Genomic DNA, 122,921 nt, shown 5'->3' with positions numbered 1-122,921 from the left:
TTTTATAAGTGTGTGTAGTATATGTAAACAGAGTCTCAACTGAGTGGGATGGAGCATGCATCTAGACATTAAGCTGTGACCAAATAGTCTCTTGTGTGCTAAATATTTGTATGCTCATTGATAATGATCAGCACAGCATTGCAATGAATTTAGTTTATACAGGGAGAGCTGGATTCCATGCTCACAATCCTCAGTTGTGGTTCTTAGTATATCTCATGCATATCATAAGAAAATATGTAACTCATAAAAATATGTACTTTCATTAGAAAAATGAACCAGAGCCAAATTACCAGGTTACAGAAATTGGAGCACAGTGTCAGAAGGGGACACATTTGCACCATACTAAAGTTAAAGAGGTAATGTACCTTTAATAACAATTCAATCAAAATCAGGGTATTGCATAACTAATGCTGACCATTAATATGCCCTTTTTAAATTACATTTTTGCAATTGCATTGAATGTTTCACTAATAGCAACTTTTTCAATAGATTTATTTGGTTGGTATGAACAAAATATGCAAAATAATTCAGATTAGCATTAATGGCATTAATAGTCATAGTTATTGTCTTCAATAAATCAGCACTGTATAGCCAGCTGTTCAAGTCATAATATGCCAGAAATTCAAGAATTTCAAAATAATTATACTTTACTTCAACAATTATTATATTTGTTGGTCATTAAGTGTATGATTACCGGTAAAATGGTGTATAATGATAATTGTAGAGGAAGATTTTATTTATATTATACCATCATAACTCTATGGCTACTTATGCATGCACTTAAGCTTAAATGAGGAAATCCACTTTTTCATGACAAGCTTATGTGATTGTAAAATAAGTAGCACCTAATCACAAAACCACTTCAATTATTCTTCTCATGATAATATGACCAATGCAAGGTTGATAGAAATGGATGATTAGAAACATGAGAGATGGGATTGAGATAAGGGATTGCCGTGTAAGAAAAAAGAATGACAGCAGCAGAAAACAACAGAGTTATGCTAGAGAAATGGTTTAATCATAACTGATCACTGGTTAAACTCCACAAGAGGCATTCATATACATATATTGAAAATTATAGGGCATCCAGGGAGACATAAGTTAGATTGTATTATGGTTTGGCACATTTTAGGAACAGTATGATCAAATTCTTCATTTTTCCTGAGAGCAGATGTGAATTCTGACTCTAATTTAGTTCTCATGAAGTTGAGATATGGGCATCAAATAGAGGCATAGTAGTTCAATTATAATGTAGGTGTTTATGAATTGATTTATGGCTCTGATTTTGTTAAAGTAATCATAAATGAAACAAATTGATTATCTGTTCATTGCATTCAGTCATGTGGAAGAGTGTCAGAGTGAAAATCGATGATGGAGGAAAGATTGCGCATAGTTTCAAGTTTGTTTATGCTACGGGGCATTGTTCAGAAGCTCACTCTATGATTATATTTTAAGGTCAGAAGAATCCTATTGACACCTGGTTTTGGAGACACAGAGTTGAGATTTTAGTGGAGATCCTCCAGGTGTGAGGAATTATATAGACGAAGGTGCCTGCATAATTAACTAAGATGAGAAACTAATTGAATGAAAGAAATTTAGTGAAAGAAGCTATCTGATTTCATGGAGAGTTTAGAGGAAAAGAGGGTGTGCTGTAAAGAAATGTGAAATAAGTTTTAGGGAGTATGAGAGGAAAATCCTGATACACTATCATAATTAAAACATAAACATTATTAAGAGACTTAGTGAATTTCAGAAGAGATGGAAAGTTTACATAGAGTTGTTAAATGCATGTTCAAGGTATTAAGCCAGAAAGTTCAGCAATAGAAAGAGAATGAGATGCCGATGGGGATATCTCTGTCTAAGAATTTTGGATAATGAGATAAAAAATGAAAGGAAGGAAATTAAAAAAAGGCTGTGGGGTTGCTAATACCCACATGGAGGTAATTAATGGTAAGAAAAATGTAGAAAGAGGAGTTTATATGGAGGGGGGCTCAAATGTAGCAATGTGAAAGAGGATTTTGATCAGTTTGATCATTGGTCATGATCCTATCATCCTCATATTGGAATATGAAGATGTTGAAAAGTCAAGAAATTTTGTGATAGAATGAAACATCTCAGTACATAATTAAGAGATTTGTCAGAATGCATTTGAAGGTGAATGTATTTTTATAGTAATATGTTTGGTACTTGTTTAATTTTTCAAAGAATCAAGCATTTAATTTTCATTTAAAATAAGGAAATAAGGTTAAATCAAGAATTTATGGCCAAATGTAATCATCTAGCTTTTATTTGTAATTTTTCCATTTAATGAAGGAGAGGCCATAAGAGATTTTGGTGATGCCATAAGAGAGCAGAAGAATGCTAATAGCGATCTCAACATTAGATTCTCAGGTTACATAGCTTCACCCTGTGATCACCAATTGCATTCATATTGCAGTCATTTTCATTGTAAGCAATGAAATCAGCTATTGCCCAGTTGTTGCTTTCAATTTATACTTGAATTTTTCCTTCAATTTATATATTTGGAGACAAGAATTTGTGTTGATATTTCCTGTAAACATTGCAATTTGGATTTAAATTTCCTGATATTGTTGGGAACTTCATATTGCAGTCACCATTTCTGATGCTGGTCAAATTTTATTGATTGAACACCAACTAAGTACAGGAAACCACAGAGTATTATCTTCATTTTTGATAACTAGTTGCATGCTATTTTGTTTGCCAATTTTGATCATACACTGATAGCTAGGGAAAATATCTCATAAGTAATTTCAAGCAACAAGTAAATCTGAAAATTACACTGAATACTACTACTTGGCTGGTAGGGCTAAAATTTGACGATCCTGAAAAAAATTGGAACCTGCAAATTAGAGTGTAATGGCAATTCAGGAGGTTGGCAGATTTCCTGAGTTCTCCTGAAATTTGGGACTATATTGTGATTGGCTCAATTTTTCTGCAAGTCATGGTATTTTTTAGCAACAGGACAATTACAGTCAGATGGATGCCCAACATATTATAAATATGCATTATGATTCTGATGTGTGAATTTCACAAACTACAAGGCTTAGTACAAGATGACCTACCATCATCTATCAAGCCAACCTTGAGGTTAACTACTAGAGTTCCTGATTATGATTTACTTAAAACATAAGTTTATGTCTCACTTTTTCATAAGCTTAAGGAACCTATAAAATATTCATTACTATTAGTGCACTGAATCATGCATGGAATTACTTTACTGAAGGGACTGCATTTTTGGGCTTGGATGGGCTTACAGGGAAACACTTGATGACACTTGACAGGTTGAAAAAATAAAATGGATTTGCTGCCTTTCACTGTAATCATTCTTGTATGCCAAAGGATTAATTACTTTAACTTCCCAATGGTACAAATGATATAGGCATGGTTTATTCTGCTTGAATAATATTTCATCATTAGTTATAATTTCTGCTCCTTATAAATAATTCCATTCATGTAGTTGGTTCAGAGTCTGAAATAAATCTGTTGTTTTTAAAAGAATACAAGGAAATCAGAAGTATGTTGTTTGGAGCCGCCACCTGTAGAAGATTGTAAGGGCAAGAATGAGAATGCATGTGCAAAAGTTGGAAATGTTGATGAACAACAAATGCAATGCAGGGAAATTGAAGAGGAGAGCTGTCAGTTGCCTACTATATGAGATGCTATTGTATTGCAAGGCATTCATTATGGGCAAAACAAAGGAAATTATGGGAAGATAAAATGGATTGAGGAGTTAATGAAGTCTGGTGTGCAGTTCCTGCTGTTTCCCATGATCACTGAGAAGTTAATCCTTGAAATTCACCAACATTTCAAATGATTTTTAAGTAATACTGGACATTTACTGGGCATACTTCTTTGGAAATTATGAGAAATTCATGAGTGATTAAACTGTTTATGATATGGTATGAAAACATCATAAGACTTTACACATAAAGAAGAATTTCCTTTCTTTGACTGTAAAAAATTATTGTACTATCAAAAACATGATCTTTCATTTCCCTTTTCAGATACAGTCCTTACTTTTATTTCAAAAATAATATATTAGTGTCCTATAGATGGTGGAAATAAAATGTAGTTTACTCATAATTAATAACTGATCAAAGCACCTTTTCACTTGATAATTTTTTTTTTTTAATTTTACGACCGGGTTTTGATGTATTACATCATAATCAGGTCATAAAAAAAATATTTAAAAAAAATTATCAAGTGGAAAAAAGCTTCGATCAGTTATTCATAATGTTAGACTTCCTCCACATCACGCCTAAAGCTACTCAATTTGTAGTTTACTCATTCTGATATATTTAATAGGGTTAGATGTGTTATCATGGGCATTATTTTTATCCAGAGTGAAATGGAACTAAAAATATTTCAAAAAAGTAGAAACACAAAAATGTCACTCCATTTTAACGTACTCATGTTTAAAATAATATTAAGAATATAATTTTGCCCAGTAGACAATACATCATGATAAACAAGAGGCAAGTGCATTGTAGGTGGTTATGCAATCTTGTGCACATACTATAATGATACATTCCATGCCTCTACTCACCTGAAATCTGACACTTAATAAGTCGCTCTTCATTCTGTATACTTCCTTCCTCCCTTCATTCCATCCAACATGCCTATTCTACTCCTACCCCTTCCTTGCATGCCTTATGCTCTCCTCTATATCACAGTTTTTGATATACTATTGCCAATCAAAACTATCTACATCCATCTTTCCTGCCTCCTTTGAGTTTCTCTCAAATATCCCCTCTCCTTCCCCACCATACATGGCACCTCCTTATTTGTTTTCCTTTCTGTTCATTTCCCCCTACTCCACACGTACATTTCAAAAGCCTCCAATTTACACCTATCATCCTGCTTCAGTGGCCATGTTTCCGTATTATTTTGGTCCAAAAGACTTTTGAGATAGGTAAACTGTTCTTCCACCTCTAGTTTTATAATTACAGGTAATGTATTGGTTAAGGTAAGTTTTTGCATGGACAAAAGTTGCCAAACAGTATAGCAACAATGCCCCTGTCTCTGTCAACAAAACACAACCTGGAACACAACAATAACCTCTTCAATTCCTGATCCTTGCTTCCTCCTTTTATTCCAATCAACATCCCTATTCCTGCATTTCTTCATTTTTCTAACATTCTCCCCCTATCACAGTCTTCAATATCCCATTGCCAGCCATTATACTTTGCATCCATTTTTCTTGTCTCCTTTTGATTCCTCCCAACAATCATCGCTCCTTCCCCAGCACACCCAGTACTTTCTCATTTACTTTCCTCTCTGTCCAAATCACTTTCATCATCCTTCTCCTCGCCCACATTACATAAGCCTCCATTCTATGGCTCTCATCCTGCATCCTGACCATGTTTCCATGCTGTGCAAAGTACCTTTATGAAGAGTAAGATTTAAGTGCCTTTATGAAGTCCTATTTAATATTTACCTCAGCTTTTCTCTTTCTAGAAAATTGCATAACCTTTGTTTTGTTTACATTGATTCTAATCCCAAATCCATTCACTGACTTTCCAATACACTAAGCAATGCCTGAAACCACTGGCTTACTGGCAAACTGGACTTTGACCGACAGCAAACCTAAATGATTTTATGAATTCCTCATTGATTTTCATTCCTATCTGCAGCCCTTCCTATGCCTCTTCAACCATTTCCTCCACCTATTTGTAGAAAAGCATAGGTGATAATGGATCCCCACCTTTCTACTCTTCCTAAAAGTGCCCATCTGGACTTTCAATCCCCCACTCACGCCTGAGCAGTTTGAGACATGTACAGATTGTGTATGAGCCTCCTATTCCTCCATTCTACTCCTATTTCATGCTACACATTCATTAATTCTACCCAGTTCATTCTATCAAATGCCTTCTTGATATCTATGAAACAACAATGGCATCCTGATTGTATTCTATGTTCCTCTGCATTAGTGACTTAATTACTATGTATTATGGCATCACGTGTGCCTCTCTCTTTTCTAAAATCATACTGATCATCCCCTAAGTAATCACTTGCCCTGATTACTATCATTTATTTGATGATCCTGAGAACCACTTTAGCTGTGAGCAAAACCAAACTTATTGTTTGGTAATCCTCACATTATGAAGCCTTCACCTTTTTTGGAATAGGGACAGTGGTCTGAGGAAATAACCTCATAGAATTCCTCTTCATCAATGCCATGAATCTTCAAGTAGTTCAGTGGAGATGTTGTCTGCTCCATGATCTTATTTTATTTCAATTCATTTAATGCTTTTTTTATCTCACCATCAAGTATGCCTGGACCTAAGTTATCCTAATCTATGCGATATTCTCTATTTCTAAGCTTGCTGGCATTATGTCTTTATCATATAGTTCCTCAATATATTTCTTTCATCTTCCTTGAATCTTTCCTAATTGATTTAATAGTTTTTCAGGCTTGCCGTTGATTGTTTCCATGGTTTTTTCCTTTTTACTTTCTAACAGAAGTTTCACCTTTCTGTGGTGGATTTCAGGACATTCCTACGTAGGAATAATAGGCAGATGAATCAACATTTCCATTTTTAAACAAAATGAAGTCCAACACTATGACCTTCCACCCACTGAACCACCCAATCTGTGGTATTCCTCTACTCTTGGACCTGGCACCATTTTACTACTTTGGATTGTCAGTTGTGATAAAATAATTAAAGTAATCAAAAAGTGAATCCATTTGATATATAATCATTTGTCCATCAGTATGTGTCTAATATGCTCTTGTATGCGAGAATTTTTGTTGTGCCAAATCCTAAACCTATTGAGTGTATCCCAAAAGTTGAGATGGCCCAAAAATTTTACCAACTCCTCCCTGATGGACATTTTCCTAATTAGAAGTAAATTTCAACAAATATCTCTTGGCATAAAATGTTCTGAATCTAATCACACACCAAAAAGAGCCTTGGAGATTATGGTTGTTTTATGGCTTTTAAGGCCTTCACCTTTTCATTTCATTGTAGTTTGTACCCATCAATTCAGTAACAGTTTTAAAGCCACTTCAGTTTTTGAAAATTTTCCCCGGAATCATTAATTGAAATTCCGATTAGATTTTGCAATTTGTCAAAAATACCTTATTATAACCAAAATATTACAATAGCCATAATACTAGTTCAAGAAATATGTGAGACATTACCCAATCCAAACTGTCCAAAACCTTCAACCAGTCAGATAACCTTGCTTTAAAATTCTATAACATACTTCCTCGCCCTGCATGACAGAATAGCTCCAATAAATTAGTAAAAGTAAGTAAGGATTGGTAGTTTTCAAACCCCTCGTGTTCTTCAAGTTAATATTTTGAACTGGATTTCCCAAGAGTGAAATCATAATACATGTGTATCTCTTCACCATAGTAATGAATGTATGTATTTATATTTATTCTTTTAATAGCATGAATAGCGGTTAGCCCTCTTATTTGATGAATAAAGATTGATTGATAAAGGTTGAACAATGATAAATCCAACAGCCTAATCTCTTAGTAGAAAATTATTAATTAAAAGTCATCACCAATGAGCACAATCTCCAGTAGGGCTCCAAAGGTACTGTGACTTTTCAAGGGACTGCCATTAAAGTAAACTTCCATTCAACTGAAGGATAGGGATTAGTAGGAATATCTGATCAATCATTAATATTCTCTCTATTCTATGGCAATATTTTCTTGGAAAATTTTTTCTTTTGAAAAATTTTCAAAATGTGAAGATGAAAGACAATAATATTTTGGTCTGAGAAGCAATATTTTGGAGAAATAGGTGAAAAATGGATTATGTATTATTATTTGATTATCTACCATTTAAGGTAGGTTTTGAATGGAGACAGACTACACATGCCTACATTTTTTAGCTTTGCCTAGCAATACACAACCTCAAACCCCACATTACAATAAACTCTTCTTCAATTCAGCCTACATTCTCTCTTACTTCATTCTGTCCAAGGTGCCTATCATTTTCTTGCCTACCCCTCACTATCCTTATGCCTTCCCATCTATTAATTTATTTAGCCTTAGTCTGAACACAGGACTTTTTGGCCTTTTATACTGGACTATTAACAGTGATAACAATAGACATGATTATGGACACCCAAGCCCTGGGTGGAGGAAAACTCACTCAGGTAGAAATAAAAGCCATGACCCATGGATTGGCAGATGAGGGCATTACCCTGTCACCACCAGGGCCAGTAAATCTATCACTGTGCTAAGCATTCTGCATTAATGAATGAAATACTCTGGATCCATCTTTCCTGCCTTATTTGAATTTATCCTAGAAATTCTTTCTCCTCCCCCACATATTCTTTAATATCACAAAAAATAATGCAGCGTCACATTATTACATTTCATCCCGGAACTCATGGCATATCGGTAAAACAAAACTCATCCTAAGTATTCTCTGAAATAATGGAATTACTTATTGCTATCTCTTGTCTTTAATTCCTGTTTTAAGTTCCTTTGGACCAAATTCTCTCTCACAGCTGCAACTAATCCTCTTCCTTAATCCTATAAGCATCCAATTCCAAAATAATTTCAACCCCACTTGGATGATTGCATGATGCTCTTTAGCCAATTTTGTCATAGGGCACCACAGAAAAGAGCTGCTTGAATTCTTGTTTGTCATTTCTTCTACCTATACCATCTCACATTGTCCTCTTCATCCCTTTTTGACCAACTCAACTGGAATACAAACTGGCAGCTCTATCCTGGCTGCATAAACTTCAGGTGTATGTTGCTGCAAAATAAAATATAATTTTTGCATTTGACAGTGGGAAAATTGTGCATCTAAAGGATGAGAATGCTTACACCAGAATAAAACTTGAAATTTTGCTTCACCCAAGGAGAGGTGGTATTGATGGTGAAATTGTTTTAAATACATTATTTATTAAATACGTCAGGGAGGAACGACTATAGCTTTTACGTATTCCCAAACATATCTTGCGAAACAATTGCCTCTTTGAATTTCAGTTAACTATGACAAATTTTATCAAATATTGAATGCTGCCCCCCATGGACTACAACCTTGAATTGGTGAAAGGGGTCGTGCGTTCCGATGACCCCTAGAGCTGTGCGGGCGGTAATGATGATTATTATTTCTAGCAGGGTCACCCATGCCAAATCGGTCGAAAGTTAGGAGCTAGACGAAAAGCAGTCCGCGTAGCGACCGTTCCTCAGTGAGGCGGCTGCAAAGGCGTCTGGGCCCAGTGGGGCGGCCATTTAGTGATGGTGTTGCGTTAGAAACACTATTGAGGAAGGCAACGGGAAATCGCCTCATTTATTATTCCCAAGAATATGATGATGGACCCTATAGAGAATATGATTTCTGGCGGGACTACCTCACTCGGCCCGATGTGTCGTGCCCGGCAGCAGGAGAGGGAAGGCCTCCGCGGTCGTCATCTCATGAAACCCATGCAAAAGAAAACCGACAGCAGCAGGACAGAGGATGCAGAAGAAGAAGACCAATTTAGTTAAATAGGAACTTGGAATGTTGGGAAAATGTCGAGGAAAATTAAAGAATCTAAAGCAAGAGATGGGAACAGAAAATTTATATATTTTAGGTCTACGCGAGGTGAGATGAAAAGATAGCGGGGCTTACTAGTTATAGAGTAAAATGCAGCGGAGGGGACGAGAGCCAACGAGGGGTTGCCGTTATATTGAATAGAAAGGTAGGAATAAGCCTTGTCAGCATACAGCAGGTAACGGATACATTACTAGTAGGGATAAAAGCAGAACCGACGAACTTGGCCATTGTTCAGGTATACGTACATGCCACCGAGCAATCGTAAGGAGAAAAGGTCGCTAGAATATACGATCAGTTAGAGGACATAATCGCGTGTTTTCCTGCGGGAAAACATTTGATAGTGATGGGGGGGTTGGAATGCGACGGTAGGTGAAGGAAGAGATGGCGATGAGGCGGGAGACTACGGTTTAGGCACGAGGAATGACTGCGGGGAGAAAGCAGTTGAAATCTGCAGGGGATTAGTCATCACCAACTCCTGGTTTAGACACCACAAAACGCACAGTTGTGCATGGAAAATGCCATGTGACTCAGAAAGGTATCAGTTAGATAATACAGGGTGTGGCACATAACTTCCTTTTTTAAAGGGATAAATAAGGTGAACTATGATTAGACACATTTGGGAACAGGTTGATCAATTCATACAGTTTCCTGGGAGCGGATTTGGGCTCCGATAACAATTTAGTAGTTGTGAACTGTAGCGTCCAATATTAAGGCAGGGACGGCGGGCTAGGAAATGGAATATAGAACCATTAACCAAATTGACAAGGAAGAAGAATTAACAGCCTGTGGAGAATAATCATGAGTGAGGGCGAGGCCCTGAGTACTATCGAGGAAAAATGGAAATATATCTAAAAAGGATATCGAAATCTGCAAAAGAAACTATAGGAACCGTTAGTGTGAAAGAACAAAGAAACCATGGATCACGGATGAGATGATTCCACAGATAGATGGGAGAAGGAAATGGAAGAATAAAAATGCAGAGACAGGTAAAAGGAAGTGGTAAGAGATAAATTAGAAATTGAGAGACGTAAAAAATAGGGCAAAAGAAGTGTGGTGGAAGACGCAGTGTGAGGATATGGAAATTTTACAGAGGAAGAGTGAAATTGGTGCTCCAAAGAAAAATGTTAAGCCACTATCGGGAAGTAAGAAAGAAAAATCTGGGTTAACAGCGAGAGATAAGGCTGGTAAAATATTCGTTGAAATAGAAAAGATACAAGAGAGAAGGAAGGAATATATAGAAGAACTGTATGGTAAAGAACTTAGGCCAGTAAGCTTAGACATGAAAACAGAATAGAATTATGACGTGGATGATGATAGCTTAGATTCAGGCATACTCGACGATGAGATAGAAATGGCATTACGGGAGATGAAATCAAATAAGGCCGTGGGGGTGGATAACAGTCCTGCGGAACTACTGAAATGTTTAGGAAAATGTGGGAGAAAGAGGCTATATGGGCTGATTCGTAGTATCTATGAGGAAGGAATTTAGCCGGAAGACTTTATGAGATCAGTGCTAGTTCCTATTCCGAAAAAGGTAAAGGCTATATCATGTGAGGACTACAGGACAATAAGTTTGATTTCCCTCGCAGCTGAAGTTCCTCTCAGGATCACCGACATAAGGATAGAGAGTAGGGCAAATGATTACTTAGCGGAGGATCAGTTTGGGTTTAGGAAGAGAAGAGGTACGCGTGATGCCATTGCAGTAATGAGGGCACCAATGGAGAGGAATATAGAATAAAATCAGAACGCATTTGCCTGTTGCGTAGATTTCGTACTGCGGAAAATAGGAATGCATGTAAATTGTAGGGATAGGAGGCTAATCCACAACCTGCACTAGAACGAGCTACTCTTACTCCTCGAAAATTGCCACGTCTCCATTGCTTTGAAGTTCCTCGAAATCATTTTCACGAAGAACACGTGGCATTCCCCTTGGTACGAATTAATTCTCTACCTCATTTTACTATCTTACCAAAATTTATAATCCACCTAATGCAAGAGTTATCCCCTCTCACTCTGTTTGTCGAGGAAGGTATTTTCAGATTTCACTTACGCCGCTAATTACTTTCGAGAAAACAGTTCACCCTAGTTTTATCCCTTACTTCCTACTCTGATAATTAATACGCCCCCTACTGAGTTCTCTTATGCGGAACATACGAACCCCCGCACATTAGCCTTAACCTTTTATCCCCTTACTTTACCAATTTTCCTTTTCCTTCATGTTTGCTCTTGCAACACTCCTTACCTGCCGCCGTCCACCTCTCCGACCCTCTCATATCTTTAACCTATCAAATCTTTCGTTTGGACATCAATCAATGAGCGTAAGCCATTTGCTGAAATATTACAAGACAGAAAAAGATTTTCGTGCGGATTGCCTGGATTCATATTTATAAATGATTTTGAAGAATCATCGCGTTAGACAAATAAGGTCTATGATTTTTCCTTTGAGGTTCCTTAAGGTAAAATATTTTTATTTAATTGATTGTTATGGGAAGTGAAGTGATGCAATCAACTTTATGGGAATGTAATTTGCAACATTGCTATAACTTCCAATTTACTTGGTGGAGAAATTGGTATTAGGAAGAGTACTACGTGCCATATTTCTGATTATACTGAGGAATTGGAGGAAAAACATTTTCCTCGAATTGCGATGAGGTTGTCTATTTACACGTAATACATTCGCCGTACAAAATATTCGAATTCTGACTCAGAGCTGTCTTTTTTGTTATAAATATAATAGCCCCATGTGTAGGAAGTTCTAAAATGCATTGTTAACCCCCTCGTGCTACGGTAGGCGAGATGTCAATAATATTAGAGTTATTGAGTGTAGAACCGATTGATTTGGGATGTTATTTTTTCCACGAACAATTAGGGATCAGAATAACATTGTCCGACCGTGGTAGTGGTAAAAACATCCGGGTCGAAATTAGTCTGATGTGCATTCGCCCTCTGCCACACACTATAGCGGTGGTTTGCAGGGTACTGAAAAAAAGTACAAAAGTTAAGAAATTCTGGATTGGAATTTACCTTTTAATGTTATCCCTTCGACAATTCGTATGTTCTCGTTTTCCAAATATTTTCAATGATAAGAGGGAACCAATGAAATATTCTAGAGGGAAGGAATGTGTAAATAGCCTATAGATTACTCAACAAGCTTTCAGCGTGTGACGCTTTTGGAAGATCGTTTTTTAAAATAAAATAACTTCTCAAGATCCTATGCCATAAAAATTTTAAAGTGACCGTAAAATATCAGAATTGCCTCACCGAAAAAGGATAAAAGAAAAATGCGCATAGAGGTCAAACCTAGGCGAGCTAAAGAATAAAGCAAATTGATTCAAACAGATCGATGATGTGAAGAGGATTGCCACGACAGATGTCGACTCCAAACGCAGCAAAAACTTCTATTTTTTATGTGATGTCTTCTTTGATTTTGAGCCCGACCTAATTATAGGTACAGCCTCATCATCCAACTTCATTTTAAAACCGAATTTTGGACCAACGGGAATGACTTCGAAAATCATGGTTCCCCTGAATCTGCTATCATTATTACGTGACGGAATCGGAATTTCCGATGTATTAGCGGTATTACTTACAACCGCCGGAAAAGAAAAAATATTTTATAAGGATAAACTAAAAGAAAATGTCTTCTTTGTATCTTTAAAAATCTTTTTTTTTAAAGAAAACTTTTCCTTTAATTCTAGGATCGGAATCGACAAGTCACCAGCCAAAAGAGTTGATGTTAATTGATTTGTCGAAAATTTTCTCATTATTTTCTTATTTCAGTACCCTGCAAGCCACCGCTAGGATGTGCAGCAGGGGGTGAAAACACACCAGACTAGTCGTGACCCGAATATGACCCTTATGAAAATTATGTTTCCCTCTGTTGTGGACTCAATTTGTGTAAGGGGAAAAAAGATTCTTTTTATCGAACGGATTTAGAATCAATTTCCCTTGACTTATCCCTGCGGTCTGGCCTACAAATGTAAGCGGAGCTTGGATCATTTCCCAAAAATGATGTTAGTCTCACTTTATAGCTAATACTATAACTGTTTGGATTATTTCTCCGGTGTCAGAGTTAAACTCGAATGATTTGCACCTAACTAAAAGTTTAAGCTCCACTTATTATCTTCGTGCTTTCAATGTCTCCCGACCTTGGTCTTCCTTTGAATATTGTGGCTAGTAATGTGACGCTTCACATTATTATCCACATTAAACCGATTGGCACATTATTATTGAGTTCTGCGCCTATTTTATGCGGCAGCAAGATCACCAATATTGCAAGAGGCTGCAGGGAGAAAATGAGCAGAGTGGTTAAGGTAAAGGAGAATGTCTACTACAAGGAACCACTCTACTAATGGCAAATAGAATTAAACTATAACTAGAGAATGCTTCATTTAAATTTTCTATCGAGTTTATTTTTTTATTGCTGAGACATGAAGGAAAACATCAAAGGGGAAAAGAAGAATAGAAGCGTTGGAAATAGGCTGCCTCAGAAAAAATGATAAAAATGAAATGGCTATGGTAACAAATGAGAAAGTACTACAAAGAGTGGTTCTTGAGATGTCTATGGCAGACGCTGGCAATAAGAAATCTGATAGGTGGACATATCAAGATGCTCAACTGTTCGCTGAAAAGTTGAAAGGGCCACTGAGGGATTGTAAAGCTAAGAACTAGTTGCAAGAAGCATACTAAGGAGCACATCAGCGCAAGGAAATACGGAAGGAATGAAAAGATTGTTAAACAACTGTCAAGCGTGGAGAGTTGTTACAAACCATCTCCCCGCTGATAGCCTATCATAACAACCTATGATGAGACCATGATATAACTATGATAAGACAAATGAATTAAGAATGGTTTGGTCAAATAATTACGAAATTACTATAACCTGGCGCTGTCAAGAGAAACAATTGGGTTTTCTAATAACGAAACTATTTGGTACATTTTCTTAATGCTACAAATAATATTATAATTTTCTCAAAGCAGCCCTAAATGATAAATATTGCTAAATCACACCATTTGAAGCACATTAATCTAAGATAACTATGCCTACATCCGGAATCTTAAGTTTCAGCCAATTGGTCAATGCTCACCGAGACATTAAACAATTGGGAAGATTTTTATCGGCGAAATCGTGCAAGTGTCAATATTTTTATTCTTCTACTCTTTCCTGTGCAATGGAGCACTGCAAATATACCGGAATCGTTGTGGCCAGCTGCTGCAGTCGTCAACGTATGAAGGACGCGCCCGTCGAGGTTAGGCCGCCAAAACTCTAAGTTAAAACAATTTTCGTTTTCAGTCAGATTATTTGCAGCATTGACTTCTCAAATAAACCGCCTTGGATTGGGAACATTGGGTATCGCAATTTTCCGTGTATTTTCAAAGTGCCAGTTGTCTTGGCACGCCAAGAGATAAGTTTGGTTTTGGAATGTGGAAGAGACTCGATGAGGCTTGGGTTCGCCTTCCTCTCGTAACAGCATACGCACAACCTCGAGCCGGCCTTGCCTACTGGGCGAACTCAAATGAGCAAGCAATTGGAGTTGACCGACTTCGGGATGAGTCGAGAGTGAGACAGGCTGACTAAAATTCCGGAAGACTTATTGCGGGTTGAGACACGAGCCAAATATGCAAGCATGATGCAAATAGAGAGATTAGGTGTTACCACGTCAAATTCAAAACTTCAACCGTTTTGTTATTGTCTCGAGGGCTTACAAATATGTGCATCAATGCGGCCCTCCAGCTTCCTGTTCCCTCATTTTCGAGTTTGGTGAGATTCCAGGGCGCCTTCTTGACGCCCTAAAATTAATCTCCTAACGCTACCCCTCATTTGTGGCCACACCTGATCGTTCATGTTATCGTCTCTTTCTTTCCCAGAGGGGCAGAATGTCTAGCCGTTGTCTTCGTAAGCTAAAGGTGAGAGTTGCTCAGGGGAGGGGTTATCGTTAAAAGTCATATGTCTAGTGAAATATTTGAAGTTTTAACAACCCTGTCATTTCATCTGGTACGTTTATTAGGAAATGTTATCTTAAATTCTAAGAAGAACCATTTCTTGTCGACTCATAATTCAGCGTAATACTTGCAAGTAACGAAAATAAATTAGTGAATTTCGCCAAGATTCGAAACTTTTTTTTGGGGTATATTGATGTAAAAGTCAAATGGGCGACTTTACAATCATATTTCGTTTACAGAAATCATTCCTGAAGAACGTATCGTAAATGGCTCAGCGCCATCATATGTTTTGCGCTCAGTTACATAATAGCCTTTGTTAAGTGTTAAAGGGAATCTGTACTCATAATTGAATTATTCCCGTTATCTCCAGACGACACCAACTCCATCGTCGCCACTTAGCGCAAATGTGCTCAACAATGGCAGCAGCAAGAGCTTCGTTGGGCTTTATGTGCTCCAGACTATTTTAGACGACCGTCGGTGGTTTTTTAACAGAAAATTAATTGGCTTTGCGACCGAAACGTCCCAGCGCGCTAGTCTTGACTTGTTTGCATCGTTTGCGTCAATTAGCGAAGCGGCATGTTCATTATCAGTTGCCGAGGTCAAAAGGCCGTCAAGACTAATTTCTATACTTAGATCTTATAAAATGGTTTTCCAGTGTTTTTTCTTGGGTTGATAATAAGTTGATAGCGTTTGATGGGTAATCTAAGTCGCTTGGCTCAAGAGAGGTCGATTGGGTCGGAGCGAGTTCAGTTCGGAGGCGACGAAGGACACTTGCTAAGGCGGACGAATATGAAAACCAATTGGTTCTGTCCTCAGATGTGCCGAGGGCAAATATTTTCCGCGTGGTCATATGGAAAGTTTGCTGATTAGTATCACGCATAGTTTGAATCTTCTACTTTTGTATTTTCTTTTAATTTTATATAGCTCAAATATCCAACTATGAATGAAATGTACCAAGCATTTCTGAGTTATGGAGTAATATGACATAAGGTATGCTTATAGAATTGTATCCATTTTTAGTACCCTGCAAACTTACGCTAGGGTGTGTGGCAGGGGGTTGAATACATACTAAACTAATTTGACACGAAATTTTAACCCATACCGCGGTCGGAGAACGTTATTCAGGTCCCTTATCGCTCATGAGAAAAATTACTCCTCATATCCATCTGTTCTACAATTAACCTCTCTAATTTATCAACATGATCTCTCCTACCGTAGTGTGGTGGGGCTAATGATATATTTTCAACACCATCGCTAAATAGGAAATAGCCTTCCAATTAACGCAAGAGATTTAATCTGTGTCCTTCGCTTCGTAAGTGATTCCCGGCCTAGTTAATATAATACTTTGGACAGGCTACTCAATTTGTTATAACGCATTACAAATCTATCTCCTCTATGCTGCACGCGATTTAACTCAGCAATCAATCGAACTTTATGAGGATACCATAAACTAGCGGAGTATTCAAAATGAGCCCTAACCAGCGAAAGACAACATTAATCTTTAACTCTTTCATCACATTTACCCAGTAATCTTCTGGTAAATCCTATTTTTTGTTAGTTTGTCCACCAATGTGTCTGTATATGTTTCACGTAAGAGAGGTCGCGAGAGAGAGCAACGCTGAAGCATTTAATCCAGTCTACACATCCTATTTCGGTGTTCCTAATGCAATAGGTACTCCTACGTTGGAAAATTTTGTAATTATATATGTATACGTGTATGTATATATATATATATATATATATATATATATATATATATATATATAGTTGTGATAAGAAGCTTTCATTTCGATAGGAAATATGTTAGCTAGTAAAAATTAATAAACTCTGGAAGTGATTGATCCATCCGCCTTAAATGAAGATGCGTGGGAGAGTCCACAAAGGCGGGAAATATATATATATATATATATATATATATATATATATATATATATATATATATATATATATATATATATTTGGTGAATTTATGATTAAAAATACAATGTATAAAGAATCGGTGTTCTATATTACTATACAATAGGTATTCTTAACGACCGCGTCTCACTCACTGTCTGGGATTTTTAGGGTTGGGAGTTTTTGTCAGTATCATCTCTGTCCTCAGGCGTTTTGTCGTGGACAGACCGACCAGATTAAGCGTTGACTCTGAAAATTAATTGTCATAATGGACTGGGATGTCGGCACACCTTCACCGTTCAGTTTATCTTCCGTTAACATCAGTCTCGTAGCCAATCGTTCGCCCGAATGAATTTTAAAACCTTAATTGCGTGGGTTGAACGATTGTTTACAATAGCATGATGTTTTTAGGCAAAGGAACGTCTTACCATAATCTCCAAGACAGTTAAAACAGAATAATAGGGGAAACCTACGAAATTTCCATGGAACCTGGCAAAAAACGTTTATTGTGATAGAATGACGTTGTTTGACATTTCCTTCTGTTTGAGTAGCTCGTGAATACATCGTGTTTATTTATGCTTGAACGCGGTTTAAAATTCTTCAACCGTGAGTTTGTTTTTCTTGGGACAGAAGCAAAATTTTGGCGCATGGATAGAAATTGTCGCGTGAAATGACTTGGGACTGATATTTTTTCAATCGTATAGAAACGATCTTAGAATCAAATTTTCCACAGTCTAAAAGTTTTACTTTGAGGGGGCCTAAAAAATGCCAAAGCATCCACAAAGTTTATAAAGTATCACAGCGAATATAAGTTTAGCAAAATTTGAGCTTTTTTATTTTCAAGCGCCATAATACGTATGCACAAGTGACACGAAAATGTCCTAAAAATAGATATTTTTCAAATTAGATCCTGCAGTAGAGCACGACAGTGAATAGTTTTTGGGGACATCTATGAGGAAGATGCATGGAAATATGTATTCGTTCTCTCGCTCGCGTTCTCAAATCTCACGTTCAGTAATTATTCTTTTTTGCCATCCTTCAAGAAAAACTTCGATTTTTTGTGATAAAGTAAAAAAAAATAAAGTGATGTATTAGAGACATGGGCATCGAATTAATGCTTTTTAAATTCTTATTCTTAAGCTGTTAAGCATATCCGTTCAGTTATTGAAAACTCCTCTAGAAAAAATATATTGTGATGACGTTTTTAATTGCCATTTACACTTTTTGAAACGACAACTTTTCTAACTCTTATGAATGAGATATTCGTAATAGAGAAGCCGAATACACTGAAAAGTAACCATCGGGGGCTTTTCAGCGATCCAGATCTGAAGTGAAACCAAGAGCTTATATTTTTTAGGTGAATCACCGAGTGAATAGAAAATAAATCTGAATAACAGAGAAGCCTGCACTTAAGATATCCGAATTTAGAAAGTGGCGACAGAATCATTCGCTCTGATATTTTCGTAGCAATTTTCATTTTCTAATAATGCTAACTGACATTAACTAAAAAGCACCACACACCATAACTAGAAAGTACCTTGAATTGATATATAGGTAGATCATCTCATGATTACAAATTGTCTTATGCATGTACTTAAAAATATGTTTTGCGAACGAAATTTGAAGGGTCTAGTCAAGTTCTATTATTCCCTGTAATGTCTCTGTGCATTTCGATCAATATGAACTTAACTTTTCATTCTCTTTGCATTTTTTTGTATCCAGCTTTGTTTAAAGCAATTGTCCATTCAATATTTAGCTCCGTATTAACCAATGATAGGGCAATCAATGCCGTAGAAGGGTGGAACGCGTCATAATGTTAAAATTCCTTTGGAATATTACAATTGAGACGTGGTAACTGAACTCAATCGGTGTCTTACGCCATTGTGGAATCATACTTTGCCAAACATAATTAATCGGTGTCCTAAACTCATGGATAACAATTGGATAATTGGAGATATTGTTCACTTTCCGACTCAACAGTAAATAAGGGTGTAGCTTTTCTCATCCTACACAAAAATGTTGCGTTTTTCTCATATTTTCCATCCAGCAGTGCATCTACCAATGTCATTTTGTCCATGAACGATAAGGAATCAGAATAACATTGTCCGACCTCGCTAGGGCTTATATCCCCTATATACCCTACCCGGGTACCTACTATATACCCTGTATAACCTAGGGTATATAAGGGTAGGGTGCCACACACCCTGGCAGTGGCTTGCATGGTACTAAAACGTACCAATACATTAAAGAATATAAGATCACCAAATTATGTGAACGAGTTCTATCTAGTTGCAAAGAAATGATAAAGGTTAGTGCTAAGATTTTTTAGCGCAGCATCAACGAACCATTCTGATCCTCTTAAAGGTTACAACAACACTAGCCGTACACTAGTAGGCCCGCAGACTTGAGACAGCGAATTTAGAGTGTATAATCACTACGTTCGAATACGGAACTGTAAAAATAGCGTAACTAACCACAAAAATAAAGGAAATAGGTGCCTAACCAAAAACACATACTATATGGAATAACGAAATCTCTGTTATCGCATTGACATCTGTTGAAGAGTTGTGGTATGAAATTGTTTAATTGTCATAGTATGATAAATAGAGCTCCCTTCAGAGTATTAGGCAATGTTATTTTTAGGCTGAGGGTTGCAAAATCTTTTTAGATTGGAAAATATATTGTCGTCCCTTTCAAAGCTTAAAAAAATTCAAAGTGGCTTCACAAACACGCACTTACGAGTAGAGTGTGCCCATTAATCGACAGATCCTATTTGGAGTCCAAGAATTCTGCCCTATGATCGCAGTGAACCGCACGAGAAGAACATTAAGAGGGAGGAAGCAAATACATATCAATTAGCTTTTACCCTTCTTTTTGGACTTCCCAAATCAAGAATACACGGCACGTGTGCTGCGAAAAAAATGTGAAAAGTCACGTGATACGCGGAGGAGTGGAGAAAATGTTTCAGAGCAGCACGTGGAGGAAGGAAGAGGTGCTAAAAGTTGTCGCAGATAAATGTACGCTCTCAAGTGATAGAACTCGTGTTTTGGGGTGGTTGCGATGAGTTGGGGAGTTTCTTTGATAGATTAATCAATAAGCGAAATCCCTTTGGAACTTCGAGCGGCCTAAACGGGAGGTTTTTTGCGCATATTTTTTCACTATATCTCATTCATTCAGTTCGCTTAAACAACACCCTATCATCATTACCGCTGTATCTTGTGGGGGTTACATTTTCCTAATCTTTTTTTAGGGGGGATCTCCTCACCACCAGAAGAGTGAGGTCAATTTCTCTTCTCCCTGGAATATTTTTCTGGTCAATTGGAAATGTGATTGCCTGGAAATGAGTTGAGTGAGTAAGTCGTTAAAATGCCACAAGTGATGATGCCACAAATGATTTATGATTGCAATAATCATCCAACCGCAGTCATCGACTCAAATGTTGATTTGACAGATGGAGGTAGGTCTCTTCCGCAATACGCCAAGTAAAGATAAAGTGCCCAGTTGGTCCCTGGTCTCCAGGAAACTTGACATGACCCCAACTCCGGAGAGACTTTAGTATTCAGTATTTTTCAGTACCCTGCAAGCCACCTTTAGGGTGTGTGGGAGGGGGTGAATGCACACTAGAATAATTTTGATCTGAATATTTTTACCCCTACAGCAGTCGGACAACGTTATTCTGATGTCTTATCGTTCGTGGGAAAAATTACATCTTAAATCCATCTGTTCTACATTTAATTTCTCTAATTTTACTGACATGATTTCATCTACCGAAGTGCAATGAGAGGAACAATACATTTTCAACATCATTGTTGGGAAGATATCCTTCCAATGTATGCAAGAGATTTAATCTGTAATTTAACCTTTTCTCCGTGAGTGACCCCCATCCTAGCTTCTCTAATAATTTTGTAATCAGTAGTCGACTGGACATTGTTGGTCACAATTTTCATAAAAATCATTTTTGCAACAATAGTTATTTCAGGTATAAACTTTTTTCGATTTGATGTGAAAAGTTTACACCGGAATCGCTTGGTGATGAATGAAGCTGATTAAGGCAGACATCTGCTCCCGCCATCCATATCCACCCTCAAGTTTGGCACAATATTTCAACCCAATCTCGCGGGCAAAAAAGAGCAAGTCTCCACCCAACTGCCCACGCATGCGTGTTAAGCAGGTTGCACAAACTCCACTACAATTTGATTCTTTTAAATCGGTGTTATCCAGACGCTAAGTCTCGGAAGCTTTTTTTTCTGGCGCCCGTGGGGCTAATTTTATATTTCTACTCCACAGGGCACGCGTAAAATATTACCAAGGTGTTGAAGAGAGGACGGGAAGTGTGTTTTGTGATAGCCCTTCCGAGGGCGAAACGGTTGAATACCTCTGTTTTATGTCATCGTAAACACGAAATACTTTAGACTTATATATTTGTTTGGCGGGCTTAGTGACTCACCACTTTATTAATATATATTGCTATGTTATTCATGAAAACTAATTTTGATATTTCGTAGTGTGTGTAGTTTGATGGTGGCAGGTGCATCTTTTCCTCCCCTTCTCTCCATCCCCCCTTCTCCCACCAAACTGTCTCGCCTTATTTATTTCTTTCTCCGGCTGCGACGCTTATGCCTTGGATACATTCTCAGCCACAGAAAAGGGAGCATAAAGGTTGAAACAGTACAAAGGAAATGGAATTCCTTCCGGTATTAGTTGAAACTAGGCATATTCCAATTTTCTTCGTTGAGCTTGGTTAATATCCAATCATCTGAGACTGCGAAAACTCTTTTCCCAATTGATTGGATGCAACTTCCTCGAAACACTCGATTTCAGGTTTTTCCTTGCGGAATTTCTCCATTATTGAAGAATAAATATAAGATAATATATAAATTGGAGAAATAAGGATTCGCGATTCAGCCTTTGATTCTAAATGTTTAATCTGAATGCATGTATAGCGAGTGGAAAACTGGACCGTGAAGAGTACCTAAATCTTTATTGATGGAACTTATTAAATTATTTGTATATCACCTCCAAAAACTCCCTTGTTGAAACTTATTCACCTTGAAGAGCTTCATTAAAGAAAAATAATTTAATTTGATCTTAATCGACTTATTAAGTACTTAACGATTATTTTTGGTCCAGCCTGTCCAGTAAATTGAGCTTAAATGCGTTGGATTAGCATGGCTGTATGCGACTCATGGACGTCTCTCGAGTGTTCTTTTACTACGAAGTAATACGAATCTTTTTCGCCCTTCCTTTCATCTCAACTCGTGAAGTTCGAAATCAAATTTTCTCGCTAGTCATCGACGCCAACTCTTTGGAGTCTATACGATACTATTTACCGCTGTAGTTTTGCACAATACTGGTGACGACTTTTTGTGGAAATAACAAGTTTTTTGAGTGACCTACACATATCAACTCTTCACTTTTAGTCATCAACCACAAAAGCAGACACGTGAAGTATGATCCTAAATTCAGTCTGCATATCTTGCGGAATATGGTGAGCGTTCTAAGTTGAGAGAAACAAACGTCTTGTGAAAAGTTAAGCTAGTAGTGACGGCTCACTAGAGGAGCACGTGAGCCTGTCTTTGCTCCCACCAGTGTGTTGTGCCTGCCTGTCAGGGTGATTTTTCTCTCGGCGAGGCCCTAGACACCCCAGCTTCTTTCTTCCGAGCCAAGGGTGTCAAACACGCAGGGGTGTATGATGACAAATCACTCCCAGGTCCCCTGGCCTCATTCCAGCCTACGGCGTCTTTCTCGGTGCCTATATCTTTATAGATCAGGTGTCCTCCGAAGCGTGTCTGCGTGTGGATCGCATATATTTTTTTGTGATCCACGACCCATTTTCCATCTCTTTTTTTCTCTCTCTCCGCCATAGAAGCACCAGAGTACTGAATCCGATGATTACGGAACGCGAAATTCTATTGGGAATAGATTTTAGGGCACTCGTCTGTTGGCCCCAAATCATAAAATAATGGTTCCGCGTTATGAAGATAGGCATTTACGTGTGATTGTGTTTGTTCAAAGCATCGCGAAATCGCCGAACGAAGACAAGGATCACCACTATCGGAAGCACTACTCTGCATTTATTACATCCCAATACTATATTTGAGGTTTTGGAAGAAATGTTGAATTATTACATCATTACCTTCCCAATATACCTTTACTTGATTTTCTGTTGAGTTCCTAACACGAACCTTTGTATTTTCTCCTGAGTGACAGGGTGCGATTAATTCGTATTTGGTGTTGCGATTATATGTAACTATCAAATACAACTTTCTCTCCTGGCTGGCATTTATAGGTTACAAATGGACCATTCGTTTCAGGCCGCAAGAAATACGAGACGTGTTTTTGATAGCAGCAATAAAGTGAGTGGCAATTAGATTTTGTAAAATGTTTACGGGCTATGGTGAAGGGCGCTTGAATGGAGCCACGCAAATCGATGCAGGAATTACATTTAACACCATCGCACAAATCAAATATTTGCGATATGGGTGCAGTTGATAATTGTTTTTTTGCTACTTTAAATGCTAGAGTTAAATCATTGTGAATAGATATTAGTAATGGCACTTGGCATACGCTATCTCTATTAAATCTGGTGCATGTTTTGTCCTGAGTTTTCAAATAAAATTGAATTGAATACAGTTTACTTCTTATGTAGGGTTCTACAGTTTATAAAGTTACAATTATATCCAAAATCATAATTTGAAGTTCGCCATGTCTAGGACATCCAGTGGTGGTGTGTTTGTGTGTGAGTATCGTATGACAGATAATAGGTCATCAACCATTAGAGTCACTGGTGGTTGTTGGCTCTCGGGAAGCTCAATTTCTCGTGCGTATCTAATCTTTTGGTCTCGAATTGTTGGAGGGAAAAATTAAGTCCTTCTATACGAGGGTGGTCTGAAAAGTCTCCGACCTCAAATATTTCATAAATAAAAATGTCTTGTGTCTTTGTTATGTATCATGTATTTCTCTTAAACTCTTACAGTCTTCTTGCTTGCCACTGTAATGTAATGCTGGCCTTCTTGTGCCAGCATTAGATTCGAATGGTATGTATTTTCATAAAATATTAACTCGAGTATTTGTCCTTCCAGTTTAAAACCTCATATTTAGAATGTGTTCTACCCAAAAATCGATTGAACATTCATTTAAAGTTAATTCAGAAATTCATTTACTCAGAAATTTTAAATAACTTTTGGAAAATATCGTGTCATTAAAAAACACTACTAGAATTTATTACTAGTTTCACATTTTAAGTTAATTACCATTCAGGTATACTTCTGGCTTACACCAAAAAGGCACAACGAATTCCCCATTCCAATGATATGCAAACTCTCCCTCCACCATGGCAAAAAGTGTCTTTTACTGGCCGAATAAGCAAGAACAGCAGCGCAATTACTGAACAAAATAATAGAATCAGGTTTGAATCGAACAGATTCATGAACATGGTTATTTTATTTTCACGTGAGAAGCACTCTCTGTGCATGATTAAACGTAACAATTGCAAAGCAGTTTATCTTTCCGAGAGTGGAGCATCCAAGATAATCCGGCGTGAATGAATGTGGTTTTCAAGTGACCGTTTCAAATTACAAACGTGTCGAACACTCCATGGCAAAATATAGTCGTCCTCATTGCATCAAACTTTTTACTAGGATATGGACATGTTTCCCTTTTTAAGTATTAAACAATGAGCTGTCATAAACGAGAGTTTATCAAAGACAAGTAACACCGAGTGATGACAGGACAAGAATATTAATCGCAGACGAGTACATTTCAATGAGTTCATAGTGATAGCGATGCCCGAGAGTTCAGCACAAAAACAATAAAAATTAAAAAAGTTAACTTTTTTCTGGGAGACTTTTCATAGAGCGTGCCAAATAATTTTCTACCCCAGCAGCAATTTCGCGCCCTCGAGTGCTCGCTAATTTGACATTTTTACATCGTCTTGAACTCATCCCTCGGAAGGAAATGTCTCCTTCATTTCCCTCCCTCATCCCTCTCTGCCTTTGAGGCGGTTTTCGCGCCCTTGCTCTCTTTTCCGCTTCCGAGTTGGCCCAATGATCTAAAAATGTCTAACTATCACATTTCATGCGGCTATTTCATTTAAGTTCCGTTCGTTCTCTTCCTGTTTAGGGATCAACAAGCTCCCCTGATTTTTTTAAGTGTCGTGTACTTGATGAAACTGGCTCCCTTGAGTAGGTCGAGGAGATTCATCCTAATAGTTGCGCTGGGAGAGTACCGACCAGGCAAAGATCACGTTCTCACATTTTACCTTCGCCATTATTTTTTCATGCATCGAACGGCAAGCTATGGTTTTTATTCAATATTTAAAAATTATTAAAACCAATCAATTTTCTTTACGGTAGCTAATATTGATTGGAGATAATTTCCATTGACATTTGTTACCATCTTAAGGGGGAAGTATCTCAAGTATATGATATACCCTGAGCTTTTGAATAGGGCGCTTTACCGTGCAAAAACTTTCACCTGCCAGAGAGACACTGACGCCCGTTTTAACGACTGGAATTACCTAATAATTACTACAGAACAGGATTGAAACTATTTTGAGATTATAGTTGTATTAAAAGTTTTAAAATAAAAAAACGCATTAAAAATATGTTACTGTAGTAACGCTGAGTTAGTAGTTATTGGGACCCAGAAATTATACATCCGAAATTTTTTCAAAATGGCGGCTCTAATTAGTTATGGTAGTCTCGGTGAATTTAAGTTTTTATTGGATACAAAAATTATTATTGTTACTCCCGTTTAGTATAATACCAAATAGCCTAACCCTCTACGCTACAATAGACCATTGTTCAATTTCACATATTCAGTTTCTATTACATTTGATTTGGCCCAAAATATCTAATCTTTTCCTCTTTCTACCAGGCATTTTCCCCTCTCGCTATCTTCAACATTCCATTACCATTCTATCTGCCCTGCATCCATTTTTCCTGCCTTCTTTGAATTTCTTCCAAATGCCTTCTCTCTTTTATAACGATACCTAGACATTCTTCTTTCGTTTTATTTTTCGTTCCTTTTACTTTTGTTTATCCCCTTGTCTCAATGACCTAAATTTCTGAGTCGTAGAAAACTAATTCTCTTTGCATCTTTACGTAAGGTTATGTCAACAACTTATTTATTTTTTAAAAGTTTTTTTACTTAACGTGATACCTATTCACTATCCTTACGAATTTGCTTCGTCTCTTTTAATTTGTCTCAAACGCACTTCCGCAATAGGTGAACCGTTCTATCTGCCCTCTAACTTTAGTGTTTACCCCAGCTTTCCTATTTTTAAGTCCATAATTACCTCAATTTGTATAGCATTGGATCTCATCTCAGGTCAACTAAACTGCTCTAGCAATGCGCTCAGCAATGATTTCAGCCCCTTGGATGACTGACGAGTTAAAGCCAGTTTATCCGTAAGTCCAACTTATTTTATGTTTTTTTCACCTAGCATTGCTCTCTCCAGCCTTTCTCATACCCCGCTTACAATTTCCTCCGCATAAATAAAAATTAAGGATGATGATGTGCAGCCGCCTTTACCCCCTTCCTATCATTCATTACATATCCCAATTATCATTTCGCAACCCGTTCCGTACCTGTAGTCTATGGCACGTGTAAGCATCGGACAAGTTTCATAATTATCCAACCTATACCTATATTATGTAATAGTTTCATCAATGTTATCCCATTAAATTGAAATCCACGAAGAAAAAACTCTTAGTTGTTTGCCATATCCCTTTAGAACAGTGGCTTCGTAACTTCAATGGCATTACGCGTACCCCCACCATTTCTAAATAGAAACTGATATATCCCTAATAAAGAAATTTCCCTCCCCTCCATCCTTTGATGGAAACGAATTCGGCAATCCTTTCTCATTAATGAGACTATGAAACTCTTCCAATCAAGTTTTCTTAAACGCTTGAGTAGTTCCTCTGCGGTGTTAGTAATTCATGTATTCTTGCTCGATTTCATTCTCTCTAATGCCTTTCTTATCTTGCAATCATGTATGTATTGACCCCGCATCCTGATTGGCGTTATGTTCTCGTTCTGTCTAAATTGACGGCATATTACCTTTACCATATATTTATTTTTATTCTCTCCAAAGTTTCTAATTTTAACATTCGTATTCATCACGTAGAAATGGCATATGTCTAAAGTGGCAAGACCGAAAATTCGTAGTGGTGAATTCGCTTGCGTCCCCAATTTATGTGCCATAGTGAGAACATTGTGACCAATGATGATGAACTAAAATTAAAGTCTCAACGGAAAAGTACTCATGCAAAATGTTTATCAAATTTCGGTCGATTTTATTTCTCCTTATTCATAAATCAACAACGTGACACCGTGCCACATTACTTACCAATGTGCTATAAAAAGAATAAACGGACATACATTTTCCTGACTAATTTTTCATTTACTCAAGTTTCAATGGAAAGGATGCATTGAGATTCTTACAGCTTCTTTTTAGACTGATTATATTGAACATTTCCTGAAGATGTAAAAAGTATTTTACACCACGGTGAAAGTAAGAAGGGGTGATTGAGATTGGTGTGGTGATTTACGGGGAAAGTTAATTCCTCGCCAGTGATCAAAAACGTATTAAAAATATTAGAACGATTATGTTTACATGGGGGCATTTCCCAAATATCTTTTCAAGGATATTAATCCTATTGCCAGGGACCGTATTCGGGAACTTAACAATACAGTCACACCGGTGGTTTACGGGGAGTTTATCCCTCGCCAGGGACCGGCTCATCACACCGAATAGATTTGCGAAGAAATTAATCCAGACGCCAGCGACCTACCTGTTCTCCCGAAGTAGGTCCTTGGCGTCTTGATTAATTTCTTCGCAAACCTGTTCGGTCTACGAAGCCTGTCCCTGGCGAGGGAAAAACTCCCCATTAACCACTTGGGGGTAACCAGTGTGACGGTGTTTGTAAGTTCCCGATTACGGTCCCTGGTAATAGAATTAATTTGCTTGTAAGCCTACTCGGGAAATGCCCCCGTGCAAATGTAAACGTTCTAATATTTTGAATGTGTGTCTGATCACTAGCGAGGGATTAACTTTCCCCGTAAATTACCACACCAATTTTAATTGTGGCGAAAAACACACTTTTACGGCTTAATTAAATATTATTTATTACAATCAGTCTTAAGTTTCATTCATTAGCATAATGGTGCCCTGCAGGCCAGTTACGAACAGTTGTGAGTTAAACCACCGAGTCAAGGAACGCCCTCAGTTTTATCCAGCATTTTACCGGCAGGTACTTGAGCTTTCAGGGAATACCAGATGACAGAGGGAAAGGATCCTCTTGCCCTGATCTCAATCGACTAATTATTCTCAGTAGATGATGTGTCGATTTCACTTAACGTTGGGTACACCAAAACTACCATGGGGTAGAGCAAATCTACTCCACTCCTATCAGGTCACCATTCGGTTTATTAACATGCTTTCAGAATATGCATTTGCACGATTAAAACTTGGTAAATTTTTTCTACCTTCTCCGAAATGAAAATTAATTAGTGCTCTTAATGTGGAATTTAACTTCACCATTCTCAAGGGATTTAAAAAAAATATTTAATGCCACATTCCATTTTGTTCGAATGAGTGCGATATACCTGTATACCGAAATAGTGCGTGCCAATTAATGCGTAGGGAAATATCTGGTAACCCTTGGCCCACATAAGAGCCTTATTTAAAGCTACGCAGTGTATTATCACAAGAGGATAATCAAAGAATCCTTGTGATTTATCAATACTTACTGTGATTAAATATCAAGTGCAAGGTTATTTGATTTCTTATCAACCCACATGTTATTGTTTTAAGGAAACTTTAAGGAAATGCATTGCTAAGTTTTAATTACTGAATAAATGGTAAATAAAATAATAATCTTTGAAATATTAATTAATTACCACATAGTCTCAACGACGAAATAGTCTCGGATAATCTCACCTTAAGTTGTACTGACTAACTTAAACTATCAGGACTTTTACTATCAATTTTCAAAATCATGAAAAATATGTGCGATGCTAAAGTCCGCTCACAATTTATCAACTAATCCAAATTTATGATCACCTGTAGTTACCGACCTTGTTGCCACAATCCTGCTAAGCTCACTCCCACAAGTATGCGAACACTTTAGCATGGAAGACACATAAAGATTTCATTCAACCTTGGAACTTAATTTCTCCGCTTACTAGTAGCGGTTTAGTACAGCCATATTTTATGCGTAAGTCAATTGATGCCCAAGTGATAAAGAATTAAGCCTGCGTGATTGCACTCAGCTTTAGTTATTTGCTTCGCAACTTGAAGTTTATTTCCCATTAAATTAAAATAATATTTTGTTAAGACGTAATAAGATTGCGAAAACATAGTAACTCGAAAGAATTTAAATTGTTGTGTATTAATTTAGCCCGTCTCATTGACTTTTGAATATGGTGGCATTTATCTAATTTTACGGGAATTTGATCCTGATGACACGCGAGGAATGTTAGGATTGGTAGGAATGCTTTTCGTAGTTCACGCATGCGCGAAGTCTCAGTCAGTCTTCAATCGGAGCGAGGTACGAGTGGTCCGTTCAAGTCGGTAGTTTTGCTCGGGTTAGCTTGCGGTTACGGTGGTGGTTGTTTATGTGATCTCTTCCTAATTTATATTTATCGAAATATACTCGTTAATTTGTTAAATTCAAGACAGTATGTCTGCTGCAGAAGATAATTTGACCGCAGTTCTCTATAATGTGAACGACTTAAGACTTGTGAGTAACGTTACTTAATTTCTATTATTTTTTTGTGATAAGTCGATGTCTTGTCTGCTGCAAATTTAAACTTGGCATTTTGCAGGAGAATCGTCCAATTCCCGTCCCAAAAGATGACGGTAAGAGTTATAAACGTATCATTTTACGTTTAATATTTTCATTCAAAAGAGATGGTTCTCTCATGAATATTTAATTTTACAGAGGTACTCCTTGAGATGCATTGTGTCGGCATATGTGGTTCTGATGTGCATTACCTTGTTAAGGGAGCCATCGGTGACTTCGTGGTGAAGGAACCTATGATTATGGGACATGAGGCAAGCGGAGTAGTGGCAAAAATTGGAAAAGATGTCAAGAACTTAAAACCAGGTAACATCCCTTGGGGATAATTATTTAATAGCTACCTGGCACAGTATTTATGAAATAGCAACTCTGAGTGTTAATCTCCTGTGGGAAAACTGGTATCGGTCCATATAAGCCTTAAAAAGATACGCCTATGGTATCAGCTGTCGATCGCCTTCCCTTATTAATACTGCAGCCTTGACAATATAAATTGAATTGAATTAGAGACAGCCAATTTAGCCTTCGATTTTTTGTTAGGGTTAGAAGCTTTTCAAATATTGGCAAGTTACAGCATTTAAGTACAAAATATTTATTCTAAGTAAATGTTTTGAAATAATTTGTTTGCTTACTTTGAGGGTAAAGAAAAAGATTCTAAGAAATAATCTAAGAGACTTTAGAATAGGTTGCAGCATATTGTGTACCTCATGTGTAGATCCTCGACTACAGTTGTTCTCTATTACTAACTTGAGCACTTATCACCTACTTAGGAGTTATAACTACCCATTCAGCCAATGAAAGGAAATCCAAGTCTCCCTTTGGGTGGAAGGTTATACTTTCTGCTTCCCGATTTCATGTGCCCATGGAATCCAGAAAATGATAGCATATAAGTCTAGGAAGGGCAAAATTACATTCCAAGTGTTTTTTTTACTTTTGAATCTGGTCCTGTAGCATTCCATTTCTTGGTTGGACACATGGAAAGTAAGCAAAAAATATGAGGCATAACTCATTCAGTTAGAGACAATGGATAAAACGAGGAGTTTATTATGGAAACTATTTTGTTTATAGTTACCGCATCCTTCCATTTATGCTGTGCTTCTACCCAGTTTGCTGAAGTTGTAACTTTATTTTGAATTTTAGCCATACTTTTTCTTTATAACTGAGCTTTTTTCTCCTGAATTCCATTATCTTTAACTTCTATGTAGGTTATCTGAAATATTATGAAAAGACATTTTTAATCCAATAAAAATGTGAATGTTCCATTGTTGGTAAATTCCTATTTTTAGGTAGTAATTTTTGTCATTTGTTCTGCCATAGGTGTCTTTTGATTTTTGGCATTGCAGAATGATGTGTGGTTTCCACATGTGTGTTGATAATGCTAGAAATGTCTTTTTTTCTCTTCAATTGATGTTGATAGCAAGTTGATTTGAAACCTTTATGAGCAAAAACAGCAATGATGGTGGGATATTATGATATCATCTTTACAAGAAATTATTAATATGTTGAATTTCCTGTTATTGTTGCTAACTATGGAATTCTGTATTAGTATACAACAGTTGCTTCTTCATAAGTCAATTGGAATATGAATTCTAATATTTCAATTATCAATTTATCATGTGATTTTTCCATCCTACATTTATTTCTCTCTCTTATATATCAAGATGTGTATGCCAGAAGCTAGTCATAGCTACATATCAGTTAATAGGCAGTAGCAAATTTCTGAATTTCTATAATTTTGGCCTACATTTAATTGTAATTTTATTAATCCCAACAATTTCATTTCTACAGACTTCTACTTATGTCTTTCATTTGAGTATTTATCTCTTCAATAAACCCTTTTATTTTATTTGTCAATCAGTTCAAGTCCCTCTTTAGTTTTGGTTGATTCTAGTTACTGAAAGTTTTCGTTATCCTGTGTTATCTCTTTTTCTTCTAATTAATATTTGTGTACCGTAGGGGATCGAGTGGCAATTGAGCCTGGTGTACCTTGTCGAAGATGCAGTTTTTGTAAGGAAGGAAACTACAACTTGTGCCCCGACATCATATTTTGTGCTACACCACCTTGTCATGGGAATCTTACGCGTTACTATGCTCATGCTGCTGATTTTTGCTATAAGTAAGGCTGCCTTTTAATAGACATTAGTATGTGGATTCAGTCTAGGTAATGTAACACATGAAAAATTTTCCACAACTCATTTTTCCGCAAGAACTTTCATGGGGATTGGATTGGAGCGTTGGCTAATGTACTGGCTTCAACTGGGTTCAAATCCCATCAGTGGTAGGGCATTTAAATGGTATTCCGATGCCTACTTTGGGTGTTGTGTGGAGAGCATTTCAAGTACTCTGTTGGTCAGATAGGACATGAAACTGTGAACATCTTGGCAGCTGTCCTTAAAAGTAGCCCAATGCTGATCCCAGGCTTCTCGCCACCATTACTCTAGTCCCTAACTATCATACCCATCCAAAATTCCTTGCTTCTGTCCTTAGAGTACATATGACCTGAGACTCTCTGTTGCCTCCCCTTTGAATTAGTACCAGATCTTTTATCAAAGTGTTCACCTGTAATTTGGTTTCTTTATTAAACATATATTTTCGTAGGGTGATTATAATTTTCCATATTTGTATTTCACACGATTGAATCCCAAAATCATAATCTAATGAGCATGCTTGTAATGGAGTGAGATGATTGTATATGATAGCTAATACTAATATGTAAATCAGTCTATTAGCCTTTTCATTTCCATTTAACCAACTCGTCAATCTGATGCAAAATTTTCAAGTTTTCAAAAGATGAAAATTTTCATGAGAGCTATCATTAGTACATATGACTCAATTCTATGAATTTACGAGGTGATGTGAAAATGGAATTTGACGCGATTAAAATTTAGGCTGGCTTTTTTTATGGAATAATGCATTACTATGAATTAGCATGGCAGAAGTCAGATGTTTTGGTAGTTGATTGCCACTTGCAGCTGTTGATTTTAGTACAATAAACGCTTGGCTTAACAGAATTGGTTTGAATTAACATTTTTAGAGGTGGTAGGCCTCGGACCCATTTCATTAAAATTTAAATGAAAAAGTAATTCAATTGTCTCTCTTGTAATTCCTACTGTCAGCTGAATTTAATGATATTTCTGAGGAAATAATATTTTCTCTTTTTTTTCTCCTTATAATTTTTCTTCAGTATATGCAGGGTTTAAATAAATTTCTTTTGAGGTCACTGAATAAGTAAAATTTGTAATTTTTCACTCTAAACTTTAGTACCTTACTACCGGTTTTGATGCTGAGGGGGCATAAGGAATAAAATTTCATAACATGGCTGAGCAATACAATTTTTCATATATACTCTTTCTTGGAGGCGAGGTGGATTATGGAAGGAAGTTTGAGGTGGGAAGGGACAAGTATCGATCAAGAGGCAATGGGGAGGGGTGGAGCATGGGTTGGTACAATGAGCTGGTTGAGTGGGAGGGAAAAATGAGTAGGAAGGAAAGTGTAATGAATGGGGGGGGCAAAGGAGTTTACAAATGTACTTTGTTCAAGGACAAAGGCACTTTAAAAAGGGGTATCTCTAAAAGATATTCTTGCTCACCAATTTTCCTGTAATGAACTCTCCTCTCATCTCTAACTGTTCTAGTGTGTAGATTTTTATCCATTTTCCTTTCGTTGAATTACTTGCATGTCCAAAACAAAACATTGGCCATCTTCCATATATGTTTGACAAAATGGTGGGTGACATTCCCATTCAGGACATTTCACTTGTGTTTCTTGGTGGGTAGCTTGAATGATCTCCCTGTTTTTCCATTATAAATTGAGTTGTAAACTGTGTATTTTAGTTTTTAGATGCAACTTTTTTCCAAGTTTCCACTTTGTCCATGTTCTATTAAAAATGTTTGGAGGGTGTTTTTGTTTCATCATGCAATCATAAATTTGGAAATAGATTTGCTCTTCTTTCAGAGATTTGTCCATACTTCATGAAATCAGCAAAGTTGTGAAATATTTGTTTTGCATATTATATTTGGTGATGTAATTTGTGATGATATTCATAGGAACTTTATTATTGTTAGGAAATATATGGCCTAGAGCTAAGAAATTTGTGAAATACAAAACTTTTATTTTCACTATATACGCCCCTTACTTAGCATACAGTTACATTTGAATTGTTAACTCCAGTTAAGCATTAAGTACTTCAACATTTATTAGCTTTAATTTTTCAAAGCTATTTCTAGCATATTATCATGGTATTGTATGAATTACTAGGCCAATACTTATTTTGTGTGAACTTCAATTCAAGTTTTGTTTGTTACTATAGCATGAATTTTGTCTTAGATTGTCATGGTTTGACTTTTAAGTTAACTGTATAATTGCTATATTTTAAAATTCAGGTTGCCCGACTACTTGTCTATGGAAGAGGGAGCCTTGCTGGAGCCCCTCTCTGTGGGTGTCCATGCATGCAGGAAAGCTAATGTCACTCTGGGGTCCACAGTGCTGATAACTGGTTCTGGGCCGATTGGCCTTGTGAGTCTCATTGCAGCCAAAGCAATGGGTGCTAGTAAGGTGCTGGTGACTGGTAAGAATATATGTATGCACATGATACTATCTGCGGTAATTAATAGTTTATCATGTGTAAATATATTTCAAAGTTAAGCTACTTTTCATGCATTTTGTTAAATAAACCTTTTCAACAAGATGTCACCATGGAAAATTTACTGCTTGGTATAGGAAACTATGAAAAATGGCTTAACCTCGTATGAGAGCTAACTATGAGAGAAATTGGAAATTATTTTAGCTAAAAATATTTCAGTATGTTGAAATGTATGTATGTATCAGTAACTTTTTTGCAAAAACAATGAAAGACTATTTGTTTCTGAATGCATACTTTGGATACAGAACCCATATATTATTTCAAAAAAGTTTTGAAATACATTTGAAAACTAGTAAACCAGCTTCACTGTATTTTCTTTAACATGGCCTTGCTCAGTGACTATCAGAGTTTATCTAGATGGTAAATCACACTTTAATGATTTAGTATTAATTATACTTTCCAAGATCATTCATTCTTCACCAAAGTTGGTTAGATGTTGTGTGTTTTATGGCTCGATGACTGTTTCCTGCAAATAATTGATTTTTTTCTTGATAGATGTTGTCACTCAGCGTTTGAATTTGGCTAAAGGCTTTGGGGCAGATGGTGTCTTATCAATTCGTAAATATGACACCGAAACAAGTCTTGCAGAGAAAGTGAAAGAGGCCTTAGGAGGAAGTCCATCAGTTTGTATCGAGTGCTCTGGAGCAGAGTCAAGTATTCGACTCTCCTTAGTGGTGAGTTACACAAATATATTATTAATTGGGATGGATAGTAATAGTAATTCAATGTCATTATAATAATCATTTATAATCCCTTTTATAATTTAGTGATTTTATTAAACTATAAATACTATACAATATTATTCTATATATTTAGAAAAAAATATTCATTATGTAATATCCAAAACAAATCTGAAATATAATTTCTGAGGAAAAATAAAATTGGCCAAATATATCTTTTGTTTATCAGATAATTTTTGATCATAGACTGAATCCATCATTTGAATTTTATTGAGGGGTTGTCAAAAAAGGTATGTCATTAAAATGATATTAATTTTCATTGTACAATTAGCAGCTAATGTGTATTTCTTGAGGAAATAGTGATTTCTTTGTTGTAAGCTGTATCCTGACTTGTCTTTATGTTGAATTTACTCCTTTATCCTTGGTCTCTTCTTACTTTTCTAATGCAGACTAAATATTATATACCTGTATGGTCAGAGCAACTAATGATAAAATAGGAGTACCTTGTTCAGGACATGGTTGGATTACCTGAATAAGCATCATAAAAGAAATTATCTTTAGAAAAGTGGTCATATTACATGAATTCAATTATTATCTTTGGTATAAGAAATTGAGCTCTACGGCCTCATAAATTGATAAAATAAAATGAAAACCCTATAGCCCTAATGAGTTAGCACCACTCATCCCACAATGAAAACAAAATTTTTTGTTGTGATGGTTTGTGGGAAAAGCAATTCCGTAACAGTGACCAACCACTACCTCTCAACAAGAACAACCTTCTGCAGTAGTTTGCAGGAATGTTACTATCGCAGTGACTAACTGCAGACCCAAGCACTCAAACACAATTGGGATCATTGACAGGGTTAAAGGGTCTCAGTTAAGGATACCTGGGTTTATGAACAGATATACACTATCCATGACTGTTTACAGGAATAAATTCCACGCTAGGGACAAAGACAGAGGTGACACACTCACAAGCACTCAGGAAAACAATCACTCACTCATTCAAAAAGGGCCTCATTACTTGGAGAATGTTTCTCAAATTGAGCAAAGTTAGCAAAAAAACAGGAAAAAATGACTGCATCAGATACGTGTATTTCAGCTACAATGTAGCCCTCCTCAGAAAACTGAAGAAAAAGAGGACTTGCTACAAAAAGTTATATGTGAATCAGGAAAGAAGTATTTTTTGCAGGGGTCCTGCATGTGGTCCCCTGCACTGCGGCTTTCCAGCCGCTTAGGCTACTAAGGCAAGAAGAAATCTTCTACACTGTCAGCTATTTCAATTCCTCCCCGTTCAGAGTAGCCTAGGCTTTTTCTTAGCTGGAAGGGCTTCCTCTGCATCCAGGCTGGCAATATGGCACTTGTAGCGGTCTCATGGCAAAACTCGGATTTCCACGGCCCTTGAAACGAGGTGCACCTCTGATTCTGCTGCTCTGCCAAAGAATTTCCTTGAAATTCTTGGCAGAGCAGCAGAATCTGTAGGCAGAATGACGTTGTAAGGGTTCCAACTTCCTGTCTTCATGCATCCTGGAACTGTGGGCAGAAAAGCCGCGGCCCAAGATGCACCAAAGAGCAGAGTTCTGCACCACTTGATATCGAGCGAGACTTGTTCCGCATCACTCCTGACTGTACTGGTGCTGCGTACGTAATGATCACCAGAACCCACGCATAGTACAGTCGACGCTTCATGTCCATACTCAGGATAGGTGGGTCAATAATAAGCTGAAGGGGATTAAGTGCCATGTATGCCTTTGCACAGACATGAAGCACATGGGAATTTCAAAGGAGTTTTCCCTCCATCAGCACTCCGAGGTAGAGAACTTTGGATTCCCACGGTAGGACAACTCCTTCCACCAATAGGTTCACTCCTGGCAGCCCTCCTCTTCCTGGTTGGAAGACAATCACCTTTGACTTTTGGCTGGCTTCAATGTACGAGGGTCATCCGGAAAGTAGTACCCGTTCGTGCCGCATGAAGTGCTGACGACGCGAGTAGCCGCTGGACGAGGTCAGATAGCTTCAGTGGCTTGTCTGCCTTCTCTGAGCCAAGTTGCGTGACGCTAGCATTGCCTGTGTTGTTTCTGTGATTGTTTACAATGTTTAAAAAAATTGAGAACGCCGCCAGTTGTGAAGTGAGGGCAGTGATTAAATTCCTCAATGCAAGAAACGTTCGCCCATGTGATATTCATCGCCAATTAAAGGAGGTGTATGGAGACAATGTAATGGACGAGTCGTCTGTTCGGCGGTGGTGTCGCAACTTCAACATGGGGAGGGGGAACACACACGACGATGAGCGTTCGGGGAGACCGTCTGTCATTACAGACCAACTGGTGAGCTCAGTTGACGAATTCGTGAGGAACGATCGGCGCGTCACAATTGATGACATCTGTGAGCATTTTCCCAATGTTTCTCGAACAATTGTTCATGAAATTGTTAAACACCATCTGCATTATGCAAAAATTTGTGCAAGATGGGTCCCTCGCGTATCTCAATGAGCTGGCGGCGAAGGACTATGCAGCAGGAATACAGAAACTTGTCACACGTTATGACAAATGCCTTAATTTGCTTGGAGATTATGTTGAGAAGTAGTTTAAAGTATCCTCTTTCAAATAAAATTTTTTATGTTTGTTAATATTTACTTTTGTGTCTTTATTTCACGAACGGGTACTACTTTCCGGATGACCCTCGTATATCCTAAGCTAAAGAGTGGTGAAGGCAAAAATTAGAGGAACGAATTACTGTAAAGGGGGGGGGGGTGAAAAGGAAACAAATACGGTAAAGGGTGGGGCATTGTAGTCAGTGGAGGGGGTGGGGTGGAAATGAAAAGAAGTGAGGATATTTAAAGAGGGGAACATTAAAAAAATGACAGAGAATTTGAAATACTAATTTTAAAGTAGAGAAAAGGGATTAGTAAGTAATCGGTCCGTTGTCACTATTATTAATTTTCAATTTTAATTTGCTGATAAAGAGACTTTATACCATAAACCTACAAATACGGGCTACTACATTTACCTTGATTCCTTTGTTCCCAACAGTAACCTCGCTTCTTTTTATGCATTGGTCCACAGACTAGTTAATATTCCACTTGTTAAAAGTAGTTATTTGAAAGAGTTAAAGAATATTAAATGTATCACCACACAAAACGGCTTTAATGGGTCTATAATAGATAATATATTGAAAAATATAACTTGAAGAGGCTCCTTAAGAATTCCAATACCTGCTCTCAAGACGAGCCCTTACACTACATTAAACTACCTTACCATCGTCCATTGACTAAAGGTCTAGATAAGAAATTTAAAACATTTAATGAAAAGATTTCTTTCAGTAACAGTAAGAAACTTAAACTTTTGCTGGGGAACAGAAAAGATAAGATCGACACTGTCAATAAATCAGGAATTTACCAAATATCTTGGGATGTTTCCTAATTGGGATAAACATGTTGGAACATAAAGACAAGTTTCAAGGAGCATATGGCCCATTTTAAATATAACAGACTTGAAAATTCCAGCATTGCTCAACACTTACTCAATACAGGACATGAAACCTCGGAAAACGATCTTCATCTAATCAAATAAACAACCAATTATTTACTTGACACTTATGTAAGTCTGTTTAACCACAAATTTAAAATTAACGTTATCAATAGTGACAACAAACCAATTTCTTTCTCATCCCTTTTCTATATTTTAAAATTAGTGTGTCAAATTCTCTGTCATTTTTCGAATGTTCCCCTCTTAAATCACCTCACTTCCTTTCTCCCCCTTTCCCCCCTGACTTAATAAACCCTCTTGTTTTAAATGTTCCTTTGTGTCTGGAGTGTAGTAATGTATCCATGTTTCATCCAAAGTCATGTATTGATACGAAACTTGTCAGGGTTACAATGGTAAAGCATCAAACCAGCATCCAAATTGACCACACAATTGTGTTTATTCTCCGCTGAGAGATGCCTTTGTTGCTGAGATTTTTTTCTCACACAATTTTTCGTGCTGAATGAAAAACACTGTACTTTGTGATAAGCATGTCACCTCAACTATTTTTTAAACTTTAATTCATCGATCACTCAAAACCATATTGTGGATTTTGTCAATTGTAGTAGTCACGAACACAGGAGCAGATGTGCCGTGAACTTCATCCAGGTCTGCCTTGATCTCTTTTGATGTTATGCCTTTTAAATAGAAGTATTTTATTACTGCAGAAAACTCATTTAATTCCATTTTCTAAAAGTTTGTTGCTTCAGTCAACTACTAAAATGAAACCAAGCAATGGATATAGGTGAAACTTTAACAGCAGTTGAGTGAGAGATGGGGTGTACCTAAAGCAAACCCTTTCCAATTCTATGAGTGCCATTTCTAGGAATTTTGTACGAACTTATTGAATGACTCATGTTGTTTGCCACTCTACAAAAACTGGTCCACACACTATTAATAAGAATATAATATGTGCAGGATTTATATAAAAAGTATCGGGAAAAGTCAAGAAAAAATAGATGCTTCAGATATCGTTACAATGCCTCAAAATTCTTCAAAGTGCATCCCTTGAGCATCGGCACACTTTTGCCAGATTGGCTTTTCCCGACTCAAAGGCTCCCTATTTGGTGGATTCCAAAAGGTCCTTTAGGGTATGTGTGCAAGCTTCTTTGATGGCAGTTGAGGTCCCATGGTGGTGTCCTTAGAGGGAGACTTTCAATTTTGGGAATAGGAAATAGTCTGCTGGTGCCAAGTTGGGACTGTAATATGGTTGGGGAATTGTCGCGATGCTGTTGCAGAAGGCCTTTGCAAGCAGATACTCAACTATACTCTTAGCCATCCATTAAGACCTTTAGGACAAGTTTAGCATAGATCTTTTGCAATACCAAATTTTCAGTGGTAATGGTGTGCACCCGTCATCTTATCAATGCCAATACAATCTGCGATCATGTGTACACTTAACTGATGGTCTGAATTCAGCACTTCAGCTTCAGGAAAAAATTGTTACCGATACTTTTTTACAAAACTTGTACTCTATTAGAAGCTTTAGACTTGGTTTTCCTTAGTGTGTCAGCAAACATTTTCATTTGTGCTAGAACAAGTGATCCTGCAATTGGAATGTATTTTGCTCTTGTCTAAAAAAACAAATCTCAAGTCAAGCTTTTTAATTCCATGTATCCAGTTTGTCACACATTCCCTCTGGACTTCAAATTTGATCCTAAAAGCAGGACATTTTTTAAGCACCATAAAATAGGTTTGAATTTATTCATCTTAATCTGTTATTTTCCCATACCTGAAATGGCTATTAGAGTCATCCAGTTGTTAAGGAAATAAACTGTTTTGGTTTACTGAATGTAAGTAAAGTTTTGAAGTCCTGTTCTCAAAAATTATTCATTTGTTCTGAAGATATGTTTTATTACCAGTAACCAGTTTGAATTTATATTCAATTATATTAATCACAATAAACCCAATGGATTGCACTTTCAAGAATTCTAAAGTACATCAAAATAATTAACAATGATTAATGTGAAGTTGTTTAACATTTTCCATTTGCAAGACTGAAAAAAATATTATCATTCTAAATACAGTGATTTACCGACAGCCCTGCACATAATTTCTCTTGCAGAACTATTATAAGACAAAACATACATCTATTATAATCATAAGAATGGACTAAAATCATAAATGCATATAATTAACAATACTTAGCATATTCAGTGGACAATGCCACATTATTCTTCAATGTGTTGCACTCCTTTGTTCTTCTGCACTTGAATTTTATCGGTGCATCTTTTATTATGCGCTGTTTTCTTGTGATAAGATCTATCAATTTTATACATCAAACTCAAAGCATTTATTTTAAGTGCACTAGTTGCACTGTAGCTGACTCTGGACAACCATAGAAACAAAAAACAAACATTGGTAAAGTTTAGCAACCATGATGAATTTATATAATGCCACAAAGGGGAGGGTTAGGGGAATGTAATTTGGTGGTATTCAGATAGGACTGGGTGGGTGTGCATCACATTTGACCAATGATAAAATGCAATGAAATCAGGAAAGAACTTTGGTGGATGGAAATGTTTTGGTAATCATATGCACAGGTGTAGTTTCGTTCCTTTGCATAATGTTTCTTACTGTTCTCGAGAGGCATTTTACTGATATTAATAAATTCTTAATTTGACTCCAATATCCTTCCCTAACCATTGTTATTGTTCTTGTTCTGGTTCAAAATGGTAAAACCCTGAAAAACTGTAAAAAATCCTGAAGAAATCCATGATAATTTTAGGCGAATACACTTTTTCCTTAGTCAACCCTGTGATTTTTAACTGATTTTAAACAATTAAGTGGCTAATAGTAGGATATTGAGTAAAAAAGGTATAATGTATATGGTAATATAATTATTAATTGAGTTGAATTTAATAAAAGTGATATATGATAAAAGTTAGGCTTTTTAGCAGGTTTTTAAGTGACCAATTGGCTAATGGAGGCAAAAAGATTACACAGTTGAAATAAATCACTGATAAGCAAAGTCTCATGCCCCCGGACAGGTTCTTGCTCCTCTGCTGTAAGGCCATATCCCTTGGAAAGAAATTTGATAAATTAGGTAGCTGTCATTCAATCTTGTTAATTGGAAATGTGAGAATGAGCAGCAAACATTCTTCATTGGTATTCTTTTAAAATGTATTTTGATGATATCAGAAATTTCTTTTGACGAATTATAATTATCTTCTAATTTTTACATGCCATAAGATTTTCTTTAAGTTTAAATTCATATTTTCCATATAATAATTCATCAAACACAGAGTAAACCCTTCATACTGAATAAGTATACCATTTTTGTTGTAATAAGAGTCGCAGAATTTGGGGTAATTAAATAACTAACCTCATCCTTTTTGATATTCTCTCTCTAGGCTGTGAAATCCGGTGGCACAGTTGTATTGGTTGGAATGGGACCCTCAGAAGTTAAGGTGCCTTTGATAAATGCTTGCTGTCGTGAAGTAGTCATCAAAGGTGTCTTCCGATATGCCAATGAGTGAGTTCTAGATTTTGATTTATAATTGTGGAATTGTCGTGAAGTAGTTATTAAAGGTGTCTTTTGACATACAAATGAATGAGTTCTAGAATTTGATTAATAATGGTGTAATTTCTGTTGATACATTTGTGGATGGTGTATGGCTCTAAGCTGTACATTTTTAAATTTTAAACAAAGCTCTGATTGCAAACTTAATAAAACAATTTGTGTTGCAACAATTCTCTTGGTCAAACATACTATAAGATCTAAACTAGTCACTGCCCTGGGTTTCATAATAGACATATCTTAAGAACAGCCTTCCCTTATTATCAAGGTTCATTCATTTTTAAGAATCCTTTACCCTGATGCTTTTACATGCAGACCTTCCCATAATATGGTAATATAGGCCAATTAGATATTTGAACTTTTATGTAAAAGATAAAGGTACTCTATGCATAGTCATTTAATTCACATTCAATGTTTTTGTTAGCATATGACCATACACAGGGTATGTCTTAAAAATAACTAGAATGATTGATGGTTTCTGGCATTACTTTATGGAATCGATTCATATTTGAAATGAAAAAATAGTAACTGTGATTCCACTGAAAATTTGAACCTGAAACTGAAAAAAAAACCTGAAGATGACGTTGAATATCGAAACCCGGGTCATATCATAATAAATTTTGAATATAAAATTGGAATCACAAAGATACTATTTTTTCATTTCCAAACAGGATGATATTTGCCTGCAGCACATGTACAAGGTGTCAAATTATTTATTGATTGTTGTCTTACGTGAGACTAACAGTATAGCTGTAATTTAGTCCCTGGTTCTATACAAAACCTTCCTGGAAATTGGGATGGTGCAGTTGCTAACGTACTGGCTTCCCATCCAGAGGGCCCGGGTTCAAATCCTGGTGATGACAGATATTTTTCAGTGGATCCCGATCCCTGCTTGAGGTGCTTTGGGGAAAGCACTTAAAGTGAGTATGTTGTCCGTCAGGTGGGACCCCTTGGCAATTTTCGTTGAGTAGGCTAATGCTGATGCTGGGTTTCTCCCCACCCTGCCTCCTATCTCATCCATTCCTAATGGCGCAAATGACCTTAGCTGTTGGTTGCCTCCCCTAAACCTGTACTAAGGCTACGAAAACCTTCCTTGACCAATATAATTCTCTAAATAATACTAACATAATGCATTAAACCTTATGACTATAGTTGAAACGTAGTTTTAAAAATTATGGACGCATAAAAAATGTGTTTCTCCTGTATTGAAATAAAATTTTTTTTTCATTAATAACTGTGTATGAAAGTACGAGTCGTAATTTTCACTTACTGACCAATCATAAAATATTTTACTCAGTAACTATAAGGGCAGGTGAGTTATTTCTTTTTCATAATAAGATCCATCCATTCTTATATTTTAGTTATTCTTTGGCCCTGGATTTGTTGGCAAATGGAAAAGTGGATATTAGGAAAATGATAACTCATCATTTTTCCATTGAAGAGACAATCCAGGCTTACGACACAGCCAGAACTGGCCAAGGTAACCCAGTCAAAGTCATGATACATTGCAATAAATAAAGCTGTCGTGTTGATAACATGCTGTTTTAGTACAATTCTGACATCTCTAAGATGTTCTGGGTGCATTTTAAAGCATATATGGGGTATAAATTGTATTCTTTTTTTGTATTGATTTTTCATTTCTAAATACCTTTGCTTGTCACACATATGTATGAATAATTGGTATTTATCTTTTATTCTCATAAATATGTTGAAAAAAACAACTTCTTCCCTGTTATACATATTGTTGGTGATAATATTTTGCAATGAATTACTTTTTGGTTTTTATTTTTAGTTGTTTTATGCTTTTAGCTATTACCATGTGATTGTGAAGTCTCTGTAAAATGTTGAACAGAAAAACTGTTAAAATTTTATCATTAATTGTATTCTTTTACGTGTTATCCTTCTTATATTTATGATGTTTTATTAATCATTAATAAGCAATAAAGTATATTATTGACAAATTAAGTTTTCATTTATATATGAGGGGGTACCCAAAAATAACCAGAATAATACTGCAGTTTATGGGGTTTATGTAGCATGCACTTCTTCTGCTAGGTGAGCAGAGTGCAAATCATTCGGAGTTCTGCACTGGCATTGTTGTTGTCTGGGAAGGTTATGTTCAGTCAAACAATTCATTTTGTAAAAGCAGTTTCGCTTGCTCCTCATTTTTCATCATGGTGGAGATAATTGTATGCAAACAATGCACTGCTATGAAATTTTGCTTCCTGCTTGGGAAAAATACTGCAGAAACTGTAGTTTTGTTGGGAACAGCTGACAGGGATTGCGCTATGTGAATGACTCAAATGTGCCAGTCGTTTTCTCTTTTCAAAGAAGGTGAAAAGTCACTTGATGACATACCGCGTTCTAGATGTCCGTCAACAACAATCAAGCCAGTGGAAAACTTCATTGTCACCTTGCCCTCAAAAAGCTCGTCAAGAGAAATCAAACCTAAAGACGATGCTCATTTGTTTTTGATGTGAGAGGAATATTGCATTCTGAATTCAGCCTAACAGGTCAGACGGTTAACCAGGCTTTCTATTTGGAGGTTTGAAAAGATTGCATAACACTGTGCAGCAGAAAAAGGCCCAATTTGTGGGAGACGAAGGACTGGGTTTTCTACCATGAAAACGTGCCAGCTCATGTGGCCATTTCAGTGGGCCAATTTTTAGCCAAAAGCAGTATGACTCCCTTGCCCCTTTCTCACCTGACATCGCTCTGCATGATTTCTTCTTGTTTCCTTTAATGGAGAGGGCATGAATGGGCAATGAATGTTTTGATGACGTGGAAGTGGTAAAGAAAAAAATGAGGCAGGAGCTATTGGTCATCAAAACAGGTGAGTTACAAAAATGTTTCCAGCAGTGGTATCGCAGATTGGACAAATGCATTAAGTGTAATAGGGAGTACTTTGAAGGTGATGAGGTTTTTTTGTAAAAAAATAATATATATAGCGCTAAAAAAATTATTTTTGGGCACCCCCTCATATGTGAACCCTAATTTTGCTATCCTTTAAGATTATAAAGGAAATTGATAAGTGAGAAATTTTATTGTGTGTGACACTGGATATTTACTTAATTCAAACATTTCAAAATTGTTTTTTTTTACTGATATTAATACTGAAAAAGTTAAATGAAAACTCCTATAGCCGTAATAAGTTAGCACCACACTTCCTGCAATGAAAACAAATTTTGTTTTGATGGTTTGTGGGAAAAGAAATTCAATGGCAACGACCAACCACCACCTCTCGACCAGAATATCCTTCTGTATTGATGTGCAGGAATGTTGCTTCCTAGCCTGTGACCAACTTCAGACACAAACACTCAAACTCATTTGGGATCCTTCACAGTGTTAAAAGGACTCCATTAAGGATATCTGAGCTTCATACTGGGTTTTATATTTCTTCACTCACCTTGTTTATTTATGAGGCAGTAGAGCTCAAGTTTCCTAGATTTTTTATATTAATTCTGTTTATGTATTGCTAATGTTATTAAGATGTACTTAAACTTTGGATTTAAGGTCCATCTCCAGGCACAAGACATATTCAACTTCTCAACAGTAAAGAGTTAACAATTTTACCAGTCATTTTATATCTATTATATACAGAGTGTAGATCAATAAATTGTTGAAGATAAATGGATAGAATATATAGAGGAACTATGGGGTCAAGACATTAGTCCAGCAAGTGTAGGCATAGAAAGAGAATTTCACAGATGGGCACAGCTTAGGTCCAGGCACACTTGATTACTAGATAGAAAAATCATTCAAAGCATTGCAAATGAACAAGGCATATTGGTATATGACACTTCCATGGAACTACTTAAATGTTTAAGAGGACACAGGATGAAGGGGTTCTATGGACTAATTCAAAGTATTTATGAGAAAGGAATTTGGTTGGAAGGTTTCTTCACATCCGCGTTACCTACCATTACAATAGATGAAAAGGCGTCCCCATGTGAGGACCATAGAACAATAAATTTGGTTTCACATGCCACTAAAGCGGCACTTAGAATAAGAGGATGGACAGGAGGGAAAATAATTACTTAGGGCATGGCCAGTTTGATTTAGAAAGGGGAGAGGCATTTTCACACGCATGATGCCATGGCAGGAATGAGGCCACTATCAGAGAGGAACATAGAATACAAGGTCTTAGAAAGAGTGGAGACTGGTCTTTTTTAGCACGAATTGCTTGACAGATCAAAATCAGTGGGATGTCACCTTCTAGTGGCGCCTGTGAGATGGAAAACAACCTTGCTTGTGGCCCTATCTCAGCTTGTCTCCGCACAACAGCAATTCTTGTTTGAGCTTGCACACGCTTGCTGTACAAGTTCTTGTGTCCGTAAGAATGATGGTGTTAGGGAGGCAGTGGGTGTGCAATGAATTTTGTTTTAACCTCAGGAAAAGTGCAACTGAAACTTATGCAATGACTCGAGGCAATCAGCCATGAATCTACGAGTCAGACACAGTGTTCTCGTTGGTACAACTGCTTCCAGTCTGGACAAACCTGGATTGATGAAGAACCGAGAAGTGGACGACAATTGACATCAACAAACAATGCCCATGTCAACAATGTGGATGATTTAGTGTGTACTATCTGTCATGAAGATTACCAATGAAGTTGACATTAGTGTTCGATTGTGTTTCACCATTTTGACCAAAATTTTGGGTATGCAGTTTGTCACATCCAAATTTGTGCAGTGAGTTTTAATGGATGAACAGAGGCAAAAACATCTTGACATCAGCCAGGAACTGCAAGATCTTCAAGAAGACCGAAACTTCTACAAAGCAATCATCAAAGGTGACAAAATCTGGGTTTATAGTTATGAAATAAAAACCAAAGCCCAGTTTTCACAGTGGAAGGGACCATTTTCCCCATGACCCAAAAAAGCTTGGATGGAGCAATCAAACATGAAGGTGATTTTGATCGTTTTCTTTGATTTGGAGGGTATTATTCATTATGAATACGTCTCCAAAGGACAAGCAGTGAATGAGCAGCAGTATACAGAGATTATGAGAAAATTAAGACTTGCCATGTTGTGGAAGAGACCACAAATTGCTTTAATCATGACAAGGCTCCTCGGCATCCAACATTGATTGCTACTGAGCTTTTGGCCAAAAACAGCACACAAGTGATGCCCCAGCCAACTTAATCTCTGGTTCTTGTCTCAGGGGGATTTTTCTATTTCCTAAATTGAAATCCACCTTGAAATGATACTAATTTGAAACTACTGAAGACATCCAACAGAATTGTACCACAGACTTTAAAGGCCATCCTGAAAGAATTCCAGGTGGCAATTGAAAGCTGAAACAAACTATGGGAGAATTGTATTGGCAACTAAGGGCTGCATTTTGAAGGCAATAAGCATGATTAAAGGGTATTTATTCAATCAGTCTCATCTTTTTTTTTGAACAGACCTTGTACAATCAGGATTCATACTATGTTTGTTTCCTGGATTTAGGGAAGGAATTTGAAAAAGTAAACATGAGCAAAATTAAAAATTTATTGCAGAAAATAGGAATAGAGGGGAGATATAGGAGGCATATCCTCAACATGCTCATGTCTCAGAATACTCAGGTATGAGTGGAGAAGGGAAAGTCAGAATGAGCAAGAATCATCAAAAAAGAAAAAGTCAAAACAGAAGAGGGCCGTAGGTACAATATTAGCTTATATTAGTTTAGAAATTCACCAAGCAATCATCCAGAAAATATTTTTAAAATATTCATTTAAAACTAACAGTGCTGTTCTTATTTTCAATAGAAGGTAAACTGTTAAATCATTTACAACCCATATATAATGGGTCATTACTGCACTAAGTGAGATCATGATATGTTACAATAAAATTCTATTTCTATCAGGACAATTATATACATCTTGGTCAATAATTAAATTTAATATAATTTAATTAATATTCTTTGATTCATATGATGGCATGATACATATGCACTAAAAGGAGAACTTTCAATAGTTAAAAATGATTTCCACAGCCATCCTATGTCCTTGCATTGGAGATTATCCTAAAGGTTCATTTCTGCAATTTAAAGAGAGGTACATACAGTTTTCGGAGCATTTCCCCCATGCCACATTTAATCTACAGAATACATGCCCATGTTTGACCAGAGGTGACTGTTTCCACATTTGTTGATTTAAGCACTCATATAATCAGGTAGCAGCCTAAGGCTACTGAAGGACGAAGAGAGAGGATTGTTGCCTCCCAATTTATTGTTTTGTTCATAAAAGGGCCAAGAAACTTAGTATCTTCAGCACACCTCAAGCTGCAGTAAACAAATGTTATGTATGGGTTATGATAAATTCTTTTTTGCATAGGATAAAGAATAACATAAGATTTACTCTTATTCATCTCCTCCCTGTTCCACTCACACCAGCCCTCCATGCAAGAGACCTAAAATACAACATTACCCTTCTGTTTTGATAGGTGGTTGTAACACCAGCAAACATATACACTGCACCAATAAAAGATATAGGCAGATCATTTATATACCATAAGATGAGCAAAGGCCCAAGATCAGAACCTTAGAGAACACCCTCCAACTACCTTCTGGTAGGAGGATGAATATTTCATTATTTTACCTCTTATAATGGCTACTGCCTGAGTTCTATTTGGAAGGAAGGATCTCATCAATCATTCACTGCACCTCTTAATCCATAAAGCTGGATTTTGTTGGAATGACTTTCATGTTCAACTAAGTCAAATGCTTTCTTAATATTATAATATGTACCCATAGTATCAAATGACAATCAAGACCATCTAGAACTAAATTTAAAAATTCATTATAGGCAAAAAGGTTAGCATCCAAAATATGACCAAAGCTTTTGTTGGTCCACAGTTTGAACCTTGGAGCCATTAGTCATGACTCTCTGATCCACTCACTCCCTCCTTCCCTAGAAAAGCAGAAACTCCTTTCTTAACATTGTTTCCTATGCCAGTTTTAAAGTTTATATTGAACATATCCGTTAGAATACGAATATTCAACTGCTAGCCAAGGCGGTAATCGAATGAAAATGTATGGAAGTAGAATTGATATATTTTAGTTCAAAAAAGAGTGGTCTCCTTGCACTGATTTTTATTATTTTTTATTTAATGAAGAATGTTACATTCCTCTGGCTAGATACCAATTAATTATTCCACTGAGTTAACTTTTCCAAATTTGAATAAATAGAAAGAATTTTTAATTAACTGTTGAATTCTTGCCTCACGTCCAGGTAAATTGATTTGTTCTTTTTCAATTTAGTTTAACTATTCTGTGCGGATGGCATAACCTCATATTATATAAACCGTCAACTTAGTTTCGAGGTAAATCACAAAATCGCGACATATGTCGATAATCTTACTACATCCGAGAAGAACATTCATTCGTCTTAAATATATTTTTTCAAATCCATGGCTCAAAGTAAATGTAGAAATAGAATGCTCTGCCTATCTGGTAAAAGGCGAACACCATCCATTTCACGATTGTTCATTTATCTTCAGATGTCTTAATGCTAATGGATTTCTTTTCTTTCAAGCTTGGGTCATTTTTTACCGCCTTCTACTTTCTCAGTGCTCCTCACCGTGTTCGTTCCATTCCCGTTCAATTATCTTCCAGGAGATGGGAGTACGTATGAGGACGGCAAAATTAATATCATGCAAAGGTCATCCGCCGAATAATATTTCTGATGGTTAACAAATTAGTCACCAGAAGTAGGGTAAATCATTGCCAAAAATCATTTTCCATGTTGAAATATTTTCTTGGTTAAAAGTCGTCCTCGTTGACACGATAAAAAATGCATTTACCTCAGTAACTCCGTAAGACATATTTTGGCACATTTAATTTCGGTTGGCCAAGATCGACGCGCAAAAATCTTATCGGTGTAATACCTCAATAGGCGTTGACACAAATATCATCATCTACCGTTCAATGAATTCGAATATGGAATTGAGACCTTGAAACCGGGTAGGTAAAGAGAAAACAGGCACACTAATATGAATTAAAAAAATATGAAGCTAAAGGCGTACTCATAGGAAAATCTTTCAAGAAATGTACACGCTATCTCAGACGTGAAACATGTTTTAATTAACAAAATTCGTTTTGTAAAATGTCATAGGTTTCGAAAAATAGCATTTCCCTCTGCTGGCCAATTTTGAAATAACACCATAGAAGGTTTTTGGCAGGTGAAATTATTGTTGTTGCGCACAGCTGTTGCAAGTGACTACGCGTGATATGTGGGTGGGCGTGGGGTAGATAGAAATGGTCATCTTCAACACCAGACATTAGAGATTGGTGACGATTCAATGAAGACAGTGAATGTTATTTAATGTAGAGTATATGAGTGAACCCAATTTCGTAATTTTTTGTCTCTGCGATTATATATTTACTCCCTGGATTATGCATATCCGTTGACTTCAAGTTATGTGTTCCAGTCTCTGCAATGGGTAATTTCTGTTGTGTATTACTATTAGAATATTATAAAATCCAGCCGAAATCAATTTCAAGATGATCAAAGCCGAGAGGAATTATTACTCGGATAGGTAAGTTGCCATTCCTTTTTCGTGATGATTTCAATAAAATTATCTAGCGCCAGTGTGAAATAAACAAAGTTAACTCTGTGCCACATTATTTCCATAAAATGAAGCTAGTGACCGAACAAGGAGGTAATTTTAATTAGAAACGACGCTTATTCGTCTTTTCACGTTTGATGACACAGTTTCCTTAATTGGAAAGTACTCGTGCTATTTTGAGTTTATATGCGGTTAGTTATGTTTAAGACTGAGAAATTGGTTGTTTTAGAAATACTTTGACCAAACAAAACGAGTGCATTATTTATATGGATAAATAAATTTCTTTACCTAGATGGGGAATGGAGGCTAACCTTGTAGCAGAGTTTGTATCAAAAACGGGAGTAGATACAGCTGTCGCTGAGGAGTTATTAAGAGGTATGTGGTTTCCATTCACTTATCGAGTATGTGATTAACGTTTTACAAGATGATGTATCTGTGTTATGCTCTAAGGGTTTTCCTGGCGACTGCATTGTGTTACTGTTGTTCATAAGGTTTAAGATAAGTGTCAATCTAAAATCGTTGACTTTCCTTTAGCTTGGTGCATTATTTTAATTGATACTATTTGTATTTCGCTTTAGCCAAAGGATGGGACATGGGACTTGCGTTAAAGGCTCACAACCTTTTCTCTTGCCCACCTACGAGCTTTTATCAGCAAAATAGAGCCTCACCTTTCGTTGGCTCATCACCGAGTGCCTTGGGTGGTGTTCCATCGGATTGGCCTGTTTCCACGGTGTCCACTGTGCCTTTGAATCACACTGAGTCGTCTTCCATGGCTAAAGAAGATGAGAGTAAGCTTCAAAACTCTGCCGCCCCTTCTAATAGGCCTGTTTTAGAAAAAGCTCCAGCTATAGATCATGTTGAGTGTGAGTACGTTTAATGTGTCAATTCCCTTAATGATAATCTTTGGTCGCGGACATGTGAAAAATAAAGGAAAATCTTGGAGAATATTTACTATTACCGTCCCTACTTTGTTCAAGAGTCAACATGAAATTTGCCTTTGATTATAGTTCATTTCATTTAAAGTCCTTATAAAACACATTATGTAAATCAAATAAGAATTATCATTTTATGGTTGTAAACCACAGTAGATATCTTGAATATAATAAATAAAACTGTAGCATTGAGGTGAATATGTAAAAATATAGTTCCATTTTGAACTGCATTCAAATAGATTGTTTTCCTCCTAGATATTTAGTAATATAACAATGGCTTTATCTAAAGGTAGAGGTTTGAAATGATCTCTTGGGACTGTCATTAAATGAGTTCAGTGACACTCATTGATTTTGATATTTTTAAGTTCTTATTAAGATATCATTCTGCCTTGCTTGTTAATCATATTCAGCAATTAATTGTTAGTAAAAACTAGTAACAGTTAGTGATGATATATGTCTTATCTTTGAATTTATGGAGTAGATTTGGAAAGTTGTAGCAGGTCATGATTCCGACATTTCGTGCCCACTAAATTGCTTTTCATTACTACCAAGGCACCACAAATCTGATTTTCCTTTTTCTTCACATTACTCTTTCTTTCTACATTCTTATTGTTCGAACATAAGCTTTCAAGAATGTATATCCTATTTGGTTTTATCTAGATGCTTGTTCTCGTGCAGTGAATCTTAGTATTGATGCACATTTGTATTTATGGATAAGATAGATTGTTAGGTAAATTTAATTTAATATGTCCAATGCAGTGTCTAACCTATTGTAATGTTCCTCTTAATGCCTACAGTTGCTACATTTCTTGAACTCTGCTTACTTTCACCACGACTGGTATATATTTATTGCTAAATGCTGGCCTCTAAGTTCATATTATTATTAAGTTTATATTTATTCCATAATTAACACTATTCACATTCTTATTCTTTAGGCTATTTCAATTGATGTGCTTAATGGAAATCTACTTTGGAAATGTATTGCATTGTCTTCTTTCATATGGTGTGTTGACAATGATTCTCATATTGTCAGGATTATATGTAACACTTTTTGTAAGGACCCTTCCAACTACCATTAATTGTATATTTTTGGGATCATACTTTTTTGATAAAAGTATGTAATATGTTAATGCATGGTATAATTATGGGGGAATTGTGGCTGGCTTTTATTCTATGCTCTTGAGTGAATATGTCCTTTGAAAATGATATGCATGTACAATTAAAGTTGTGTGTTGAGTGAAAACAGTAAAAAAATTGTTTGAAACCAATTTAAATATAATTTCGTTCAGTCTATTGTTTTCAGTAAAGGTCAGTTGGTTGAAATCACAATTGTAGTGATCATGAAACAAAGTAAATAGTAGGGAGATGATAGCAAATAATAATCCGACCATTGTTTCTAAGCTACTTTGGCTGTTATGTCACCTGAAGTATCTGATAATACCTCATGCAGCTCTGGTAAAATTCTTTTTAAAAATGTTTGTATTTAAAACTTGACCTAAGTGAAAGTCAGCCCTTCCCGCATATGTTGACCTACATATACCATAGTATCTCTATTTTACCCCTAAAGATAGTTGTGTACAAATAGGAATATTCTGAAAGGCTATGGTTTTGTGCATGATTTGACCCCAGTTGAAAGGAAAAATGAGAGGCATCATAAAATAAATAAACAAAATTTTATGTTAAATAGAAATTGATTATTTGTATCCTAAGTTAGAAAAAAAGAATTTTTAAATTTATTTTCACTGTATTCCTTCAAAGTTTGTAATGAAATATTCCAAATTTTGTTAATTGTTAAAAGTTTTCATAGTAAAGTTTTTGTGGTTTAGTTGGGAATCATTTGTTCTATACCAGGTTGTATCCAAAAGAGAATTATTCTTCTTAGAGGTAATTAGTCTGGTCAAGGAGTATGAAATTTTATATACTTTAAATAAAAATAAGATTGGTCAGTTTTATAATTTGACCACTGATACAAACATGTTAAGTTATGTTTGGTTCTATGATTTGCTAGTTTTTATGGTATTCACTTCAGCCTGCAGTCGAGGCTGTGGCCAACAATGTTATGTGGTTATTTGATGAAAGAAGATAATTTTCTGACAGAATAAATACTTTTTATCAACCTAATATGTTAAACAAAAATGTTATGGCCAAGTAAAAACAAAGAATTCTGCAAAGTTTGTTTGATCTGAGAAACATAGACTTGCATTCTCCAAAAATGGAATCAATTTTAAGAAAGGCCTGGTCTTGGACTAAAAAGGAATATTATTCTTCCTAATTAATTCTTTCTGTTCCATCCTGTCTTTGTATGCTTTCAATGTTGCTGTCACAATCATACATTATTTCTTGCATTCTCTTCCATTCTTGAAAACCTCCAAAATTCTTTGCCTTGGGAGTCTCTCTGACCTCATGCATCCAAAAAATTTTAAACCTGCCCATTTCAGTCAAAACATTTACTCTTCTTTCACATATCTCTTTGGTGATAGTGCTCTTATCCATCCTCTCCACATGAGCAAACAAGAAATGCAAACTTCATTTTACACTTATCTATAACCGTTGCAGGGCTCTCAGCTCTGAGAACCATGTTTAAGACTCACCTTAATTATGTATTTCATTATCATATATAGCCTTAAAATACTACCTACATTGCTCTCTAACTCTACCCCAAACCAGACTACCATCTTTTTTTTCTTTATAACATTGATTCCATTGCCATTTTGATCCCTCTCCAGAACAGATATTTTCTCATCCAGTGTTGTTCTGTATTTGCTTTTGGCTGCCGTTCTTATTCTTTCTTTTATGATGCATTGCATTCAGCCTTTTCCACTCTTTTAGTACCGCATGCTATCTTCTGAGCTATTGTGCCTTTAGCCACATTCATTTTCTTATATGCCTTTTCTCTTGCATCTTTAGACCATTTCATTTTGTACCCGAGGATGGCACTTATGTGTTAAAAGTAGTTGTACTGAAAGGTTGAGTGGAAAATAGATATTATCATTCTTTCATTTGAAAATAAATTTCCACATAGTCAAGCTTGATGCCAGCGAATTAATCGGCAATATTTGCAATTCAGCCATTAAAAAATATTATTTTAAAAGTATTTTCGTGCAGAAAAATAATATTTTGCAGTTCATAATGCAATTAAGCATGTATAATCTTGGAAGTTAATTAGAATGATCAAAATATGAAAATCCCTTTGCTTTGAAAACACAAAGATTACTATGTACCTTCATTAAATTGCTAGTAATTTATTTTACACATAGCTGTGTGATTGTGGAAATTGTTGCAATAAAATTAAATGTGCTCATCCTAATTTTCTTTTTTAGGTAAAAAACTTTCAAGGGGAATATCCAGAGCTACAGATAATGTAACTTTAGTGTCGAGAGCAAGAAATGAATTTGCCATGGATTTCAAAGAATATAATCTTTGCAATTTAAATCAGTATTTTATAGAAACACCAATTTTTACTTTTACACTTCCTGACTTGTCAATTTACCCAGGTGAGTAAATTTTTCTGTTGACTTGGTAATTCCTTTTAAGCTAAATAAAATGCCTTAAACATGTATATGCATGCTCTAGCAAATGTGAGTTTGTTGTAATAGTTATTCAACAGCTTATAATTGAAAACACATGATATTCATTGGGTAAGTACTTTGAGTTGAATACCAAACTAGTCTCCATGAAACAAATTTGCTGAAATGTTGCCTAGCAAGCTTGCTGCAAGCTTATCTTGTCAAGCTGTTTTGAATTTTATTTTCTGTGGTAATAATTTAATAATTTCTGTCCTGAAAGATTTCCTCCTAATAAATAAATAAATGAATATATATATATATATATATATATAATATATATATATATATATTATAAATTTAATTTATTAGGAGGAAATCTTTCAGGACAGAAATTATTAAATTATTACCACAGAAAATAAAATTCAAAACAGCTTGACAAGATAAGCTTTCTGGGCACCTGCAGCTCCACCCAAGCTCTGTGATTTTTCGGTTACCAGATCTTTCTTGGAAACCATAACCAGTACAGGGAAAGTCTACCTTCCCATATACCATGAATGACTATTTCAGAGAAATATTATGTCATTTACTTCGTTAACCCTTTAGCTGTGGGGAACATACTTGTTATATGAGCAAACAACTCTGGGAGAAACTTTCTTGTGTGTGTAACTGTTTCTTAATCCAAGGTCTAAGAGCCCCTTCTTATCTAATGATTCCAAACTCATTCTTGCTGAGAGGAGGGGGTCAAACTCCCTCCTCCGGCAAAGTGGTTCACTCTTGGGGGTAGGATCACTCTTGTTAACTGTCCACTTAATTCAATATGAAATCACTGCTTTGCTGAAAGCCCCTGAATGTTGCATGCTATTTGGTGTAAAATCAATGAGACTATCACAAGAAAAATAAGCATTGTATGCATTTCTACTAATTTAAAACTATGTTAAAATTAATTAATATAATTTAAATTGATGTGTCATTGAGATGTGTTCTATTGAGGCTCTTCCTCAGGATGCAAGGAAAGAAAATGTACTTACTTTTATCACGTTGTACCTGCTTTGCTTCTGCCTGCGGAAGAGAGTCATGAGCATGGTCTGTCATTTCTATTCTATTCAGAGTGAATCGAATGTGATCAGGCTGCAACAGTTAAATAAAGGGTTAAATGCCACTAATTTTTTTCTTTTTGCATTACCTCATTCCCTACTCATTTTTTCAGTGCTACATGTACTGAAAAGGTTTCATTTGATCATGCCTCATATCTAAGCCTAGCACCAGGTTAAAGAATAATTCTTGTGTAAAAATTTGACTCTTAACATTTTGAAACATTTCACGCATGTATGTACATAACAGAAATATCCATCATTTTCTCCTTATTTCAGATGATTTTCGTGATTATTTGGAAAAGGATTTGATAGAGATATCCAGTCTTGCATCCCTAGAACAAGCTGGAAGATTGAATTGGTGGGCTGATACTTGCCAGAGGCTTTGGCCCCTGGCTACGACTGGAGACGGTAATTGTTTGCTTCACGCAGCTTCTCTAGGTAATTATTTGATGGAAAGGTTTTAAACTCTATTTTATTAGCATTGTTTTTCATTATAATTAAATCGTTAATTATAATGAAAGCAGGGACTTCGGAAAGAATCGCGAGGGCTTTAAGGAAACATGATGTGGTGACCAGATTCAACTGCGTCACCAAGATAGCTGACACCCTACCCAGACCCAAGGATGGAATTTCACCGTTAATATCAGAAGGCGTGTACCAAGTGCCATGCTCCTGTGGCAAATGGTACATCGGTGAAACATGCAGAGCGCTGAAAACACGCATGAGTGAACACCAGAGGGCAACCAAGGCCAAACAGTTTAGAGCATCGGCCATCGCTGAGCACGCCTGGAGTGAACCTGGACACTCTATTCTCTTCGACGACGCTAAAATAATAGCGAAAGAAGGAAAATACTTCCAGAGAATAATCAGAGAGGCCATTGAAATCGTTAAAAGGCCAGAAAATTTTAACAGAGAGGATGGATATCCACTCCACAGTGCGTGGAAAAGAATTATTCCGCGCAAATATGAGGACGTTCCCTGATTGGCCAAGAAATTTCCCGGTATTGGCGCCGGATTTTTCCTATATAAGACGGGACAACAAGCTTCTTTTCATCCTTGACCTGAGGACGCCAGCAGGATAGCTGGCGAAACTGTTGTACATTTAAACGACATACTACCTTGATCAAAAAGTTCCCGGAATAACCACCGTGTGGCGCTCCCATCGTTCCGATTTGAGTTCTGTTTTTTTTGTTAAATTGGTACATCTGTTGTTGATATTCCCTTTAAATCTTAGTGTCATAACTTGACATTTGCTAAAGTTACGTAGCCAAGAGTACATCTATCTCTGTGTGTGTTGGCGATTTTTTACAATTTCAGAAATGGATTTAAATTTGCAACAACGAACTTGTATTAAATTTTACGTAAAAAACGGATTTAGTGGCGCACGGACGTTGGAAATGTTGGAAAAGTGTTTCGGCAACGATTCTCTAAAAAAAACGGTCGTTTACCAGTGGCACGAGCGGTTCAGAAGTGGTCGTGAGTCAATCGAAGATGATGAACGCAGTGGCAGACCATCGACATCGAAAGTCGGTGAAAAAATTGATAAAGTAAAAGAAATGTTGGTCAATAACCGCAAATTAACCATCAGAGAAATAGCGGAGGACTTGAACATTGCCTATGGATCCGCCCAAGGCATTGTGGTTAATGATTTGGGTTTCCGTCGTGTAGCAGCAAAGTTGGTGCCAAAAGACCTCAATTTCATGCAAAAAAGAGACCGTGTTGACGTCGCAAAAGACATGATTTGCGAGGCTGAATCCGATCCCACATTCATCAAAAGGATCATTACTGGAGACGAGACGTGGGTTTATGAGTACGACACGCAATCCAGACATCAGGCAAGTGAATGGCGTTCACCAAATGAGCCGAGACCAAAAAAACCACGTCGTTTTCAGTCAAAAAAGAAGGCAATGCTGACGGTTTTCATGGATTACAACGGTGTAGTGCATCATGAATTTTTGCCAGAAGGCCAGACAGTAAACAAAGAGTATTATTTGGGCGTTATGAGACGTTTGCGTGAAGCAATTCGCCGAAAGAGACCAGAAATGTGGGCAGAAAACTCGTGGATTTTGCACCATGATAACGCACCGTCGCACAGTGCTATCATTATTCGTAATTTTTTGACGAAAAATGCAACAAATACCATCCAACAGCCACCGAATTCACCTGATTTGGCTCCCTGTGACTTCTTTCTGTTCAATCGAGTTAAAAAACCATTACGGGGAATGCGTTTTAGCAGCCGAGAGGAAGTAATGGAAAAATCGCAGGAAGCACTGATGGACATACCGAAAACCGAATATAAAAAATGTTTCGAGGATTGGATCAAGCGCTGGCATAAGTGTGTTGCAGTCGATGGGGATTACTTTGAAGGGGACAATATAGATTTAGATGAATAAACTTGTATTTTTAATTTTCTGAATAAATTCCGGGAAATTTTTGATCTAGTACGCGGACGCAGCCCGAAAAATGTGGAAATCACCTATTTCTGTTTATTAATTTTTAATGAGTTCAGCTTCATACCTTCATTATATGTATGAACTTGTCATAAGGTGATTGTCTTTCCACTACTTAAAGGTGAGGCAATTGTAATTCTCGAAAAATAAATGGGAGGAAATTGATAAGTTACATTTAAAAAGAATAGAAGATAAGTGTCCACCAAAAAAGCACTTTCATCATCATTGAAAATGTCACTTGGCTGAAACTTCTTCAATTGCTTCAGTATTTGTACTTTCCAAATGTCAATGTCATTTTTGCTAACATGACTTTGAACCTCACCCAGCTTGAAATGAGATGTTATCGTGTTTCCAAAGGACTAAGGAATATTGAAATTGCTGAAATGAGTGGTCATTTTCATTGTTTGTCTGTAGATAGAGTTAATTCAAGAAAGATAATGGTTACTTACTGAGGTGACTACTCATTAATGACTGTTGAGGCAGGTTACTCTTAATATCATTTTGAATTTTTTAACTTATAATCAAGAATACTATCTTCATCATTGCTGTCATTAAGGGTTATTAACCTCTTAATTCATTCCTGGTAATGACATCTTTTATGTTAACTTATCTGAAGATAGTATTATTTCTCATCAAATCATCAAATTTTATTTTTAGATGCAAATTAACTCATCATCATCATCATCATATGTTAACTCACTCATAAGTAAGAAAAAGTAAACTCTTTATCATATCACAGTATTTCATATAAATTAATCTAATTTATAAATTGGTTGTAAAACTGTTAATGTGTAGGCCATGAAGCAGAAAGGCATGTAGTCTTTTTTTAATTTTTTTTTGGAAATACATGAAAAGTTGACAAAAACCACCAGGAGGTATCTGTTAATCTTTGGAAAGTACCCTAAAATGTGTTTTTAAAAAAAACCACAGTGAGGGGATTTGAAGTTTGGCTTGATATTCAAGGGTAGCGATGACATAATAGCAAGCTCAACAATGTGTGAAATTAGCAAATCAAGATTGAAGGCACCAGCTGTTTAGGCACCGTCAGTTAAAAAAGAAGATGCGGTGAGTGGACACATGCACACTGACATCTTGCAGATATGTTGGCAGCTTGGAAAGGAAAGTAAAGACTGAGAAATGTGCTAAGATGTGACATGTTTTGGAGAATGCCTTTGGAAGGAAAATTGAGCTTTGATGATGATTTTCCTCAGCACCTAGTTGGTGGACAATGATTGTAATCCATCATTGCTGAATGTGTTAATGCCAGCAATGATTATTTGCATACTTTTTACTCGGTTGTCAGCCTGGTTTTGAAACATTTAATTTGTTACAATCTTGGAAGTCTGTCTGCATTATTGTTTACAGTGTATGCATATTTGTTCTCAGGTACAAATGTATGTATATTTATTTTCTGCGTGTAAAGTATTGTATTATGGTGTTTAGGAATGTTCTGAACATAGTCATTTTCTTTTACTTTAGGTATGTGGGGCTTTCATGACCGCCTACTAACACTCAGGAAAGCATTGCATGCTTTTATGTCTGGCAGTGAGTACAAGGAAGCAATTTGGCGTAGATGGCGGTGGCAGCAGACACGTCTAAATGCAGAAGCTGGGTTTGTTTATGGAGAGGAAGAGTGGTCTAAGGAGTGGGATGCAGTGGTCAATATGGCTTCCACTGCTCCCAGAAGTCATGCTTCTCGACGCAGAAGTACAGCTCTGGATCCAGCCAAGCATTCGTAGGTTCAGTTATTTGTTTCCTGTTAAGGCCATTGATTACCATCTTGTGGGTTGATTTACATGCATCTCATTCACATGTAGTTCTAGTGTTCTGTTATTGCTTTAGTAGTCAAGTGATTTGGTCTTAGCCTTATGGATTCATTGTATAAAATATTGCAAGCCAATATTGCAAATTTCAAATTCTCAGATTGTTTATTAAGGAGGGAATTAACCACACTGTAATGGTTGGCTGTCTTCATTTTCAAATAATTAATAATACTGGGACTATGATTGAAATTTCCAAAGCGAGAAAGCAACCTTGGGGTTAAATTTCAAGAAGAAATTTCTAGCACAAATTGTAACACTTGAAAAGTCACATATGAACAGAGTTCTTCATATTCAGATCATATCTGTACAGCATCAGATTGTGATTCCGTAAACATGTTTTTGTGTCCAAGTTGAATTCCAAATCATCTTAAGTTTTCTTTTTATTTTATTTGATGCACCAATTTTCTCTGAATGCTTTTCTTAAGATGGAGGCCTTTGCAGCTTATCAGTTATCTCTTATGTGGCAACCCTTCTAGATTATTTGGGACTATTTAAAAAAATTTCCTAGTGTCTAACTTCTCTTAATGGGAGCACTATTAAGCAAAGGCTATGTGTATAATTCTTTTCATTCTCTGGGAGTCCCATCTGCGAAAAGGAGTCGGAAAAGTTGTATGCAGAGCATTTTGATTGGCAAAGGAATGTAGACTGTAATATAGGGGGGGATGATGTCAATCAGGCAAGCGAGGGGGAGGAGAGGATAGGTACAGGTATGTATTTTAGTCAGAATGGAGGTAGAATATATGCAGAACCAAAGAAGGGTTTATTTTAGAATGGTTTGTCAGGTAAAAGATGAAATCCAACGCTTCAACCAAAAGGTGAGAAGCTGGTATGACATGGTCATTGAAAAACTGCCCCAGTACTTACAAAAAGGAATCAACCAAAATGGCAAATATTTAGATAAGTAGAGGATTGTTAAAGCCTTTAAATGATGTATAAATTGTTAGAAGTAAAATTTTTTTCTGTTTCTAAAATAATTAGAGACCTTCCTTTTGGGATTACCCTCATATGTTAAGCTATCAATATAATGTGCGATTAAACTTTTGCACAATGAAGTATTGCAGGAAAGAATTTTGGATTAATTTTCATTTAAAATTTGGCCATTTTTGCTTGTTTTGAGATTACTATGGAATTGGTTGGTTTGATGAGCTTTGGATGTTTCTTGGGTTTTATCTGAATTTGTTGACTTGGTCTGCCAACAGTCTCTCCAGCATTTCAGCTGCCATCTTTAGGTTGAAGGTATATTTCTGCAATTTTAATTCGATTTGCCTTTATAAAGACAGTGAAAATTGCAGCACTCTCCCTTTGACCTGAATATACCTGCATTCCAGCTGGCTAAACTTATCTATCCAAGCCTGCAAATGTAATGAAACCCTTAGAGGCATGCTGACCTCTTTGTCATAGTTTCTGTGAATGTGTGTATATGTTATCCAAATTGAAGTATGATATCATGAGCCCCAACTGTGATTTTAATGGTGAACTGCTTGCTGTCACTTCATAAAACCACTCTTTACAGTTATAAACTTAACGGTTTCAGGCTTTACTTTATGGGAGTCTGTGATATCCATGTAAAGTTTTTACTTTTCCACAAACTTTTAGTCAGATAGAATGGCTTTCTCTGACTTGCAGCATCAGGTACGAATTTCACTCGCATGCAGTGGTTAAAAAAATACCCTGGGGACATACGAGAGAGAGTGGCTATGTAGGAAGGAGTGAGAAGGTGGGAAGTTGAAGGTGGGGGTCAGGATTATTTGGGTTAGGGAAGGGAAAAGGCAGTGGTGTCCTGGTTATTATGTGGTATGGGGTGCGGTCAGGGGCATGGGATGGGTAGAGGGGAATAGGTGTGTTGAATGGTTGGCTTTGTACTTAAAACTTTCAGGCTTCCCTTTGTAGCATTTTTTGATGCTCATATTAAATGAGTTTGTAATTTTCTACAGGCTTTATTTTAAAGTAGAACATGTTTCACTGACTTGAGGTATCATCAAATAGTGAAACACACTTTAAAGTCTGTGAAATGTTACAAACTCTTTTTATATGGTTGGTTTTGTATTTTCCCTAATGGCTAGTATTTTGGAAAGGAGAGGAATGAGAGTAGAATTGCTTGTCACAAAGAATCATTTTGGGGCCAAGTGCCTTTTAATCTTGATTTGCTCGAGAGCATCCATTTTTAATCCTTTAGGGAGGATATGTTGTATTTCAGGGACAAAATTGCAATTTTGTTTACGATCTATGAGGCATTTTGTCAAGAGAGAATTAGAGCTTTGATTATTTTGACACTGAGGTCTTTGGCTCATTTCTTGGAATTCCTCCCAGTTTGACCAAAATAAGAGGTGTTGCAATTATTGCATTTTTGTGTATAAATGCCTGATTTAAGAAGTATTTTCTGATGGTCTTTACCATTAGCCATGAGTTTGGAGAGAGTTAGGGGATGGGTAAAAGGCCACTTTAAGTGAACTAGGAAGGTGATTAGAGATTTTATAGGAGATATCTCCTAGGAATGGAATCTCTTAAAACTTTCCAGGCCCATACAGTGACATTTTATAGACATTTTCCGCACTTCCATGAATATCTATTGGTGATAAGTGTATAGATTTACCAAGCTCTAATTTTCTGATGTCTGCATTTTCTTAAAGTACCGTTTTTTCCCATTGATGACGCACGCATTATCTATTTAAAAATGACGATGTGCGTGTATCTATCGAAAAAATGACGATGTGCATTATATAATGAAAATTGAAAAAATCCACACACAGACATATTTTTACACACACACACATCCGATATAGGCGTATTTTTATGCACACTATATATAATTTTTACATGCATATATATATGTATATACAGATATGCAGCATCTATACACGTTCAAGATAACTATGAAGTCCCTGGGTGCACGGTATCTATGCAAATTCATGAAAACTACAAAGTTCTTGTTGCATGTTATACATAAGGTGTGGATTATCGTTGAGGAAATACGGTATAAATATTTCCTACCATGTAGATACATTTTTTTATCATGTTGATGACTTTTTCCCTATAGTTATTATAAATCCTCACTCCGCTAATGTCTTGTATGAAAAAGAATATATGTCTAATGATGGAAAATATTAATTTCATTACATATTATTGATTAAGACTTCACATATGAAGTTGGCCAGATACTTGTTTTACAGTAATGGTCACCATGTTAATGCATGGTTGGTACTTGTTCAATTTTATCATTTTATAGTAAGTTCAGCATTTAATTCTGGAAAAATTTTATATTTCAGGGATGAGTCGTGGGAGAATGCCACTTATGAAAGTTTAGAAGAAATCCATGTGCTTGCTTTAGCGCATGTCCTCAGAAGGCCAATCATTGTTATTGCAGATTTAATGCTTAAGGTATGTATAAATTTTCTCAACTGAACATTTGTAATTCAATTCTGAATAACAATAGGCAGTTCATAGCACTTGAAACAATGGCATAATGGTAATTTTTTTAATCTTTAAAGTCCAAATAATTAATGTTTGACTAAAGTATACTTTGCTGGAACATAATTGAAATAAAATGACTAATACAAATTGTAAAGAATATTTATTGAATGGTTAAAACGACTAATGTGCTAATTGTGCAGAATGTGCAGGATTTTTTTACAAGATCAGTAATTTGATACTTGAGTCAAGAATATGATATTGCAATTTAAAATTTCTGCTGATAATTATTTGCCTAATAATTGTGAGATCAGTTTGTGTGTGCTGTTGGCTACTGCGTGTTCAGGAGCTTGGCAAACAGGAGTATTTGGTTCAAGTTCAGATTGGTCAGCGATACCCAAAGTGATGAGAGATGATGATCCAAGCAGTAAATACCTAACCAGGTTTTAAATATGTATTGAAGGAAATGAATTGAATTTTCATCAGGATAACTCTGTGGGATAGTTACAAAAGACAATCTGGTAAATGATTGCCCACCTTGAAATTTGAAACCATTTCTTTTTTTTTTAAGTATTAGCAATTGTATAATCCCAATAGTTGGGTGATTCATGAAATACGTGTTGCCCTCCATTTTATTCCCATCAAAATCTGAGGCCATTAATGGACACTTCCCTTGTTCATCTTGTTTAATACTATTGGTTATTGTTTCCAAAATGAGTGCATCATGAAATGTAGGTAATTCTTTGGTACTGGCCACAATGTGGTATTTTATATAGATATAATATCTTTGTTCTTAGCTGGCAAACTACATAAGGGTTAGGTGGTAGTAGAGACTCCATAGTCTCAATCTCGCCCTAAAATAAAGGCGACTAGCTATCTATTCACATATGCTACCTCTGTATTGTAATGAATCGTTAGTTTTATAAAATGGTACATAATTTTTTGTGTTGGCAGGATGTGAATGGGGAAGCACTGGCTCCAATCCCATTTGGTGGAATATATCTTCCTTTTGAGTGTTCACCTGCAGAATGTCATTGTTCCCCATTGGTTTTAACGTACGATGCTGCTCATTTCTCTGCCCTGGTTGTTATGGACAAAGAGACTTATGCCGATGGTGTCCCTAGACCACCAGGTAAGGGAATTCCTTTGCTCACTTATTTGCAGTGAATATGATTTGAATGTTCTTTGCAATCCATATGGGTCAAAGAATTATTTAACAGAGGCACATGTTTGACCCATGATAAAATGTGTGCCTTGTGATATGGATTTACTGTCAGTGTGTAAAGTGATATTCATGAGGTTAAGGTGAAAGGTTCTTGGCCCGACTTAGAGATGGACATTCCAATTAGTGAAAATTAATGATTCCTGCCTGGGTTCACATGTAATTAGTTTGTAAGACAATTTGCAATTTGTTCTCTCAAGTAGTGTGTTTACACATATTGTTGCAGTAGACTTCTTACATATTTTCGTTTAAATGAAAGAACTTGAATTTGTGTGGTCATAAAATTCTTCGTTTTGGATAGATTAACCCCTGAGGAAATTTATCCGAAGTTGACAAAAATGTACAGGGACTCAGCTCTTTCAATGTCGACGGTTAAAAAGTGGGCAGCGGAATTTAAATGTAGTCGATCATCCCTTGAAGATGACCCATGTGAAGGACGGCCAAAAACCACAACCACACTTGAAAACCATCAAAAAGGTGCATGATGTTGTGTTGGATGATAGGCGAGTGAAGGTGTGTGAGATAGCTAAGGCAATGGGGATATCAGAAGAAAGGGTGCAAAACATCTTGTATAAAGAATTAGGGATGCAAAAGATCTATGCAAGGTGGGTGCCACATTTGCTGAGTGCCAAACAAAAGCAAATACGCAAACAATTTTCGCTGCAGTGTTTGGACTGATTCAAGAGGGAACTAACTGATTTTGTGTGGCAATTTGTCACCATGGATGAGATATGGGTCTACCACTCTCTGCCTGATATGAAACAGCAGTGGAAGCAGTGGTTGGAAGCCAGTGGTTCAGTACCAAAGAAAGTAAAGCTGATTATATCTGCCAGGAAGGTCATGGCCAGTGTGTTTTGGGTTGCGAAAGGGATCCTGTTAATTGATTACCTTGAAAAAGGCAGAATAACTACAGGTGAATATTAATCCAACCTTCTTGATGAGCTGGAGGCCCAAATTCACAAGAAGAGGCCTGGCTTGAAAAAAAAACCATCTTTCACCAGGACAACACACCTACTCACAAAGGTATATCAGTGATAGGAAAACTATGGGATTTGGGGTACAATTTGCTCAGCCATTCCCCATATTCTTCTTATTTAAATCCCCCAGACTTTCATCTGTTGCCAAACTTGAATAAATTTGTTTCTGGGAAGTGCTTCACATCCAATAAAGAAGTTAAGAGGGCTGTAGATGGATATTTTCACTGACTTCCAGACTCTCACTTTTGGGAAGGAATATTGATTCTGAAGAAACGCTGGACCAATGTGTTGAAATCAAGGGAGATAATGTAGAAAAATACAATAATTTTTGAATTGTAAAACTCAAGTCTTTCATTGCAAGGCTGAGAATTTTTCACCTTGCCCTCGTAGTTAAGGTTTTGGTAATTTGGAATCAAAATATGTAAATTTACCATTAAAGAATCTTAAAATGTCTCTATCAATGGATATATTCTTGTTTGTGGTGATCAACAATATTAACCTTATTTGAGCTTTTTATTAATTAAGTCTTCATCTTCAGTTTTATTGCCTCAATTTTTTTCCCTCTATTACTACTATTTTGTTTCTTTTCCAGCGGTCATTCCTATTACTGATGCAGACCATGAGCTTCTTCCAGTCCAGTTTTCCATTGATCCAGGGGAATTACTGTACAAAAATCAAGATGAAAATGACATGGAGGAAATGCAAAGACTTATTTTGTCACCCGAAGACAAGTTATTATTGCTTAAGGAATATCTAGATATCATCAAAATCCCCATGAAATTCCCAACTATTGGTGATGGTTCCGAAGTTGATGTTGTTGAGACTGATGTACATATTTTACCATATGAAGAGGATACAATAGACAAAAGGTTCTCAGAGGTAGATCTAGATAATGATGAAACTATTTTGAATTCTTCAGAAGGTGTAGCAGTTAGTAATCGTAGCAAAGCAGCTAAGCAGTTGCAGTCAGTGGCAAAACAATTTGGCAGTATTGGGAAATCCATGAGTAAAAAATTTAAGAAAAACTTTGGTTCAATTACTAAGATTGCACGAAATAATTCTTTGAAAAAGAAATATTCTGCAAATCAAACTAGTCCACTGCATCAGGCCCCAAAAGTCAATGGCAGCTTAGTTTCACAAAGTCCTGAATACATCTTGGGTGCTGTTCTACATACAGATAAAAGGCATGAATATCAGGAGGAAATGATAAGGAATTATTTGCAGTCTGCTCGGACAAGATTTGAGAAAGAAAGAGAACAGAAGTCTCGTCAGGTTGAGGAGAGGAAATTAAAAGATGATTGGAATACAAGCGACAGTGCTGAGTTGGAGGTTCCCTCGATGTGTATAAATGCTGGTTGTGGATTGTACGGAACGTCTCTTACAAGTTACATGTGTACAGTGTGCTATCAGAAGCAAAAAGAGAGAGAGGCTGAATTGTCGAAAAACCCTAATATTAACTCACCCCTTATGAAGAGAGCAAATGAAATGGCTCCGAGGTATGGAACGGGTAAGTCAAAATTTTATGCAGAGGCTGACTGTTGCTCCCACAATAGTGTGGGGAAATTACCACTAAGTCGTGCAGGGAGCAATATTGATCATACCCTCTATTTGTCTAAGTCCACTTTTTACAATGACATTGCTTGTCCTCCTGGTATTCCCGTTGTATACCAGGATTCAAGGAGGAAAGTTATGGAATGTCAGTTGCAGCCCCTTGGCATGACCAGAGAGGTAATGGTTAGAGATAATTTGCCAATTGACACGACTTTAAAAGATCTTCCTGTTGAAAAAGAATCAAATCTTCCCGCAGAGATTCACTCTACTGATTCATGTTCCACTACTGTTCCTTTAAGTGGTGCTTCTTCTAAAAATATATCTAAAGTTTTCATTGGTGGTGTTGCAAATTCTGGGGAGTCTGGTTGGAGCAATGATGGCTTATCCTATGTGCCGTATGATTCATCCAGGGGGGTGAATTGCGGCCGAGCTGCTAAATGTGATACAAATGTTAGGATTACAGGTGGAATACAATTACCTATAAATGGAGCTCAACAGTGCCGGAATCTAAACTGTAGATTTTTTGGGAATTCAGATACGAATTTTTATTGTTCTAAGTGCTATAAAGAAATGACCATCTGTGGAAGTATGTCTGCTCGAACATCAGATATTTAGATTTGCCTAGTTATTTCGGGAAAGAGAATAATGCAATGAAGATAATGCACTTGTTGTTTCTACTAGGATGTAATTTGATTTTATGATTCATGAATCCACTTTATCCTATGAATGGTTATGTCTTGGTAATTTTATTAAAGTAAATTTTAAAAGTATTTACTTCTAAGGCTTAAAAATTCTTGAGTAATAATTTTAAAATTCTTCATGTTAATAACTCCTTCCTTCACTCTGAGCAATACATTTCCCTGATATCTAATAATGGGATTGTTCTAAGGTAATATTTGACTAAGTGAATATTTTAATTTTTATTGTAGACTTTACACAGGCTTTTTAATGAATGAGTTGGTTTTGCACTTACCCCACCTTGTTTTACAGTAATTTATATTTTGATCAAGAAAAAATTAGAATTCTAATAGAATTTAAACAATTATTTACACAAAAATATTTCAATCAGGGAAACTTTTTTCAAGGAAGTTTTGTGTAATTTTATATATTTATAAAATTTATTGTGTGCAGAGTCTGATTAATAAAAAATATTCAATGAATAATTTTCTATGAGCTTGAGGCATAAAAGACTTCGTTCACTTGGCATTCTTGTTTGAATAAACTCTACTGTTATATTGATTTCTTGATTGGATGGAAATGTCTTGATTGAGAGATTTGATACCAGTGCATCCTCAAGATATCAATATCCTAAGTTTTCCTCATATCAAGTAAGTGATCATCAATAACCTTCCACTACTCCTTGTTTGGTCCACAAGATCATTCATAAGAATTCTTGTCTAGGAGTATGCCAGTGCTAATGGGCCTCTCCATTTCATTGTTTCATCGTCAATTCATAATTCCTCACTGGGAAAATGATTTCATGGAATTTTGCAGAGCATGATCATTAACAAAACAGTATTCTTTTTTGTCAGCCTATAAATATAAAATATAATTTTTAATTTCCAGGTTTAAAAATTGCATATTATTATTTAATTTTTTTTAAATAAGTTTTTGATAGCGTTATAGTAAATAGCTACTGCTAGACAGGGCTGATCACACAGTTATATCAAGTGTACTTTGTGTGATAAATGTTATGCTTCCATGTAAATTTTAAATAACATATTTTGGGATGCCATGATAATGCATAAATGAAAATTTATTTTGCTAGATAATGTTAATCATCACAAAGAGTGTTCTCTGTTTATTTATTGATATAAGATATATCACTATTTGATTTTAACAATGCTGTCTCATCAGTTTAGGGTACATAGTGCTTGTGATTGCTTGGGATTAAAATGTCTATATGTTACTGAAAAGTATTATAAGTTAAACAGAGATTACCTACTGTAAGCATTCATAATGGATCATTGTAAAATAACTGTAAACTTATTTTATTCTACTGTTTGGGTAAACATTTTATGAAATGCTTGACTAATTTTAATCTAACCAGTTGTTCCACTATCTACTTTTTCTTGTTATGTAAATAGCTTTTAAAATGTTCAAGTTTATTGTTGGCTATTTTATTTTCATACTAGCTATTTTCATAGCATTGTAGATACTGTTTATATTTTATTGCAGATATGCTGTTACTACCCAAATGTTTTGTCACGGGCCTTTATATAAAGTATGCATCCTTATCCTTTTCCCCTGGGCCTGGAAAACGCTAACTCATATAAAATTGTTATAAAATATGTGGCAATCAAAAGAACCATAGCAGCTTTAGCTTATTTTTATGATGTTTTCGAAGAAAATAAAGAGGTAATTTTATAGTTTCAGTTGACAACTGTATATATCTAATGGAGTCTTGTTATTTTTTCACTTCTTTGCATAGCAGGAGTGTTGTTGAATTGTATGAAATGAACCAGTGAACTGGGCCATTATATAAATATCTTTAAAATGAATTCTTAGTTCTTATTTACCTTGACCTTTTTTAAATCCTAAAGTTTTGCCACTTCATTTTTAGAAGTGAATGTGTGTAAAAAAAAGTTAACACAAACATGATCTAACCTCTGAATGACTTGGGTTGGGTCTGCTAGATTGATGAATTTCTCTTCACAATAGTTTGCAATTTCTGGTTACAATGAGCCACAGATTGTCTCTCATCTTTCTCTTATATTTGCAGTGATTATTTACTTCTTACCTCAGCACTGTATTGGTTCAGCCAATTCTCTTTCAGGAGGTCCACTCCATTAAGGATCCTCATCCCACATCCTGTGGGAAGAAATTATGTGAGGCTAAATGCAATGCAAATTCATCATCCATCCTCAGCCCTGTCATTAGACCAATAAGACAACTGACCCTTCCTTTCTGTCTTCATATGCCTTGTTTGCTTATGAAAGTAAATAACAAAGTTTCAGGCATAGAATGGTGGGAATCCTTCATGATGAAACGGGACCCTTGGCCTCCATGTAAAATTTTTTTATTACAACCTAGACTTCGATAGTGTAACATCATCCCAAAGATTTAATCTGCTCATGAAAGCTTTTCCCAGGATTTTAAGTGTACAATCAAGATGGAAACATTGCTCTGTGGTCCTGTCTGCTGCCACTTTTGGCTGACTTTTATATGAAAATCTTACATGAATTCCTTTTTTAGTGGCATTATTTTTGTGCAGAGTACCATTTAATATAGATTTTAAATGGATGCAGAATGTACACTCCTAGATCACTTAGCTTCATCTAACAAAACAAAACCTGACACCCTCACTACATTAAATTTTTCTTCAATTCTGCATACATTCTAACTCCCTTCACTCCATCCATATCCTATTCCTTCCCCTACCTCGTTTGCCCGACTTTCCCTTCTTTCACAGTCTTCAACGCCACATAGCCAATCAAAATGCTCGTATCCATTTTTCCTGCATCCTGATTTATCCCAACAATCCCCTCTCCTCCCCTACCATACTTACTACTTCCTCATTTGTTTTCCTTACCATCCATTTAACCTCTGCCATTCTTTTCCACACCTACATATCAAAAGTCTCCAATCTACACCTACCGTCTTGCTTCAATCAATTTCCAGGCTGTACAAAACTGCACTCCATATCAAAATTTTCATCAGTCTTTTGCTAATCTTCTGTTGACCTACAATTGTCCAAAAAAACATTTTGAAAAAGTGTTTTCTGTTGAATAAATTTCTGGTGCACTTAGTGGGTCAAAGAAACACATGTCAGATGCCTACTGGGGAAGTTCATGACACAATGTTCATAGTGACAATTATTTCTAAAAACAATTAACGTTGGTGAATATACATGCCTCTTCACAGTATTTCAGATTGGAAATGAATTCATTGCTAAATAAAATTGCTCCTTGATGATCTTCTGCACAAGGCCTCTTGTAGGATAGTACAAAATCTTCATGAAAAATAATGTTGATTCATATTTTGAACTTATGCACATAATTCACTAACCTTTGGGTCCTGATTGGCATTTTTGATACTTGTGTAATTGTCAGTCTTCCATCAGTATATAGTGATACAGGTCAGGAAGGCTAATAGCAAGGAAAATTGAAAGGGATTATTTGAAATGGATAGGGAATTGAAAGGGATAGCACCAAAAATTTTACAATCCTGTAAATGACTTCAATGTGTATTATGATGTCATATCAAATGATAGTAATATATTTTATTTGTTTCTATAAATGTTATAACCATATTAAATTTCATCTAGGTAAAAAGAGCAATAAATAAACTAGCACAACAAATTTTCAAATGCGATATAGATTGTAATAAAAAATTATTAATCAAATGAAGTTGGTTTACAAGTAACCAGGTACTTATATGCCTTATTCTTGAAAATCTGAATACAATCCAATATCATCCGAGTTAGCAACCAGTTATACAAGCAAACATTCATATCATAAAATCAGTTGTAAGTTGCGGTAATTCTGCAATATTTTGTGTTCAAGTTTGCATTATTCCTAATGCCATAGTTATGGATATCAGATCTAAATAGTTAAGTTTCTAGATTGACTTTCACATGAATCAAAGCCTTAAAGACATGCATATAAACTAAACACAGACATGATTTCATCTATATAAAACCGGCTGGCAATAATAACTTGGTGGGCTATTAGCAAGGGAATGAATAACTCTTCTGTAGCAGCAAGATTTCTTTCAAATATGGGGAATGACCTCATAACTCAACTTCATAATTCAAGTGACATTAATAGAAAACATTGTGTTACCATATTTTACTTAAACAGCTGTATATTAACAGCTATTAAGTTCAATCAAGCGGTGGCAAACTGCCAAATATGGCTTCATTAGTTTCAGTTCAACTCCCTTGACACAATATTATTCCAGCATTGAATGTAATATGGAATGAATAACACAGGGAAAACCTAAATGAGTTTACATAGTGTCACAGAGACTGATTCCCTGTTTCCAAAAGTGCAAATGACATGAGGAACAATGGAATTACAGCAAAATTTATTGATTGATTAGATCACAAGTCATGCTGTGATTTGGAAAACAGGTTATTTAACTAAATAAATAGTTGATCTTTCATTATAACTTTAAAAATATTACCAAAAACATGGTCTATCAACATCCAAACTAAAAAGACTTACCTGCACCCTGTACCTGATGATGCCGCAAGTCAGTGAAACGCATTATACCTTAAAATAAAAATCTGTGGAAAAGTACTAAGTCTTTTTGGTATGGACATTAAATACTTCCACAAAGTGAAGCCTGAAACAGTAGAATATTGACCATGAAAATGAGGCAATAGTTGGTTAAATCATTGTTATTGCCTTTCATACAGATAGGCACTGTTTTGGAACATTTTACAGCTGTTGGTAAATATTTGGTCTCAAAAAATAAGTTGAGCAGCATAACTAATGGTTCCTCAATAAACATAATGATTATAACAGAGATGAAGACTACTACAATTTTCCACGAAATAAACATTTTATTCATGACCAGTTTTGATGCACTGCATCATTTTCAAGTGAAGCTCTCACTGTACAGGTTCAATATATATACATTACATAAAGGAGGTTGGGAAACCAGAGTGTCACTACTTGCTGGGAGGGGTTAGGCAAGTGGGAAAAACCGAATCTCTGGGGATGGGAAAAAAGCAGATAAAAGTGGGGGTGGAGTTTGAGGGTTTGGAAAGGAAGAGGGAAAGACAAAGCAATTCGAAGACTCCAGTTGGATGCGATGAGATGATTCCTTCTTCCCACAACGTCCATAGTCCCATCTCCCCCATGTTGTGTGGGGAAGGAGTGGCAGTGGTGTCCTGTGGTTTCAGGTTGGGACCGTTTGCTGATCGGTCTCCTTCACTGGGGATCATCCTGGTGCTGAGAGTCGACTCACTCTACGGCTGCAACCAATGGGAGGTTGATATCCTCTTGCATCAGGTTGGGACCAAGTGGCCGTGTGAACGGCTGGTCTCAAGGAAGGGTCCATCAATGGGGGAGGGGGAAGAAAAGTCCATCCTCCACTGGGTTGAACCATGATGGACTATGGACACAGTAGGACATGCAGATGGGAAAAAGGGACCATCTCATCGCAGCCAACTGGAGACTTTGAATTCCTTCGTCCTTCCCTCTTCCTCTACAAACCTTCAACCTCCACCCCCACATTTACCCGCTTTTTCCCCTTGCCATAGCTACGGTTTTTCCCTCTTGCCTACCTGATCCCCCCCAGTATGTGGTGACACCCTGGTTTCCCCATCTCCTATATCTAATGTATACATATTGGACCAGTACAGTGACAGCTTCACTTGAAAATGATGCAGTGCATTGAAACTGGTCGTGAATAAAATTTTTATTCAGTGGAAAATTGCAGTGGTCTTCATTTCTGTGTGTATGGAACAGTTCCACCACATCACACCTAAATGTGTCATTTATATTAAACAAAGATGTGTTCCATTAGAGAATTAGACACATAACTGGTGTTCTTACTGTTGGATTTTAAAATTATTTTATCATCATTACAAGATCAAGTAGGGTAAAAATTTCATTTAAAATTTGAATTTTGTGTCAGAAGTTTTTGCAACATACTGCCAGTATTAGCAGCATCAACTTTTTCGGAAAACATAGTCTTCCACAGCTGTTAAGAAAAACATTTTCCACTATCTGGGGTAAAAGGAAGATTTTCTTCTGCATTTTCATGACCAATGTCTTCACTCTCCATGCTGCCTTTGTTATTTTCTGCAATGAAAATGAAGGCCTTAGAGCTTTATTTTAGCACAACTCATTGAAATATAATATTTTTTGTATTAAATTAAAGCCTATGTGTCACCCATGCTCCCACTGGTTTTGTATGTTGTAGCAACAAAGCAAACCTTTTCTAAGAGCTAATAAATCCTCATTATTCCAAGGATTATTTGATCTTTCCGTGAGGCTACAGTTCAATAGTTTTTTTTCCAAAGACTTGTTCAAAAATGTCTAGGAAATTGCCTAAAAAACTTGGAAAACTATGATGCATTACCTTGAATTTTAGTATAATATTTGTGTTTAATGAGAATCTATGATTAACATTTTCTTTCTTAAGTAATGTACTAGGTACCTATATGAATATGATAAAATCACCTTTAATAACGATGCAATTAATGAAAGACAAATTAGGGAATACACTCTCATCTCTTTAATTAAAAATATATTATATATACATTAAGATACATTTTTTACTCCCATCTAGACTATTATTACTACTAGAGCATTCCTTAAAAATACTATTGGGTCACTGACTTGGTAAAAACATGGCGTTCGGCGATCTGTGGTGACTGCGAAAAATAAGTATGGCATCATTTTAATAGGGACTGAACGTCCAGCAGCACTGGCAGCACCTCCAGGCAATTAAGCGCATTATATTCAAGGTTATATTAGACACCCTGATTCATACGTTTACTTGTTGTTATTATGGTGTTGTGATCGTGTTGACAATTCATAGTAGTCGCCTCTATGTGCTATGCCATTTCGTACTAGCCATGTGAATCAGTTGTTTTGTTCCTAAAAGTATGTTTTGTATTATAATGATCAATAATAAGCTCGGTTTCGGGTTTATTGACACTGAAAGCGGATGCAGGATGCTCGAGGTCGCTTCCTGCGCATCGGACTAATACCCAATGTTGTAAAGTCAGTATAATATGCCTTCGCTAAGGAAAAAGGTCACAGAGTTTTTAAGGCAGCTGTCTGCCAACAACAATGTTCATTTTGACCCAGAAACTGTTGACTCGAAGGATGACAAGACCCCAGGTTGCTTTATACAACGCTACCTGAATGGGTGAGTTTTATTAAGCTAATTGAAATATTATTTTAAATATCATGGGTTATATTTTTCCTATGTAAGTTCTGGCGTACGGTTTAATCATCCAGTTTAAGAAATATGGTTACGCGTCAGTTGTTAGTGGGAATGGAAGTCATCTTTATGAGAAGTCAGCGTGAAATGTATTCGATTCATGATGTTGCTATACCTAAAATCATATGTTTTGGCGAAGGAATATCAATTGAAGCTTTTCTGTGCCACCTTGTATCAATTCGTAAACATTGTCTCCGTGCTACTTTTATTTTATGGTGCAATTTTTTATCTACTGGAATATTTAACAATATCCTGCCTTTGCAGGCCCAATAAAAATAGTTAATTGATAATTGACAAATTTAGGTTAGAAAATATTATCCTTCATATTTTGGAGATATGTAGGCTACCGGTAAAAATATTACTCATGCAATGAACAAGTTGACTATCATCAAGTTATTTCCAAAGCTAACGAGCAACTTTACTGGAAAAAAATTTGGAACTGGAATGAATTGATGGTGGCTTTACACGAGCATCTTATGAAAAGAAGACACTTTACCAATAATTCATCATTTGAGCTGGTTTATGAGTGTGTAAAGCATTCCAATAATCAATTCTGAAGGAAACTTGCTTATGTTCTATTAACGAATTAAGACATCTATTACAAAATGAACACGAAGTAGTACGTTTTCCTTAAGAAAAGGTTGTATGCATGAAACAGCCAGTGATGAAGTACTCAAATGTTTTAATTGGGAAATACCTTAAATCCTGTTTCTTGTTTAGTTCATTTGACTGAAGAGTGGCGTAATTTGTGGCTAGAGGGCCCGGATGAGAATGTGGGTTATGCCTGTCCATCAATTATTCAGGCGATGCTCAAATTCACTTGGGTAATTTCTTCATTACCTAAGCTCCTGGGAAATTGCATGTAGGGAAGGAGGCAGGTCTTTCTATGCTGATAATGTGTGGATCTCACATTCCATAAGGCTTAGTACAGGGGGATATCCAGTCTAATCTGCCTTAATCAAGCTTCAGTCAGATTACAGTTTTTTGGTGTACCATGAGAAAAAAACTTTCCAACTATTCATTTTACTGCATTCTGGAGGTAGTTCCTTATGATTCTTTGAATCAGCCCTGGAAGATAAATTTTTAGATGTTTTTTTAAATTTTCGTTTCATTTCTGTAGCCACAAACTGGTTATCAAATGAAAAAAAATTGTTTTTGGTAAAATATTGTAATTGTTATTGCCACTTTTTATTGTATTCCAGGGGAAGAGCATTATCATACTCTTACTTCTGAGCGAGATCAAATAGATGGAGTTACTTGATAGTATTTCAAAAATTTGAATTCTTGACAAATTAACATCATTCCAGAAAAGCATTATGCATATCCAGGATATTACTGAGTAAAATTTGATGCTTTTTGAAGTAAATGCTGTTGGAGAAGTCTGTTCTCGACTGGGTTAAATTCTATTGCCACCAATAGTTTAGTTGTGGCATTTGGCTTCAGGACCACTTCTTTCATTCCAAAGAATTAACTTTCTGAAATATGAATGGAAGAGATAAAATGTGCAGACTTTTTGGTAGATTCTACCCATTTGGAATGCTGGAGAGCTTATATGTACGAGTCAAACGTGTCACCAAATTTCATTTTAGTGAAATATTATGAAGGTATATTTGAAACTGGGTCATGGTAGTCTAGGGGTATAGCATTGGAATACTGACCGGAGGGCCAGGGTTCCATTCCTGGGCAAGGCTTTGGGTGCCTGCGGCTTCACCCAAGCTATGGCCTTCGAGTTGATTACTGTGTTTATGGTTTATATATACGAGGGTCATCCGGAAAGTAGTACCCGTTCGTGCCGCATGAAGTGCTGACGACGCGAGTAGCCGCTGGACGAGGTCAGATAGCTTCAGTGGCTTGTCTGCCTTCTCTGAGCCAAGTTGCGTGACGCTAGCATTGCCTGTGTTGTTTCTGTGATTGTTTACAATGTTTAAAAAAATTGAGAACGCCGCCAGTTGTGAAGTGAGGGCAGTGATTAAATTCCTCAATGCAAGAAACGTTCGCCCATGTGATATTCATCGCCAATTAAAGGAGGTGTATGGAGACAATGTAATGGACGAGTCGTCTGTTCGGCGGTGGTGTCGCAACTTCAACATGGGGAGGGGGAACACACACGACGATGAGCGTTCGGGGAGACCGTCTGTCATTACAGACCAACTGGTGAGCTCAGTTGACGAATTCGTGAGGAACGATCGGCGCGTCACAATTGATGACATCTGTGAGCATTTTCCCAATGTTTCTCGAACAATTGTTCATGAAATTGTTAAACACCATCTGCATTATGCAAAAATTTGTGCAAGATGGGTCCCTCGCAAGCTTACAGATGAGCACAAAACCAAGCGTATGGCTGCAGCACTGACGTTTTTGGGACGTTATTCTGATGAAGGAGACTCTTTCTTGACTCGCATAATTACTGGTGACGAAACATGGGTTTGTTATGCATCACCTGAGAGTAAACGACAGTCAATGGAGTGGCATCATGCTCATTCACCAAACAAACCAAAAAAATTCAAGACAGTTCTGTCCACCAGGAAACTCATGGCAACCATTTTCTGGGATCGACGAGGTGTATTGCTTATTGATTTTATGGCCCGTGGAGACACTATTAATGCCAATGCGTATTGTGAAACATTAAAGAAATTACGGCGGGCAATACAAAATCGGCGGCGAGGTCTATTGTCTACTGGTGTCATTCTCGTTCATGACAATGCCAGGCCTCATGCAGCTGGGATAACACAAAAACTTTTGCAGCAATTCAAATGGGAAACTTTCGACCATCCACCGTATAGCCCGGACTTGGCCCCTTCAGATTTTCATCTCTTTACAAAGCTTAAAGACTTTTTGGCAGGAAAAAGATTTTACAGCGATGAAGAACTTAAAGAAGGAGTGACCCTGTATCTCAATGAGCTGGCGGCGAAGGACTATGCAGCAGGAATACAGAAACTTGTCACACGTTATGACAAATGCCTTAATTTGCTTGGAGATTATGTTGAGAAGTAGTTTAAAGTATCCTCTTTCAAATAAAATTTTTTATGTTTGTTAATATTTACTTTTGTGTCTTTATTTCACGAACGGGTACTACTTTCCGGATGACCCTGGTATATATTTGACCTTATATATATATATATATATATATATATATATATATATATATATATATATATATATATATATATATATATATATATATATATATATATGTATATATATATATATATATATATATATATATATATATATGTATATATATACATATATATATATGTATATGTATATATATATATATATATATATATATATATATATATATATATGTATATATATATATATATATATGTATATATATACATATATATATATGTATATATATATATATATATATATGTATATATATACATATATATATATATGTATATATACATATCTATATATATATGTATATATATACATATATATATATATATTTATTTATTTATTTTATATATATATATTTGGACAAATAAAAATTATTATTATTATTATTTATATATCATAATAAATAATCGTAATTGTTAAAAATCGATATATAATATAATTTGAATATTACGAAGGTATATAGTATTTGAGACTGGGTCACGGTAGTCTAGGGGTATAGCATTGGAATACTGACCGGAGGGCCAGGGTTCCATTCCTGGGCAAGGCTCTGGGCGCCTGCGGCTTCATATATATATATTAAATTTATAAATATATATATATATATATATATATATATATATATATATATATATATATATATATATATATATATATATATATATATGGGAATGTATCAAAAAAGGGTTGTCTAAAGCGGCAAAAGACACTATTGGAACAGTTAACGCTAAAAGGACTCGTAAACCATGGATCACGGATGAGATGATTACAAAAATGGATGAGCGGCGAAAATGGAAGAATATAAATACAGAATTAGGCAAAATGAAGTACAAAGAATTGAACAATAAATTGAGGCGGGCAACAAATAAAGCAAAGGAAGCATGGTGGAAGACGCAGTGCGAGGATATGGAAAGTCTGCAGAGGAAGGGGGAAATCGGTGCGCTTTACAGCATAGTTAAATCTTTATCGGGAAGTAAGAAAGGGAGATCAACGATAGCAGTTAGAGATAAGGCCGGTAAGGTAATAGTTGACGCAGGAAAGATCCAAGAGAGATGGAAGGAATATGTAGAAGAACTGTATAGTAAAGAGCTTAGACCAACAAAGTTAGACATTGAAAAGGAACATGACGTAGAGGAAGATAGCTTAGGTCCAGGCATCCTAGACAATGAGATAGAAAGGGCATTAAGGGAGATGAAACTAAATAAGGCCGTGGGGGTAGATAACATTCCCGTGGAACTTTTGAAATGCTTGGGAAAATGTGGGAGGAAGAGGCTATATGGGCTGATCCGTAGTATTTATGAGGAGGGAATCTGGCCGGAAGACTTTGTGAGATCAGTTTTAGTTCCTATTCCGAAAAAGGTAAAGGCCACGTCATGTGAGGACTATAGGACAATTAGTTTGATATCCCACGCAGCTAAGGTTGTTCTCAGGATCATAAACAAAAGGATAGAGAGTAGGGCAAATGATTACTTAGGGGATGATCAGTTTGGGTTTAGGAAGGGGAGAGGTACGCGTGAGGCCATTGCAGTAATGAGATTATTAATCGAGAGGAATATAGAACACAACCAGGAGGTATTTGCCTGTTTCGTAGATTTCGAAAAAGCGTTTGATAGAGTAAATTGGGAAAAACTAATGAGTGTATTGCAGAAAATAGGAATAGATTGGAGGGAAAGGAGGCTAATCCGCAACCTGTACATGTCTCAGACTGCTCAGGTGAGGGTGGGAAACGGGGAGTCAGGATGGGCAGTGTTAGGAAGGGGTGTAAGGCAGGGTTGCCCATTATCACCGTTGCTGTTCAACCTGTACGCAGAAGAAATGATCAAAGAGGCATGGGAAGAACTCGAGGTAGGAATGAAAGTGGGCGGGGTATTCGTAAAATCAGTTAGGTTTGCTGATGACCAAGCTTTAGTTTGTCAGTCAGCCAAGGGGCTGCAAGCATTGCTTAGTGAATTGGAAATTCAGTGCGACAGGTATGGGATGAGAATCAATATTAAGAAAACAAAGGTTATGCGATTTTCTAGAAAGAAAAAGGCCAAGCTTAACATTAAAATAGGAGGGCAAAAGCTAGAGCAGGTAGAACAGTTTACGTATCTCGGTAGTGTTTTGGACCAACACGGTCAAAGTAGTAGGGACGTAAGGAGAAGAATTGCGCTAGGCAAAGAGGCTTTCACAAGGAGGAGGGAGTTGATGACAGGGACTTTGAGTAAGGATGTTAAGAAAAGACTCGTAAAAACTTTGATATGGAGCGTAGCTATGTACGGAGCGGAAACGTGGTCATTGAAGCAGGAGGATAGACGTAGGTTGGAGGCTTTTGAAATGTGGGTGTGGAGAAGAATGGAGAAGGTGAAATGGACAGAGAAGAAAACAAATGAGGAAGTACTTGGTATGGTGGGCGAAGAGAGGGGTTTGTTGGGAGAAATCCTATGGAGGCAGGAAAAGTGGATGAAGGGGGTGTTGACCGGCAGTGGGATGTTGAAGACTGTGATAGAGGGTAGAATGTTGGGCAAAAGAGGAAAGGGAAGGAACAGGATAGGGATGCTGGACGGGATGAAGGGAGGAAGGAAGTACTCAGTGATGAAGAGGGACTTGATACAGAGTAGGATGATTGATTTTGTGTTTTGTTAAGAGTAATAAAATATTTGTTTGGTAGTTGTGTCCGTCCAAAAACCTACCTTAACCGGTAGATTACTTAAAAAAAAAAAAAAAAAAAATATATATATATATATATATATATATATATATATATATATATATATATATATATATATATATATATATATATATATATATATATATATATATATATATATATATATATATATATATATATATATATATATATATATATATATATATATATAAAATGAGAAACAAATTTGGAGCCATTTCTTGAGAGCTCAACATTCTGATGCGGTTCACTTAGATAAGATTCAATCCATTTGTAGGGCGTGCCTCTTATACCGTAGCATTTCAGTTTATATAGGAGTAACTGATGATTGACGAAGTCAAAAGCTTTACTGAAATCGAAAAATAATCCTAAAGTTTCAGTTCTATTATCCAATCCTGAAAGTATTTGATTCACCATGTGATATGTGACTGTTGGAGTGGACCTTGTTTTCCTAAATCCATGTTGAGATGTGGATAATAGGTTATATGTTTCAAGATATGATACAAGACGTTGATAAAAAACTATTTCAAATATTTTCCCCAACTGGTTCTACAGGGATATTGGTCTATTAGAATTCATTGCCATTTTGCAACCTTTCCCTTTGTATATTGGCACAATTTTTGCTGATTTAAGAGGGCTTGGGAAAATTCCAGTTTTTAGGGATTCATTAATTATGAACAGCAGCTGATCCTTAATAGCATTAAACGACCTTTTTATTACTATCCCTGGGATGTCATCTAATCCAGGACTAAATTTGTTAGGGAATTTATTGATTATGTTGGTCAGTTCCATGGCTGAACATGGGAATATATATAATGAATTGCATGAGTTAGGAATACGAGAATTATTAGCTGAATTGACTGAAACTGTGGGAATTTGATGGGATAGATAGAAATCATTCAGAATGGAGGCCATTTTAGAGTAATCTGTAATAGCATTACCAGCGGAGTCCTGCAGTTGAAGATCTTGTACGTTATGTGGACCCTTGGATTTGTTAATAATTTTCCAAATTTCTCTAGATTTATTGTCTGCATTGGTAAGTCTAAGGTTGTTGAAAGATTTTTTAGCACGCTGCAAGGTTTGGCGATAACTTTTCTTGAGTATTGAGTATTCTTGGTGATCTGCTGGATTTGATTTACTTTTGTAATACACTGCAGCATCTTTCATTTTCTTCGAAATTGCTTTTCATTTATCCATATGAGAGGCAACCTTCTAGCATCATTGAGAATATATAACTGTAGCATAAATATTCTTGGAAGCATCTGTCTCCTTAGTTTTATCCATGTTCTTAAGGATAGCTTAAATCGCTGATGCAAACTAATTAACTGTGCATACTAGATCAACCACTCTCACACCGTTTTGTCCCTTTTTGTTATCACCTGATGACTTTACATTCAATTTCAACGGTTATTTTTATTCTCTCATGGTGCTATTCTTTTGGGTTTTTCTTCCGGGGCATTTTGAAAACTAGACGCAAAATATTTTTAACTTTGCACCAAAAGTTACTAATAATATGCCAAAACACAAGTTTGGAAAGAAGTGTGATCTCTAGCGACACTGAGATGCAAGTGGAACAGGTGCTACACACAAAATGAAGCAGCAGGCATGCCATCATTCCTGGGATTCCCCTCTCCACATCACTTGTTATGTCAAAAGTAGCTAGTTAATTTACAAAAAATATTTTTGCTCATAATGCAAGTGACTCACTATGCGAGGTGCACATTAAGCAAGATTCGACTGTAATGGATCATATTTTGAGTGAACATATTATGAAATATTGGTATTAGTATCATTGTTTACAGGGAAGTCATATCCTAGGGAGGTATCTTGAAAATGATGATAGTTCCTTCAGGATAAACAAAAAAAATTGGAAATTGGAATTTAGAAAATGAGTGGCCACCCTATTGTTTTATGTTGTTGGATACTTATACATTTATTTTTCTAGGAAATAATCATATACTAGATGTTAATGAGTATCATTGATATACATCAGAATATAGATTTGTTTTAATGACTCCCATGAATGGTTATTCTCCTAGTGAGCACAAGGGTGGCCTTGGCTCACTAACAGGGTCTGAGAGAGGTGTGCCTGTGGTTTTCCATGGAGGTAAGGATGGTGCTGACCTGCCCAACCTCAGGCTTGAGGTTCCACATCCTGCCGTCTTTGCTGCCTATACCGGACCTGATGGTGGCCTAACCACAGTGAACCGTGGCTTGGGCCATGGTAGTCACGGGAATGGGCAGCGAGGAGGCCCAGAGAGACATCTGTCAACGGATGACCCCGATGTAAATTTCATCGATGATGGAAAGGAGGAAGGGGTGTCCAGGTCAACGGAGTCAAGTAAGCAGGAAGATGATGGTGTGTTCTTCGGCAGGAGCTACGGCACCTGCTTTCGTCTGCGGAAATCAGTGTTTTCGGCACCGGTTGACAACTCTCGTGTCAGAATTCGTGCCATGGGTACGGTTTTCCTTTGCAAGGGCAATGGCCAGGGTTGGGAGAAGGATGACGGGGCCAAGTTGTGGGGAAGTGGTGAGAGGGAAGGAAGGACCTCGTCGAGCTCCCCTGGGGTTTGCGTTTGGGAGGCGGGGGAGGGGGGTTTGGGGATGAGGAAGTCGAGCAGTGCTCCCCTTCAGCAAGGACACTGGACTGTGGTGGGTGCCCAAATGGGAGATGGTGGGGCAGGTGGTAAGTTAGGGAGAGGTGGAGGTACCTGCTCCACACCCACTGGCTCAGTTGTGTGTGTCTTTCTTTCTTTCTATCTCTCTCTCTTTCTCTCTCTCCAGTAGTGCAGTCTGTGAATGGAACTTGGCATCATGTCTGCTTTATTCACCTAGCCCATGACCTATATGCCTAACAGATATGAGGAAAGTTTAGCAAGGTGTAACCTTTCCCCATTTTTAAAGCTGTAACCTTTACCCCATTTTAAAAGCTGAAGGATGTGTTCTTCAATGGAGGAGTGTCAATCTTGATTACTGCACTTGTTGAACTGCATCTCATGCATGCCAATGCTTGCTCTGGGGATGCTCTCTCTAGGAGATTGTTAGTCAAGCTCGGTAGGGTGTTCGAAATGCAATTGATGTGTATGATATGAATGGAAGAGATTAACATTTTGCTACTCTGCTGATTTATAGGGTTAATGGCATATTTTTTTCCATGCAATACTTAAGTTGGAAGTTCTTGCCTCATTGAGAATGTTGACAGCATAAAATAAAAACTGATGCGCTGGCATGAAGTTATCAGAATAATTCCTAAAAGTTGTCATTAACCCTGGCGAGTGATTTATTTTTAATCGAGCGGAAATTTTGCAAACAAAATATTATGATAAAAGTTTTCTTTGAAGGAAATTATTAGAAATATATTACAAATGCTTAAACAAGAAGTATATTTCCTTTGGGTCAAATACTGAGGGGTTGAACACAACTTATTTGGAGAACATTACATGATAAGTGTGGTTAGACATGAGTATATTCTCTCACAACTCGGTTTTTGCATTGGTGCCTGCCATCCCCTCCTTGTCCTACCCACTTTGGCATATTTAGCATATTGAAACAATTGCACTCAGTCTTGATACTTCAGTATTTGAGGGAATGACATTCGAATCCCAGTCAAGGCAAATGATTTTTAGACTCTGAAACTGTTGCATTGAAGTGAATATTAGTGGATGACTTTGTCAAAAAGTTTCTGTTGCAGTATTTCCCTGCATTTCTAGGAATTCATTGAAACAATTGTGAATGCATCGAAGTTACTGCATTAACTGTAATACATTATACAGGGAATACAGTGGAAAATCATACCCATAATAGTGAATGGACCCTTAAAATCTGTCAACGCATTGTGAAACGGTAGCTGTTGTTAACCTCATGTCAACTGTGATGAAAATAAAAAATGAATGAATAATGCACTTATATCCATTTTTGAATTATATAGATAAAGCTATTCTTACACCTTTATTGACATTGGTTTATGAAAAGTAGTAACAATGCCTAACATGCTAAAACTTTTAGATTCCTCTAATTGCTGGCCTTTCAAAGATGGCATTTTTCTCTTGGCCTCTGTTAAATTCTTGATCACTTGATCTTGATCTATCCCTTAGAGAAGAACAAAATTGGCTTTATGATCAATTATAAGAAACGTTGTGTTTAGCCCATAATTTGGTCTCATGAGATTGGAGTTAAATAAATAAGAACTAATTATTATGAAATTGAGAAAATCAAAAAAAGTCTAGTACATCATACAATTTCAGGGAAATATACTTTATTTTAAAAAGGGTCAATAATATTTTTTAACTAGTTTGAGGTTTTTATCAAGTATTCTATGTTAATTCTGAATGAAGAACAAATAATTTGATCCCAATCCTATGAAGGTAAAATGTAAACAAGTTGTGAAACTAATCTATTACCATAATTTATACGGAGCAAAGTTAGGGATACTTGAATGCTTTAAGGCATTCAAGCATTTATTTCAATGGGACCAAAAAAACTTAAGAAGTCAAACAGAAACGTGACTGCTTGCTGAGTTATAGTTTTTTAGGGGAGGTAACCGATAGCTAAGGTTATTTGTGCCATTAGGGATTGATGGGATAGGAGGAAGGGTGGAGAGTAACCCAGCGTCGGCAGTAGCCTACTCTTAACGAAAGGTGCCAAGGGGTCCACAGCTTAATGTCTCAACTGACGGACAGCATATTCACTCAAAGTGCCATCCACAAAGCACCTTAAGTAGGGATTGGGATACCTCTGAAAATATCTGCCGCCACCAGGATTCAAGCCTGGGCCCTCTTGGTGGGGATCCAGTACGTTAGCCTCCGCACAATCAGGATCCCCAAAACTGGCTTACAACTGACAGGTTGAGATATTTTGTAGTCTGCAGTTATGCAGTAATACAATATGGTGTCATTTCCAAATAGGAACAGTTGTTGCATATAATAATTTCCATTGAAACCTATTAGCAGTTCCAAAGAAACTGCGGGAGATGCCACAACAGTAACTTTTAATGGAGTCATCCGCTGATGTGCATTTCAATGCAACAATTTCAGAGTGTAAAAATCATTCGCCTTGACTGGGATTCAAACCCAGATCCCTCAATATCCGGTTGAGTGCTTTAGCCAGTTAAGCTATCGAGGCATCCTCTTAAACTCTGAAATTTTGGGGCTTTTAAAGGAACAAGATGTACGAATGCCTGTGACATTGTATGTACGATATTTCGTCACAACATCTTGTTCCTTTAAAAGCCCCAAAATTTCAGAGTTTAAGAGGACACCTCGATAGCTTAACTGGCTAAAGCACTCGACCGGATATTGAGGGATCTGGGTTCGAATCCCAGTCAAGGTGAATGATTTTTACACTCTGAAATTGTTGCATTGAAATGCTATTAACAGTTGTTTTTAGTAACATATTGCAGTAAATGCAGTGAGTGTATGTGAAAAGTGATATGGATATTGTTCATATTGAACATTTCACAATATGTTTTGCTCGTGAATCATTTGAAAGGAAATACCTTCTTAGCCTTAAATGGAAACTTATTGTGGCTCCTTGGGAAGAAAATGCCAGTCATCATGTGTCAGTTCTCCATTTACCTTAGATGTAAGAATAGTCTATCAGTGTAATGTCAGTGAAGAAGAAGACCAATTTAGTTGGAATAGGAACTTGGAATGTCTGGACAATGCTGAGGGCAGGAAAAGTAGAGAATATTAAGCAAGAGATGGAAAGAGGAAATATAGATATTTCAGGTCTATGCAAGGTGCGATGTAAGGATAGTGGGGATCACTGGAGTGACAGTTATAGAACAATATACAGTGGTGGGGACCAGAGCCAACAAGAGGTTGCCATAATATTAAATAAAGAGGTAGGAAGAAGCGTTGTAAATATAGAGCAAACAATGGATAGTCATTGTTTGGTTAGACATGCCACCAAGCAATCATAAGGAGGAAGAAGTCGATAGGGTATATGATCAGTTAGAGGACATAATTGCGGGGGTTCCTGCACCACAATTTAGTTGTAATGAAGTGTAATGCCCATTTCTAAAAAGGCAAAGAGGCTTTCACAAGGAGGAGGGAGTTGATGACAGGGATGCTGAGTAAGTATGTTAAGAAAAGACTTGTGAAAACTTTGATATGAAGCGTAGCTATGTATGGCGCGGAAATGTGGTCGAAACAGGAGGATAGATGTAGATTGGATGCTTTTGAAATGTGGGTGTGGAGAAGAATGGAGAAGGTGAAATGGATCAAAAGGAAAACAAATGAGGAAGTACTTGGTATGGTGGGCGAAGACAGGGGTTTGTTGGGATAAATCCTATGGAGGCAGGAAAAATGGATGAAGGGTGTATTGATTGGCAGTGGAATGTTGAAGGCTGTAATAAAGGGGAGAATGTTAGGCAAACAAGGAAAGGGCAGGAACAGGATAGGGATGTTGGACGGGATGAAGGGAGGAAGGAAGTACTGAGGGATGAAGAGGGACCTGATGTAGAGTTGGTTGCTGGATTGTTTTTTGTTAGGAGTCACAAAATATTTATTTTGTAGTTGTACCCATCCAAAACCTACCTTAACCGGTTGATTACTTAATAATAGTAATGCAAGTGTGAAGAGTTTCAGCTCAACAAGTCATATTATTTAGTTTCAGCTCAAGTATTTATGCATGTATCTACATTTTTTCCCTTTTTACACTTGAAAATAATTTATAACCTCTACACATTAGACAGTAGCAATAAAATAGGATATTAGATTTCAAACCACTGTGTTCTTAGAATCTTAAAGCTAGGCATGGCTATAACTTAGTACTATTCCCATGAATGGTATTACCTTTCTTCAATGCCCTCCTGTTGCTTACAAGATAAAATGTAATTGAAAATATATAAGGAATGCCATCTGTGACTTTTAAATATAGGCGTTTAAAAGTTAAAATACGTATATCAACTATGAATCAGTGAAAATGGAAAATTTTGTTATTTCATCATTTAATTACTTTCATCACCTGACTTTGTCTTGATGTCATCTTGATGGCTGCATTTAGTTTGTCGTTTGTTGTAAATGGAACTCCACAGCAATTTCTTGAATGTGGGCATCATAAAATTTATCTGTGGTAGGAGTTTAAAAATGTGGTATTAAAAAAAAACTACTTTTCCTCACTTAGGATTTTGGAGGAATTTATAATTTTACTTATATTTTGTGAAAAATCTTGAAATTAAAAATTGCATCCAGATTTAAGTAAGGATTGAGGATTTGCAAATTTAAAAGAGTCATGTGCATCTTATTGATGACTCATTGGCAGCACAATTGATTGAAATCTAAATCCATAATATATGCATGATTTGTCTTCATCACAATTATTTGAGTCATTTATTCACAGTGTGTGCATGAGTGCTTTATATCTGATTAGAGCTAGAGGAATGGAACTTATCATTTTTTAGGAAAAAAATTTTAATAAGACTTCATTAATTCATATCAAACTTTTATTCCTTTTAAAGCCATAGTTATGTTTTCTTAGGCAGGGACCTTAACTTTGCTATTTGTGACTGTTTTATAAGAATTACTATAAAATATTTAAAGGTTCACCTCTTAGTTAATTTATATCTTCTTTACTTTTAACTTATGAGCATTTATATTGTTTCGGTGATAAATCCCAATTCCCGGTGGTAATTATACAAATGTCAATGTGATAAAAATAGTTTGTAGGCTTTAGAACAAGCTAAGAGATAGTGAATTATAAGCTGTGGTTGTGGAGTTATTTTTCTGGTAGCACCATTATTTTTTATAGATAAAATATGTCCTAAGGCCTAAAATAAAGTCAGAAAACCCAAGTATTTTTCCAATATAAGAATTTCTTGGGTAAATCGTCCTAAGTAATGGCTTGAGTGTTTTATATTGCCCCAAAAAATCAGAGTTATGAATGGGTTAAGCAGTTTTGCTGTAGAGTTTAAAACATGAAGAATTCTAGCATGCTTTAAGTACAAGTAGAGCTTATGAATTAACTTTTTTTTATTTGATACTTAATAAGTTTTCTCATGTTTCTCAAATTAAATTTGAATGATTTAGGCTTAGGTTATAGTATTTAGGTTGAATAATTCCTTAACAAGTTTCTAAAATTGTTTCAAATGCAGTTTTTGCAGAAATATGTAGTGTCAATTTATTATCATTAGGTTAATTGTTTTTATAAAATCTTTGTAATGATAACTCCTTGTTAATAATTTTTCAGGAATGGCATTTCTGTATCATCAATACCTGATGTAGATTTTGTAGATGGACAATGCATATATTTTATAATATGTAGACAAGTACTAAAGACTGAGCCTAGCACGTTAGGTAAAAATTATTTTTCCCTTATTTTGACATGAATTGGTTGCCTATAGCATCTGATTGAAGGACTTTGAGAAGTAGCCCCTTGACTTGAAAAAAATGATGACTCCCAATATTTCATCCTGTGAAAGTGCCTGTTTTAGCAAATGCAACTCAACTCAAATATTGAGCACTTAGGTAGAGTGGCATAAAGCCCAGGATAATATGGTGCCTCATATTTTTTATGTTTATTGCATTACTGTGAACACCTGCAAACCAAAAATATTTTGGTTTATTCTTGATTGCAGAATAAATGCCACATCTACGATTGAAGGAGGTTAATTTCAGATACTAAAGACATTATTTCCTTTGCCCAATTTTCTATGGGCATGTCTGATATACCACTGAAGCTAAGAATGCATGTTTGATTCAGAGCGTTAGATTTTTTATGAATAGTGGCGTGAATGGTAAGATAGTAAGATTTAATGTGGCACAAGATATGCATTTTAGATTTTGATTTAGATTTTTTAGATTTTCAAAGCACGAACTAAGTATTCAAAAGGCCATTGTGACATCAGTATTTTAGAGTGAGAATATGAAAGGGCATCCATGATTTTATGACTTTTTTGAATTATTAGCTATTTCTGACTGTTGGTGTCCCAAAAAATATTTTATCTTGTGTTTTCAGTTTATATTTTGTTAATTGATCCTGCATTGTGTTCCATTTAGGGGTGAATGTGTGCTATGCCCTCCATCACCCCTAATTGGGGTATGATGTTCATAAGGAAATAATAGTAATATGAGCAGAGATTGTAGAGTATGAGTGAATGAATAATTAAGGGTTAATCAAATCCACATGTGATGATTAATAGGTAAACAATTTCTGTCATACTCACGACTCTTCTTTGCAGTTGCAGACAAGTTTACTGCAGACAAAATAAATTAGATACAGACTGTCGTATATGCTCATATATTTTTCGATAGCAATCTTTCAATTTGCAATAACTCTTCAGCCGACAATAAACTCCAATTCACTAATAGTTCTTAAAATATAGCGAGGAAGTCTAGTTATCGTATTTTCATGTCAGTCTTAGTGCTGGCAGATGAGTACTCTTTCATCTTGACAATTAGCTAGGGAGAGAGCATGAGCAAGAAGGGTGCATTGGGCCCCTACCCCATTCCATCATCCAGGTCTCTTGCATCACCATGGCATGCCACAGTAGGTTCACATAAGAGAAACGGGTATGAAAACTTGCATTAAGGAAGTTTTTGCAGCTTGAAATAGTTCTACACACATCACTGTACTAAAAGACTATCTAAAGGTCATTTTCACTCTCTGCACATGAGTTAATAGCTAATGACTAGAAGTTGAGCATAATTGTTACAATTTTGAGCTCATTTAGTGTTTTTTGGCCCGTAAGGGTATAATTCACTTGTATCTGAACCAATTTGTTAATTGATTGAATTATGAGTTTTTCCAGACTATGCTTGAATACAAATACTTCTTAACCGATTGGAAGTAATGAAAAACTAATTTATGCCCAAATTTTTGTCCTTAAAAAGGGGTTTATAAATTTCACCTGCAATATATTTTTATCTATTCTTCCATGAATTGAAAATGACCAAACCAGTTTAAATAAAACTTGTTGTCTGTTGTTCATTTTCATCCCTCCAGTTATTGACATTCAATTTATAAGTAAATGCACTCTACACTGGGAAAGTATTTTTTTAAATAATGCACATCTTGATGATTTTTCATCTTATATTATTTCAAAGAAACTGTGGGAGATGTAATGGTAACTTTGACGAAGTCATCCACTAATGTATATTAAAATGCAACAATGCGGAGACATCTCAGTAGCTTGACTGGCTCAAGTACTTGGCTGGACAGGGAAGGATCTGGTTTTGAATCCCAGTCAAGGCAAATGATTACAGGTATTACCTGTACTATACCCTTTGAAATTGTTGCATCACATCCTAGATTTTAGGCAACCATTTAACTCGGCAGTTGAATAGGATGGCATAATCCTCAAGGATATAATTATGCCTTTTCTTTTTTTATGTGTTGCGCCTGTAATTCTCAATTAGCTAGCCCAAGAACGCTCTTTTTACTGTCTTTTGACAAAGTGATAGGGGGCCATATTAAGCTAGAAATAAATATATTCAATCCCCCCTCCTTCTTCATCCACCATAAATATGGTATGTACGCATGTAATTTTTACCTCTTCCTTACATGAAGATGATGATACATCCATATCAAAACTCAGTTGTTGAATGAATAATTTTATTTGTGGTAAATGGATTATCTTTATTTTTAGGCAAAATATTTGTATTCCCCTCAATATTACTTGACTTCTGAGAATATGGTTATATTCACATTAATGGAAACATTTTTAAAAATTATTATCTAAAAACAAGTACATTTAAAACTCACTATTTTATGCCATTTAATTTCAAATATTATGTCATGAAAGTTAATGGTATTCCCTGGCCAAAAGCCTTCAACTTTTTATGCTTTCAAGAGTGTCCAAATATAAATGCGTCTACAGTGTAATCCAAAGTCATGATGTGGTCCAATGACTCACCAAAATACTATTTAAAATCTTTTCTCAAATGAGAGTGCATAGAAGTGTTTGAATATGGCAAAGTTTGTGTACAGGTAATAAAGGGATGATGTGTTAGCTCACAATTTCTCCTAAACTATGTCTTTCCTGGTCATTAACTCCATTTTCCATTATTAATAGTCGCCTTGAAATAGCACAAGAGATGATACAAGCTTAAGCATTGTCTTACTCCTGAATCATGAGACCTGTTATAAAGTTTTAACAAGTTTAAATAGGCAGAAATAAGGGCTCTTGAATGGAAAGGCCAAATAAAAAAATGCATAATAGGTAGAAAAAGAGATAAATGGGATATATTGAACTTTCTGCCTTGAGAAAACATGATGGAAAATTCGCAGTGGATTTTGTTGAAGGCTACTTTTTGATTATTTTAAAAGTTATTATCATACCCCAAGATGCTTTAATGGGAGAGAAGATTTACAGTATTATAATGTGCTACAGTTCCACAAATGAGCTATATACTTCACAGGAACCTGGATGTAGTCAGATGAGGTTTAACTGTGTGGAAATTTTTATATTCTTCTGTTAAGATGAGTGTTGAATGTTGTAGAAACTAATACTATCCTTGCAGTAATTATAAGAATCTTTAGAGTTTCTCAATAACCTTTGAAGTTGTTGAAGTAAATAGTTTTACATTAAAACAGGTCAGAAAACTGAGCAGTAGATAACATTTGATTTCCATTATTCCATTGTTTAATATTGCCATACATTCCAATAGTTCTTCAATGTTATGAAATACTTAAATGATGAATTATTTTTTCTACCAGTTAGACATTTCTTGGTCAAATTCATTTATGTTCATTCATTTTCACAAGATTTCTCTTAGAATTTACTGTTTGTAGTGTGTTTGTTGGCACACTAGTATATTCTTGCCAAAAGGACATACTGCTTGATGTGCAATTTTCAGGATATTAGCATACAGTACTCTAAGCCAAGTATGCATTCAGGTTTTGGCAACATAACTTCCTTATTTGAATGCATTTTGCAATTGAAAAAACAAGTTACATTGCCAAACCCTGTATTTAAACCAAAAATTATAGAGTGAAATGATGCAAAAGATTTTATATCTGGAAGTATGAATTATAATGGCAAAATGTTTAGTGCTTTCTAGGAGCTCTCCTCCAAATATTTTACTGGAGTGAAGTCCTCCATATGCATTCAACTGTAAAGAGTTTTAACTTTAGATGACATCATCTAATAAACAGATATTTTTGTAGAAGCCAGTTTTGGTGAATTTTCATAATTAAATAATGATATTCAATCCTTTGACCTTTCTACTGCCGCGGGCTGATATATCAGCCTGATGTGTTTGACTATTTTATTTCGTGATATGCAGTTCATTCAATAGCTCCAGTCTCTTTCAACGGCTTGTACTCTTATCTATTATCTGTTTATTAAGAGGGTTTCCCCCTATTCTCAAGATATATGCTGGTTGTGCACATTATGTTTGCCTCGTAAGTTCTCAGGTTTTTTTCCTTGCCAATAGTATATGATCTTTCGTGCTGGTGAGAGCTTGCACTGGACTGTGCTTTCTCTCTTTATATTTTTTTTACATAGTCAGTTTACAGTAAGATTAGCTAATATTGAGTAAGTTATTGCGGAAAAATAGTATATCTTACAATTTTAATAAAATACAGAGCTTTCTGTGTTTATATATCTTTTATTATATTTTCACGAATTCTCCTTGTTTGTCTCTATTGGTAAACCTTCTGTGTATCGTATTTTGCCGTATTCATTATGTTGCTTGACCTTTCCTGTTGTCTAATTTGACTAAGAATCGGTGCAAATCCTGTAGTATTCAATTCTTACAGAACTGTGTCTTCTTGGAGAAATAGTTATGTTTTACGAATTCAAGTAAGTATGTTTTCCTGAACTATGCACCCCGCTTTCTCCATTTCATTTCGTGTTGGACCTGTTGATATGGCGATTTGCAATTTATAATTTTTCATTTTTATAAACTTCTTAAAATATTATTTAAGGGTTTTCTCTGTGACAAAATGGCAAAATGTTTGAAAAGTAAGGCTTTTGAAGATGCACTCATTGCGTATGATGACAGCAGTGCTTTGCCATCTGAGACCTCAAGAGATTTCTTCTTCTAGCAGTGAAAAATCTTTCATTTACACCTCAAGGCCAGGGACAAAGATGCTTCCTCCGAGGGAAATGACTCGTGTGGGTCCAACCAAGAAATGGATAGAAATGCTGATCTAGGCAAAGGCGAGTGGATTGAAGTGAGAGTGAATTGTGATAACCCTCCAAAGATACCCTTTGAGTTTCTAGAGACATCAGGACCGAAGTATGCTCCCCCAAGTGATGCACAATCAATGTAATACTTTTGTTTATATTTTATGAATGTTCTATTTAATGAAATTGTTAGGAAAACTAATGCATATGCTCAACTCTTTCTCAGTAGTGGTGATGGCTGTCTCGCTCCAAATACTCAGGCAATAAATAGGGAAAAAAGAATGGTTGCTGAACTGAATGCTTTTATTGCATGCACTTTGAATATAGGTCTTATTCGAAGGCCACCAACAATTGAATATAATTGGTTCTCTCAAAAATGGTAGTATGTTATTCAATCCTATAACAATTATATTTGAGGAATCAATTTGTCATACATGAAGCTCTATAACTATCTGGATGAGAGATATACACTAAAATATTGGAAAAAGATGTTTCAACATTTTTTTGCATATAGTACTGAATTCCTATATAATATATAGGAAAAATTTAACATCTGAAAAACTCCTTTGTCCAGGCAACATTATACCATCAGGATAATTGAAGAATTTGGCAGAGAATGGCTTCAAGAAAAATAAAATGAAGTAAGGCAGTCTGAGTCATCAGTGGCATGTCAAAAACCATACAAAACCGTGGAATAAAAAGAGAAGGACTGTTGTATGTGCAGTAAAAGAAGGAAAAGGACAAAGAAAAAGATCCTGAACTATATGTGCTTAATGCAATAAAGGACTTCATGGTGAATGCTTCCATAAGCATGTGTGTGTCAGCTGATGAGAACATGGGTGTACAGTCATATACAATATTTAAATCTCTTGCGGATATTAATTGATCCTCATGAAAATGCAATGCTGGAGAGAAAACTAAATTCATCGATAAAGAATAATATATCATTGCTTGGAAATAATATTTTTCCATTAATAATATAAAATAAAAAAAAGTAATTTTTAAAAATATATTTTGTAATTAATTTATTTTTTCCTTTCTAAAAATTAAAGTCAGCCTCTATTTTCTTCCATGATTCTAAGCCCCAGATATAACTTCATTATTGGATAAAAAACTAGATGAATTAAATAAAATTAAGTACTAGAAATAATTCACAATCTAAAATCTTACAAAGTTCTTGAAAATAGCCATGGTACTCTTTGCACATCTCACCTGAAATGGGCTAGCAGTAAAAGGGTTAAAATATTAAAGTCTATACTCTTATCATTCCTTAAAGGTAAACACAAAATTTATTATGTCAGTCTCAGTTTTTCAAAATTAGCTGGTTAATTGAGGGTTGTAGGGCTCCAGTCAATGAGTCTTCAGCTCTAATGCTTGATTGAAGACATGCCTTTGTTAGATGGCTATATGCCCATCATGAAGATTGGCATTGAATGCGGCAAACTTACTTTCTATAATAGGTAGTGGGTGTGCGAATCTTTGCTATAATTGGTTTTCAAATAGTTGTAAAAATATTAGGAAACTGAATCACCTCCAAAAAGATTCATTCAAACTTCAAGTAAGTTAGAGTTGCACTGCTAGATGCAAACGTTTTTGCTTGATAAATTCCATAATGCCAAAAAATGATAATTTTTTTAGTGTTGGCTTAAAATATCAAACACAGAAAATTGTGGAACATAATTTTGATAATTTCCAAGAAGATTGATGAAGCCTTAAATGAATACTTTATGCATATTACCTAAGAATATTGCACATCTAGAGATTGTATCAGCTTTGCCCGAGGTAAATAGATAACATAGTTAGCACAATAGTATGGTTTCTCATCTGATGGCATACTTCGCTTGAAGTGTTCTTCACATAACACTCTAAGCAGGGATCAGGATATGACTGAAAAATTCTGTCATTGCTGGTGGTTTTTCTGTGTAATCATGATCGAGGCATGGGAATAGTGGGCATAGGTGTAATTTCAAAACCTTTGTAGCTATAATCTTGAATTGATTTAGATCAGTGAATGGCGTGAATGTTTTGATCAAGGAAGAGAAGAAAAAGCCAAATACACGCATCACTAAGAGATGCATAGGAGGGACAGTGTGCCCCTGAAAATGTGGTCATAATTTCTCAGAATATATACATAATCTGATTTTCAATAATCTAATAATAATAATAATACTTTATTCATTTTGAAAAATGGTGCAACCCTATTAAATGTCGTCAATATAAATAAACATAAGTTCTTAAATGCGATGAAGATTATCACAAAAGAATTCATCCAATTAGTAACATGGATGAGCAAGTAACCAGGTACATACCCTATTCTTGAAACTGTAGATACTGTCTGATTTCAACTGAGTAGGCAGATACAGTCATATGTTCACATAATGAAATGTGTTGTAAGTTGATGATGATCTACCGTAGGTAGTATTTAGATTTGCTTTACCTCTTGTGGTGTAGTTATGGATGTGAGATCTTAACTGGTAAGTTTCTAGATTAACTTTCACATGCATCAGAGCCTTAAAGATATATAAGCTACATACAGTCATGATTCCATTCCTAACAAAAAAAGGTTTGCAGAAATCAGGTGGTGGTGTATTAGCAAAAAAGTTGGTAGGTCTTGTTTGTAGTTGCAAAATTTGTTTAACATGTGGGGAATGACCCCACGGCTCAGCAACATAATTCAAATGACATTGAAAGAAGGCATGGTAAAGTTTTAAATGATACTCATTTGAAATGAGAAAGTTGAGCTTTCTTAACATATGAACAGCTTGACTAAGTTCATGTGGCTTTCATGACATAAATACAGGTACCACCATTTTTTGCTACAGATCAGCAATAGAATGATGCAAAGCTAAAATCACTAATGCTGTACTAATCGACTTCATTTTTTTAAATTCAATGTTCTATGACACATAGTGCATTGTAGCCACCATGTTTGACAACTGGCTCTATCTTTGAAATCTTATTCTGTAGACATCTCACATTTTGGCAAAATAAATGAATGGACTTCGGTTTTGATATTCCCATTTGGAAGCAGGTAACACGTTTAGCTAAAGAACACTTTTCCGTAGTGTTGTCGTTGTGGGTCCTTGTTGCTGAGGTGGATACTGGCACATCCCAATTTTTCGACTCGGAGTTCCCCCAATTTATTACCATATCTGAACCTTCCGGAATATACTCTCTCTCTTCATGAGTAGGAATCAGTTTCCGTGGTTTGGAGGGGTAAAATTTTCCCTCTTTCACTTCAACTTTCCAAATATCATTTTTAAAAGATGCTCTTTGAGGCTAATTGGCGCACTGGGTTTAAAAGAATTATATATTTCACTAACTCTCAAACTTTCACATTTGAAATCACTCTCGGGGAATATTCCAGACAAATGCTTCATGACGTCATCAGATGTTGCATAGGACTGGACACGACCAATGTAGAGGAGAGTTCTGTGAGGAATTCCCTCAAAGTTACACGCAAAATTCGGCTGCTTACAACTTCCAAACACTGTGTTTCGTTTGTGTTTGTTTCTCTTATAATTCACCATTTGAAAACCTTCCTCGTCAGTGATGGTGGAATTGCAACTCGTGGTGTGAAATCCTGGGTTTACACTTTTGGGGCACAAATCTGAGTTATCGTTATTTTGAGGCCCAATTGTTCTTTTTCTTCAGACTTCATTGCTGTGGAAAACATTACAGCTTTCTTTGCAATTGACTGCTAGGTAATAATTTTAGTAGGTCCAATTGATTGGAGAGGCTACATTTTCAGATTCTCAATATTGGCTGCCATATTGTAGATATTGGGCTTATTTACATTGCTTAGAAAACACTTTCGGTAAATGTCATGGCAGTTGATGAGAGCTTTTAATGTGATATCACTTAATCCGGAGCATTTATAATGATATGTACGTATGCAAATATTGCAAATAATGACTATCTTCCACTTTGAGTCGTGTTTAACAAGAGCCACAGCAGGGTACGGCCAAAGTTGATGCCATCTTGACTCGTTGCAATGGTGCCTTGCCCTCAATTTCCATGGATAATTGGTGCTCTTATATTTAGTACCCTATTGTATGAAAACTAAGTGACAGAAATGGGTGCATAAATTAAATAATTAATAGGAAATTACATATGCATAATATATCAGCAAATTATATATTACTTTAAATTGCTAGGCTTACATAAATTATCATATAATTTCCATTGCTGATAGAGTTTCTTTAATTTTAATTGAATGTAGAATAAAAATATTTTTTCTAGAAAAAAATATGAGGATGTTTTTATCAGGTGTAGTACTGGGTCATTTTCCAGGTAAAGCTGTTAAATGCATTCATTATTATATCTTCCATGAATTTTGCATCACACTTGTCTAATTAATAGTTGATTAGACTTCTCTTTTGGAAAAAATTGTCTGATTTGATTTGTTAATTATTCATTAATCAAGATAGTTTAATATTCAATTAATTTGAAAATTTTCTTACTGAACACCCATAACATAAGGTAATTTTTGGATGGCTAACTAGTAATACTCTTCATTAAGAAATGTATGATAATGTACAGTTAATATGTAAAGAATTGTAGATAAATAAGCTTATTTGGTTAATTATCTTTTGGAAATGAACTATTTACTAAAGCAAAATGGAGGAATTATTTTTTAGGCAAGGTAATATGTTAAATGAAAGCCATTGTGATGTAAATTCGCTTTTTCGATCAAAATATGGAGACAGTTAGCTTATAAAATAAGTCTAAAAAAATTAATTTCTCATGTTTTTCCTCTGTTTTGTGGTTTTTTATTAATGTCGTCAAATCAAGGTGATTTTTCATATTAACTTACAAATCTTCTCTTGTAGATTATCTATTGATTTTGCTTGTTTCTATAATGATGAATATAATGAATGTTGAATTGAAGTCTAATTTTTGTTAGTGCATTAATGGCTTGCTTACAATACATGCTTCATTGTGTAATGAAGGATATTAATTAATATGCATTTGAAGAAAGTCATAACCTAAATGTGAGGTTTAAATCTTAATTTTTCATTCAATGTTTCTTATTGAGATAAAACTTTTGCATTGTAAGAGAAATGCTTATAATGCTGTGCATATCCTGCAATTGTTTATGGTTGGCATATAATCCTTTCTTAATACCATAGATCAGTGGTTCTCATGTGGTATTAAACACTGTGGCCTCATGTAGCCGGTAAATCATTGCATTGCTATGATCATTGTGATCTTATTTCACCCGCAAATTAAAGATATCCATGGTATTCTTCATCAGAAATTCTGATTTTGAACCAAAATGTTTAAGGGCTGGTATGCTTGTGAAATTGTCCTTTTAATGAGATTACACTAACATTGTCAAGTCCTGCAAATAGCAGGTATTGAGGCCATGTGTCTATGAATAAGTTTTCATGAGGACTACTGTCTTAGCAATTCTGGCGACTAACTTGAATGGCTTGCACTGAATTGTGCTAGTACTGTAAGAACTTGGCAATCCAAGATGAGTTTGGTTGACTTTTCCCAAATAATTTTGAAAGCAGACTCGTGTGTGTGTATACATGCTGTGTACATATGTTTGCACTGCAGATGGGTAGTATTTGAGCGAACAATTCAAAATTAACTATTACCTCCTGTAGCAAAGTGAACAATTCATTGTTGTAGACAGTGAATACATTTTGAACGAAATTCCTCATTTCCCAGTATTGCCAGAACTCTTCCATTCACTTTTTGCCCTTTTTTTCCTCTTATAACTACAGTTTTAGACCTGAAGTTTGGTTTGATAGTTAAGAGTAGAGCTCACCCAGTACTAAGCCCAATTGTGTGTGAAATCCAGAGATCAGGGTAGGGAGGCCAGTGCCAGTTATGGTTTCCCAAGAAGATGTGGCATTCAAATAATCCCAAAGCTTAGGCGAAGCGGAGGTTGTCCCGAGAGGCATGCCCTGGAATCAAACCTGGGTCCTCTGGTCAGTTGTCCAACACTCTACCCCCTTGGCTATGAAATCCTACTGTCCATTATATATGAGCTATATTTCGCATTTACAGAATTCTAATACTTTCAACATAAAAGTGATTGAGCATTCAGTAAAGCCATAAGAAAAAATACGACATGATTTCTGATTTTCCTTTAGTTGTCTCCCCATCTTCAAAGCAGCCAAAAGATGCAGTAAATTTAAATGTGTATCTTTTTGGATTCAATCAGATGAACTATTCGTGAGTGAACTCTTCTCTAGTATAACCAGGATTTCCCATAACCAATGTGCAAACATATGTGTATGGGTGCATGTATGCAAATTTGTGCGAACACATGTGCATGTCATCTCTGACAAAACAAATGGTAATCATTACCCTGTTTTACAGGGGCTGAAGTCTTAATATAAACTTGAATGGTGAAGGTCTTACAGTACATCAGTCTTCTGTATTGATGTAGGCTTGAATGACAATATTCTTTCATTCTGCCCATTGCCATGCTTGTTCACATGCTGGGGATTTGATATTTTTTTTAAATCTACCTCCCTACACTCTTAGAGTCATCACAGAAACCTGAGAAGAGCTCGTCACGGAAACCTGAAAAAAGTCATCCACAGAAACAAGAGAATTGTCTTGAAGAAAAGTCTGAGAAGGCTACATCAGATACAGAGCAATTGTTGAATACAGCTGAGGAACCTGGTGATATTAATCGGGAAATAGCTGGAATCCAAGGAGGCTGGAACCGCTGGAACAAGAGGGCCTATGGAGTTGCTCGCTCACTATACGAACGCCATCCAGTATCTGGTCGAGTTGCTGGAAGCCCTGTGGCTGATGCATTTGCTGTTGTGGCTCGAAGGTAAATTGACACCATGTTAAACTATTATTCCGGAATACAGACATACATTACTTTACGAGAGAATTAGGTTCCTTGGCGTTGTGGTACGTGAATTGTTGTTGACTACCATTTTTATATTATGATGATTTTGTATTATAAGATGATTGGAACAATGCTTGAAAATTTTTTTCTGCTCTGCTCTATTTCCACTCAATGACATGAATCTCCATGATTTGACTCTATATAAATGACAGATTAATCATATATCTGGTGCAAAGCATGCATAATTTTGCTGTTAAAAACGTTTTTGTTAATTTAATCTCATTATGTAGTGGCTTATGAGATGACATATTTGTACTACAGGAACATAGCTGGCATAACTTGCCATTGAGCAAGAAGTAGACAGCATTATAATATGAACTGTAAATGTGTTCAAGTTTAAGATCCATTGATTTTACAATTGCTCTTTTACATTTTCTTTAACCCCAGTCCAAAAATTTTAACTAGCTCATTGATTATAAATGCTGTTAATTGACTAAGTTAAAACACAGTACTTAACATTATAAAACCTACTTTCATGGTAACAAATAGAGCTTTTAGGTATTTATAACTGCAATGTCTTATACATTCTGACATATTTTAAAGACAGTCTTGAAATATGCAATTGTATAATTAAAAATGAGGTACATTTCTTAAAGAACATGTAGAGGAATAATGTGGTGAAGATGTAAGGCCAACAAGATTATATACAGAAAGAGAGTATGACGATATACGAGAGTATTGATGATAGCTCCAGATAGAAAGGTCTAGCCATACTTGATAGATAGATAGGTCCAGGCATGCTCGATTGCAATATGGAAAGGAAATTATATGGATTGCAAACAAAGAAAGCCCTAGGGGTTGATAACATCCCTGCAAATTACTTTATGGTTTAGGGAAATGTGGCATAAGTGTTTTTATGGAATAATTATTTGCATTTATGAAAAAGAAATCTGTCCGAAAGACTTTGTCTGATCAGTTTTAGTTCTTATCCCATAAAAGGAAAAGGTAGCCATAATTGAGGATTATAGATTAACAAGTTTGATTTCATGCGGCGCTGAAGTGATTCTCAAGATTATCAACAAGAGGATGAGAGCAGGGCAAATGATTACTTAGGAGATGGTCAGTTTGGTTTCTCTAAGGGAAGAGGCAAGTCTGATGTCATTCAAATAGTAAGATCACTAATAGATAGGAACATAGAATGCAATCAGGATGCTTTTGTTTGTTTCATAGATTTTTCATAAGGCATTTGATAAAGTGAATTGGGTAAACTACTGAATTTATTGCAGGAAATAGGAATAGATTAGAGGGATAAGAGACTTATCCACAAGCTTAACATGTCTCAGATTTCTCAAGTGTGAATGGAGAATGGAGAGTTTGGATAGGCAATGTTAGGAAGCGGTGTCAGGCTAGGTTGTCCATTATCGTCTGTGCTATTCAACGTGGAGGCAATGATTAAAGAGGTATGGGAAGAACTTGAGATAGGAATGAAAGTCAGCAGGGAATCCATAAAATCAGTTGGGTTTGCTGATGACTAAGCTTTAGTTTTTAGCCAACCAAGGGATATGCAAGCATTGCTGAGCACATTTGAAATTCAGTGCAATAAAAATGGGATGGGAGTCAATGCAAACTAGAAAATTAATGAAAATTTCAAGAAAAAGGAAGGCTAAGCTAATTATTAAAATAGGAGTTCATAAAATAGAGCAGTTAAAAAAGTTACCCTATCTTGGAAGAGGTTTAAGTAATAGGGACATAAGGAGAAGAATTGTGTTAGGCCAAGAAGCTTTTACAAGGAGAAGGGAGTTGATGGCAGGGATGTATGAATGCTATGAAGCAGCAGGTAGAGATGTTATGAAAAGGCTTGATAAAACTTTCTTATGGTTCTGTACAGCTCAGAAACATGGTCATTGAAGCAAGATAGGCATAGATTGGAGGGGAAAAAATGAGGAAGTGCTGGATATGGTGAGGGAGGAGCTAGGATTATTTTGTGAAATCAAAAAAAGGTAAAAAAAATGGATACAGAACATTTTGTTTGGTAATGGGATGCTGAAGATTACGCTAGGTAAGAATTAGGTAGGGAAATGATGGGCATATTGGATAGAGTGAAGGGAGGTTAATGTATGTGGAATTGAAGAAGAGTTTATTTAATTGAAGAGCAGTGTATTTTAGTGAGGCCAAGAAATGTACATATATTCAGTTTGTGTCCATCCAAACTATCCTTTTCAAATGTATCTTGAATGGTCTAATAACAATAGATAAAAGAACTTCCTTAATATCATGTACATGCTGATTTTACTAATTTTTTCCCTTGGCCCTTCAATAGTTTTAATTTTACATTTCACTCTATTTTAATATGTGCTTTTTCCTTTCTATGCTTTGTTTTTCCCTCATTCTTCAGTGGATGAAGAAGAGCCCTATATGCTTCTAGCTACTTCACAAATGTATTGTATTACTCGAGTAATTTACATTTTCCACCCCGTAATAATTATTATCTTGACATTCATTATTCCAGAGATTGAAAAGAGGAAATTTGGAGAAAAGAGTGTCTTTTAATTTTGTCCAAATTTTCAAATATTTGCACAAAGTTATCCAAAACTTCGATGAATGGTCATCTCATTAGACATGTAGTTGTAAAACTGGATTGGATATATATGTGAATTCCAGGGATTCCGCCCTTCTGGCTCTTGCTGATGGGGTCAATTGGGGTCCGAAGGCTGCCACTGCTGCGAGAGCCGCCCTTCATGGCTCCTTGCGTCATCTCCACGTAGCACTGTACAACCCACCAGCCTCCATTACAGCTGTAAAAAACACTAAGGTAGAATGAAAGTGTTGTTTATTGAGAAAGTACATTTGGATTCTTTGTTTCCAGATTTTTTTATATTAATAATTTTTGAGTATTGGTACAAGTTGTTTTGCTGTCACCCGTGTCACCCCATCGGGAATGAGTCTCACCACCAGGAGCGATTACGAAATGCAGAGTGACTCTGCCGGGTAGTACCACCCCGCTGGAAGTGAGTCACTCCATCCAAAGGGATTACAAACGAGTTTCAATCAGAGTGATACCATGCTAACGAGGCAGAGTTACACCCCGGCCAGGTACCCTGCCTGGGAAACTCCGCCTGAGTATATTTTCAACATGGAAGCAGTTATATTTTAATATGCCTGGTGATCGGTGATCTTCACCTGGTGCGTGAAAATCATTAAATTTGAATGTAGGAATGCATTAAACACTATTTTGCATTAAAAATAACTGGAGCAGTTAGGTAAAATTAGGTGGAGTGAAATTAGCTATATGGGTTTTTCAAAAAAGTGTCTTGTTAGAACTACACTGAACTTGTCTATTTTATCATTGAATTGTAATTTTAATTTTGTTTAGCGATACCTGTGTTGTGTGTAGCATATAATTCAACCCTGAGCTCTTTATTTATTTTATATACTTCACTTTCATTCGCATTTGTCATTTGTCATTTGAGCAAAATCAGAGAAGTACTGCATAAAACAAAATGTTCAAGTTTAGAATAAATCCACGAAAGGATATTCTTATGAATGCTGGATGTAGGTAGACACTTTGGAATAAGTAATGATGAATTTGTGAAACCTTGTCTTCCTGTCTATGATTTGTTCGGTAATTATTCATGTGTACACAATCGTTAGTTGCCAAATGTTTTCATCTATAATTTTGACATTCTTTTAAGAGCTACTCTGATTATTACCCCTCGTGTTTATGCTATTGTATAATCCCTTTTTCTGTATTAAATGATTGTGAGCAGCTTACGTGTTCCGATATGTGATTTCTTAGGTAATTACTCTTTGGTTCACCGTTGTATAGTGCAAAATTTATTGCTTTATATTATTTTTAATCATGAAATATTTTAATTTATTAGCAAAGAAAATCAAGAAAACATTAAAATAATATCTTGTTGAAAATGAAAAAAGAAGTTTCTTGCTTAATGTGATATCATGGAGGAAATTACCATAGGCACCTATCAAATCCCAGTTAATTACTAATGTATTGATATTAATTTGCATAGATAACTACTTTATGTAATATGAAATCAAGGGTGAGACTCATGCATGGATTTTTCAATATATTAGGATAAGGTTTTTTCAATGTAAAATACCAAGCATTGATGTTCATTGAGCATTGTTTTGATAAGCTATGTCACAGGTTACATAAAGTGTGCTGTTATAGGTATAAAATAAATAATTTGGTATGGCTTAATGTCCATTGATGGTAATTGTCTTCTTTTTTATCTTTTGGTTTTGATTATAACCAGTTTTTATATCTGTATTGTGTGTATGGCATTTTAAAAAATATGTTGTACTAATGCTTAGGTTAATATGGCTTTTTTTAAGTCAGTTTTAAAAATGATTGTATGAGAAGGCCAGCCCATGAATCAGAACTGTACTAAACATAATTTCTTTTCATGCATCAAGAGTTGAAAGTCACCTAAAATAATAATGTCTCTCTGTATTTAGCATATTGTTTCATTTTACATTAGTTTACTCTGCATGATAAAGGTGGACAATGGTAAATACACATTGAAAGTCAAGCAGAAGCTTGGAAATTCTGAAGAAACTGGATGTGAATATGGGGGAACAAACTGTGAGGTTGAACATTCACATTTCAGATCTGTGTAAGGTTGAGAAGAACACTCTCATAGCAGGAAACTTGGCTTTTTTATTCATATTTTTAAGGGACATTTAAGCCTAGTGTGCAGAGTGATTGTCCACTGACCAAATGCCAAATGGCCATGGGGTCACACCCGGTGATAGCCCCAGACAGCTCCTCTAAAAATTTAATTTTCTGATAGCTAGAATTGAGTTATACAATGAATGGTGACATTGACCTGGTTCTCTCACGTGGATGTGTGGATTTCACGATGTTAAATTCTTATTTATAATGGAGATTTACCCTTGCTTGTCAAAATCAATCATAATGTTGTTTGCACTGTATGGACAGATTCATTTGTTTCCTCAGATTTAATCAATCAGTGGAAGGATTTTCATTATAAATTTTCATTTGTGTAATAGCTGCTCTTTATTTACTAAGAAACTCGTAAAAACTGCATAATAGTTGAATTTTCTCATTAATTTGCGTGTTGAATCTGGTTTTCTTACGGAAAGCCTTTGCCTATTTAAAAAGAGTGGATGGACGTAAAGTAAACTCTCGATAAATACATTTTCTAGATCATACATGCTAATCTCTCTTGCTAGCACTTTGAATATAAAATAAAATTACAATCATAAAGATAATTAAATGCTTTGAAACTTTGATATACTTTTTATAAAATACGAATTTGAAATATCTGGGCTTTCTTAAAAGTTTTTAATTTCACAAAATAAATAGTCATCATCAGTTTTTAATGTTTTATTTAAACATTTTTCGTACCGTCTATAATTTCCCATTATTGTTTACCTAGCATTAATTACCCATGATAATTCCATATTCCACGTCCACATACTTAGTTTTACTCTGCTACAAATAAGTCATTAACTTATATACCATGTATTGTTTTAGTCAGAATATCAAATGACAAATATGAATCTGTATATTAGCAATCCTCTGCCAGGCATTTTTTTCGTCTGGCTACATGATTGATTTAGCTTCCCTGAGGAAAATACGTTCTGCTATTCACTTGATGGTCGTTCTATTTTCTTCTAAAACTATAATTCCACTCTTTTAAATGGATGAAACACTGAAAAAAATATACTTTATAGTGCTCAAAATAACTCTTGATTATTCCAAGAAACTGCAGGAGATGCCACCTTAGTAACTTTTAATGGAGTAATCCGCTAAGTGTGCATTACAATGCAAACAATTTTAGTATAAAAATCATTTACCTTGACCGATATGTATGGTATTTCGTCACAACATCTTGTTCCTTTAAAGCCCCCAAAATTTCAGAGTTTAAGAAGATGCCTCAATAGCTTAACTGGCTAAAGCACCTGGCCGGACATCGAGGGATTTGGGTTCGAATCCCGGTCAAGGCAAATGTTTTTTCACTCTGCAATTGTTGCATTGACACACAATCAAGGATGAAAGCACAATGATCAGTTGCTCTTCTTTGATATCCTAAGCTACAGGAAGGACAGCGCTCTATGGTGCAATGTCTACAAGGTACACATAGTGGCCTCTAACAGCAAACTTCCATTGTTACCTACTCTGGTTGACACTGGAGTGAGACATGAAAACCTATTAGAAAATGTATAAAACAAACCATGAAAAACAGGCAGCAAAAAAAGAGATGATCTGTGGCATTGTAATGCACACTTAGCGGATGACTCCTTTAAAAGTTACTGTTGTGGCATCTCCCGCAGTTTCTTGGAATTCGTTAAAGGTATAAAACCCTAGTGTTCAAAGTTGGCTTCAACCTTGTGGACTGTGGTGATTCTTGCACGATTACGAGTGCCTGTGGCATTATATGTACGGTATTTCGTCTCCTTATCTTGTTCCTTTAAAGCCCTCAAAATTTACATTAAAGAGGACACCTCTAAGACCGCTTAACTGGCTAAACCACTTGACCGGACATCAAGGGTTTCAATCCTGGTGAAGGTGAATGATTTTTACCCTCTGAAACTGTTGCATTGTAAATCTAATTAAGGACACAACAGAGAAGAAGAGTTTCTGTTTATATCAGTTTACTTCATGATTATGTATCCATTAGCATGGATAATTGAAAGTTTATTGTTTCTCTAATTTAACTTACCTGAGTTAATTCTTACCTATAAATTTACCTTGCCTGTATTTTTGTGGAAATTTGACCAGCACTGTGGTAAAATAGGCTTTCATTATCATATTGTTTAAAATTTCCATTAGAAGGACATAGTAAGGATGGATTCCTTTGAGTGACCATTTTTGTTGTTTCACCTATTTTCAGTTTCTGTGGTAAATTCTAGATCCCAATTCGAGATCTCTCTTGTCTGCCTGAGGAGTCCAAAAATTATTTCATGCCTATGTCAAAAATCACCCCTGCCATAGCAAGTTACCACTTCCCTTGGCCATGAGATCAGTGGGAGTGGTAGACTTTTAGTTTCATCAGCAGCTCAGTTTTACAGCAGCTTAATGACTTGATGTATGATTAATTAGGGTGCAGTGACATAACTTCCTTTTTTAAAGGAGTTTTTGCTTTAAAAAAAGGAAATTATGTTGCTGCACCCTATATATTGTTCCTTTGTAATTGTGGAAGCATGCTGTTGATGGAAAAAGTTTCACGACAAGGTTTTTTCATGTTTTGAGAAATTTTTTATTTCCTCATTGAATCATGATTTCTTGTCCTATGAAATACTTCTAAGGCCTTGTCTTAATGCTTTCTGATTGTGCATTTGCTTTCCTTGCAGGATGTTTTTGTTGCTCTGCTAAGGTCCTTCCATGAAGCGCACAGTATGATACTGCAGGAAGAGGGGATGCTTACTACTCTTACTGTCGCTGCTGTCCTGCCAATTATGTATGGGGAGGGGAGGGAGGGTAATGTTGTAAATTGGAGTGGAGACTCTGGGCAGCAGAGGTGGGCGGTTTGTGTGGTGAATGTTGGTGATTCCTTGGCATATTTATACAGCAAGATGTATGGTGTGAGAGAAATCACAATGGGTATGTCGCCTAAATAATTGAATAATTGTCTTTATTTAAATTTCGTGCCCTTAAAATATGTTTCTAAAATTTTAAAAAGTATGCTTACATTTGTTGAGCATTTCTTTTGGTGAGGACAAGTTGTTTTACAGTGCAGAGCTCCTTTTTAACTGTGCATAGTGGCTTTCAAATAGATTATACAGTTAAGCCTTGTATTTGTATTAATGAAAAATATGTTTTCCCTCTATTTGCAACAATTTTATTAGGTTCCTTAAAATTTTCTATTATTCCAAGGTATTTGGAAATTCATATTTACTTGATTTCATTTTCAGTTTTCTCGCAATAAATGGTCCATTATAAATGTGATGTGCATGATTTTATTGTAACGTGGATATCCATGATAGCACAGTAAAACCGCGCTAACAGGTCTTTCACAGCAATCCTCTGCAGAAGGCTCACTAAAATGTAATGATTTTCCAAATCCACTGGCCAACTTGTGTTGCAATATCTGCTGCAATATTCTTATATTTGACCTACATCAACAAATTGTATGTATAAAAACATATCGACTGCGGATGAGCAACACTTAAGTATGCTGGAGAACACAGTGACTGTTCGATGAGTCATTTCAAATTTTGAAAGAAAAGCAGTGCCATTTTTTTTTAAGATTAGCTCTCATTTAGATAAATAAAGAGTTGAAAATGCAAATAGATCATATATGTGGTACAATATAGTCAAGTATGCATTACCATTGATTTGTTCAAAGTTACTGATGAACTATTTGCGACTTAAATTTTTGGAGAATATTGGCAATAAATATTATTTTAAACAAGTATATATCATATTTTAATGGGATTTTCTTACTTTTGAGGCTGTCAACCAATAATTTAGATTCATTAGAAGTCATCAGCAATCAATGATATCCAATAATAGATTGGGTAAATGTTTCATGAGGTCACGTGTGTTAAAACCACAAATAATAAGCATTTTGCCTTGTCCATTCAACCCTTAGCCCCATATAGTTCAGAATAGAGAGGTTTTACTGTAATTAAATTATCAAGATGTAATGATAAAAATCCATTTCATACAACAATTTCTCTCTTTTGATACTATTCAAATAGATGCTAGCCAATTGGAAATTAGAGTGTAAAGCCATTGTATAATTAGCGGTGTGATGTTTTGAATTGCATTTAGGCTCTCATGACATCAACTGTATGAGGGACATGCGTGATGCATTGGGTGCCCTGGGACCTGCTGATGGTCTCAACCCAGAGCTGAACAATTTGACTTGCTCCCTGACTATCGCTTCTGCTGGCGATGTTGTGTTTCTCACTTCCGATGGAGTGTCAGATAACTTTGATCCGGTTGTGGGGAAGTTTGCTATTCCTAAAGTTGAAGCAACAAATCCAATTGCTGGTTCATCTCCTTCTAAAGGTAAGAGAAAAATTTGCATGTCTAAAGTGATCTTCTTGCTTGAAGCGTTAAGAATAATTGTGACTGAAATAGGCATTTTCAAAAAAAAATATGTTTATCCCAACCTATAAACTAGACTTATGGTATAATAGGTATGAGTTTATGTATTTTTGAAAGTCTTAAAAAATACTTTGTGACCTGCTAGCACTTCAGGACATAAAAGTTTGGCTGGGGACCAAAAAAGCTTTAAAGTCCCATGCTATAATTAATAGTAATAATTTATATTATCTTTCCTCTTTTGATGTAGTCTATTGAGTTCATGTTTCAATGAATTATGACTTGCAAATTATATAGAACTTTCCAACGCTTCATAAAACAATTGCATATTTATTATGAAATACATGCGACTGAATGTATAGTATGAAACCAATGTAACCGAAGGGAAATCTGTTGTTCCTGTGTACATTAAAATTAATTATTATTTTATTTGATCTCTAACTATTTATTTATCTATTAGAAAGTGTTACAAGCTGGCAGTTTGCGTGGTGGTAACAATGTTGAACTGTGGATCCCTTGGTGCCTTTCATAGAGAGTAGGCTAATCCCGATGCCGGGTTTCTCTATACCCTTCATCCATCCATAATGGTACAAATGACCCCATCTGTCAGTTTCCTCCCCGCATAACTACTATTACTAACTTAAATACAAAGCCACTAGTTTCAGCTTCAAGAAATATATTAACAAGAGTAAAAAGATTTGGTTGACAGCCAGTGAAAAAATGAAATCCAATTATGAAATTTCTCAACATAAATCCACGGTTAAATTAATAAATTAGCACACATTTTAATGCAGGTTGATATTAAATATTGAAATGCTGGTGCTATATGCAGAAGCCTGTTTTATTAAATAATGTGATAGGTGGGATATCATGGGTTGTCAATAGATTTTTAAACAAGTAAAACACCTGAAAAATATAGCTGCCAGCTTCCTTTGTGTGCCTGTTTGAGAATGTTAATTAACATGAAATGAAGCCTTTTTATTTTATGGCTATATATTTTTCACCTCTGACCATTTTCCATTTTTTGCTTGTAATAGCTATTGGAGCTAAACCAGATGGTATGAAGAGGACCAACAGGGGAGGTTCCCGAGGCCACGGAGAGGGCTCCATTCCTACATCAAAGTCCACGGGGAATGTGGTTGGGGAGACAGGCCCTGGTCGGCCCAAACTCCCGATGGTGGAGGCCCACCAGAGGCATGCACTCACCCTCCTACGCATGGAGGATCTTCTCGTGAATGGGGTCTCAGGCGAGGGCACACCAGACGAGGGGCCAGATGCTGTCGACTTGTGCCACCGTTTGGTGGACTTTGCAACTCGTCTTACCGCAGCCAAGCGGCACATTCTTGAGGACCCGGAGCTTTACATGGATGAAGGGGATGGCTCATCCAGTGTGCCGTTAGGGAGAGCAGAGCAGCGTGGCCGTCGGAGAAAGGTATGCGAGAGGCTGGCATCGGTTCCAGGGAAGTTGGATCATGCCTCCGTTGTGGCATATGTGGTCGGGGAGTATCTTGAGGATGATGAGGTGGTGGTAGAAGGTTGCTCCAGCAGTGGACAGGGGGACAATGGGGAAGAGTCCCACCGGGGTAAGGCAGCGGCATCTGGCAAGGGTGAGGCAGTGGGTGGAAGGAGAAACATGCAAGGTCCGAGTGGTGACCCAAAGAGGAATCACAGGAGGGAGGATAGAGACATTGGGAGTAAGCCGTCAAGTAAGTTAATAGGTGAACAGAATGAGGGTTGTGTTGCGGATGAAAGGAAGAGTGAGGTTGAGGTGAATGGAGAGACCAGCAGAGCGGTTGCATCCAAAGTAGAAGAAAAGTCAGCTGATGCAGAGGAACCCAAGGAAGCAGAGCTGTTTGAAACTGGTCTCTGACCCGTGGGTCTATCATCCTACATAGTGAGTACAGTGGAGGAATGAATGAATGAATTACTGCCCTTGAAATAATTATTTTTATGTAGAATGGAAAGAAAAAACCTATTGTGGTTTCTAGCTTCAGCTCTATAAATTGTAGAGCCTTATTTTTATTCTCATAGCTTCAAAAATACCTCCAGTATTAATTGTGTCTTCTATGGATGCAGGATGCTGGAGCTACTGTTAAAAACTTGCTTGCAACCAAGGCAAAGGTTGTAACTTTGGTAACTGATCTCTTTGTGACATGCTACTTTACATCCTTTTGTCATTTATCAATGGATTTCTTTCATATCTGTATGCAATCAGTGTCATTATAAGTTCGATTTTCTTGCATGGAGTGTTGTGTACAATATTGTGCAGAACTTGGCTCAATTGTTTCATGTTAGTGCTATTTTTTTATGTTCCAATGTGGTTTGGGATTATAGCACATTTTATACATGGGGCCCAATTTAGTTAAATCATTTCTTGGGCTCACTATCTTTTATTTATTTTGCTCGTACCTAATGTGTTCAAGTTTTATGATGTTTTAGAGAATTTTATCATTAATTTTTTAAAAAGAATTTTTACTTTTGAGGTTTAGGCCCTCTTTAATTAGCTTTATATCCATTCGAATGAACCATAGAAAGTTAGAAAGGTTTTCGCCAAATGTCTCAGTTTCTCAAAGCTTTTGAAACTAATTTTGGAGAGATAATCTGCAAACCTGGTTGTTGGCAGTTATTTTGTGTGACTTGGAATTGTTGTTGTCTATTTATTCATAGAAGTTTGATATAAGGTTAAATAAACCATGTAAATGGGCCCGAAAATGTTCTCAAATCAAATATAAATTATAATTGATTTTGTAATTCTATTGGGACTGTGACTTGAATTACTACTCTTAATCATCGAACAGTGAATTGACCTGTGATGCTGACCTATATCCAGTGTGCACCACTAAAATAGTTTACCAAAACTGATAAAACTAAAGCAACTTCACGCTGGATTTTTGTTTTTCACTGTTAGACTCTTTATGTTTGTCTGTTATAACTTTCAGAAAACAATCTCCTCCGGTGGTTAAATTCTTCAACTACTCTGTTAAATATTAGTCAGTAGTCAGTTATGCTATTCTAAATATCTTCTATTTGTGAAATTGTGCCACATATTTAATGATATAATCATTGCTTAAGTTTTTCAGACTCATGCAACTCTCCTCAAAATATGCTGATTATACTTGAAAGTTCTTGTTGTCTTTGGCTGCTTTTGATGCTTTTCGAACTATTTTGTTAGTGTAGTCAGCATTTTTACTAGTTCTATAATTTATGTGATGGATTTTATTTGAAAACTATTAAAGAATATGTTAGCTTTCCAAGAATCCAGGAACCTCCTTTTATGATGGTATACGTTTTGTTGTATCACTCAATCACAAAATGTTTTAGGCTTCAAATTCCATTTTTTGGCCCTTGTTTGATGAAAAAAGGACTTTAAGAAACCTTGCCTTCCTTCAAGACAAAGTACTCAACTAGAGGAAGAGGTCTTCTTCCTGATGGCCTGTTAGTTGGTGGAGTTGTTTTGGAGATGGAGGATTATATTGAGTATGTAACTTACTTGATGGTGCATTATATTATTAATCCATGAATGAGTAAAATTTCATTGCACATGCATTTAAAAGGAGTGATATCATTTTGTGGGTAGTATAAATTGTGCAGAAAACTGTTGCAATTCTGAAGATTGTTTGATTTTAAGTTTGCATAGTTATGATTAGGGACCCTGATAAAATGAGGTACATTAGGAATGTCATTTTTGCACCAATCAAACCTTTCAAATTATTTCATCTTAGATTTTTTTCTCTAGCTTCAGTATAAAAATGAAATGAAAAGGATATATATTGCTGGAAATAAAAAATGAAGTACTGAAATTAGCTAGGGTAATCTGCATTTGGCAAAAATTATAATTGCTGTTTCTATATGATGATGCTACATTATTAGAAATCTTGATAAGTATGGAGAATAAAGTTGGCCTAGTTGAGCATGAATAATTTGCATGAATAATGATTGATTAGCGATTAAGAATGGGGTAGAAATAAGGGAGAAGAGGAAGGCTGAGAAATCCAGTGTTCACCTGCTCTCAAGAATACTTTAATTAAAATTCTGATAATTTCTGCTTATGAAGTGGATGGACTTGATGTACTTTCTCAACATGATACAAGTGTGACCCTTGCCATGTAAGGTCAAATTTATGACACGGATTTAATTACAGACTTTGAATGATGTTTGTGATGTTCTCAAATTTCTAGTAATCATTCCAAACCATCAATGTTTCTTACCTTCATGTACATCGTGCAGTGAGAAAAGCAATTGGGATTTATTTTAGTTGTATTATTTTTTCTGGCAGTTATGATTGGATTATATTTAGACCATCGTTTTTCCCATTATGTTCTCTATTGTAGGTTTGGATGTTCATTTTAATTATATCCCATATTCCAGGAAAACAATTGCCAGAGATCTTTTTAGCAAATATGAAGTTATGCTCTTGGTAAATATCATCTTCCTTTTTTTGAAATTGGAAGTCATTGCATTTTATAAGGTTCTGGGGACATTATTTAACTATTCAACTTGGAAAAAATCCAATTTGTGACCGCATAACATCTGTAATGGATGCATAATTAGAATTTGCTGTTTACTATTTGTATTATAATCATCCTGTTTATGAAATTTAATTTGGTTCAGGGTTTCATTGGGTTTTATCGATCTTCACTTATCCAAGCTATATGAGACCTTAAATTTCAGTTGACCTCTTAAGCTGTCATTCTACTAAGACTACACCAATCAATGCGGCACTAATTTCGTCCCCATGTTTCACCTTAACCTTGTTTCTCTGTGAATCTTTAAAAGTGTTCTCTGTGGATGCTCTGAAGAATGTTAGTTGGAATTGCTCTCGTGAGGGAGGGGAGGCGATTTCTGCATATCTGTCCTGCCATAAAATGTGTTCCTGTGTGCCCCACTTCAGAACTAACTGTATTCTAGATTTGTCTTTTGCATTTTAAAATTTTTTATTTATTAATTGAACCATACAAAGTTGTTATCATTTCTGTTAAATAGATTAAATTATTTTTTGTTGAAAGAGCAAAATTTCTGAATGCTCTTGTGATTACTTAATGCTTTTAACGAACTTTTAACATTTCAAGTAACTTTCAGTATTATGAAATCACTAAGACATAAATGACACAAAATTTATTTTTATACATTTTCTGGTGCTGGCATATCATCTCTTTCTGCATTGAATCTTTGATGGTTACCTTAATTAACTAAATCGATTCAATTTTGTTATGTTTAAATATGAAATGAAATGCTGAATTTCTGAATTGAGCTCTTATCCATGAATGTTTTAAAATAAGATTGAGTAGTTTCTTTTCCGAAAAACATCTTACACGAATAGAATGGGCGAATAAGTGTGGTATTTGGTGTTTGCGGTTAGCCCTGTAGCCAATTTTTGTGAACGATCAAATGAATGAGTTAGTGATCAATTTTGATGGGCATCTATGCAGTTAATAGTCCTGTTTCACAAGAATGCGTCTGATCTTCAGTTGAAAAGACCTCTTTCAAAAAGTGGAATAAAATTCAGTGGTGTGGATCTGAGGAATACTCAAGGGTGCATATCAAATTCACATAACTGAATTGTATATCACTCTGTGCAAAACATATTCACCTAATGTTTTGTGCATATGTGTACTATATTCATGTCAATGCCCAGAATATGCTTGGATTAACTCAATATTTCCTTTGTTGCAATCCCCATCAGAGTGATAAAAAAAGGCAGCTCAATATGATCAAATTTTGTTATGGTAAAACTGAGATTACCATGAATTTTTAATTATATATCTTCTATTTTAACTTGCTATTAAGTAATGATGACTGCAACAGAATATTTGTTAGTGCAGTTAATTATGTAGGGGTTATGACAATTGGTTGGAAAATTTGCAGACCGAAGCTCAGCATGATCCCTGCAAGTGGCTAATGTTTCAGTACTTTTATGCATAGGAATTTTACATAGGAATGCACATTTAATTTTCCCTCCATATTCACAATAGGTACTCTCATTGAATACCATTTTTAATGTATATTTCATAATTTGTTTTTATGCAAAAAACCTATGGTGACTGAATTTCATAAGAAAGGTAAATGCCTGTAAATCTTGGACTTACTGTAGTTTTTAATTAAAAAAAATTAAACTAGCACAAAAAGACAGCTCTGGTCTCATGCTGTGGATCGTATGTGACCAAATCTCTGAGTGATCTTCCATTGTGATCAAACTTAGTTTTGGCTATTTTTTCTTATTTCTCTTTTGCAAATATGAGAAACATGCATTCAGAGGAACTCCTTATCATTGTTTTCATCTTTTTAAACTAAATGGTGGGATCATTAATACGTTCCCTGCAAGCCTTCTAACCTCTTTAGCACATTCCTTCCTTCAGGACGTGGTCCCAACCCATTTAAGTAATTATGGTCAGCATGCTTTGATTATGTCATTTGTACATTTGATGAAAGATTAAAATAAAATTGATGTGCTGGAACATTATATAAAAAAATGGATTTCGCATGTATGCATGAATTGTTCTGCAAAGTTATTTAAGGATTGATATTGAAGGCATAATTGCACATTCAATAAATTTATTTCGTAAGATTGATAAAATATTTTTTTTTGATCACCAACAAGCTAGGAAATGAGCTCTAATAATTTACTACACAAGAAATGAATTTGCCCCAAGTTATGCTACCCATAGTACCACTGCGACTTGCTATAGAATATTAAACCTGGTTTTACTGATTAGTGTGGTCAATTCTGGGTCCCTTTAATTCATATCATGTTGTTTAACTAGAGACCACTGTATACAAATGGTGCGAACAATTGGCCTGTAGGGCCCAATCATTGGTAAACATAACAGTTCCAGGCTTAACTTTGTGGAATTCCTTCATTATGAGGGTAAAAAAAACTGTACACTTCCACAATAAAGATTTAATATTTCATGACCATGGTTTTGATGCTGCACATCATCAAAACCATGGTCGTGAGATATTAAATCTTTATTGTGGAAGTGTAAAGTTTCTTTTTAACCCTCAATCATTGGTAGTTTACCTCTTGCTACTTTGCGTCAAGAGTCCATTGCATAATTAGCATTTTTATCGTGTGATACTTTTACTCTTCAATTTTTGTAAGATCAGCTGCTGTTATCTCGAAAACAATTTTTGCCCTCAATAATAACATTATGCAAATCAAAATCCTTTCTTAATGATCATAGTGGCTAAAGTTAATTTTTGCTCCTAAGAGAAATCTTACATTTGGTACAATTATGTTGAAGCATTTAATGCTTATTGTTGGAGATACTTAACAATGAATGTCATCCCTATCTCATGCACTACTTTAACAATGAAAAAGTAAGAAAAAGGAATTGAGGATAAAATATGAAAAGACTTTGAGTTGATAGTACATCACATTTTCAATCACTTGAGCTATTTACTCAGCAATAAGTTAAACTGCAAGTTACAGTTTTTGGATTTCAGTTGTGAATCTGTCTCAGTATGGCATTGTAGTGGTTATCACCATGGTGTTCTATTAGATGCATTCCCTAATTTTTATTTATTGCTCGATTTAATGGTTCTATCAACTAAGGGATTTTTATTGTCTAAACTATTGTCTAGTTTCTGAATTAAAGGTGTATAAAATTGAAGTGCCTCTTGGTAAAAGGAGTTAAGTTATCCACGTCAAATCATGGACATGCTCTATGCTGTGGCCCTTAAGGTTAGCAATCAATCCATTTCATGAAGTTGGGAGTATGTCTAATCAAATGTAGTTTTGTTCACAATCAAATGATACTGCTATGTATAAAATATTGCTAACCATTTCCATTGTAAAATTGAAAATTTTCATTATTTCTGTTCATGATTAAATGATCTTCGGGAGCCTTTAGAATTCTAGGAAATTACTCATCGTGTATATCATATCAGTTTTTAACCCTACGATAATTTCACATATCAAATTCATTCCACTCTTAAAAAGAAATGTTATTCTTCCTCCCTTTTTCATTCAATTGCTATAATATTGATTTCCAAACTGTGTAAGCTAGTGAGAGACTGAAATTTTATGTTACTCCAAGAGTAAAGGAGGAAGTAATGAAATACATACAATTTTTGGAGGAAACATTCACCTAATGTTACTTTTATAATTAGATTTTCTTAAACTTCTGTATAAATTTATTTGAGCTGTCAGTGCTCTGGTATTGGACGTTTTCAGATGAATCTTGATTGCAAAAGAGATGAGATGTTACCTCTTTACCTCTGCCAGAGTAGTCACTCAAAATTTTTGCAAAACTCTATTTCCATGAAATGCTAATTTATTATTTTAACTTGGTGCACAGATGATGGCAGTGCATTTCCATTATTTTCATTTATGAGGTAGAAGAAGAACCTAGTGCCAAATATTGATACTTTATGTCGAAATAAATAATGACCTCCTTTCAAGATGTTGCTCCGTAAAATCAAAAAGTTATTCCAGTGAGCTATTCCCTAATGCTAGGAAACTAGCCGTTGATAGGATTGCAGGCTTGTTTTTCATGGCATTATATTAGTGAAATGCTTGCTTATTATTTGAAATGAAGTGCTGTGTGAAAAGTAAAATTGAAAAGTAAATGCAAAAGGTATTACTTTAAGTGTCTTAGGATGAAATCTTAAGATATTTAACACCGTAGACTCCTTGGTAAATAGTTATATATAATTAGCATAAACTTTTTTGGCTCATACTGACACCCAAGTAACTTGGATATGGAAGAGATATGTATGTACTTAACCGTCCATTGATGTGATAGATTACTTGTTTTACTTTTTGCACATTATTACCCAATTAATGGTTGTGGTATTATTTTAGAGATCACTGCATTTTAAGTCATCTATAAAATGCAATGGCTTTTTTGCTCAAGTTAATGTCTAATGCTAGTTTTTAGATATTAGTTTTATTTTAAATTGTCTTTTTGCTTGGGATGGGACAGGAACACAATAAAATAATGGCATTAAAGGTGTAAATGCATTTATAGCACCTGAAATTTGTTTAATAATGTTACTTGTATTTTTATGTAGGCGCTTAAATAGTTATTTTAAGGTTATTTCAAGAAACAGAAATTCATACTTGCAAATCTCAGCTTAGTGTGATGGCAACCATGGTTCATTTTCATGCTTATGGTGTGCATTCGTATACATGAGATGGTTTTATTTTAAATTATGATCTTGGTCTAATATTTGAGACTAGATGACAGATAGAGAGCCAATCATATGCAGTTAAAATTCAGCTAATACTGGCACTGTGATTCTTTTCACAATTCCTCATCCCCCTGAAATACTAACTGCTAATTACTCACCTTAGGCTCATTCCAGACAGGATCAGTTGCATTCAGCAATGTGCAATTTCAATTCCAGCTAATGGATAGTGTGTAGCTTTAGAAAAACATTTGTTTTTAAATGCAGTACGAATGGGACACATTGTATAAAATTAGTGTTTCTCTATCTATAAAAAGTATATTTATTATTCTTATTGTTTTAAACATCCACCTTGTGGGATACATCACAAAAAGACAGGGATAGTTGGTAACATTTTGTATCCCCTCATTAACCCGATGAAACTCAATTTTTTTGTACTGAAATACCAATTTCATTCCAATTTTTTTATGCATCTACTTCATGTTTCCTCTTTGTCCATATTGAATAAGCAAAATGAGTCTATTCCCGACTAATTGCATGAAAATATGCTGCATGCTGTAGAATGGATCTTGTCTGAATTTAGCCTAACCTTATCCACCCCAAAATAACTGTCACTATTTCAATGCTACTTTAAATAGAAATAATGAGATTGAGAGCGAGATTCTTATAGCTTGTTGGCACAGAATTTTACATGTCTTTTACTCACAAAAGAAAGAAGTCAAAAAGAATAAGTGGGAGTGATACAAAGTAGATGGTATTTTAAAGATAACCTGCTTTTTTCTCATTGACTATTGCAGTTAATTAGAAAATCTAAGAAAGGAATTTAGAGGGGAACTGATGATGTTTTAACAGTCAGATGGTCTTATGCACATTAAAGAGTTTAGGGGCCAATGAATTATACCTTTTCTTTCATAATGCCTTTCCCTTTGTGATAATCATATCCTGTTCTTTATAGAAAGACACACGGTTGACAATTCACATGCATTTTAGGTGGTGCATTCGAATTGCTTGCTTATGTACAAGCTAAGGAAAGGGAAAATTTTTCCCATGAAATAAAAATAAACTTAAGTGCAGACTAATATGCACAATTTGTGTAGTGAAATACCAACAGTAGTCAAGAGTTATCTGGATCAAAGCATCTGGAGTTCCAAATAATGTATTCTTTCATGTTTTGTGTATTTAACTAACTTCTAGACATCCGTATCCTAACATGGGCACCCAAACTGTTTTCTCTTTTGTCCTAGCTAAGTCACTCAAAATCTCCCCCCCCCCTATATCTAATGAAATTTGAAGAAAGTGCCTATAGAAGAGGCATTTGGCATGGCACAGTTAAAATGACCAATACTCCATTTTATGCACTGCTTGAAAAGAATGTGGAAGAAGGAAGTAGGGTTGCCTGCATCTCCAGGGTACTTTCAGTCAATATAGTAGTGAGTGGTTCCTTTTTTAAGCACTCTGTGCCTTGTTCAGAAAACATTAAAATGTGTACTAAATAGTAGAAGTAGCAGCTGTTGGATTAATGGTTTTCCAATAGTTACTATAATTTTGGACTAGGCATTTTTTAATAGAGTGCATTGTATCTCAACAGAAAATGATTTATTGGGGGCAGGTTTCAAAGCATTGCCACTTGAGGTATCTCACTCGATGGAAGACTATTTAGTGTTTTCCCACCTGCTCTCTGCTGACCAGTGGAGATTAATGTGACTTGACCAATCCTGAATAAAGCACATTTGGTTTTTTTTTACATGCAGTTTGTGACTGTGGAGAAAATTGTTTAAAATTTTTTTGGTGGATAAGGAAATTCTATTTTGCAAATGTGAACAATTTGTATACTTTTGAGTTGAGTCAGTGCTTGCTTGTTTGCTTAGTAATAATGCATACTTATTTTTAAATTTTCACGTCTTTTTCACCCAATAGTGTTCTTTCACTTTGAAAAGTATAAAGTTTATTGCATGATGAACGAAAGTTAACTGGTTTTACATGGTTTGGGAAGTAGAGTGGGTGAAATAAAGTTTGCTTTGGGTAATTGGAAAAAATTAATAGATATTGTATATATAAATACATTTTCTCCTTAGCTAACATTTCCGTTGTTTTATGTGCCTATGGGATTCAATTATGTCACAAAAATGAATAGCTATCAGATTTACGGATGGGCAAACCACTTGAGTTTAGATGGTATCTATCCCCATGCTGCAATTCTGGTGTGTTGCCTTGATTTAGTAGGTTTGTATGCTGTCAACAGAAATAACTTGAGCTGGATTAATTACTCTCAGTTTTAACATTCGACTCTCAACTGAAGAAATGGTTCCTAACTCATTAAAATTCAGAATTGGAATCATATACATAGTGAAGTGGATCAAATTTGGTTTTAATTAAAAGGTTCATCAATGCAGTTATTGTAATTATTTTGCACAAAAGTCATTGATGGATTTCACCATCTTTAAACATGTCATTTCACCCATTATTTGTTCACCTGAATGTTTTCAGACAATTTCTCATTCAAGGGTTTTTATGCTAGATTTCAACGTCATATTTTTTATCACATAGGGGTGCTGCAGTAATTGTTCCTATATGTAGAAACTATTAAAATATTTTTAAAATAAATGTCCTAAAATTCTTTTCTAATGATGCATTTATAACCTCTTTATAGCTACATTTATTTCTGGGCTATACTACTTTGAGGAGCTGTTAATACTGCCATTAATACTCTATCATAAATACATTTTTACCTGAATAATTTTGGGAAATATAATTTGATGAAGTGGTAGCGCTATATAATTGGGAAAAGATTTAGTATTTATTAGGAGCATGGCATTTGTCAGCTCAAAGTATGTTGAACCTGGGCTCATTGAAGTAGTAGCCTAGTATGCCTCGTCCCTCCTCAAAAATCTGGTTGTTAGCTACTTATTAGTTAAATAATTGCAAATTGCCATAGGAAGTATATTTTAATATCTTTTTTTCAAATATTTTCTAAGCTATAAAATAGCTGCAAGCATGATTGCCATTACATAAATCCAAACTCAAACTTAAATGAGCATAGGAACTAAATATTCAATAGTGTAATGATTTGTCTGCCAATTTGACAAGTTTTTATGTGATAATCAT

At 35.8% G+C, this 122,921-nt stretch overlaps 3 protein-coding genes across 4 annotated transcripts; all 3 read left to right on the top strand.

Moving 5' to 3' along the window:
- Positions 1 to 29,935: 29,935 nt before the first annotated feature.
- On the top strand, positions 29,936 to 44,466 carry LOC139695019 (sorbitol dehydrogenase-like). Its single transcript, XM_071593604.1, has 8 exons — positions 29,936 to 30,121; positions 30,207 to 30,240; positions 30,323 to 30,487; positions 32,135 to 32,294; positions 34,561 to 34,745; positions 35,316 to 35,494; positions 42,378 to 42,499; positions 43,906 to 44,466. The coding sequence occupies exons 1-8, from the start codon at positions 30,062 to 30,064 to the stop codon at positions 44,060 to 44,062; spliced, it is 1,062 nt and encodes a 353-aa protein (XP_071449705.1). The 5' UTR covers positions 29,936 to 30,061; the 3' UTR covers positions 44,063 to 44,466.
- A 5,791-nt stretch (positions 44,467 to 50,257) lies between these two features.
- Positions 50,258 to 70,560, top strand: LOC139694928 (OTU domain-containing protein 7B-like). Its single transcript, XM_071593435.1, has 9 exons — positions 50,258 to 51,066; positions 51,389 to 51,471; positions 51,675 to 51,959; positions 55,349 to 55,522; positions 56,905 to 57,066; positions 60,558 to 60,813; positions 64,168 to 64,279; positions 65,264 to 65,441; positions 67,101 to 70,560. Exons 1-9 carry the CDS (start codon positions 51,032 to 51,034, stop codon positions 68,672 to 68,674), a joined length of 2,859 nt encoding a protein of 952 aa, XP_071449536.1. The 5' UTR covers positions 50,258 to 51,031; the 3' UTR covers positions 68,675 to 70,560.
- A 4,957-nt stretch (positions 70,561 to 75,517) lies between these two features.
- On the top strand, positions 75,518 to 116,383 carry LOC139695404 (PP2C-like domain-containing protein CG9801). 2 transcript variants are annotated; one of them, XM_071594139.1, is made up of 7 exons: positions 75,518 to 75,889; positions 83,798 to 84,117; positions 101,332 to 101,629; positions 104,312 to 104,462; positions 108,989 to 109,238; positions 110,412 to 110,651; positions 111,725 to 116,383. In XM_071594139.1, the coding sequence occupies exons 1-7, from the start codon at positions 75,753 to 75,755 to the stop codon at positions 112,555 to 112,557; spliced, it is 2,229 nt and encodes a 742-aa protein (XP_071450240.1). In that variant the 5' UTR covers positions 75,518 to 75,752; the 3' UTR covers positions 112,558 to 116,383. The 2 variants fall into 2 exon arrangements, with proteins under 2 accessions (XP_071450240.1, XP_071450241.1); XM_071594140.1 differs by having other exon boundaries at positions 75,519 to 75,889; positions 83,798 to 84,099.
- Positions 116,384 to 122,921: the final 6,538 nt, after the last annotated feature.

The sequence above is a fragment of the Hetaerina americana genome, unplaced genomic scaffold, assembly GCF_022747635.1.
Source record: "Hetaerina americana unplaced genomic scaffold, ioHetAmer1.1.p SCAF_6, whole genome shotgun sequence".
NCBI lineage: Eukaryota > Metazoa > Arthropoda > Insecta > Odonata > Calopterygidae > Hetaerina > Hetaerina americana.
This window is presented reverse-complemented; position numbering and strand designations above follow the sequence as displayed.

Excerpts from the sequence above, each read along its gene's own strand:
- LOC139695019 (XM_071593604.1), top strand. The coding sequence starts at position 30,062 with ATGTCTGCTGCAGAAGATAATTTGACCGCAGTTCTCTATAATGTGAAC. Across the intron at positions 30,488-32,134 it reads TGTCAAGAACTTAAAACCAG|GGGATCGAGTGGCAATTGAG; the intron begins GTAACATCCCTT and ends TGTGTACCGTAG. Across the intron at positions 34,746-35,315 it reads TAGTAAGGTGCTGGTGACTG|ATGTTGTCACTCAGCGTTTG; the intron begins GTAAGAATATAT and ends TTTTCTTGATAG.
- LOC139694928 (XM_071593435.1), top strand. The coding sequence starts at position 51,032 with ATGATCAAAGCCGAGAGGAATTATTACTCGGATAG. Across the intron at positions 51,472-51,674 it reads CGCTGAGGAGTTATTAAGAG|CCAAAGGATGGGACATGGGA; the intron begins GTATGTGGTTTC and ends ATTTCGCTTTAG. Across the intron at positions 57,067-60,557 it reads GCTTCACGCAGCTTCTCTAG|GTATGTGGGGCTTTCATGAC; the intron begins GTAATTATTTGA and ends CTTTTACTTTAG.
- LOC139695404 (XM_071594139.1), top strand. The coding sequence starts at position 75,753 with ATGCCTTCGCTAAGGAAAAAGGTCACAGAGTTTTTAAGGCAGCTGTCT. Across the intron at positions 101,630-104,311 it reads TTTGCTGTTGTGGCTCGAAG|GGATTCCGCCCTTCTGGCTC; the intron begins GTAAATTGACAC and ends TGTGAATTCCAG. Across the intron at positions 110,652-111,724 it reads TGGTTCATCTCCTTCTAAAG|CTATTGGAGCTAAACCAGAT; the intron begins GTAAGAGAAAAA and ends TGCTTGTAATAG.